Here is a 144179-nt window from a genome sequence, read left to right as displayed (position 1 = left end):
CTCCATGTATACTCCTCATACACTACATTATATATATATCCTCCATGTGTACTCCTCATACACTACATTATATATATCCCCCATGTATACTCCTCATACACTACATTATATATATATATCCCCATGTATACCCCTCATACACTACATTATATATATATCCTCCATGTATACTCCTCATACACTACATTATATATATATATCCCCATGTATACTCCTCATACACTACATTATATATATATCCTCCATGTATACTCCTCATACACTACATTATATATATCCCCCATGTATACTCCTCATACACTACATTATATATATCCTCCATGTATACTCCTCATACACTACATTATATATATATCCTCCATGTATACTCCTCATACACTACATTATATATATATATCCTCCATGTATACTCCTCATACACTACATTATATATATATCCTCCATGTATACTCCTCATACACTACATTATATATATATCCCCCATGTATACTCCTCATACACTACATTATATATATATCCTCCATGTATACTCCTCATACACTACATTATATATATATCCCCATGTATACTCCTCATACACTACATTATATATATCCTCCATGTATACTCCTCATACACTACATTATATATATATCCCTCATGTATACTCCTCATACACTACATTATATATATATCCCCCATGTATACTCCTCATACACTACATTATATATATATCCTCCATGTATACTCCTCATACACTACATTATATATATCCTCCATGTATACTCCTCATACACTACATTATATATATATCCTCCATGTATACTCCTCATACACTACATTATATATATATCCCCCATGTATACTCCTCATACACTACATTATATATATATATCCTCCATGTATACTCGTCATACACTACATTATATATATATCCTCCATGTATACTCCTCATACACTACATTATATATATATCCCCCATGTATACTCCTCATACACTACATTATATATATCCCCCATGTATACTCCTCATACACTACATTATATATATATCCCCCCATGTATACTCCTCATACACTACATTATATATATATCCCCCATGTATACTCCTCATACACTACATTATATATATCCCCATGTATACTCCTCATACACTACATTATATATATATCCTCCATGTATACTCCTCATACACTACATTATATATATATATCCTCCATGTATACTCCTCATACACTACATTATATATATATCCTCCATGTATACTCCTCATACACTACATTATATATATATCCTCCATGTATACTCCTCATACACTACATTATATATATATCCCCCATGTATCCTCCTCATACACTACATTATATATATATCCTCCATGTATACTCCTCATACACTACATTATATATATATCCTCCATGTATACTCCTCATACACTACATTATATATATATCCCCCCATGTATACTCCTCATACACTACATTATATATATATCCTCCATGTATACTCCTCATACACTACATTATATATATATCCCCCATGTATACTCCTCATACACTACATTATATATATATCCCCATGTATACTCCTCATACACTACATTATATATATATCCTCCATGTATACTCCTCATACACTACATTATATATATATCCCCATGTATACTCCTCATACACTACATTATATATATATATATCCCCCATGTATACTCCTCATACACTACATTATATATATATCCTCCATGTATACTCCTCATACACTACATTATATATATATCCCCCATGTATACTCCTCATACACTACATTATATATATATCCCCCATGTATCCTCCTCATACACTACATTATATATATATCCCCCATGTATCCTCCTCATACACTACATTATATATATATCCCCATGTATACTCCTCATACACTACATTATATATATATCCCCCATGTATACTCCTCATACACTACATTATATATATATCCCCCATGTATCCTCCTCATACACTACATTATATATATATCCCCCATGTATACTCCTCATACACTACATTATATATATATCCTCCATGTATACTCCTCATACACTACATTATATATATATCCTCCATGTATACTCCTCATACACTACATTATATATATATCCTCTATGTATACTCCTCATACACTACATTATATATATATCCTCCATGTATACTCCTCATACACTACATTATATACACTCACCGGCCACTTTATTAGGTACACCTGTCCAACTTCTTGTTAACACTTAATTTCTAATCAGCCAATCACATGGCGGCAACTCAGTGCATTTAGGCATGTAGACATGGTCAAGACAATCTCCTGCAGTTCAAACCGAGCATCAGTATGGGGAAGAAAGGTGATTTGAGTGCCTTTGAACGTGGCATGGTTGTTGGTGCCAGAAGGGCTGGTCTGAGTATTTCAGAAACTGCTGATCTACTGGGATTTTCACGCACAACCATCTCTAGGGTTTACAGAGAATGGTCCGAAAAAGAAAAAAAATCCAGTGAGCGGCAGTTCTGTGGGCGGAAATGCCTTGTTGATGCCAGAGGTCAGAGGAGAATGGGCAGACTGGTTCGAGCTGATAGAAAGGCAACAGTGACTCAAATCGCCACCCGTTACAACCAAGGTAGGCCTAAGAGCATCTCTGAACGCACAGTGCGTCGAACTTTGAGGCAGATGGGCTACAGCAGCAGAAGACCACACCGGGTACCACTCCTTTCAGCTAAGAACAGGAAACTGAGGCTACAATTTGTACAAGCTCATCGAAATTGGACAGTAGAAGATTGGAAAAACGTTGCTTGGTCTGATGAGTCTCGATTTCTGCTGCGACATTCGGATGGTAGGGTCAGAATTTGGCGTAAACAACATGAAAGCATGGATCCATCCTGCCTTGTATGGAGCATCTTTGGGATGTGCAGCCGACAAATCTGCGGCAACTGTGTGATGCCATCATGTCAATATGGACCAAAATCTCTGAGGAATGCTTCCAGCACCTTGTTGAATCTATGCCACGAAGAATTGAGGCAGTTCTGAAGGCAAAAGGGGGTCCAACCCGTTACTAGCATGGTGTACCTAATAAAGTGGCCGGTGAGTGTATATATATATATATATATATATATATATATATAGGGAGCAGTGATATATATACACATAGGAGGAGCAGTGATATATATATATAGGGGGAGCAGTGATATATATATAGGGGGAGCAGTGATATATATACATATAGGGGGAGCAGTGATATATATACATATAGGGGGAGCAGTGATATATATACATATAGGGGGAGCAGTGATATATATACATATAGGGGGAGCAGTGATATATATACATACAGGGGGAGCAGTGATATATATACATACAGGGGGAGCAGTGATATATATACATATATATAGGGGGAGCAGTGATATATATACATATAGGGGGAGCAGTGATATATATACATATAGGAGGAGCAGTGATATATATACATATAGGGGGAGCAGTGATATATATATAGGGGGAGCAGTGATATATATATATACATACAGGGGGAGCAGTGATATAGATATATATATACATACAGGGGGAGCAGTGATATAGATATATATATATAGGGGGAGCAGTGATATATATACATACAGGGGGAGCAGTGATATATATATATATATACACACATACAGGGGGAGCAGTGATATAGATATAGATATATATATATATATATATATATATATATATATATATATATATATATATATATACATATAGGGGGAGCAGTGATATATATACATATAGGGGGAGCAGTGATATATATATACATATAGGGGGAGCAGTGATATATATATATATATATATAGGGGGAGCAGTGATATATATACATATATATAGGGGGAGCAGTGATATATATATATACATATGGGGGAGCAGTGATATATATATATACATATAGGGGGAGCAGTGATATATATATATGGGGGGAGCAGTGATATATATACATATAGGGGGAGCAGTGATATATATACATATGGGGGGAGCAGTGATATATATATACATATAGGGGGAGCAGTGATATATATATATATATACATACATATGGGGGGAGCAGTGATATATATACATATAGGGGGAGCAGTGATATATATATATATGGGGGGAGCAGTGATATATATATACACATAGGGGGAGCAGTGATATATATACACATAGGGGGAGCAGTGATATATATACATACATATAGGGGGAGCAGTGATATATATACATATAGGGGGAGCAGTGATATATATACATATATATAGGGGGAGCAGTGATATATATATATATATATATATATATATATACACATACAGGGGGAGCAGTGATATAGATATATATGGGGGGAGCAGTGATATATATACATATAGGGGGAGCAGTGATATATATACATATGGGGGGAGCAGTGATATATATATACATATGGGGGGAGCAGTGATATATATACATATGGGGGGAGCAGTGATATATATATACATATGGGGGGAGCAGTGATATATATACATATAGGGGGAGCAGTGATATATATACATACATATAGGGGGAGCAGTGATATAGATATATATATTTGTATAGGGGGAGCAGTGATATATATACATATGGGGGGAGCAGTGATATATACATATAGGGGGAGCAGTGATATATATACACATAGGGGGAGCAGTGATATATATACATATATATAGGGGGAGCAGTGATATATATACATATATATAGGGGGAGCAGTGATATATATACACATAGGGGGAGCAGTGATATATACATATAGGGGGAGCAGTGATATATATATATATATATATATAGGGGGAGCAGTGATATATATACATACAGGGGGAGCAGTGATATATATACATATAGGGGGAGCAGTGATATATATACATACAGGGGGAGCAGTGATATATATATAGGGGGAGCAGTGATATATATATAGGGGGAGCAGTGATATATATACATATAGGAGGAGCAGTGATATATATACATATAGGGGGAGCAGTGATATATATACATATATATAGGGGGAGCAGTGATATATATACATACAGGGGGAGCAGTGATATATATATTTGTATAGGGGGAGCAGTGATATATATACATACAGGGGGAGCAGTGATATATATACATATAGGGGGGAGCAGTGATATATATATTTGTATAGGGGGAGCAGCGATATATATGTATAGGGGGAGCAGTGATATATATACATATATATAGGGGGAGCAGTGATATATACATATAGGGGGAGCAGTGATATATATATATATATATATATAGGGGGAGCAGTGATATATATATATATATATATAGGGGGAGCAGTGATATATATACATATAGGGGGAGCAGTGATATATATATATATATAGGGGGAGCAGTGATATATACATATAGGGGGAGCAGTGATATATATATATATATATAGGGGGAGCAGTGATATATACATATAGGGGGAGCAGTGATATATATATATATATATATAGGGGGAGCAGTGATATATATACATATAGGGGGAGCAGTGATATATATACATATAGGGGGGAGCAGTGATATATATATTTGTATAGGGGGAGCAGTGAGGCGGATACAGAGATCACGTGCTCTCCTCCGTCCGCCATGTGCTCCGCAGTGCGTGGTCCTCCTCTTACCATAGAGTGCAGATGCTGCCTCTCTCCTTTTCCGGCCGCTCTATCCTCTGACTTCCTGTGATGGCCGATTTCGGGATGTGATTGGCTGCGCTCCTAATCGCTCTATATAGTATCTGCTCTGTGATTGGCTCTTGCATGGGAGGCGGGGATTCGGGACGTGTGGTCTCATCGTTCTGGTCCCGCCGTTCAGTCTGTTTCGGAGCGGCGGCGCGGGAGGAGCGCGGAGATCATGGTGAGTGCGGGGTGAGAGCGGGCGGCAGGGGCGGGATGTAACTGTACCTGGGAGGTGGTGGGGGAGGAGGTCGTGTCCTCGGAGGGACGTGCGCCACGTGTTCAGCACCACGTGTCCGGTCACCGTGCAGCATGGCGGCCGCCGGCCTCATCTGAGCCCCTGAGCTCAGCGGTGCTGTATACAGGAGCCCCCCATCCTGAGCTCAGCGGTGCTGTATGCTGGAGCCCCCCATCCTGAGCCCCCGGCCCCTGAGCTCAGCGGTGCTGTATACTGGAGCCCCCCATCCTGAGCCCCCGGCCCCTGAGCTCAGCGGTGCTGTATACAGGAGCCCCCCATCCTGAGCCCCCGGCCCCTGAGCTCAGCGGTGCTGTATACTGGAGCCCCCATCCTGAGCCCCCGGCCCCTGAGCTCAGCGGTGCTGTATACTGGAGCCCCCATCCTGAGCCCCCGGCCCCTGAGCTCAGCGGTGCTGTATACTGGAGCCCCCATCCTGAGCCCCCGGCCCCTGAGCTCAGCGGTGCTGTATACAGGAGCCCCCCATCCTGAGCTCAGCGGTGCTGTATACAGGAGCCCCCCATCCTGAGACCCCGGCCCCTGAGCTCAGCGGTACTGTATACTGGAGCCCCCATCCTGAGCCCCCGGCCCCTGAGCTCAGCGGTGCTGTATACAGGAGCCCCCATCCTGAGCCTCCGGCCCCTGAGCTCAGCGGTGCTGTATACTGGAGCCCCCATCCTGAGCCTCCGGCCCCTGAGCTCAGCGGTGCTGTATACTGGGGCCCCCATCCTGAGCCCCCGGCCCCTGAGCTCAGTGGTGCTGTATACAGGAGCCCCCCATCCTGAGCCCTCGGCCCCTGAGCTCAGCGGTGCTGTATACAGGAGACCCCGGCCCCTGGGCTCAGCGGTGCTGTATACTGGAGCCCCCATACTGAGCCTCCAGCCCCTGAGCTCAGCGGTGCTGTATACTGGAGCCCCCATCCTGAGACCCGGCCCCTGAGCTCAGCGGTGCTGTATACTGGAGCCCCCCATCCTGAGACCCCGGCCCCTGAGCTCAGCGGTGCTGTATACAGAAGCCCCCCATCCTGAGCCCCCGGCCCCTGAGCTCAGCGGTGCTGTATACAGGAGCCCCCATCCTGAGCCCCCGGCCCCTGAGCTCAGCGGTGCTGTATACTGGAGCCCCCCATCCTGAGCCCCCGGCCCCTGAGCTCAGCGGTGCTGTATACTGGAGCGCCCCCTCCTGAGCCTCCGGCCCCTGAGCTCAGCGGTGCTGTATACTGGAGACCCCCATCCTGAGCCCCCGGCCCCTGAGCTCAGCGGTGCTGTATACAGGAGCCCCCATCCTGAGACCCCGGCCCCTGAGCTCAGCGGTGCTGTATACAGAAGCCCCCCATCCTGAGCCCCCGGCCCCTGAGCTCAGCGGTGCTGTATACAGGAGCCCCCATCCTGAGCCCCCGGCCCCTGAGCTCAGCGGTGCTGTATACTGGAGCCCCCATCCTGAGCCCCCGGCCCCTGAGCTCAGCAGTGCTGTATACTGGAGCCCCCCATCCTGAGCCCCCGGCCCCTGAGCTCAGCGGTGCTGTATACTGGAGCGCCCCCTCCTGAGCCTCCGGCCCCTGAGCTCAGCGGTGCTGTATACTGGAGCGCCCCCTCCTGAGCCTCCGGCCCCTGAGCTCAGCGGTGCTGTATACTGGAGACCCCCATCCTGAGCCCCCGGCCCCTGAGCTCAGCGGTGCTGTATACTGGAGCCCCCATCCTGAGCCCCCGGCCCCTGAGCTCAGCGGTGCTGTATACTGGAGCCCCCATCCTGAGCCCCCGGCCCCTGAGCTCAGCGGTGCTGTATACTGGAGCCCCCATCCTGAGCCCCCGGCCCCTGAGCTCAGCGGTGCTGTATACTGGAGCCCCCATCCTGAGCCCCCGGCCCCTGAGCTCAGCGGTGCTGTATACTGGGGCCCCCATCCTGAGCCCCCGGCCCCTGAGCTCAGCGGTACTGTATACTGGAGCCCCCATCCTGAGCCCCCGGCCCCTGAGCTCAGCGGTGCTGTATACTGGAGCCCCCCATCCTGAGCCCCCGGCCCCTGAGCTCAGCGGTGCTGTATACTGGAGCGCCCCCTCCTGAGCCTCCGGCCCCTGAGCTCAGCGGTGCTGTATACTGGAGCCCCCCATCCTGAGACCCCGGCCCCTGAGCTCAGCGGTGCTGTATACAGGAGCCCCCCATCCTGAGCCCCCGGCCCCTGAGCTCAGTGCTGCTGTTTGCTGACGCCTCTCTCCGCAGGTTCTGCTCCATGTGCTGTTCGAGCATGCCGCCGGCTACGCCCTGTTCGCGGTGCGGGAGGTGGAGGAGATCGGCATGCTGCTGCCGCAGGTGGAGGAGTCCGTCCTGAACGTCGGCAAGTTTAGCTCCATCGTGAAGCTGGTGGCGTTCTCGCCCTTCAGATCCGCCCAGAGCGCGCTGGAGAACATCAACGCCATCTCTGAAGGTAACGGCGCGGGAGGGCGACAGGACGGGCGATGATGTCACTAACAATCTGTCAATCCACTGAGGTCAGTGATGTCATCAGAAAGTTACTGAGCTCGTCCTGTATGGGGGAGGGGTGTCCACCAACCTGTCATGTGGCGGGGGGGCGGACTGTGGTGGGGGCTGCAGGGCCGGCACTGGCGGAGTCATCATCAGACTGCGTGGCGGGGGCTCTGGGCCTTTAGCGGTTCTCTTTGGTGTCACGTTTCTGTGGGTCCACCTTCACCCTCATGCTCACAGGTTTGTACCTTGTTCCCTCCAGGTGTCCTCCATGAAGATCTCAAACTCTTCCTGGAGACCAATGTACCTGGGAAGAAGAAGAAGGCACTGCTGGGTGTGGGGGATGCTAAGATCGGAGCCGCCATCCCGGAGGAGCTGAAGATCTCTTGCCAGACCGGCGGCGTGGTGGCCGAGATCATCCGAGGTGAGGCAGGAGGATGGCGAACTCCCACCTCATACAGATGGTAGCTTCCATTACTGCAGATTACTCATGACCGTCCCCCCGGTGATGCCTTGGAATGAACCCTTCCCGGGTGCTGCCTGCGATTCTTCTGCCTCCTCACCCCTCGTTCACCTCTGAGGCTCCTCTTCCCCTAGTGTGACCTGTTAGAACTGGTTGACTGCCTTAGGAGTTGATGTCTATTAGGACAACCTTCACCGCCGGTGCCATTCCAGCAGTGTTGCCTAGCGCGTTCTCGGGACTCACATGCAGTTGTGCGCCCAATCACCACGGTCTCGTCCGCGCCTTTGGACATATTAGTAACGAGATGGTGAGCAGAAGGTTCTTGATTACTTGCACGTCCAATGGAGACTGATGCCAGCGGTGACTGGGTGCAGGGCTCATGACATGAGGTGGTATGACCCATTCTTGCTCCTATCTGACCCCCGCTTCCTCTGGTAAGAGGTGGTATGATGGTTCATTTCCTGAGCCCCTTCTTTGCCTCCCTTCCCTGTGAGATGGTATGACCATTCTCTTGTTTGACCTCCTGAACACCCCTCATCCTTGTTATGAGCTGGTATGACCCATTTGAGCTCCGGAGCCCCCCTTGTTATGAGGTGGTATGACCCATGGCTTCTCCCTGCAGGGATCCGTCTCCACTTCCACTCCCTGGTGAAGGGTCTGACCGCGCAGTCGGCCTCCAAGGCCCAGCTTGGTTTGGGTCACAGTTACTCCAGAGCCAAGGTGAAGTTCAATGTCAACCGGGTGGACAACATGATCATCCAGTCCATCAGTCTCCTGGACCAGCTGGACAAGGACATCAACACCTTCTCCATGAGGGTCAGGTGAGGCCGGGGTGACGCTGGGGTTTACGGGCTGCACCTCCCGATGCTTACCACAGGCGGAGGCCCCTTCCACCGTCTGTATAGAAAGTGGAGGAAGATGAACGTCTCCGTCTGCACCACGGGCCGCACCGTGCGGGCACTGTACTGTTACCGGGGATACATCCTCTAGTCACATCCCAAGCAGCAGCTCTGCTGACTCCGCTTCCTCCGCAGGGAATGGTACGGCTATCACTTCCCCGAGCTGATAAAGCTTGTGTCCGACAACTACACGTACTGCCGCACCGCCAAGTTCATAGGGAACCGCAAGGAGCTGAGCGAGGAGAAGCTGGAGGCCATGGAGGAGATCGTCATGGACAGCGCCAAGGCCCAGGCCGTCCTGGAGGCCTCACGGTCCTCCATGGGTAGGTTCTGGTGGTGGGGCCTGGGTGACGGTGTGAGGACTCCGGCCGTGGTCACTAACAGGTTGTCTTCTCAGGTATGGACATCTCCCCCATCGACCTCATCAACATCGAGAGCTTCTCCAGCCGCGTCATCTCCCTGTCTGAATATCGCAAGAGCCTGCAGGAATATCTGCGCTCCAAGATGAACCAGGTGGCCCCCAGCCTGTCCGCCCTCATCGGAGAAGTGGTGAGTGTCTCTTTAAGGGAGAAGACCCCTGACCCCACGGAAGTGATGTCAGTGATCTGTCAATCCACTGAGACTGGTGCTGAAACCCCACACTGCTGATCCGTGTCTCTGCCCTTCCTCTGCTTACACCCCACCTCCTCTGTGGCGCTCTGCCCCATCCTCCCCTCACCCTCCCCTCTTCTCCTCTGTGGCGCTCTGCCCCACCCTCCCCTCACTTCTCCTCTTCCTCTGTAGCGCTCTGCCCCACCCTCCTCACACTCTTCTCCTCCGCAGGTCGGTGCCCGCTTGATTTCTCATGCAGGAAGTCTGACGAATCTGGCCAAGTACCCAGCGTCCACGGTGCAGATCCTGGGGGCAGAGAAGGCGCTCTTCAGGTACAGCTGCCGGGCGGTTGTGGTGATGGCAGTGACGGGCGTTGGCGTCTGACATGCGTTAGCGTGAGTGATGACCGCCACCCCGTTGTCTGAACAACCACCCCCATCATTTGTGACTCAGGTCAGCTATCAGGGCTGTGGGTGAATCTAGTAGATTGGAGGGGGGTGGGCTGAGCATGCTGGGACTTGTTGTTTTCGTACAATTACCAAATCTCAGTAATCGCCTCTTAGGGCTCTGAAGACGAGGGGCAACACCCCAAAATACGGCCTGATCTTCCACTCCACCTTCATCGGGCGAGCGGCGGCCAAGAACAAGGGGCGAATCTCCCGCTACCTGGCCAACAAGTGCACCATCGCCTCCCGGATAGACTGCTTCTCAGGTGAGACCCCCGATATCGCCGGATAGACTGCTTCTCAGGTGAGACCCCCGATATCGCCGGATAGACTGCTTGTCAGGTGAGACCCCTGGTATCGCCGGATAGACTGCCTCTTGGGGGAGACCCCCTATATTCCAGGACAGACTGCTTCTCGGGGGAGACACCCCCTCCTCCCCGGTATCCCAGGATATTCTGACCCCCCTCGGCTGCTTTTCGAGCTTCGCAGTGATGTTGAATATTTTTCGTCAACAGGACATCACTCCGGTGAATGCTGACATCCTTTCTCTGAGCGAAGCCTTGTTCTGCAGTCACATCCAAAGCTGCACCTCGTGTCATGGCCGGCCGAGCATAATTAGTGGCTCGGTGCAGCTCTGGGTGGGACTGGAGTAAACCCCTCGGCTGGATGAGCTCTGGTCTTTCTTTCCTCACGGTTGTCGTCTTCTTTCAGAAATCCCGACTCCTGTGTTCGGAGATAAGCTGCGGGAGCAGGTGGAGGAGCGGCTGGCCTTCTACGAGACGGGGGAAGCCCCCCGCAAGAATCTGGAGGTGATGAAGGAGGCGCAGCAGGAGGTCAGTACATCAGGATTGGGGGATGGGGACAGCGGGAGGGATGGGGACAGCGGGAGGCTGGTACATTGGGGGCGATGGGGACCTCAAGATGCTGCTAAATAGGGGCAGGTCTGGCGGTCGGAGGTGATGAGGCTTCTTCTCCTGACTACTGCTGGAGGCAATAACTGATTTAATGAGCCTGATCCGACCAGTGCTGATGTGGGCAGGGATGCTGCTGGCTGGCGGGGATGCTGCTGGCTGGCGGGGATGCTGCTGGCTGGCGGGGAGCCTCACCCATCTCCACCTCTTCCAGGCCTCTGAAGTCGTGTCTGAGATAAAGCGTAAGCTGGATAAGAAGGAACGGAAGAAGAAGAGACGTGAGAAGCGGCGACTCGAGGCTCTGGCTGCTGCCGAGGAGGAAAACGAGGAGGCTGCCGTCCAGGAGAATGAGGTAATCTGGGATCTGTATTCTGTGGGGGCGACTACAACTCCCACCGGGTGCTGCCGGGCTCACACTTCATTTCTTCCAGGGGGAAGAGCCCAGCAAGAAGAAAAAGAAGAAACGGAAGTCTGAGGGAGACGTCTCGGAGAACGGGATCGAGGAGGAGCAGACTCCAACCAAAAAGAAGAAAGTGTCGTCCTCCGAGGAGGCGCCGACCTCCGAGCACAAGAAAAAGAAGAAAGCCAAAGTACGGCCGGAGGAGGACAGCTGAGAGGCGGAGCTATGGACTGGAGGGGCGGGGCATTGCCGGTGCGCATTGCTCCGTGCATTAGAGTTCTATTTTTTACATTTCTGTACAGTGTCTTTGGTGGGGATGAGGGTCTGCCATCTGATCACACGATGAACCGCGTCACATTATTAAACTTTGTATATAATTTTCCGGAGCGGCAGTCTCCTGTGTCGTTCTCATTGGTTACAAACTAAGGCCAGGTTCACATTGCGTTAGGGCAATCCGTTAAGCGCATAGCGCTAGCGGATTCTGCTAATGCAATGTTTGTTTAGGGTCTGTATTCGGTGTCCCCGCTAGCGCACAAAAGAACAGCACATCGCCAGCACGTGCCAAAAATGGCATGCGCTAGTGATGCGCTACAGCCAAAAATCACATTGCTGTCAATGGGTGCGTGCTCTAACGGACCCGTTGCACGGCGTTAACGGCGACATTTTCGCCGTGCAACGCAGTCCGTTAGCGTTAACCCATTAACGCAATGTGAACCTAGCCTAAGTCAGCTGTGTGACTGCTCCATGAATGGCGCGGAGCTGGCAACAAAGTCCATGGCGCCTACATCTAGGTCAGAAGACCAAGTCCTCTCCACCACCCTCCAGTGTTCTGTCCGTACGGACACGCTCTCCCAAAGAGAACATGGAGACAGCCCTGCAGAGCTGCCTCACGGTCAGGTGCGACTACCCTGACAATGGGGATGTGCCAGTGAGGTTTATGCTGGATTACCCTCCAATGTGACTCGGACCAGGGGGCCTCCCTTCACCCCCATGGCTTTTTTTTTTTTTTTGTTTTCGTTTTTCGTTCCTCTTTCCCAGAGCCATAACTTTTTTTTATTTTTCCGTCAATATGGCCGTGTGAGGGCTTATTTTTTTTTTTTTTTTTTTTTTGAGGGATGAGCTGTACTTTTGAACATCATTGGTTTTACCATGTCCTGTACTAAAAAACGGGAAAAAATTTCAAGTGTGGTGAAATTGCAAAAAAGTACAGTCCCACACTTGTTTTTTTTTTTTTTGGGTTGAGCTTTTTTGCTAGGTTCACTAAATGCTAAAACTGACCTGCCATTATGATTCTCCAGGTCATTACGAGTTCATAGACACCTAACATGGCTAGGTTTGTTTTAATGTAAGTGGTGAAAAAAAATTCTAAACTTTGTTTAACCCCTTCATGACCCAGCCTATTTTGGCCTTAATGACCTTGCCGTTTTGCAATTCTGACTAGTGTCCCTTTATGAGGTAATAACTCAGGAACGCTTCAACGGATCCTAGCGATTCTGAGATTGTTTTCTCGTGACATATTGGGCTTCATGTTAGTGGTAAATTTAGGTCGATAATTTTTGCGTTTATTTGAAAAAATTGGAAATTTGGCAAAAATTTTGAAAATTTTTGAATTTTTATTCTGTTAAATCAGAGTTATGTGACACAAAATAGTTAATAAATAACATTTCCCACATGTCTACTTTACATCAGCACAATTTTGGAAACAAAATTTTTTTTTGCTAGGAAGTTATAAGGGTTAAAATTTGACCAGCGATTTCTCATTTTTACAACAAAATTTACAAAACCATTTTTTTTAGGGACGAACTCACATTTGAAGTCAGATTGAGGGGTTTATATGGCTGAAAATACCCAAAAGTGACACCATTCTAATAACTGCACCCCTCAAGGTGCTCAAAACCACATTCAAGAAGTTAATTAACCCTTCAGGTGTTTCACAGCAGTAGAAGCAACATGGAAGGAAAAAATGAACATTTAACTTTTTAGTCACAAAAATGATCTTTTAGCAACAATTTGTTTATTTTCCCAAGGGTAAAAGGAGAAACTGGACCACAAAAGTTGTTGTCCAATTTGTCCTGAGTACGCTGATACCTCATATGTGGGGGTAAACCACTGTTTGGGCGCACTGCAGGGCTCGGAAGGGAAGGAGCGCCATTTGACTATTTGAATGAAAAATTGGCTCCAATCTTTAGCGGACACCATGTCGCGTTTGGAGACCCCCCGTGTGCCTAAACATTGGAGCTCCCCCACAAGTGACCCCATTCTGGAAACTAGACCTCCCAAGGAACTTATCTAGATGCATAGTGAGCACTTTGAACCCCAAGGTGCTTCACAAATTGATCCGTAAAAATGAAAAAGTACTTTTTTTTTTCACAAAAAGTTTCATTTAGCCTCAATTTTTTTCATTTTCACATGGGCAACAGGATAAAATGGATCCTAAAATTTGTTGGGCAATTTCTCCTGAGTACACCAATACCTCACATGTGGGGGTAAACCACTGTTTGGGCGCACGGCAGAGCTCGGAAGGGAAGGAGCGCCATTTGACTTTTTGACATACATAGTGTACATCAGGTTGGTGTGTGTGTGTTGTAGTGTATGTCAGGTTGGTGTGTGTGACGTACGCCACACCACACACCAACCTGACGTACGCCACACCACACACCAACCTGACATACACTACACCACACACCAACCTGATGTAGTGTCAGGTTGGTGAGTGGCGTAGTGTACATCAGGTTGGTGTGTAGTGTACATGTGGTGTAGTGTACGTCAGGTTGGTATGTGGTGTAGTGTACGTCAGGTTGGTGCGTGTGTGTGGTGTATACTACACCACACACCAACCTGACATACACTACACCACACACACCAACCTGACGTAGGGTCAGGTTGGTGTGTGTGGTGTAGTGTACGTCAGGTTGGTGTGTGTGTATGGTGTTGTGTATATCAGCCTGGTGTGGGTGAGTTCTGTAGTGGAATATCAGGATGTGGCTAGTCCACGGACGTGTGATGATTTCTGAAGCATTCATCCAAACACAGTGCAGGTTTGTCGGGACACGTTTCACATTGGAAACGAGTTTCCCTTCTTATCCCCCTTTTATAGCACACCCGGCACCTTTTTTTTTGCTCTCCCCTCACAGGGAAAATGTTGCCCTGGTACCACACGGGAACCTTGAGTTCCAGGGGTGCTGGGGCCCGCTCCTTCCTCGTCTCCAAACATCAGGGCCTTTATCACCGCCTCCTGGAACTGAAGGAAGGTGTTGTTGGTCTGACCTGCACATCGTGATAGCACGTATGCGTTATACAGTACCATTTGTACGATGTGCACAGCCAGTTTTTTATACCACACCTTTGTTTTCCACATGGCACTATAGGGCTGGAGGACTTGATCAGAAAGATCAACTCCCCCCATGTGTTTGTTGTACCCCAGGGCACAGTCCGGTTTGTGGACCTGTGCTGGGGTACCTCGAACCGTGGTGCCGGGACCATGGATTGTGGTCAAGAAAAAGACGTCCCTTTTGTCTTTGAACTTGACCACAAGCATGTTGCCGCTACATTGGGCTCGGCTCTCACCCTTTGGGAGAGCCTGCTCAATTAGTGACAAAGGGAGACCCCTCTGGTTTCTGCGCACAGTACCGCAAGCGACGGTAGCTCTGGCAGAGAGGTATTGAAAGAGTGGGATGCTTGTATAAAAGTTATCAACGTACAGATGGTAACCTTTATCAAGCAGTGGGTGAACCAAATCCCACACTATTTTCCCACTCACCCCCAGAGCGGGTGGACATTCTGGGGGCTGGATACTGCTGTCCTTTCCTTGATAAACTCTAAAGCTGAGCGTGTACCCTGAGGTACACTCACAGATCTTGTAGAGCTTTATCCCGTACCTTGCCCGTTTGCTGGGCAGGTACTGACGGAACTGAAGCCGCCCTTTGAAGTGGACGAGGGATTCATCCACACAAATTTCCCTTTGGGGAATGTACACTTCAGCAAACTTGTTGCTGAAGTGTTCGATGATAGGCCGAATTTTGAACAGTCTATCAAAATTCGGGTCATCGCGGGGAAGGATGTCGGTGTTGTCCCTAAAATGTAGAAATTTATGAATCGCTTCAAAACGTTTGCGAATCATAACCATGCCATATATTGGAGTTTGATATAAAATATCAGTACTCCAGTATTGGCGAATTTCTGGTTTCTTCACAATCCCCATGTGAAGGACCAGTCCCCAATATTTCAACATTTCTACAGAGTCAACAGGACTCCAAGCAGAAAATGATGAAACTGGGTTTAGGGAAAAAAATTGCAGGGCGTACAAATTTGTTTGCTCCACCATGAGACTGACGATTGACTCCGATAAAAAGACTTTGAAAAAGTCTATTTCCCTGAGGTTGGCAGTCTCAAATTGGATTCCTGATTGGGGAATGAAATCAGGAATCCGTGGAGCAAAGTTTTCAGGGACGGGGGTCCAGGTGGGGGCACTAGTGCTAGGTTGGGCGTGACTAGCACTAGGTTGGGGGTTACTTACCCTTGGCTGTGTGTCTTCTCCGCTGGGCTCCGGCTCTCCTCCGCTGGGCTCCGGACGATTTCTCGTTCTGCGACTTCTTGGTGGTGGCGAGTCCGTGTCACTGGAGGAGGAAGAGTGAGAGGAATACAAAAAAGTGGGGTCCTCTCCCTCACTATCAGCTTCGGAGGCAATAAAAGAATATGCCTCCTCTGCCGAGTTCAGCCTTTGTGACTGGGATGAGCGGGACATTGTGTGTGTGGTGTGTGTAAAAAAAACCCACTAAGCTTTATTACAGTGTGTGTGTGTGTATGTGCGAGTGTTTAGTGAAACTTTTTTACTGCAGGAGGGGACTTTCAGGCGTGGGGGGCTGAGGAGATGCAGGATCCGGCAGCAGCAGCAAGGGGAGCGATCAGCGGGGCGCGAAAGAGATCACACGGGAGCGATCAGCAGGGCGCGGGAGCGATCACACGGGAGCGATCAGCGGGGCGCAGGAGCGATCACGCGGGAGCGATCAGCGGGGCGCAGGAGCGATCACGCGGGAGTGATCAGTGGGGCGCAGGAGCGATCAGTGGGGCGCGGGAGCGATCAGTGGGGCGCGGGAGCGATCAGCGGGGCGCGGGAGCGATCAGTGGGGCGCGGGAGCGATCAGCGGGGCGCGGGAGCGATCACGCGGGAGCGATCAGTGGGGCGCGGGAGCGATCAGCGGGGCGCAGGAGCGATCACACGGGAGCGATCAGCGGGGCACGGGGGAGCTGTCAGGCGAAGGGGCCTGAGGAAATGCAGGAGCCAGCAAGGGGGGGGTGATCAGAGTGATCACTGGGGTGGGTGATCTCCGGGGGGGGGGCGGCAGAAGGTGGCTGTCAGGAGCGGAGGGAAGGAGGGGGCAGGGGAGATGTAGGAGCCTGCAGCAGGGAAGGGTGATCACTGGGCAGGGGGGTGATTTCTGGGGCATGGGAGGGGGTGGAGGTCAGGGGGGGGGGAATCGGACGGGGGGGGGGGGGGGAGTACTGGAAGGCGGACCAGAAGGCGGCGATCAGCGGACCGGAAGACGGACAGGTGGCGATCAGCGGGGCACGGGGGAGCTGTCAGGCAAAGGGGCCTGAGGAAATGCAGGAGCGGGGGGGGGGTGATCAGGGGGGCAGGGGGTGATAAGAGTGATCACTGGGGTGGGTGATCACCGGGGGGGGAGGCGTTAGAGGGTGGCTGTAGGAGCAGCAGGGAAAGTTGATCCCTGGGCAGGGGGGTGATTTCTGGGGCGTGAGAAGGAGTGCAGGGGGGATCGGATGGCGGGGGGGGGAATCGGACGGTGGGGGGAGAGGGAGGCAGAAAGGGGGGAGTACCGGAAGGCGGCGGTCAGGAGTCAGCAGGGGCGGCGATGAATAGGCGGCAGCGTCGGTAAGGTGGCAGCAGCGGCGGCGATCAGGCAGCAGCGGCGGCGATCAGGCAGCGGCAGCGCCGGGTGCAGCACGCAGGGACCTCACTCTCCAGCTTCCACGGAAGGGATGAAGCTGGAGAGTGATGTCAGACATGTTTCACTCCGCCCCTCCACATCTGATTGGAGGGAAAGCGTCACATGGACGCTTTCTCCAATCAGAGCAGGAGGGGGGTGAAACAGAGGGCACAGGAGCGATCGTGGCCACGGGGGGGCAAAGCCACCCCCCCTGGGGTCAACTAGAGGTCCTCACGTACCTGCGGGTCCGGTGACATTTCATTGACCCCGGTCACCGGACCCGTAGGAACGCGATCAAACCATGACGCATACGCTGCGTCATAGGTCGGATTGGCACCGACTTTCATGACGCAGCGTATGCGTCAAAGGTCGGGAAGGGGTTAAAAAAAAGCCATCATCACAGATCCCTCTCTGTGGTGTCACTAATTTGTCACATATCCGCTCTCAGCACGTGACTTGGGCTTGTGCCTGCAAGTGTTAATCTATCTCCTCTCTCTCAGTCCAGCATTCAACCTCTGTCCTATGCTGTAATGGGAGCATAAGTCACACCCCGACCCAGGCCACACACCCGCTCATACACGCTGCCACCACTCACCGACCCAGTCCACACACCCGCTCATACACGTCTCACCGAATACGCAGGCTACGCACCCGCTCATACACGCTGCCATCACTCACCGACCCAGGCTACGCACCCGCTCATACACGTCTCACCGAATACGCAGGCTACGCACCCGCTCATACACGCTGCCATCACACCCAGGCTACGCACCCGCTCATACACGCTGCCATCACACCCAGGCTACGCACCCGCTCATACACGTCTCACCGACCCAGGCCACACACCCGCTCATACACGTCTCACCGAATACGCAGGCTACGCACCCGCTCATACACGCTGCCATCACTCACCGACCCAGGCTACGCACCCGCTCATACACGTCTCACCGACCCAGGCCACACACCCGCTCATACACGTCTCACCGAATACGCAGGCTACGCACCCGCTCATACACGCTGCCATCACTCACCGACCCAGGCTACGCACCCGCTCATACACGTCTCACCGACCCAGTCCACACACCCGCTCATACACGTCTCACCGACCCAGGCCACACACCCGCTCATACACGTCTCACCGAATACGCAGGCTACGCACCCGCTCATACACGCTGCCACCACTCACCGACCCAGTCCACACACCCGCTCATACACGTCTCACCGACCCAGGCCACACACCCGCTCATACACGTCTCACCGAATACGCAGGCTACGCACCCGCTCATACACGCTGCCACCACTCACCGACCCATTCCACACACCCGCTCATACACGTCTCACCGACCCAGGCCACACACCCGCTCATACACGTCTCACCGAATACGCAGGCTACGCACCCGCTCAAAAACGCTGCCACCACTCACCGACCCAGGCTACGCACCCGCTCATACACGTCTCACCGACCCAGGCCACACACCCGCTCATACACGTCTCACCGAATACGCAGGCTACGCACCCGCTCATACACGCTGCCACCACTCACCGACCCAGGCTACGCACCCGCTCATACACGTCTCACCGACCCAGGCCACACACCCGCTCATACACGTCTCACCGAATACGCAGGCTACGCACCCGCTCATACACGCTGCCACCACTCACCGACCCATTCCACACACCCGCTCATACACGTCTCACCGACCCAGGCTACACACCCGCTCATACACGTCTCACCGAATACGCAGGCTACGCACCCGCTCATACACGCTGCCACCACTCACCGACCCATTCCACACACCCGCTCATACACGTCTCACCGACCCAGGCCACACACCCGCTCATACACGTCTCACCGAATACGCAGGCTACGCACCCGCTCATACACGCTGCCACCACTCACCGACCCAGGCTACGCACCCGCTCATACACGTCTCACCGACCCAGGCCACACACCCGCTCATACACGTCTCACCGAATACGCAGGCTACGCACCCGCTCATACACGCTGCCACCACTCACCGACCCAGGCTACGCACCCGCTCATACACGTCTCACCGACCCAGGCCACACACCCGCTCATACACGTCTCACCGAATACGCAGGCTACGCACCCGCTCATACACGCTGCCACCACTCACCGACCCAGTCCACACACCCGCTCATACACGTCTCACCGACCCAGGCCACACACCCGCTCATACACGTCTCACCGAATACGCAGGCTACGCACCCGCTCATACACGCTGCCACCACTCACCGACCCATTCCACACACCCGCTCATACACGTCTCACCGACCCAGGCCACACACCCGCTCATACACGTCTCACCGAATACGCAGGCTACGCACCCGCTCATACACGCTGCCACCACTCACCGACCCATTCCACACACCCGCTCATACACGTCTCACCGACCCAGGCCACACACCCGCTCATACACGTCTCACCGAATACGCAGGCTACGCACCCGCTCATACACGCTGCCACCACTCACCGACCCAGTCCACACACCCGCTCATACACGTCTCACCGACCCAGGCCACACACCCGCTCATACACGTCTCACCGAATACGCAGGCTACGCACCCGCTCATACACGCTGCCACCACTCACCGACCCAGGCTACGCACCCGCTCATACACGTCTCACCGACCCAGGCCACACACCCGCTCATACACGTCTCACCGAATACGCAGGTTACGCACCCGCTCATACACGCTGCCACCACTCACCGACCCAGTCCACACACCCGCTCATACACGTCTCACCGACCCAGGCCACACACCCGCTCATACACGTCTCACCGAATACGCAGGCTACGCACCCGCTCATACACGCTGCCACCACTCACCGACCCAGTCCACACACCCGCTCATACACGTCTCACCGACCCAGGCCACACACCCGCTCATACACGTCTCACCGAATACGCAGGCTACGCACCCGCTCATACACGCTGCCACCACTCACCGACCCATTCCACACACCCGCTCATACACGTCTCACCGACCCAGGCCACACACCCGCTCATACACGTCTCACCGAATACGCAGGCTACGCACCCGCTCATACACGCTGCCACCACTCACCGACCCATTCCACACACCCGCTCATACACGTCTCACCGACCCAGGCCACACACCCGCTCATACACGTCTCACCGAATACGCAGGCTACGCACCCGCTCATACACGCTGCCACCACTCACCGACCCAGTCCACACACCCGCTCATACACGTCTCACCGACCCAGGCCACACACCCGCTCATACACGTCTCACCGAATACGCAGGCTACGCACCCGCTCATACACGCTGCCACCACTCACTGACCCATTCCACACACCCGCTCATACACGTCTCACCGACCCGGGCCACACACCCGCTCATACACGTCTCACCGAATACGCAGGCTACGCACCCGCTCATACACGCTGCCACCACTCACCGACCCAGTCCACACACCCGCTCATACACGTCTCACCGACCCAGGCCACACACCCGCTCATACACGTCTCACCGAATACGCAGGCTACGCACCCGCTCATACACGTCTCACCGAATACGCAGGCTACGCACCCGCTCATACACGCTGCCACCACTCACCGACCCATTCCACACACCCGCTCATACACGTCTCACCGAATACGCAGGCGATGTGTCCCACAAATATTACTAGATGGTGGCCCGATTTCTAACGCATCGGGTATTCTAGAATATGCACGTCCACATAGTATATTGCACAGCCACATAGTATATTACCCAACCCATGTAGTATATAGCAATGTGGGCATCATATCCCTGTTAAAAAAAAAAAAAAAAAATAGTAGCAAAGCGATTAACGACGCTGCTCGTGCGCTCCGGTCTCAAGACTGTATTGCGGTCTCGCAAGATGATGTAGCGGTCTCACAAGACCGCTATGTCATCATCTCGCTAGATCGCAGCATGGACCGGTTACCGGAGCGTTGTGAGCGGGAAAGGCCTGTTGTTGATCCGGGGGCCGATGGACGGTGAGTATATAACGATTTTTTTTTTTTAACATTAGATCGTTTTACTATTCATGCTGCATAGGCAGCATTAATAGTAAAAAGTTGGTCACACAGGGTTAATAGCAGCGGTAACGGAGTGCATTACACCGCGGCCCGTTACTGCTGGCATTAACCCTGTGTGAGGGCAGACTGGAGGGGTGTACGGAGCGGGCACTGACTGCGGGGTGGAAGGAGCGGCCATTTTTCTGCCGGACTGCCCGTCGCTGATTGGTCGTGGCAAAACAGCCACGACCAATCAGCGACTTGGATTACATGACAGACAGAGGCTGCGACCAATGAGTATCCAGGACAGACCGACGGAAGTGACCCTTAGACAATTATATAGTAGATACTGTCTACCACTCATAAGGATCACACAGTATAAGGCTATGGATTCTTTTAGATCATTCAAGGTTCAACTTGTTAAAGTTTTATGCTTTAATACAAAAAGGTTCAGTGCTTACAGTAAGAAAATGTATAAAAATATGATAAAGACATACAGGTATGCGAAACAGTATAAAACAAATAGGAGAAAACTTACAGAAATGTCTAACTTTCTCTGTACCCTAATAGGGGACAGGAAACAGGTTAAATACCCCTCTGTGAAGGAAATCCAGTTCCACGTCACCAATTCGTGGCACAGCTCTCTGGCACCCCCTTTGTCTCAGGACAGTAAGGGAACTGCACCTAGAGCAAATGACCGCCGGTGAGACTGCCCTGTTACCCACGCTGGCTATTCTAAGATTCGCAATTTTTTAATTGCCTTAAGGGCGCACTAGGTAATTACAAGAAATATACAGTTAAAATATATCAAGAGTTACAGTCAGAGTAAAATATAACAATCATAAGGCTGCCGTCACACGGTCAGTATTTGGTCAGTATTTTACATCAGTATTTGTAGCCAAAACCAGGAGTGGAATAATTAGAAGAAAAGTATAATAGAAACATCTGCACCACTTCTGTATTTATCACCCACTCCTGGTTTTGGCTTGCAAATACTGATGTAAAATACTGACCAAATACTGACCGTGTGACGGCAGCCTAAGGGTATGTGTCCACGTTCAGGATTGCATCAGGATTTGGTCAGGATTTTTCATCAGTATTTGTAGCCAAAACCAGGAGTGGGTGATAAATGCAAAAGTGGAGCATATGTTTCTGTTATACTTTTCCTCTAATTGTTCCACTCCTGGTTTTGGCTTACAAATTCTGATGTCAAATCCTGATGCAATCCTGAACGTGGACACATACCCTAAGACAAGGCTTAGAGGTATAAAGTTGGAGGTCAATTTACCAGGTTGAAGGTCGCTTGTGGAAGCTGGGGGGCTCAGCGTTCCGCAGGTCCAAGACTTAGTTGCTGGGCAGCCCCCAGGAAGCGTGTGCTTGCTCCCCTCTGGCTGGCATACCCTCTCCCTTAGTTCCTTAGTCATCTTCCTCTGTTCTGACCCACTCTCCAAGGGTCCCAGCTCTTAACCCTGCTGTGTCCCTCCCCCCTGTACCTGGGCGGGCTAAGAATCCACCCCTCAGCTTCCCTGCAAGATCTGTATCCAATATCTAATAAATGGGATAACTTCTCAGGATGATCGGATCAGCACATGGGCGGTACCAGCGCATGAGGTTTGTTCTACCGGTCGTACAGGGACCAAACCTGGACCCATTTGGTTGCTGTGGGAGGCTGATCTCCATATCTCAGGTTCCAGAACTCCCACAGACCCGGGAGTTGCACTGTCAGATGCACAATTTCTTTAGGGCGAGGGGGATATTTTTTATGAGCCTGTACCTCGGACGATGCATCCATAATTCATGATTCCATGTTGGAGACTTCGACTGGAAGGCCACAATAGACATGTATCCTGTGGCCACTTGACATGCATGCTTTAATTGAGCCCCCAGGCACCTCCTTGTCCCCTGCTGGTGTGGATTCCTCATTGAGCTTTGAAGTACCTTCTGCCTGCTACACTGAGCTTAATTCCATTACCATGCTAAAAGGAACTTTATTCATGAGAAAAGGGGGGGCCAGGAGTGCTCATCTCTGCAGACCTGTGACTAGGAGACAAAATGGAGTCACGCCGATCTCTGTTAGTATGCCCGTATCCAAGATGGCGGCTGCTCCCCCATCACACCCTCCCCTTCCTGCAACCACCAGTGTTTTTCCTGTCCCCTATGGGGCATGAAGAGGTTTCTGATAGTGCTGCCGTGGCCGGTGATCGGGAGCGCTATTACCTGCTTGTGCCGGGTAGTCGGGGGCTCCGCTCTCCTCCTGTGACTGCTCCCATTTCCGCGTGACTTGGGACCCCTATCCCGCCCTTCCTGCGCCCCCTCGTGGGGTAAAGCAGGACGGTGAAGTGTACCGGGGTCCTGTAGCTCCCCGGCTCTCTCCTCCGTCCTCGCTGCTGCAGGAGGCCGCGCGCGCACCGGAAGTGACGCGCCCGAACTTCTGGTTTTGTCCATATGCACTGGAGCGTGCGCCAGCCGGCGTCCTGATCCTGCGGCAGCCATGACGGGCGTTGCTGGCATCACCCCCTACGGACCCTAGGGAGGAGGAGGAGCACTAAACTTGCTGGTGACCTCGATACATATATATTCCTGGTCGGGGGAAAGCCTCCAGGTGAGGCCCATTTGTCCATGTCCCTTCTGTGACTGACCATATGGACGGCGACAAACCCCTGCACTCTGCTTCTGCAGAGCCCAGCGTTCACCCTCGTACTGTAAGTAGCGGATGAGGTCCCTTGCTGTCCAGTTAATTATAGAGTGACTTAGTCCACCTCTCTCTCGTTTTAGGGAGACAAGGTCCCTGCCCCTAGAAAGGATAAGATGCCCAGCCGCAAGTGTGGTGCATGTGCGTCCAAGCTTCCCTCCACTTATAAGAAAAAGCTCAGCCAACCATGCACGGATGAAGTGCTGCGTAATGAACAGCCCTTTCTTCTGGACAGCATCAGAACCCTCATCAGACAGGAGGTCCAGTCCTCTATGGTGGCCCTTTCCCAGGCTCCGACACCACAGCCCCCTCCTCCTAAGAAAAGGAAGTTGGCTCCTGTGGATTCTGACTCAGGCGAGATCCGTACCTCGGGTTCGGAGGACATTTGGGAGAATGAGGGTTCTACTTCCACCCCCAGACCAGATAATAAAAAATATCTTTTTTCTTCCGAAGATATGGAAGAGCTAATTTCCATGGTGAGGGGCACCATGGGAGTGGAGGAGGAGGTAGCGAGCCACTCCGTTCAGGATGATTTGTTTGGGGGGGTTAAAGCCCAGGACCCCAAAGGGGTTCCCTATACATGAAAACATTGAAAATCTTGTCCTTCATGAGTGGGGCCTACCTGAAAAAAAGTTTGAGTGTCCTGTCAGAATTAAAGAATCGTTTCCCTCTTGATGGGGACTGTTCTTTATGGGAAATACCTAAAGTAGATGTACAGGTGTCCAGGGTAACCAAAAAAACGGCTCTTCCCTTTGAGGATTCCTCTCAGCTCAAAGAGCCTATGGATCGGAAAATCGAGAGCTTGTTAAGGAAATCCTGGGACACATCCACTAATCTACTAAACACAAATGTGGCCCCAACATGTGTTGCCAGATCCCTATTTCTCTGGCTACGTACTTTAGAGAATCATCTTTCTCAGGGGACATCAAGGGAAGACATACAAAACTCTCTACCACTTCTTCAGAAGGCAACAGGGTTCCTTGCGGATGCTTCCGCTGAGTCTGTACGGATAGCCGCTAGGTCTGCAGTTCTCTCCAATTCAGCTAGGAGAGCTCTATGGCTTAAATCCTGGGGAGGGGACATTATCTCCAAGTCCAAACTGTGTGGTATTCCTTTTCAGGGACATTATATGTTTGGGCCAGCCCTTCATGAGATCTTAGACAAGGCTACAGATAAAAAGAAAGCTCTTCCGGAGCAGAGAAACTCTAGGAAACGCCTTTTTCGTCCCTCCCGTGAGCAAGCTCCCCAGAGAGATTACAAGGGTAAAGGTAAAACAGGTCGGTGGAGCTACCCCAAAGGGGGTAAAACCAGGAACATCCTTGTCCCCCAACCCCAGCAGACCCCTGAGAAGCAATAACTGCTCTCCGGTCGGGGACCGACTCTCGGATTTTCTCTCCCAATAGCAGGCCATCACCACAAATCAGTGGGTCCTGCGTACCATACAGGAAGGCCTGAGGTTAGAATTTGAGAGTCCTCCTCACCATTTAACAATGACCTCCCTACAGTCTCCACACCTTCGAGAATCCCTGATTTCAGATCTTCACGGTCTGCTTCAGGCAGGAGTAATCTCCCGGGTACCATATCAGGAATTGGGAGAGGGTCACCTATTTCTGGTAAAAAAAAAGCCCTCTGGGAAACACCGGATCATCATAAACCTGAAACCCCTTAATCAGGTGATCAAGTATCGAAAATTCAACATGGAATCAATCAGATCAGCAATCCCGCTTATTGGTCAGGACTGGGTAATGGCTACGGTAGATCTGAGGGACGCATATTATCATGTGTCGATACATCCCGACCACAGGAAGATCCTCAGATTTGCAGTGGCCCAAGACCATCGAGTCAGCCATTATCAATTCAATGTCCTCCCATTCGGAGTCTCGTCAGCTCCACGGGTCTTTACCAAGATCATGTCAGAAGCAGTGATCTTCATCCAACAACAGGGGATCTGTATTATCCCGTATCTGGACGATTTTCTTATTGTCGCTCTTAATTCCTCGTCTAAATCTGGATGTGACGAAGGTCCTGGATATTCTGAGATCCCTGGGGTGGATTCCGAACTTTGAGAAGTCGGATTTCCATCCATCTTCGAGGAAAAAATTCTTAGGAGTTCTTCTGGACTCAGGGGAAAGTATGTCCTTCTTACCCAGGGACCGTCAACTTGATCTCGTCCACAGGATTACCAGATTCAGGAATCAGAGGACCCCGACCTTAAGAGACTCGATGTCAATCCTGGGCTCATTGATGTCATGCATCCAAGCAGTCTCCTGGGCCCAGGCCCACACAAGAGTCCTTCAGTCCCACATCCTGATGCATACAAAAGGACACCAGAATGCATTAGCCAGGAGGATTCCTCTCCCCACTCACTTAAAATCCTCCCTTTCATGGTGGCTGAACTCCCAAAACCTTCAACAGGAAGTCAGCTGGGATCAACTTCCTCTGAAGGTGCTCACAACAGATGCAAGCCAGAGAGGCTGGGGCGCCATAGTAGAAGGGTCCACTTCCAGGGGTTGTGGCCCCCAAACATCAGGTCCAGCTCCTCAAATCTGAGGGAACTAAAAGCGGTGGAGGAGGCGCTAAAAGCCGCATCTATCCTCATCCAAGGTCACCATGTACGTGTAATGTCCGACAACACGACTTCAGTGGCCTACCTCAGACACCAGGGAGGCACGAAGTACACCAGCCTGAAATTAACCGCTGCAAGGATTTTTCCTGGGCAGAAAAACACCTCCTATCTGTTAAATATTAATTATTAATTGAATTATTCATATTCTCAATCCTGTACTGAGCACATTGCTTCTTGCTGACATTACAAAGCTATTTCTGTGTATGTAGCTCAGAGTATAAGTCAACACCATATAAAGGGGAACACGTGGTCTGTAGGACACATATATAAACACAGCTCTTAGGCCGGCGTCACACTCGGCGTAAGACAATACGCCACGTATTATACGTCCGTACTACGGCCGTAATACGGAGAAATGTTCCCAAAATATTGATCCGTAGTCAGGGTGTTTCAGCGTATTTTGCGCATGGCATCCTCCGTATGTAATCCGTATGGCATCCGTACTGCGAGATTTTCGCGCAGGCTTGCAAAACCGACATCTAATGGATTTATGTGCCCAAATGTTCGGGAAAACATATATACAGTATATATATATATATATGTCATTGAGACACATATATATATATAGTCTGTATTTATATTTACTTCAGCGCGATATCTGTGAAAAGCCGGTAATTCAATTGCCGGCTTTTCATTTCTCCTGCACAAACCCGACAGGATATGAGACATGATTACATACAGTAAACCATCTCATATCCCCTTTTTTTTTGCATATTCCACACTACTAATGTTAGTAGTGTGTATGTGCAAAATTTCAGCGCTGTAGCTGCTAAAATAAAGGGTTAAATGGCGGAAAAAATTGGCGTGGGCTCCCGCGCAATTTTCTCCACCAGAATGGTAAAGCCAGTGACTGAGGGCAGATATTAATAGCCAGGAGAGGGTCCATGGTTATTGGCCCCCCTGGCTAAAAACATCTGCCCCCAGCCACCCCAGAAAAGGCACATCTGGAAGATGCGCCTATTCTGGCACTTGGCCACTCTCTTCCCACTCCCTGTAGCGGTGGGATATGGGGTAATGAAGGGTTAATGCCACCTTGCTATTGGAAGGTGACATTAAGCCAGATTAATAATGGAGAGGCGTCAATTATGACACCTATCCATTATTAATCCAATTGTCTGAAAGGGTTAAAAAACACACACATGATTTAAAAGTATTTTAATGAGATAAACACAGCGGTTGTTTTAATATTTTATTGCTCTCTCAATCCATTTGCAGGCCCTCGCTTGGCAAAATAATAAACGCACAAGATACATACCTTCTGATGTCCTATCACGTCCCACGAGGTAATCCATCTGAAGGGGTTAAAATAATTTACAAGCAGGAGCCCTGCTAATGCAGCGGTGTGCTCGTGCTTGTAATTCCCCGGCGAATGAATGAAATGTAGGTCATTGACCTACATTTCCTTCAGTCGCGGTGATGCGCCCCCTGGTGGATGTCCTCATCTGACCTGGAGCGTGGGAAAAAGTTTCCAGGCTGCAGTTCATGAGAACATCCAGCAGGGGCGCATCACCGCGACTCAATGTAAGTACAGATCCAGCTTTCCTTTCAGCACCCGGGGATTACAGGCACGAGCGAGTGGTTTATCGCAGCTCGTGCCTGTAATATTAGTTAACCCCTTCAGATGGATTACCTCGTGGGACGTGATCGGACATCAGAAGGTATGTATATTGTTGGTTTATTATTTTGCCAAGCGAGGGCCTGGAAATGGATTGAGAGAGCAATAAATTATTACAACAACCGCTGTGTTTATTTCATTAAAATACTTTGTAATCATGTGTGTGTGTGTTTTTTAACCCTTTCCAACAATTGGATTAATAATGGATAGGTGACATAATTGACGCCTCTCCATTATTAATCTGGCTTAATGTCACCTTCCAATAGCAAGGTGGCATTAACCCTTCATTACCCCATATCCCACCGCTACAGGGAGTGGGAAGAGAGTGGCCAAGTGCCAGAATAGGCGCATCTTCCAGATGTGCCTTTTCTGGGGTGGCTGGGGGCAGATGTTTTTAGCCACGGGGAGGCCAATAACCATGGACCCTCTCCTGGCTATTAATATCTGCCCTCAGTCACTGGCTTTACCATTCTGGCGGAGAAAATTGCGCGGGAGCCCACGCCAATTTTTTCCGCCATTTAACCCTTTATTTCAGCAGCTACAGTGCCCACATTTTGCACATACACACTACTATCATTAGTAGTGTGAAATATGCAAAAAAAAAGGGGATATGAGATGGTTTACTGTATGTAATCATGTCTCATATCCTGTCGGGTTAGTGCAGGAGAAATGAAAAGCCGGCAATTGAATTACCGACTTTTCACTAACACCGCTGCGTATTTCTCGCAAGTCACACTGCTGGTCCGTGTGGAATCCGTATTTTTCTCGCCCCCATAGACTTTCATTGGCGAATTTTTTGCGCAATACGCTGACAAACGCAGCATGCTGCGATTTTGTACGGCCGTAGAAAGCCGTATAATACTGAACCGTAATATACGGCTGATAGGAGCAGCCCCATTGAGAATAATTGTGCCGTATGTTATGCGAGTTTTACGGACGTAGTTTCTGCGCTCTTACGTCCGTAAAACTCGCCAGTGTGACGCCGGCCTTAGGAGGGTGGGGGCTTTTGTCACGTGGGGGCTGTCACCTCATGCCTTCACCATCATTCTCCATGGACATCAGACAAGTCACATAAGGAAGCAACAGCTGGTAGCTGGTAGCCATGATGACCTTTAGATATCACACAGACGGCTATTACCATTCAGAACTTTGGGAAAGATGAGTAACAAGCGCTGATATCTACACATGGACAATCTGTTTGTAACTATTTCATCTATTTTTATGTTTCACTGCAATGTGGTTTTTCTGTGGACAATTCAATAAACCACTACCTTTTTTATGAGAATATCATGCCATTTTTCTTTAAGAGTAATGCACCTGGTGAATAGTCTTGATTAAATAAATGTGCGAAAATAAGCATATTTAACACAATCCATCACGGCAGTGCACATAAAGGGATCAGACAATGCCCAGGCGGACTTCCTCAGCAGGAGAGATTTCCATCCTGGAGAATGGTCTCTAAACCAAGAGGTATTCCTATCCCTGGTCCGGAGGTGGGGAAGTCCCAACATGGATATGTTTGCCAACAGTCAGAACACGAAGTCAAGCACTTTCTTCTCCCTCAACCCCTCAAGCGAAGCGCAAGGACTGGATGCCTTCTTCCATCCTTGGAAGTTCGCTCTGGCATATGCCTTCCCGCCAACTCCTATGTTACTAAGAACACTACAAAAGATCCGGGTAGACCGAGTCACAACGATTCTGGTAGCACCGATGTGGCCAGGAAGAAGCTGGTACGGCGCATTGACAGCCATGGCTCTAGAAGGCTCGATACTTTTGCCCCAGATAGTCGACCTTCTTCAGCAGGGACCCCTGCTGCACCAAGACTTACATAGGTTGAAACTGGCGGCCTGGTTACTGAGGCCAGAGATTCTGAGAGTCAGAGGTCTCTCAAATGGCGTAATTCGGACCCTACAAAAAAGTAGGAAACCAATAACCAACGCCATCTATGGCAAGGTTTGGAAAAAAAATTCATCCTGGTGTTTCCCAAACAAACCCGATCCGCTCCATCCCAATATTGCACAAATCTTAGAATTACTCCAGAAGGGACTGGATCTAGGACTCTCACCTAGTACCCTAAAGGTTCAGGTGTTGGCACTTAGTTCCTTCTTTAATCAGGATTTAGCAAGCCACCGTTGGATTACACGTTTCATGACATCTGCAACTAGGATTCGCCCTAGCCTCCATGTCCAGACCCCTCCTTGGGATTTGAACCTTGTCCTAAACAGTCTGACCGGGGACCCCTTTGAACCTTTAGCAACCATCAGCTTAAAAAACCTGACCCTTAGGGTACCGTCTCACATAACGATTTACCAACGATCACGACCAGCTATACGACCTGGCCGTGATCGTTGGTAAGTAATTGTGTGGTCGCTGGGGAGCTGTCACACAGACAGCTCTCCAGCGACCAACGATGCCGAAGTCCCCTGGTAACCAGGGTAAACATCGGGTTACTAAGCGCAGGGCCGCGCTTAGTAACCCGGTGGTTACCAGCGTAAACGTAAAAAAAAAACAAACAGCACATACTTACATTCCGGTGTCTGTCCCCCGGCGCTGTGCTTCTCTGCACTCTCAGCCCCAGCCGGAAAGCACAGCGGTGACGTCACCGCTGTGTTCGCTTTCCGGCCGGCAGGAGCTCACAGTGCAGGGAAGCAGAACGCCGGGGGACAGACACCGGAATGTAAGTATGTGCTGTTTGTTTTTTTTTTACGTTTACGCTGGTAACCACGGTAAACATCGGGTTACTAAGCGCGGCCCTGCGCTTAGTTACCCGATGTTTACCCTGGTTACAAGCGAACGCATCGCTGGATCGCTGTCACACACAACGATCCAGCGATGACAGCGGGAGATCCAGCGACGAAAGAAAGTTCCAAACGATCTGCTACGACGTACGATTCTCAGCAGGGTCCCTGATCGCTGCTGCGTGTCAGACACTGCGATATCGTAACGATATCGCTAGAACGTCACGAATCGTACCGTCGTAGCGATCAAAGTGCCACTGTGTGACAGTACCCTTGAGACTGTCTTCCTGGTAGCAATCACAACCGCTAGGTGTATAGGAGAGCTGCAGGCCTTGTCAGTACAGGAGCCATACTTAACCATAACCATGGAGAGCATAATCCTTAAGCTAGACCCTTCCTTTATGACTAAGGTGGTCTCGGATTTCCACAGAAGTCAGGATATCGTTCTACCCTCATTCTGTCCAAATCCCTCTAATCTGAAGGTAGAAGCCTTTCACACCCTGGATGTCCGCAGGGTGGTCCTTTTCTACCTCCAATAGACGGAAAGTTGGAGGGTAGACCAAAACCTATTCGTCCAGTTCACAGGACGGAACAAAGGCAAAAAAGCAGCTAAAAGTATGATCGCTAACTGGATCAAACAGGCCATTTGCCTTGCATATTCATCCCAGAAGCTAGCTCCCCCGGCGTCGCTGAAAGCCCACTCCACCCGTTCAGTTTCAACTTCCTGGGCAGAGAGAGAGAATGCATCGTCTGAGCAGATACGCAGAGCCGCCACCTGGTCGTCAGTCCATACATTCACCAGGCACTACAGACTAAATTTCAATAGGGACCTATCGTTTGGCAGACGCGTTCTGCAGACAGTTGTCCCTCCCTAAGAAATTAGCTGTTGGCTTTGCTCCTATACTGCTGTCATGGAAGGTGACTAGAGAAAATAGAATTAGACTTACCGGTAATTCGGTTTCTAGGAACCTTCCACGACAGCACTAATTTCCTTCCCTATGATATTCTTATTGGATGATTCCTGCACTTAAGTGGTAACTATACATGCTACTGTGTCCAGAAAAAAACACAGGTGATTGCAGGAAGGTTAGGGGTATTTAACCTCTTTGTTTCCTGTCCCCTATTAGGGAGGGGAGACATCCTCCGATACTGCTGTCGTGGAAGGTTCCTAAAAACCGAATTACCGGTAAGCCTAATTCTATTTTTTGATTTGACCACGGCCGCTCCCCCAATGAACATATTATTTGCCCTGAGATTCCCTGTGTAAAATTTCTCACAGATAGAAGGTATCAGGCTGTAATTGACATCTCTTTTCAAAGAGCTAGGAGGTGTCAAATGTTTCCCTTTTTTCTTGGTTCCCAGCACGACCTCCTGGCGAGAGTGGACAGTAGTCTGCCTTTTCAAGATATGTATGCTGTGACCATTGTGAGGCCTGCAGATTCAGGACAGATGTTCAACTACTGCTAGTTACACATATAACCCTAGACATATGTCACTACACACATATAGATATATACATACTTCATCTCACCTCCCTCCTTATGAATGTGCATGGGGGTTGACATACAGATCAGCTCCTGAGCACGTATCTGGTTCCACCTCACCTTGGCGAGATAGGCCATCAGCATTGCCATGATCAACTCCCTTCTTATACTGAATTGTGAAATCATATTGCTGTAATATCAGACTCCATCTAAGCAATTTGCTGTTGTCCCCAACTACTCTGTTGAGCCGACTCAATGGGTTATGATCTGTGATCATGGTGAAGTTGCGCCCATAGAGGTATGGTTGCAGCTTCTGCAGAGCCCACACAGTTGCCAAACATTCCTTTTCAATGGTGGTATAAGCCACCTCTCTGGTCAGGGGTATCTGCCAGTATCCCCTACTTAGGTCTGTTGAGGGAGGATTTAAATTGATCTTTCACGGTTAACCCAGTGATTTCCAAATTAATATACAAGGTGTTGCCGGCAACTGAAAATGACCAGACGGAGACGTGTGTCTCTGTATGGGGGATCGAGCAGATCTCTAGCCCCCGTTTATTCTGCATGACTTTATCACAGTCATAGAAATTACACTTCAACCAATCAGCATAAGAACACGCTCACGGTTCTTAGCCTATAAGAATGCAGGACTTCAACCAATCAGCATAAGAACACGCTCACGGCTCTTAGCCTATAAGAATGCAGGAACAATCTGTGCGTCAAAGTTTTGTAGAACAATACACCCTCAGTCTCATATTCTACCGAGGTTGCAACAATCAAGGTCTCATCAAAATCTCATAACAGCTGTAACCTTTAGCCCAGAGGTCCCCAACCTTTTTTGCACCAGGGACCGGCTTTAAGCAAGGCCAGTTTTCCATGGCCCGGTGGGGGTGGGGCAGGGGCGGGGCTTTGGTCATATGGGGGTGGGGTTATGGAGGGATGGAGCTTAGTGCATACTTATCATATAATTATGACATTTATAATGAGAATGTGATTCAACTTACCATAGGTTCAGAATGAGTGGGAGCACCATGCTTGTTTCCCTGGTGCTCTGCACCATTATTGCCCCATAGCTGTGCCATATAGTGCTCTGCACCATTATTGCCCCATAGCTGTGCCATACAGTGCTCTGCACCATTATTGCCCCATAGCTGTGCCATACAGTGCTCTGCACCATTATTGCCCCATAGCTGTGCCATATAGTGCTCTGCACCGTTCATTATTGCCCCATAGCTGTGCCATACAGTGCTCTGCACCATTATTGCCCCATAGCTGTGCCATATAGTGCTCTGCACCATTATTGCCCCATAGCTGTGCCATATAGTGCTCTGCACCATTATTGCCCCATAGCTGTGCCATATAGTGCTCTGCACCATTATTGCCCCATAGCTGTGCCATACAGTGCTCTGCACTGTTTATTATTGCCCCATAGCTGTGCCATACAGTGCTCTGCACCGTTTATTATTGCCCCATAGCTGTGCCATACAGTGCTCTGCACTGTTCATAATTGCCCCATAGCTGTGCCATATAGTGCTCTGCACCATTATTGCCCCATAGCTGTGCCATACAGTGCTCTGCACCATTATTGCCCCATAGCTGTGCCATATAGTGCTCTGCACCATTATTGCCCCATAGCTGTGCCATATAGTGCTCTGCACCATTATTGCCCCATAGCTGTGCCATATAGTGCTCTGCACCATTATTGCCCCATAGCTGTGCCATACAGTGCTCTGCACCATTATTGCCCCATAGCTGTGCCATACAGTGCTCTGCACCATTATTGCCCCATAGCTGTGCCATATAGTGCTCTGCACCATTATTGCCCCATAGCTGTGCCATATAGTGCTCTGCACCATTATTGCCCCATAGCTGTGCCATATAGTGCTCTGCACCATTATTGCCCCATAGCTGTGCCATATAGTGCTCTGCACCATTATTGCCCCATAGCTGTGCCATATAGTGCTCTGCACCATTATTGCCCCATAGCTGTGCCATACAGTGCTCTGCACCATTATTGCCCCATAGCTGTGCCATACAGTGCTCTGCACCATTATTGCCCCATAGCTGTGCCATATAGTGCTCTGCACCGTTCATTATTGCCCCATAGCTGTGCCATACAGTGCTCTGCACCATTATTGCCCCATAGCTGTGCCATATAGTGCTCTGCACCGTTCATTATTGCCCCATAGCTGTACCATATAGTGCTCTGCACCGTTCATTATTGCCCCATAGCTGTGCTGCTGCTGCTGCAATAAAAATAATAAAACACATACTCACCTGTCTTGCTTGCAGCTCCTCGGCGCCATCTTTCCGGCGTCTCTCTGCACTGACTGATCAGGCAGAGGGCGGCGCGCACACTATATGCGTCATCGCGCCCTCTGCCTGCACAGTCAGTGAGGAGAGAGAGACGCCGGAAAGATGGAGACAGCGCCCGGCGTGTGGGAACGAGGAGAGGTGAATATGACATACTTACCTGCTCCCGGCGTCCCGCTCCTTCCCCCTGCCTGTCTTCGGTGCCGCCGCAGCCTCTTTCTCTATCAGCGGTCACCGGCACCGCTTCATTAGAGAAATGAATAGGCGGCTCCGCCCCTATGGGAGGTGGAGCAGCCTATTCATTTCTCTAATGAGCGGTCCCACGTGACCGCTGAACAGGGGCGCCGCGGACCGGCTGAAAAACCCCAACGGCCCGGTCCCGGTCCGCGGACCGGCGGTTGGGGACCTCTGCTTTAGCCTACTAACAAAATTTATATCAAAATGGAGAACCTTTCTTAATTTCTTCCTTCACATTCCCCCCTAGATAAATTTTGTTAATTAACACTAGGACTACTGGACTCGTGACCCCGCCTAGAACTACTGAGAGGAGTCATTTTGACTCCTTGCTTGTTTTCGTTTATTTTTAGAGTTTTATTTGTGGTTATTTATTAATAATTATATTTTTTGTAATGTATTATTATTGTGAGATCCAACAGTAATGCTTTTGATTGTTTTTTTTCTGCTTTTCTTATTTTTCTACAGAAAATAACAATAATTATAATAGACGTTTTTCAAACATTTTTTTTTATTCAAGTGCACACATATAAACAACAACTGAAGAACAAAAAGCAGAGAAAATGTACGTGGAGGAGCATAAAAATGAAAATATGGCGCAGAATTCACCTTCTAAACATTTGGTGTTTCGCATTTTAGGCATTGCCTTTGATTTATGGCAGTACATTGCCCACACAAAGACTTACCACAAGTCTTACAATTGCCGACAGATCTATTTTTCTTGCACTTTTCTTTGATCTGGCAAAATTTTGTTTGAACCATCACTTCTGAACATGTAGAAACTTGGGACGTGGAACCCTTTTCCCTATCTGTGACATAAGGACCACTCAACTCTCTCACAAGCGTTTGCAAAAATGCCTTGCGTGACATTTTTTGGTGGGTAATCTCCTTGAATATTATACATGCATTTATACCCGCAAAGTCTAAGGCATTTTCAAATGCATGAACAGGCCATCTCCTTGTGGATGTTCGTGTGGTATATTTTCGTGCCATCTGATCCACTACATCTACTCCATATTTTGTTTCATTGTAAAACTTTACCGTTTCTGGAGTTTTTTTAGCGGAATCAGACGCAACAACAACATCTGGATGGACGGAACTCAAAATGACAACATTTTTGTTGGGCTTTCCTTGATATACTGTAAGTGTAAAATTGTCTTCATTTCTAAACACTTTAGTGTTGTACAATTCCTCTTTCATGGATTTTATTTCTTTAGGCACTTCTCGCCTTATCTTATTCAGTGTTCCCACGATGGTTGTTCCTTTGCTTTTTAGCTGTTTAGCTAATTTTACTGAAGTAAAATAATTATCGGTTGTAACATTGCGACCTTTATTCAAAAACGGGTCCAATAACTTCATTACCACATGGTCAGCTAAACGGTCCTCAGCACGGCGTGTGTCATCTTTGCCTAGATAAGGGAAGCCATTTGCCAGATATTTGCTCTCCTTATCAACAGCTAGCCAATATTTGTGGCCATATTTATCTGGTTTGGAAGGCATGTACTGCGTGAATGGACACCTAGTTTTGCTTGGGAAAAGTTGCTCATACACCGTTATGTATGGGCCAGGTTTGTAACACGCAATACAATTTGCAATAAACCTGTCCCACACAGTAGAAAATAGAGCAAACTTGTCCGTTTGCAGTCTCTCCGATCGAGTAGATTTCTCATCAAATCTGAGAAACCTCATAATTTCAACAAAGCGGTCCCTAGACATTGTCGCTTTGCAAAACGGTATTCCCCTGTCATTACACCAAATACTGCTAATCGAGTGACGGTTCGTGCCAGATATTCCACGAGCATAGAATATCGCAATGAATGCATCTAGCTCCTCATCAGATAGAGTAAACTGTAAATTATTGTTCCTGCATGCTTCTGCAAGCGTACAGTTCTTTATATGTGTCAATATATATGAATCAAAAAATAAACGCCATGCGCTCAAAGGACTATCGATAATGATATTTCTTCTGGCGTATCCTGTAGGGCCAGGTGCTTCTCGAAGAATATTTTGGCTATCACGCCTACCAGGCAAGTGTTGTCCAATTTCAACAGGTTTCCATTGAATACCATCCGCTGAAACTAGTATTCCTTCAGATTCGCCTTCTCTGGTGTTTGTTGTTGCATTACCTTCGCCGCTATCATTACCTGTTGTTCTTTCATTTCTGGGACGTTTTGCTGATTTTTTCTGTCCACGACCAGGAGGATGGTCACGAGGCAACATAACTGCATGAGCCCGATCCCCAGTTGATGTGCTTGGAATATCTGGAAAAAAGTTGATGAATATTTAGAATTTTTGTTTTGTAAGGGTCCGTGCACACTGGCTGGATTAGCGGCGGAATATCCGACCGGATATTCTCACCACAATCCGGCCCGTACCTGCCCGCTCAGGTACAGAGCGGAGTTTCATACCTGAAGCTCCGCTCCGAACCCCGGGCTGGAGCCGCTGTCTGGGACGGAGCCGTGCTCGCGCGTAAGCAAGCGCTTCTCTGTCCCTGACAGCGGCTCCAGCCCGGGGTTCGGAGCGGAGCTTCAGGCATGAGCGGGCAGGTACGGCTTGTATTGCGGCAAGAATATCCAGATGGCTATTCAGCCAGAATTCTGCTAGTGTGCACATGCCCTAACTCAGTGTGTGGAAGAACAAATAAATACACATAACTACTTACCTTCTGGATTTGTTCCTTCTGAGTCTTCAGATTCACTTGATATGTTCTGAGGAATGAAATCTTCATCACTGTCAGAATCAAATACATGTTCCAGCAATTCGGATTCCGATTCATCCTCCGGTATGGATTGCAAAGTAGCCAGAATATCCTGAGGCTTTATCAAACGTCTTCTCTCCATATTCCTCACAAATTCCATAATTCTATATAGTTCCCTGCTGAAAAATAGAAATGAAATGAAAACTAAAAGAAATAATAACTGTTCTGCCACCTTCAAAAGTAGGTGGGCTGAATCAGTTGACAGACAGCTAAACTATTTCATAACAATTCATACCTGTATGAGTCTTCAGAGCTCGTATGTCTGCGTCTGTTCTCTTTGTCTCTTCAGCTGAACTGAAAGTAAAGTTACTATCCAGAATACTGTCTCCTGCTAGGACCTTAGAAAAACAGCACCCTTCATTAGCATAAGATAAGAGCCTAGAGTAAACAAGCTATTTTGTTCAGCATTACACAGTAATACAAGCAGGTAAAACACAAGGAAAATGTGAAAAGTTGACATGTAAATTGAACTACATCTATATGAACATCAGGGTAAATAAGACAGAGTGAAAAAATTATGCACAAAACTTTATAGCAACATTTAGTGACAAAAGGACCTCAAAATATAGTAGGGAGTCAAAATGACTCCCTTCAGTAGTTCTTGGTAAATTTTGAAAAAAACGCGCACATTTTTTACCAAAATTATTTATTCTCACAAAATCTTTTTTCACATCATATTTGAGGAAAAGTCACCGAGTTTCAAGCCTGAATTCTGAAAAATGTAGTCACAGAAGAGAAATAAAAAACGAAAGGAGTCAAAATGACTCCATCAGTAGTTCTAGTGTGTCAAGCATCAGAGGTACTATCCCAAGCTCTAAGCTCGAGGGGTACTGGTCTTCACATGGCTGGTGCCATGTTACCAGCCATGGCTGTTGCGGCGTACCGTCCCCCCTGTATACTAGAATTTACGAATAACAATTATTGATAACAGTAGTGGGGATCTTTTGAAGATGGCCATGCGCTTGGCTTCAACATCTTCGTCAGATAACTTTGTGAAATCAGTGTAGAGAAGAGCAGGGGTGGCAACGCTTTTGGTTTCATCATTAGTTGTCTTAGTGCAGAGTTTCCTAATACATACAGAAATACACCAAAAAACAAGTTTTAGTATTACATACATAACAATGATAAAGGTGAATACTGGCAGCCATTTTTAAATACAGTTATATCTGCAAACATAGGAAAAACTTATTGTTTCACAGTATAAGATATAGCAGTACAAAAAGTTATAAAGATATATATTTTCACCTTGACAATTCCCCCTAAATACTAAGTTTTTTTTTTTTTTTTTTCCCCTAAAGAAAGATCCTTCGAGACTGTCCATGTGATGGGAAAAGGGGAGGTGGATTTCTTCATCCAGACACCTCAGAAACTCTCCCCTAGCGAGAGGCCTCCAGGCAGCTGAACCCTTCACTAACCTCACATGGAGTTCTCCCACTGTCCCTAAACTAAATCTCTTAGCATCATCTGAGAATGGGGGGTTTTGTCTACTCTCTTGAGGGGGACATACTTAGGGATCTCCCCTGGATCAGTACCATCGTACTCTGGTGGGTCTACTTCTTGATTGAGGAAGGTGCCAGTCGGGATTGCTTTCACTAACTACCTAGGCCTGCCCAGGTGCACTTATACATCTATCATATTGTCATTATTTGTCTGAAAAATGAGAAAAAATTGGTTCTCAGGGTCAGCCAATTGTTTTTGCATAGCTAGCTAGTCAGAGGGCCTCCAGGGATAATACTCCTGTATCTGTCTTACCCTACCTGATGTGGTTGGTTCTCTGGTGGTGGGGGCGACATGACATGCTGGTCTACAGCTCCTTCCCAAAAGGATTACTGTCAGCCTACTCCCAAAAGTTAATGTCTCCAGTATCCACCAACCACAATCCTGTGTCAGCTTCTTATATCACTACATGTGATCTGGTCTGGACAGGATTCTGTGTAATTCTCTTAGGTCGGGTTGCAGCACGGGTCATACAAGTGTTAGGGCCCAAATCCTCAACTATACCCTGAAAGGCATCACAGCTATAATTGACAAATCTTTGTTCACTGTAATATATATATTTGATCCATTCAACATTTTTATTAATCTGCACTTGTGGGATTATAGAAGCAAAGCCGGCATAAATCTGGTTCTGGGCTTTAAACTGGTCAGGCACCCCCCTTGGCACTCCAATGGCATCAATATATACTAGTGGATCTTCTTCATAACTCATGTGGAGCTGATCGAGACTTCTCCTCTTTCTGGTAGGTTCATCAGGTATCTTTGGATCCCAAAAATAAAATCTTGAACTGCATGGCTAGTTTAACAAGGGTGCATTGGCCTATCTAGGCATTAGGCAACCTAGGACGGAGCTTACCATCTCCACATAACCAATAAATGTCGTACATATATTCTGTATGTTTGATTAGCAAATCAGTATCTAGAGAACTGTTCCCTTTGCAGAAACCTGTCTCGAAGATCCCTACTGGTGTACCCGTGGTGTCGTGGGAATTATAGCAGGTGTAATTGTCAGCTAATACGGTTACTTCTCCTGGGACCTTTAGTTTGGGTTTCTCATGAATTAGTGGGACGTAGTCTGGGCAATCAGTGGACTTCAAACCTTTCAACAAATTCATGACACAGGCGGTGGTGTTGTCATCAGGAAAAAGCAATGCATGTGTGTAGAGATGTGTATTCGCAGCAGCACAAGCAATACATCCTACAGAGATATTCTGGACTCTTACATTGTATCTCACCCATTCCAACCACAGATTTTTCCTTGGGGCTGTTTGTGTTTCTATGGAGAAAACCTCTTGCTAACTGAGACCTGGAATGGGGATTACTTCATTGACTACATTTCGCAAACGCTCACCTGGGCCTGTTTTAGGTGTACTGGTAACAGGGGCCTTGGTTGGTCTAGAGCTAATATCCTGGAGCTGTATATGGCCTAAATACGCATGGGGTCCACTACTAAATACATAATTAAAATGCCTTTCCAGTATAAATGTCTGCAGGTCAGCAGATTGGGGGCTTTCAAGATTTAGGAGGAGGGGGTGACAACTTTTACCCCATTTACAGCCCCTAAGTGGTTGTAGAAGGGCTGTTAGATACATTCTCTCATGAAGACTCCTACCCGTCCCATCCTTGGGAATAACAGTTATTGTTGTCATTTCTGGTAACACACATATAAAACTGGATGATCCCCTCTACCACCCGTTCAGTCTCGGGGCACTTGACTACATCACAGAAATCAAATCGTCAGATATTTGCCGGGGCTGTCAGGTTTACCCAGAGAATAGTGGGACTAGAATTCTTATATTTACAATAGGGGCCGAAGAGGTAGGGGCAAGGATGGCCCCCAGTTCCAGGATCAAAAACAACAGTCTCTTTTACAGTGTGAGGCGTGGATCCAGGTGCTCTTTCCTTCGAGTTTTACTGCAGTGGGGGTAACCAGGATCACCGTGTGAGGTCCTTCAAATCTCGGCTGGAGACAATCTCTGCGCACAAACTTTTTCACATACACCAGGTCTCCTGGCACAAAGGGATGGTGTCCAGGAACCTTGTCTGGGTCTGGAAGAGAACTCTGACATGATCTCTCCAGTAAAATGGGAACCCTGATCGCTTTCAATGACTTCAGGAACTCCATACCTGCATATGATCTCAGCCATCAGTTTCTTCACCGTTGTCTTAGCCGTAGCTTTGGCAACTGGGTAGGCTTCTGGCCAACCTGAAAATAAATCAATGCAGACCAACACATACTCATATGTCCCTACCCTGGGTAACTGAATATAATCAATCTGCAGTCTCTGGAATTGGTAAAGGGGCCGGGGAGTGTGTTTGGATGGGGTTTTCACTGTCCTACCCTGATTATGTGTGGCACATATCATGCAGCTCTGTACCTGCCTTTCTGCGCAGGTGGAAAACCCAGGGGCAATCCATTGTTTCTGTAGGGTGTCACACATGGCCGTCTTCGAGTGGTGCACATTCCCGTGCAGAACCTGTGCCATCATTGGGTACAGTACCTGTGGTAGGCAGACCTTTTCACCCCTCCCCCATAGTCCAGTGACGGTATCAGAGCAAGCCCCTATCTTTTGCCACCTATTTTTCTCCTCCTTACTTGCCTGTTCTTGTAACCAGGCTAAGATGTCTTTCAACACAAATGGAGATGGTGGGGTGTCTAGGTGATGTACTTGAGAGGCTACAGGAGTGCTTGCTGCTTTCTTCGCAGCCTGGTCTGCCAGTGCGTTACCCTTTGTCCGTCCATCAGTGCCTTTGGTATGTGCCTTTACCTTTATGATGCCGGCTTGGATGGGAAGCTGTAGTGCATTCATAAGTTGCTGGACTGCCTCATCATGTTTAATGGGGTGGCCATTTGCTGTCAGGAAAGCCCTGGCTCTCCAGATAGGCCCATAACCGTGTGCAATGCCAAATGCATACCTGGAATCAGTGTAGATATTTACAGTCTTACCTTCTGCTAGTTTGCACGCTTCTATGAGCGCCTTGAGCTCTGCTTCTTGTGCAGACATATGAGCTGGCATTGACTCTGCCTTGATTACCTCATGTTCTGAGACCACAGCATATCTGGTACAGAAGCGTCCTTGGTCATCTTGGTGACGGGATCCATCTACAAAAAGCTCAAAATCAGCATTAGAATAGGCACACTAGAGACCAGCCGTTTCCTGAGACATCAATTCTAGACAATCATGTGGTTTAGAAACCTAATCTTGTTCCTCTGGATCCATTCTAGAAAGAAAAAGAGTGTCCTTTTTCATGTCACCTACTCCTCCCCCCTTTGGATCCATAGGAACTAGGGGAAGAGTAGCGGGGTTCAGGACAGTGCACCTTTTTAAAATCACATTAGTAGGCATGAGAATAGCACACTGAAGTCGCAGCTGTCCAGCCATGGACATGTGGCTAGGTTGTAACTGGAAAGGGGAACTTGAGGGTAGCATCTGTCAGCAGGGGTGTGACAATTTCTCTGAAAGTGACCGGGCCAGCCATAGTGCCAACACTGCAAGTGAGAACTGGTGCGGCGGGGCTGGGGAGCGATACCTCCAGACATAGGGTTAAAAGAAATATTTGAGTAGGGGACTGAATTCGTATAAGGTGGGAGGGCTGGAGTTAGAGTTTGCTGCTGGGCAGGCCAGCTGCATTCTTGTACCTGGGGTGGGGGCTAGAATTGGAGCAGAGAGTGCTGCAGCTACAGTTTTAACCCTTGATTACTCTGTTGATACAGAACATGCTAAATTCTTTTGAAAACTTCTGATATTACTGACTCGGGGGCGGGAGGAGGTGGCATACAAAATTACGTTCTGGACAGCCTCAGTAAATAACTGTTTGGACCTGGGAATGTTGGCAGGATTATACCGTGGCCCCACTGCATATATTACATATTGACACGGAAACTGTCCTGTTTCTACCTGGCCATAAGTTTGTATATATGAATTAGATTCTTCCTGTATCATGGGTCCACCTTTCTGTGAAATCACTGCAGCCAGTCCTCCAGCATGGCAGAACTGGTGCTGGCGGTGGCTGATAAGTGCCGTCAGCGTTTAGCAAGGGAAAGGTGGGGGCTCACCCATTTTTGGCAACCCAGTATATATTGGTGCTTTGGGATTGAGGGTTACAAGTTTCCTTCTAAAACTAAACACTAGATTTCACTTTCAATTTACAATATTTCACAGATCTACCAGCGAGTAATCTACACTGAGAAAATACAGAGAAACCTTGAAATGCAGCCACATACTGCCCCCTCCTTACCAAAAACAGGAGATAAGAAGAATCACAGCATTCCTCTACACAGAGAAAGCCATAACGCAGCTGTATAACTCCCCCCGCCCATCGGATATTCCAAAGACAAACACAGACACGAAATACAGCAGTTCTTAGACTTAATTAATTTCTACAAAATCTTCATCACACATTTCACATGCCAGATTGAGAATATTTTCCCTGCATTCCTGACAGATTTATTTTCCCTTCTTTGGGCTAACAATATCAAATTTTCATCACACAATTCAAAGTCTTCTTCTTCCACGGACTGATTGTCCTTTAAAATTAAATATCCTTCTTAGTCGTGCATAGATACTAGAACGGCCGCATAGTCTATTCCACTAGGGTTTTTACCTGTCCCCCGCTGGGACACCCAAAATCGCGGTACTCAGTGAAAGGAGGAGGGCGTCGTCTCAAACTAGCCCTCCGGACACCTCTGGATATACACATACTGTATACCTATATATTCCTGAGTTATGCATCCTACCCATCTTCGATCACCTCACCGCGCAAATCGCGGTACTCAGTGAAAGGAGGAGGGCGTCTCAGACTTTCCCTCCGGACACCTCTGGAAATACATATACTGTATACCTATATATACCCGAGTTATGCATCCTACCCATCTTCGATCACCTCACCGCGCCTGATTCTAACAGTGATCAGGAATTCAGGATATTTTGACTGTAAAGAGAATTACATCACTGGTCAATCCGGGGTGTCCGTCCCTTATGAGGTACGGTTCGAGCACTGGGCTTCCAACGGAACTACACCTCTATATGATTTCACCCAAGAATCATCCCACCTCCGGGGACAAACCTCAGATCCTCTTTGCAGCAACAAACACAGGAAAAACCACACCAAACGGTCAGTCTGGACAGTATAACTGCCAACTTACCGTGGTTGTTGTGGGGGATGATCAGTCCCAATTTTCCAGTGCCTGCGTCCGGTCCGAGGATCCTTTGTCTTGTTGTCCTCCGGGGGGCAGAAGCGTTCCTGTTTGGAGCCCACGTAATGGGCGCCAACTGTTGAGGGAGGATTTAAATTGATCCTTCACGGTTAACCCAGTGATTTCCAAATTAATATATAAGGCGTTGCCGGCAACTGAAAATAACCAGACGGAGACGTGTGTCTCTGTTTGGGGGGATCAAGCTGATCTCTCTGGCCCCCGTTTATTCTGTATGACTTTACCATAGTCATAGAAATTAGTATAACTAAATATAAGTGGTGCACCCCTGCATAAATCAGGAGGAAGTAGGGTGCAAAAACCTGGCCAGTGAATAAATAATGGAAACAAAAAAGGCAGACTAGGCCAATAATGGTATGCACACCCACAAATATTATATCAATCAATTTTATTAAACCTCAGAACAAGACATATACGAATAAAACCAATTAAAAAGGTCTAAATACATGACCACATACCCTCACCCATAGATGTATGGCATGAATAAGCCTGACGTATGAAAAAATGTAGATACATAAATACAAAATATATGAACATATATATACAATGCCTCCTGTACACAGAATATTCCCTCAAATGACAACAGAGTATGTATAATAACATATGCTCAATGAGGGCAAATAAATCAATCCCAACACACCAAATGACCGATGGTCATACCAATACTGCCTCCCCAGTGGTAATATCAAAAATGAATAATGATGGAAACCATTCATGTATCAAAAATGGTGATACCATGTGCACAAAAGTTCAAGAAAGACAAATGGGGACTATTATCCCTGAGGTATTGGAGATAGGCACCCAGTCGGACAAAAGAAAAGATGTTAATAAATAAAGAATACTGATAATGATGGTGATAAAGATCATGTCCCAGCGGTATACCTATCCGGTCAGTCGTCAGTGGTCAGCAGAAGTCTGTCATAGAGAGCAATGCCCGGGAAGGACAGGAGACAAAATGTAAGGGTGAGGTGGCGAGCCCCACGCGTATCGCTGCGAGCGCAGCTTCGTCAGGGGAAGTGGGGACACACATCCACCCTGAGGTGTTATATACATGAATATAAATGAGTAAATACAGACCGGTGTGCAGTCAGGGAGCGCCGCGCCAGAGGGGATCACCGCAGGAAGCGTACCGGAAGTGGCTATAGCCGGAAAGTGCTGCCGTTGTCATGGTGCAGTTGCACATGCTAGACGGCAGCACTGAGCAAGGGAAACCGCGCATGCGCTGGAAAAGTGCATAGAATACACAGGAGGAAGTGTTCACAGCCGGAGAAGGACTAACATACCTATACAAAAGGAGCACAAAACCTGTATGAGTGCTGGACAGAGGAAGACCGCGCATGCACTGGCACAGTACATAAAATGTACAGGCAGATATATTAGCAGCCAAAGAAAGACTTGCATGCCTGATATAAAATAAGCACAAGATATATGTGCATACAGGTGGGACCCTGCATGTAGAAAATGAAATAAAATGAAATAAAAGCAAAGTCTAATAGCGCCACTTGCTAATATAGTAATATATAGATGATAAAAGGACTATATACCAAAGGTTGAAAGGCATCCACTGGTATATAGTGTTATAAATAACCATAATTACCAAAAGAAAGCAAGAGATGTAGTGCCAATAATGGAGAGATGTTAGAAATAGTAATAAAATATCATACAAAGTATAACAATACCCTGAACTTCAAAAGAAAAATTATACTGATATGGATAATATTCATCTCCAGGGGCACAGGATAATAATATATCCTTTAGACTTGCGTTGATCCAGGTAGATAGAAACCCATATGCCACTACGCTGATAATTGGCAGCCCAAAGTACATGTAATGATCTTGAGTGGCACGAGGTCTCAAAGAAGTATATGCATGCATCTCCAAAGAATCTTCCACGTCTCCAAAGTGCCATCAGGAGAAATCCAGGGTTCCAAATGGACATAATATCTTCTCTTCATAATCACACCCTCATGATGTTCCACAGATGGCTCTCAGAAAATATATTGTCCTGAATGTTATGAGCTCCAGTGTCCAATAAGGCCCCCGAAACTGTGTCTTCCATTAGGGGTAAAGAGATATCTTGAAAAGACTGGAACTCTAAAGAATTAAAACAGAAATCAGGTATGTAAAAGGACTATATATATACACAGGGTGCAGGTTTCGAAAACGGGGGAGATAAAGGGGAGGCAGCAAAATGAACAATACACCTGCCCAACCCCTTTTTTTTTTTTTTTTTTTTTTTTTTTTTTTTTTACCCCAGGAACCCAGTAAATAGAAGATCTTCATTCAGTCCTAATGGTGTTGTTGACCGAAGATTAAAGATCCATCTGGATTCTATCCGAAGGAGCTGATTGTGTGAGCTGCCGCCCCGGCCCCTGTATGGTATCTTTTGCAACCCCACAATCCTGATATTGGAGGTAGATCCCCCATGAGTGGACAAAAAGTGTGCTGCCACCGGAGTAAGGGGCTTACCCTTGCGTTGATCAGCAGCTGCCAAATGAATAGTAGACATGTGTTTCTGAATCCTCTTTCTGAGTTCCTGGGAGGTTTGGCCAACATACGGTTTACCACATGGGCAGATGATAACGTAAATGACGTCCCTCGTCTTGCAATTAATATAGTGCTTCAGACGGTGAGTGGATGAATCTAATGGATTAGAAAAAACATTTCTTGTAGGTATCATAAAGGGACATACGCTGCAGTCCCCGCAGGGAAATGACCCCTTGAGATGGAGCCCCCTATTAAGCCTAATGGTGGGTCTCGAAAAGTGACTGTTGGTTAACAGATCTCTCAAATTGGGTGCCCGTCTGGTCGCGAGTAGCGGTCTCTCACTCGTTACCTCTGCCGTCAGGGAATCGGTCCTGAGAATGGACCAATGCCGGGTAATGATAGTCTTTACCTGATCCCAGCTGCTGTTATAATCCGTCACAAATCGGGTAGCTTTATCTTGATTGCGGGGTCTTGAGGTAAGTAATGAAGTTTGGTCCTCACGTCGTGCTCTCTGAAAAGCAGATGAAATAACGCGTTTCGGATAACCCCTTTGTTTAAATCGACCGGTGAGCTCACGTGCTTGTGATAAAAAATCAGTATCATGCGTACAATTCCGCCTCACCCGCAAGAATTGACCAATGGGGACACCCACCTTAGTATGTGTCGGATGAAAACTACTGTATTCAAGTAGCGCATTGGTAGCTGTCGGCTTGCGAAACAGATCTGTTGTCAGGCGGTTATCTTCTGCAGTAACCTTTAAGTCCAGGTAAGTGACCGAGGTTGCTGATAGAACATGTGTGAGGAAGATGTTGTAGGAATTGGTATTAAGATCCTGCAGGAACTGTGCGCATTCCAATTCAGTACCAAGCCATAGAAAGAACACGTCATCGATATATCGATGCCAGTGACGCACTTTCTCCTGAAAGGTCACAGAGGGGTAGACTACAGTCTCTTCCCACCAGCCCAAAAAGATGTTGGCGTAGGCTGGCGCGCATTTGGCCCCCATGGCCACGCCGGACACCTGGAGGTAAAAACTCCTATCAAAAAGAAAGAAGTTATGGTGTAAAACAAATTTAAGCAATTCCAAAAGAAACATGTGATGTCCTGAATCCTCATGTTGTCTCAAATTGAGAAAAAATGACAATGCATTCATGCCGTCTACATGGCTAATATTGGAATACAATGATTCCACGTCGCACGTGACTAGATGGAATTCAGATGGTAAGCTAATCTCCCGAATGATCTCGATAAAATGAGCCGAATCTCTCACGTACGAAGGTAACGTAGTCGCCATGGGCTGCAAAAAGAAGTCAATATAATGACAGGCTCTTTCACACAGGCTCCCAATGCTTGAGACTATTGGTCGGCCCGGGGGCCGTTTGTCATCCTTATGAATTTTTGGCAACATATAAAATGTTGCAATGATGGGATCCTCCACCCACATGTAACGTTTCTCATTCTGGGTAATGATGCCCAATTGATTAGCCCTACACAATAGAGTCTGCAATTTGGACATAAAAACTTTTGTGGGGTCCGATGGTAATTTGTTGTAAAAACGCACATTGGACAGTTGTCTCATGGCCTCCTCCTGGTACATGTGGGTGGGCCAAAGGACGACGTTGCCCCCCTTGTCTGCTTCCTTAATAATGAAATTCCCATTATTTCTTAGATCATGAATAGCACGATTTTCAACAGCAGACAGGTTAGGAGATGTACCAACCTTGGGGACCATAGCCATGATGTCCCTCTTCACTAGTTCATAGAAGATCTTAACTGCGGGGACCAGTGTGAAAGACGGTGCTCTAGAGGATTTGTTCCTGTATGGAAACCTGCTACTGGAAGTAGCTGGTTGATTTTCTTCCAGTAGGTCCAGTAGGTCCTGAAAGACCTGACGCTCATCTTGGGGGATGCTCCGTAAGATATCAGGTTTCTTGTACATAACTTGAAAAGTGATGTTCCTGCAGAATAAATAAAGATCTTTAACAAGTGTAAACTTGTCTACCTTATGCGTGGGAATGAACGTCAGGCCTCGCTGGAGAACCGACAATTCCACCTGTGACAGAGAATGATTAGACAAATTAATAACTTGTAAAGTTTGATTTGATACCTCTGAGTCAGGTGCTGGGACATCACAGGTATCCATATCCTCTATTTATTTATTTTTTGGTATATATATTTGGGTCTAATTGTTTTTTGGTGTGCAGTTATGGATTGGGATGCCAGAGAGGCCGCATGGTTGGCGCAACCCTCCAGTATGTTTCAAACAACAGAGGTATCCGCTCCTGTTTCAGATTTTTCAGCACTTTGTTCAGATCTTACCAAGGCTCATAGATCCGGTATCAAATTATGGTGGAATATGAGAAGCCTTGAAGAATACTGCAAGGCAGGTTTTGTGCCAAGGGGTCTTCGCATCTCTATCTTCCCAGCTTGGGAGCCCTCTACATCCTTTCAACAGACTTGGGAGCAGGGCCTCACACGTTGCTCCAATATACTTATTACTCTACTTATTGAACATGATAGGGAGCTATTTTCATCTGTTAAAATACAGATCAAGGAATTGGAGGGTAAACTGAGCAGGTTTGAAGAGACACAGGTGGCGGCCTTCAAAATTAAATTAAAGGAGACATTGGACAAATATGAGGCAGACATTATTGCGGGCAAGCGTAAGAAATTTTTGAGAGACAAAACTGATCATGAGCAACAAAATGTCTATAGATGGAAACACAGGGGTAATGCCAGAACTGGCACTTCCTACAACTATAGGAAAACCATCCTCCCTGTAAGCACGGAACCTTCACTGAGAGGGGCCAGTTCCAGTGATTTTTTATCTTCAACGGGGAGCGAGCCCGACCACGGACCAGACGTGGGAGACGAAAGAAGAATGCCAGCAAAAAAGCGTCAACCACACTACCGGGGAAGGACGTCACCATATCGACATCAGTATTCCACCAGGCGCAAATAGAGGATATGGATACCTGTGATGTCCCAGCACCTGACTCAGAGGTATCAAATCAAACTTTACAAGTTATTAATTTGTCTAATCATTCTCTGTCACAGGTGGAATTGTCGGTTCTCCAGCGAGGCCTGACGTTCATTCCCACGCATAAGGTAGACAAGTTTACACTTGTTAAAGATCTTTATTTATTCTGCAGGAACATCACTTTTCAAGTTATGTACAAGAAACCTGATATCTTACGGAGCATCCCCCAAGATGAGCGTCAGGTCTTTCAGGACCTACTGGACCTACTGGAAGAAAATCAACCAGCTACTTCCAGTAGCAGGTTTCCATACAGGAACAAATCCTCTAGAGCACCGTCTTTCACACTGGTCCCCGCAGTTAAGATCTTCTATGAACTAGTGAAGAGGGACATCATGGCTATGGTCCCCAAGGTTGGTACATCTCCTAACCTGTCTGCTGTTGAAAATCGTGCTATTCATGATCTAAGAAATAATGGGAATTTCATTATTAAGGAAGCAGACAAGGGGGGCAACGTCGTCCTTTGGCCCACCCACATGTACCAGGAGGAGGCCATGAGACAACTGTCCAATGTGCGTTTTTACAACAAATTACCATCGGACCCCACAAAAGTTTTTATGTCCAAATTGCAGACTCTATTGTGTAGGGCTAATCAATTGGGCATCATTACCCAGAATGAGAAACGTTACATGTGGGTGGAGGATCCCATCATTGCAACATTTTATATGTTGCCAAAAATTCATAAGGATGACAAACGGCCCCCGGGCCGACCAATAGTCTCAAGCATTGGGAGCCTGTGTGAAAGAGCCTGTCATTATATTGACTTCTTTTTGCAGCCCATGGCGACTACGTTACCTTCGTACGTGAGAGATTCGGCTCATTTTATCGAGATCATTCGGGAGATTAGCTTACCATCTGAATTCCATCTAGTCACGTGCGACGTGGAATCATTGTATTCCAATATTAGCCATGTAGACGGCATGAATGCATTGTCATTTTTTCTCAATTTGAGACAACATGAGGATTCAGGACATCACATGTTTCTTTTGGAATTGCTTAAATTTGTTTTACACCATAACTTCTTTCTTTTTGATAGGAGTTTTTACCTCCAGGTGTCCGGCGTGGCCATGGGGGCCAAATGCGCGCCAGCCTACGCCAACATCTTTTTGGGCTGGTGGGAAGAGACTGTAGTCTACCCCTCTGTGACCTTTCAGGAGAAAGTGCGTCACTGGCATCGATATATCGATGACGTGTTCTTTCTATGGCTTGGTACTGAATTGGAATGCGCACAGTTCCTGCAGGATCTTAATACCAATTCCTACAACATCTTCCTCACACATGTTCTATCAGCAACCTCGGTCACTTACCTGGACTTAAAGGTTACTGCAGAAGATAACCGCCTGACAACAGATCTGTTTCGCAAGCCGACAGCTACCAATGCGCTACTTGAATACAGTAGTTTTCATCCGACACATACTAAGGTGGGTGTCCCCATTGGTCAATTCTTGCGGGTGAGGCGGAATTGTACGCATGATACTGATTTTTTATCACAAGCACGTGAGCTCACCGGTCGATTTAAACAAAGGGGTTATCCGAAACGCGTTATTTCATCTGCTTTTCAGAGAGCACGACGTGAGGACCAAACTTCATTACTTACCTCAAGACCCCGCAATCAAGATAAAGCTACCCGATTTGTGACGGATTATAACAGCAGCTGGGATCAGGTAAAGACTATCATTACCCGGCATTGGTCCATTCTCAGGACCGATTCCCTGACGGCAGAGGTAACGAGTGAGAGACCGCTACTCGCGACCAGACGGGCACCCAATTTGAGAGATCTGTTAACCAACAGTCACTTTTCGAGACCCACCATTAGGCTTAATAGGGGGCTCCATCTCAAGGGGTCATTTCCCTGCGGGGACTGCAGCGTATGTCCCTTTATGATACCTACAAGAAATGTTTTTTCTAATCCATTAGATTCATCCACTCACCGTCTGAAGCACTATATTAATTGCAAGACGAGGGACGTCATTTACGTTATCATCTGCCCATGTGGTAAACCGTATGTTGGCCAAACCTCCCAGGAACTCAGAAAGAGGATTCAGAAACACATGTCTACTATTCATTTGGCAGCTGCTGATCAACGCAAGGGTAAGCCCCTTACTCCGGTGGCAGCACACTTTTTGTCCACTCATGGGGGATCTACCTCCAATATCAGGATTGTGGGGTTGCAAAAGATACCATACAGGGGCCGGGGCGGCAGCTCACACAATCAGCTCCTTCGGATAGAATCCAGATGGATCTTTAATCTTCGGTCAACAACACCATTAGGACTGAATGAAGATCTTCTATTTACTGGGTTCCTGGGGTAAAAAAAAAAAAAAAAAAAAAAAAAAAAAAAAAAGGGGTTGGGCAGGTGTATTGTTCATTTTGCTGCCTCCCCTTTATCTCCCCCGTTTTCGAAACCTGCACCCTGTGTATATATATAGTCCTTTTACATACCTGATTTCTGTTTTAATTCTTTAGAGTTCCAGTCTTTTCAAGATATCTCTTTACCCCTAATGGAAGACACAGTTTCGGGGGCCTTATTGGACACTGGAGCTCATAACATTCAGGACAATATATTTTCTGAGAGCCATCTGTGGAACATCATGAGGGTGTGATTATGAAGAGAAGATATTATGTCCATTTGGAACCCTGGATTTCTCCTGATGGCACTTTGGAGACGTGGAAGATTCTTTGGAGATGCATGCATATACTTCTTTGAGACCTCGTGCCACTCAAGATCATTACATGTACTTTGGGCTGCCAATTATCAGCGTAGTGGCATATGGGTTTCTATCTACCTGGATCAACGCAAGTCTAAAGGATATATTATTATCCTGTGCCCCTGGAGATGAATATTATCCATATCAGTATAATTTTTCTTTTGAAGTTCAGGGTATTGTTATACTTTGTATGATATTTTATTACTATTTCTAACATCTCTCCATTATTGGCACTACATCTCTTGCTTTCTTTTGGTAATTATGGTTATTTATAACACTATATACCAGTGGATGCCTTTCAACCTTTGGTATATAGTCCTTTTATCATCTATATATTACTATATTAGCAAGTGGCGCTATTAGACTTTGCTTTTATTTCATTTTATTTCATTTTCTACATGCAGGGTCCCACCTGTATGCACATATATCTTGTGCTTATTTTATATCAGGCATGCAAGTCTTTCTTTGGCTGCTAATATATCTGCCTGTACATTTTATGTACTGTGCCAGTGCATGCGCGGTCTTCCTCTGTCCAGCACTCATACAGGTTTTGTGCTCCTTTTGTATAGGTATGTTAGTCCTTCTCCGGCTGTGAACACTTCCTCCTGTGTATTCTATGCACTTTTCCAGCGCATGCGCGGTTTCCCTTGCTCAGTGCTGCCGTCTAGCATGTGCAACTGCACCATGACAACGGCAGCACTTTCCGGCTATAGCCACTTCCGGTACGCTTCCTGCGGTGATCCCCTCTGGCGCGGCGCTCCCTGACTGCACACCGGTCTGTATTTACTCATTTATATTCATGTATATAACACCTCAGGGTGGATGTGTGTCCCCACTTCCCCTGACGAAGCTGCGCTCGCAGCGATACGCGTGGGGCTCGCCACCTCACCCTTACATTTTGTCTCCTGTCCTTCCCGGGCATTGCTCTCTATGACAGACTTCTGCTGACCACTGACGACTGACCGGATAGGTATACCGCTGGGACATGATCTTTATCACCATCATTATCAGTATTCTTTATTTATTAACATCTTTTCTTTTGTCCGACTGGGTGCCTATCTCCAATACCTCAGGGATAATAGTCCCCATTTGTCTTTCTTGAACTTTTGTGCACATGGTATCACCATTTTTGATACATGAATGGTTTCCATCATTATTCATTTTTGATATTACCACTGGGGAGGCAGTATTGGTATGACCATCGGTCATTTGGTGTGTTGGGATTGATTTATTTGCCCTCATTGAGCATATGTTATTATACATACTCTGTTGTCATTTGAGGGAATATTCTGTGTACAGGAGGCATTGTATATATATGTTCATATATTTTGTATTTATGTATCTACATTTTTTCATACGTCAGGCTTATTCATGCCATACATCTATGGGTGAGGGTATGTGGTCATGTATTTAGACCTTTTTAATTGGTTTTATTCGTATATGTCTTGTTCTGAGGTTTAATAAAATTGATTGATATAATATTTGTGGGTGTGCATACCATTATTGGCCTAGTCTGCCTTTTTTGTTTCCATTAGTCATAGAAATTACACTTCAACCAATCAGCATAAGAACACGCTCACGGCTCTTAGCCTATAAGAATGCAGGAACAATCTGTGCGTCAAAGTTTTGTAGAACAATACACCCTCAGTCTCATATTCTACCGAGGTTGCAACAATCAAGGTCTCATCAAAATCTCATAACAGCTGTAACCTTTAGCCTACTAACAAAATTTATATCAAAACAACAAAATGGAGTCGAAAAGCACAAAATGGAGAACCTTTCTTAATTTCTTCCTTCACAGGTCCATGATGGTAAGGTACGATGCTTTAGCTAGCTGCTCTAACAGCTCATCTATCCTCGGCATGGGGTAGACCTCACATGTAGTCATTACATTTAATTTCCTGTAGTCTACACAGAACCGGGTAGCATGGTCCTTTTTTGGGACAAGAACCACAGGCGAGGCCCAGGCACTCTGGGATTTTTGTATCACCTTGAGGTTTAGCATCTCCTCTACCTGTTCCCTCATGTGTCTTCACCTCTGCTGACACCCAGTATGCAGACTGCCATACTGGGGGATTAGTACCAGTGTCCACATGGTGAGCTGCTAAGTGTGTCCTCCCAGGCTCCTCTGTGAAGACTTCGGTGAACTCGCTGAGCGCCCCCATCAGCTCAGACCTCTGACTGTGGGATAGCTCAGGGCTAAACTCTGCTGACTCCAGGGACTCCATGTACTGAGTCCCGGCCCCCACATCCAGTAACAGATCAGCCTCTCGCTCTTCAGGCAGGCTGCAGACAGGTAAGACACAGGCCTCCCTGGCATGATGAGCCTTCAGAATATTCACATGAAACACTTTCTGACGCTTGGCATGCTCATCTAGTGTTACCACATAATTAACAAAAAGAAAGCATTTAGAGAATTAAAGGAAGTAGGTAGTGAGGAGGCATTAAATAAATACAGAAAATTAAATAAATTCTGTAAAAAGCAAATCAAGGCAGCAAAGATTGAGACAGAGAGACTCATTGCCAGAGAGAGTAAAAATAATCCCAAAATATTCTTTAACTATATAAATAGTAAGAAACTAAAAAATGATAGTGTTGGCCCCTTAAAAATAGTCTGGGTGAAATGGTGGATGAGGATGAGGAAAAAGCCAATATGCTAAATGACTTTTTTTCATCAGTATTTACAAAAGAAAATCCCATGGCGACAAAATGACTAGTGATAAAAATTCCCCATTAAGTGTCACCTGCTTAACCCAGCAGGAAGTACAGCGGCGTCTAAAAATCACTAAAATTGATAAATCTCCGGGCCCGGATGGGATACACCCCCGAGTACTGCAGGAACTAAGTACAGTCATTGATAGACCATTATTTTTAATCTTTAAAGACTCCATAATAACAGGGTCTGTACCACAGGACTGGCGTATAGCAAATGTGGTGCCAATATTCAAAAAAGGGGACAAAAACTGAACTAGGAAATTATAGGCCAGTAAGCTTAACCTCTACTGTGGGTAAAATCCTGGAGGGCATTCTAAGGGATACTATACTGGAGTATCTAAAGAGGAATAACCTCATGACCCAGTATCAGCACAGGTTTACTAGGGACCGTTCATGTCAGACTAATTTGATCAGCTTCTATGAAGAGGTAAGTTCCGGTCTGGACCAAGGGAACCCAGTGGACGTAGTGTATATGGACTTTTCCAAAGCTTTTGATACGGTGCCACACAAAAGGTTGTTACATAAAATGAGAGTAATGGGGATAGGGGAAAATATGTGTAAGTGGGTTGAGAGCTGGCTCAGGGATAGGAAACAAAGGGTGGTTATTAATGGAGCACACTCGGACTGGGTCACGGTTAGCAGTGGGGTACCACAGGGGTCAGTATTGGGCCCTCTTCTTTTTAATATATTTATTAATGACCTTGTAGGGGGCATTCAGAGTAGAATTTCAATATTTGCAGATGACACTAAACTCTGCAGGGTAATCAATACAGGGGAGGACAATTTTATATTACAGGATGATTTATGTAAACTAGAAGCTTGGGCTGATAAATGGCAAATGAGCTTTAATGGGGATAAATGTAAGGTCATGCACTTGGGTAGAAGTAATAAGATGTATAACTATGTGCTTAATTCTAAAACTCTGGGCAAAACCGTCAATGAAAAAGACCTGGGTGTATGGGTGGATGACAAACTCATATTCAGTGGCCAGTGTCAGGCAGCTGCTACAAAGGCAAATAAAATAATGGGATGTATTAAAAGAGGCATAGATGCTCATGAGGAGAACATAATTTTACCTCTATACAAGTCACAAGTTCGACCACACTTAGAATACTGTGCACAGTTCTGGTCTCCGGTGTATAAGAAAGACATAGCTGAACTGGAGCGGGTGCAGAGAAGAGCGACCAAGGTTATTAGAGGACTGGGGGGTCTGCGGTACCAAGATAGGTTATTACACTTGGGGCTATTTAGTTTGGAAAAACGAAGGCTAAGGGGTGATCTTATTTTAATGTATAAATATATGAGGGGACAGTACAAAGACCTTTCTGATGATCTTTTTAATCATAGACCTGAGACAGGGACAAGGGGGCATCCTCTACGTCTGGAGGAAAGAAGGTTTAAGCATAATAACAGACGCGGATTCTTTACTGTAAGAGCAGTGAGACTATGGAACTCTCTGCCGTATGATGTTGTAATGAGTGATTCATTACTTACATTTAAGAGGGGACTGGATACCTTCCTGGAAAAGTATAATGTTACAGGGTATATACACTAGATTCCTTGATAAGGCGTTGATCCAGGGAACTAGTCTGATTGCCGTATGTGGAGTCGGGAAGGAATTTTTTTCCCCATGGTGGAGTTACTCTTTGCCACAAGGGTTTTTTTTGCCTTCCTCTGGATCAACATGTTAGGGCATGTTAGGTTAGGCTATGGGTTGAACTAGATGGACTTACAGTCTTCCTTCAACATTAATAACTATGTAACTATGTAACTATGTAACATCGTTTAGCTGCTTATGTACAGTGTATGGTCCCTCCCATGCAGCCTGCAATTTATTCTGTAACATAGGGACCAACACCCAAACCTTCTGCCCCTCCTCGTAGGCCTTCAGTCTGGCATTACGGTCGTACCAGACCTTCTGGTTGATTTGGGCCTGGGTCACGTTCTCATGGGCCAGGTTGCTCACTTTTTGCATTCTCTCTCTGAGCCGCAGTACATATTTGACCACTGAGACTCCAGTAGTTCTGGGGTTGTCCTCCCAACAGTCCATAATCAAATCAAGTGGCCCCCTGACCCTCCACCCATAAACCAGTTCAAAGGGGGAGAATCCAGCAGACACCTGGGGTACCTCTCTGTAGGCAAACAACAGATGGGGGAGGTACCGCTCCCAGTCTCTCCCTTCAGTCTCCACCAGCATTTTGAGCATTTGCTTTAATGTTCCGCAGAGTCCGTTGGTTTGGGGATGACAGGCGCTGGCCACAACATGCTGTACTTGTATTCTTTAACAGAGGCTTTCCATCAGATCAGACATGAACTGGGTTCCCTGATCGGTCAACATTTCCCAACATTTGTCTGCTCGGATGGAGGACAGTGCCACAGCTTCTGGGTATCGTGTAGCATAGTCCACCACTGTGAGGATGTACTTTTTGCCAGAGCTGCTAGGGATTACAAGTGGCCCAATGATATCCACAGCCACCCGCTGGAAAGGCTCATCGATCACAGGCAGTGGTATCAATGGAGCTTTCTGTATATTCCCGGACTTTCCAACTCAGACAAACTACACACGATCGTCAGTAATTGGCAATATCTGTCCCCATCTTGGGCCAATAGAAGTTATGTGTCAGGCAAGCTTTAGTCTTTTGTATTCCAAGGTGTCCAGCCAGAGGAATTTCATGGGCAATCCTCAATAATTGTTCCCTAAATGGATAAGGGACGATCAGCTGCCGTTCATAGTCCCAAGATTCTGTAGTATCCGTGGGGATAGTCTCTGTATAGAGTCTGCCCTGGTCCCAGTATACTCTCTCTTTGTCAGAAGCAGCAGGGGTCAGTCTGCAAGACATCTGAGCCCCTCCAGACTGACATCTGTCTGCAGGGCCTCCTAGAAGCTCTGACTGTCAGCCTGCAGGCCCTGGCCTAGTGTGACTGCCAGGCCCTGGTCTGAACCTGAGTTTTCAGTGTCTGTTATCAGGGACCTTGGTGGGTCTGTCATGTATGGAGGCTCCGGAACCACATTATGGGCCTCCTGTCCTGGCAGTTCTGTCTGAGACTCGTCCTCTAATCTCTGGGCCTGAGTCTGAGCTGCAGCCTGACTCCGGGTCACAGCTGCCACATACGTACAGTCCTGTGCAGTGGTACATTCTCCCTCCTCACACGGGATCTCAGGTGGGTCACTTTCTTCCACCTTCTCTGCATCATTTACTTGCAAGGGAGGAACATAGTGGGACACCATCCTCCCCAGGTCCGTGCCTAGCAACACATTGGTGGGAATAGCCTCTGATTCTCCCACTTCTCTCAGTCCTTTCCCTGCTCCCCAGTCCAGGTACACACGGGCCATGGGCACGGCAGGGTTGACCCCTCCAATCCCGGTTATAGACATAGTCTTTCCTGGTATGATATCGGCAAGGGTTATCATGGCTGGACGCACTAGGGTCACCTCTGCCCCAGTGTCTCTGAGACCAATGGTGACTTTATTGCCAACAGTGACAGGTTGACAGTTCTCATTCGCCCTCGCATCAGAGCCAGCTACAAAGAGGACAGATGGTGGGGGCACAGATGACTTTATGGTGGTAGTTGGGCGTTTCTCCCTATCAGGGCAGACAGCGCTAACATGTCCCACTTTGTTGCAGGAGAAGCACCGGCATGCATCGCCTAGAGAATGTCTATTCCCTGGGCCCCCCATAGGAGGTGGGCTTGGACAGCACTGGTGATCGGCCGGCAGAGGGAGAAGGGTCCCCGTTTGGCTTACCTCCCCTCCAGCTGAATCCCGATGGCTTCCGCACCTCAGGCATCCTGTTAGCCACATAGCAGTCCACAATCCTTGCAGCCTGATCCGCAGTTTGTGGCTCCCGATCACACACAAATTGTCGTACATCAGTGGGGCACATGTGAAGAAATTGATCCTTGACCATAAGATCCGTTAAGTCCTCAAAACTCTTAACAAAAAGTCCCCTAATCCATTGGTGGAACGTGGTCCTCAAGGTGCTCACAACATCCGCATAGCTGTCAGTTGATCCACGTTGTAGGTTCCGGAACTTTTTACGATACACTTCTGGTGTCAGCAGGGCCGGACTGGGACTAAAATTCAGCCCTGGCATTTGAAATTACACAGGCCCACTTGTCACATGGTGACTGTATAATATCTTTGTACACTTGTAGGCAGGGCCGGTTTTAGGCAAAGTGGGGCCCTAGGCAAAGTTTAAAATGGGTCCCCAAATGCTAACATATTGCACATCACACAGAAGCCTTTCTGTTGTATTTACGTGCGCTGAGTTCAGGCCGCTATACGAGTTTGATCGACAATACTGAAGTTGTTCAACGCTTGTTTCCCGGCCTCTTTCCACCAGCTGAGGAATAATGATGAGACAGAACGATCACTAATAGATCACTAACAGATCACCATACAGTATCATGTTTTCAGCAGCACATCTACAGTTTACACTGGCAATGTGCTGCTGACAACAAGGCTTTTTGTTCCAGCAAAAACAATCCAAATATGCAGCATTTTACTTGTTTAGTAAAATACACCCCATAGTCATCCATATATTATAATGTGCTCCATAGTCCTCCATATAGTATAATACACTCCCTATAGTCCTCCATATATTAAAATACACTGCTCAGTCCTCCACATAGTATAATACACTCCTCATAGTCCTCCATATAGCATAATACAATCCTCATAGTCCTCCATATAGCATAATACAATCCTCATAGTGCTCCATATAGTATAATGCACCGCCACAGTCATCCATGTAGTACAATTCACTTCCCATAGTATAATGCACCCCATAGTTCTTCATATAGTATAACGTATTCCCCATAGTCCTCGATACAGTATAATGCAGCCCACATATTGTATAATGCAGCCACCCCAGAGTATAATGCAGCCACCCCAGAGTATAATGCAGCCACCCCACAGAGTATAATGCAGCCACCCCACAGAGTATGTAACCCCCATAGAATATAATACAGCCCACCTCCCCATAATATATAATGTAGCCCCCCATAGAATATAATGCAGCCCCCCATAGTATATAACGCAGCCTCCCCCATAGAATATAATATACCCCCACAATAGTATATAACACAGCCACATAGTACATAACATGGCCTCCCCCATAGAATATAATATACTCCCCATAGTATATAGCAAAGCCCGCATATTATATAGCACAAACCGCATAGTATACAGCACAGCCTGCATACTATAGCACAGCTCGCGTAGTAGATAACACAGCCCACACAGCAGTATTCAGCACAGACCACACAGTAGTATACAGCACAGACCACACAGTAGTATACAGCACAGCCCACGTAGAAGTATACAGCACAGTCCACACAGTAGTATACAGCACAGCCCACAGAGTAATATATACAGCACAGCCCACAAAGTAATATATACAGCACAGCCCACAAAGTAATATATACAGCACAGCCCACAGAGAACTATATACAGCACAGCCCACAGAGAACTATATACAGCACAGCCCACAGAGAACTATATAAAGCACAGCCCAGAGTACTATATACAGCACAGCCCAGAGTACTATATAAAGCACAGCCCAGAGAGTACTATATACAGCACAGCCCAGAGAGTACTATATACAGCACAGCCCAGAGAGTACTATATACAGCACAGCCCACAGAGTACTATATACAGCACAGCCCACAGAGTACTATACACAGCACAGCCCACAGAGTACTATATACAGCACAGCCCACAGAGTACTATATACAGCACAGCCCACAGAGTACTATATACAGCACAGCCCACAGAGAACTATATACAGCACAGCCCACAGAGAACTATATACAGCACACAGTAGTATACAGTACAGAGCACAGCCCACAGAGAACTATATACAGCCCACAGTAGTATACAGCACAGAGCACAGCCCACAGAGAACTATATACAGCCCACAGTAGTATACAGCACAGAGCACAGCCCACAGAGAACTATATACAGCACAGAGCACAGCCCACAGAGAACTATATACAGCCCACAGTAGCATACAGCACAGAACACAGCCCACAGATAACTATATACAGCCCACAGTAGTATACAGCACAGAGCACAGCCCACAGAGTACTATATACAGCCCACAGTAGTATACAGCACAGAGCACAGCCCACAGAGTACTATATACAGCCCACAGTAGTATACAGCACAGAGCACAGCCCAGAGAACTATATATAGCCCACAGTAGTATACAGCACAGAGCACAGCCCACAGAGTACTATATATAGCACAGAGCACACAGTAGTATACAGCACAGAGCACAGCCCACAGAGAGCTATATACAGCCCACAGTAGTATACAGCACAGAGCACAGCCCACAGAGAGCTATATACAGCCCACAGCAGTATACAGCACAGAGCACAGCCCACAGAGTACTATATACAGCCCACAGTAGTATACAGCACAGAGCACAGCCCACAGAGTACTATATACAGCCCACAGTAGTATACAGCACAGAGCACAGCCCACAGAGTACTATATACAGCCCACAGAGTACTATATACAGCACAGCCCACAGAGAACTATATACAGCACACAGTAGTATACAGCACAGAGCACAGCCCACAGAGAACTATATACAGCCCACAGTAGTATACAGCACAGAGCACAGCCCACAGAGAACTATATACAGCCCACAGTAGTATACAGCACAGAGCACAGCCCACAGAGAACTATATACAGCACAGAGCACAGCCCACAGAGAACTATATACAGCCCACAGTAGCATACAGCACAGAGCACAGCCCACAGATAACTATATACAGCCCACAGTAGTATACAGCACAGAGCACAGCCCACAGAGTACTATATACAGCCCACAGTAGTATACAGCACAGAGCACAGCCCACAGAGTACTATATACAGCCCACAGTAGTATACAGCACAGAGCACAGCCCAGAGAACTATATATAGCCCACAGTAGTATACAGCACAGAGCACAGCCCACAGAGTACTATATATAGCACAGAGCACACAGTAGTATACAGCACAGAGCACAGCCCACAGAGAGCTATATACAGCCCACAGAGAGCTATATACAGCCCACAGTAGTATACAGCACAGAGCACAGCCCACAGAGTACTATATACAGCCCACAGTAGTATACAGCACAGAGCACAGCCCACAGAGAACTATATATAGCACATAGTAGTATACAGCACAGAGCACAGCCCACAGAGTACTATATATAGCACAGAGCACACAGTAGTATACAGCACAGAGCACAGCCCACAGAGAGCTATATACAGCCCACAGTAGTATACAGCACAGAGCACAGCCCACAGAGAGCTATATACAGCCCACAGCAGTATACAGCACAGAGCACAGCCCACAGAGTACTATATACAGCCCACAGTAGTATACAGCACAGAGCACAGCCCACAGAGTACTATATACAGCCCACAGTAGTATACAGCACAGAGCACAGCCCACAGAGTACTATATACAGCCCACAGTAGTATACAGCACAGAGCACAGCCCACAGAGAACTATATACAGCCCACAGTAGTATACAGCACAGAGCACAGCCACAGAGAACTATATACAGCCCACAGCAGTATACAGCACAGAGCACAGCCCACAGAGAACTATATACAGCCCACAGTAGTATACAGCACAGAGCACAGCCCAGAGAACTATATATAGCCCACAGTAGTATACAGCACAGAGCACAGCCCACAGAGTACTATATATAGCACAGAGCACACAGTAGTATACAGCACAGAGCACAGCCCACAGAGAGCTATATACAGCCCACAGTAGTATACAGCACAGAGCACAGCCCACAGAGTACTATATATAGCACACAGCCCACGGTAGTATACAGCACAGAGCACAGCCCACAGAGTACTATATATAGCCCACAGTAGTATACAGCACAGAGCACAGCCCACAGAGTACTATATATAGCACAGAGCACACAGTAGTATACAGCACAGAGCACAGCCCACAGAGAGCTATATACAGCCCACAGTAGTATACAGCACAGACACAGCCCAGAGAGCTATATACAGCCCACAGCAGTATACAGCACAGAGCACAGCCCACAGAGTACTATATACAGCCCACAGTAGTATACAGCACAGAGCACAGCCCACAGAGAACTATATACAGCCCACAGCAGTATACAGCACAGAGCACAGCCCACAGAGAACTATATACAGCCCACAGTAGTATACAGCACAGAGCACAGCCCACAGAGAACTATATACAGCCCACAGTAGTATACAGCACAGAGCACAGCCCACAGAGAACTATATACAGCCCACAGTAGTATACAGCACAGAGCACAGCCCACAGAGTACTATATACAGCCCACAGTAGTATACAGCACAGAGCACAGCCACAGAGAACTATATATAGCACAGAGCACACAGTAGTATACAGCACAGAGCACAGCCCACAGAGAGCTATATACAGCCCACAGTAGTATACAGCACAGACACAGCCCAGAGAGCTATATACAGCCCACAGCAGTATACAGCACAGAGCACAGCCCACAGAGTACTATATACAGCCCACAGTAGTATACAGCACAGAGCACAGCCCACAGAGAACTATATACAGCCCACAGTAGTATACAGCAGAGAGCACAGCCCACAGAGAACTATATACAGCCCACAGCAGTATACAGCACAGAGCACAGCCCACAGAGAACTATATACAGCCCACAGTAGTATACAGCACAGAGCACAGCCCACAGAGAACTATATACAGCACAGCAGTATACAGCACAGAGCACAGCCCACAGAGAACTATATACAGCACAGTAGTATACAGCACAGAGCACAGCCCACAGAGAACTATATACAGCCCACAGCAGTATACAGCACAGAGCACAGCCCACAGAGAACTATATACAGCCCACAGTAGTATACAGCACAGAGCACAGCCCACAGAGAACTATATACAGCCCACAGCAGTATACAGCACAGAGCACAGCCCACAGAGAACTATATACAGCCCACAGTAGTATACAGCACAGAGCACAGCCCACAGAGAACTATATACAGCCCACAGCAGTATACAGCACAGAGCACAGCCCACAGAGTACTATATACAGCCCACAGTAGTATACAGCACAGAGCACAGCCACAGAGAACTATATATAGCACAGAGCACACAGTAGTATACAGCACAGAGCACAGCCCACAGAGAACTATATACAGCCCACAGTAGTATACAGCACAGAGCACAGCCCACAGAGAACTATATACAGCCCACAGCAGTATACAGCACAGAGCACAGCCCACAGAGAACTATATACAGCCCACAGCAGTATACAGCTCAGAGCACAGCCCACAGAGAACTATATACAGCCCACAGCAGTATACAGCACAGAGCACAGCCCACAGAGAACTATATACAGCCCACAGCAGTATACAGCACAGAGCACAGCCCACAGAGAACTATATACAGCCCACAGCAGTATACAGCACAGAGCACAGCCCACAGAGAACTATATACAGCCCACAGTAGTATACAGCACAGAGCACAGCCCACAGAGAACTATATACAGCCCACAGCAGTATACAGCACAGCCCACAGAGAACTATATACAGCCCACAGTAGTATACAGCACAGAGCACAGCCCACAGAGAACTATATACAGCCCACAGTAGTATACAGCACAGAGCACAGCCCACAGAGCTATATACAGCCCACAGTAGTATACAGCACAGAGCACAGCCCAGAGAACTATATACAGCCCACAGTAGTATACAGCACAGAGCACAGCCCACAGAGAACTATATACAGCCCACAGTAGTATACAGCACAGAGCACAGCCCACAGAGAGCTATATACAGCCCACAGCAGTATACAGCACAGAGCACAGCCCACAGAGAACTATATACAGCCCACAGCAGTATACAGCACAGAGCACAGCCCACAGAGAACTATATACAGCCCACATCTCTTCTCTTCCTCCCCTCCCCTCCTCCGAGAATGGCCCCACAGTCCAGAAAAAAAAAAAAACTCTCCTCACCTCTCCTCGTGCCCAGCGTTGCTTCCTGGTTCCTGCTCCTGTCTCAGCAGCTGCAGTCTGCCCGGGACACAGCAGGTGCGCGATGATATGACATCATCGCGCACCCGCAGTGTCAGAGGCAGAGCGGGGAATGATGGGAGAGGAGCGTCTGTAGACGCTCTCTCCTCCATCATTGCATTCAACTGTACCGGCGTCTATACGCCGGTATAGTTGAATGCGACGGCGGGGGCGGCGGATTGAGCGGCCCACCACTGGCACCGGCCCTTCTGGCATTTGCCAGAAGTGCCCTATGGCCAGTCCGGCCCTGGGTGTCAGGTTGTATTTCCTGATCAGGGCCTCTTTTATTGCCTCATAGCTCCCATCTAGCTCTGGTGGGAGGCCAGCAAAAACTTCCAGGGCTTTGCCTCTCAACCCTGGGGTTAGATACTGGGCCCACTGCTCACGGGGTAGATGGTACTGCCTGCAGGTTTTTTCAAATCCCCGAAGGAAAGTATCTAAATCCGTATCCTTCTCCATCACAGGGAAGTTTTCAAGACGTGGTCTCCTTGGATTTTTGGAAGTGCAGTGAACAGCAAGGTGGATTGCTGCTGAGGGGAAAAAGAAAATAAAATCTCTTTAAATCTTCAGCTTAGCGAGTGTGAACGAGCTGAGTGTAACCTGAGTGTAAGTGTGAACGGCGGTAAGTGTGACTTGTGATTCAGTGACTTTGGATTCAGGGAGTTTCCAAGGGAGGAATTGCTGAATTGCTGTCTGTTTTTTATTAATACTTTGTATTTATTTTTATTTAACGTTTCTGTGTGGTGCAATCCTCATTAGGAAATGTGCTCCACTATTGTTAATGCCATCCAGTGTACATCTTGCCACATGTCTGCAGTCCTTGATCAGCCGGTCGAGGGTGCATACTGCTGTGCAAGATGTGAGTGAAGCGGCCCCCAAATGCAGGGCAGCGGGGTACTCGGTACCGGATCCCTCGGTTCTGGGGATGTCACGGTGGCCCGACCCGGTCTGTGGCCCTGCTAAGGGGCGCCCAATTAAAGATGTAGGTGACGGTGTAGGTCGCAGCAAATAACGAGGACACAGGGTTGCAGTCTCTTTACCTCTTTACTGAAGGCTTCGGCATCCGCAATCCAGAGCACTGCTAACAGGGCTGGCTGAGACCGGCCGGTCCGAAGGCACATCCAGAGTTCCCTTTGCAGGTGGAAATCTGTGCCTACCTACTAGCGCCTGTGTGTTGTAGTACTTCCCTGCTGAGCACCACGGGATAGTCCTCACAACTATCGTGTATGTTTCTGTTCTTTCTCTCCGTCCCCCAGATGATATGGATAGGACGCACCCGTATGATGGGGTAGGCCTGGAGCTATTTTATAGGGACCCTAGAGACGCCCCTCTCCCACAATTACCTCCGTTGTCTTCCTTAGGTGAAAAAGGTGAGACAGCCAACCTAGAGCTAACTGCCCGGCCGTAGTTCAAAGTAATGCGTAGAGCCTATTACTTCCTCGGTGTTCCGGCCGCCGGCTACGCGCCTCAGAAGGATGTTGCCGATCTCGGGGCACGACTCCTCCTGGTTCTATCTCCTTTGTGCTGTGATCTCGTTTCTCACTTCTCCACAATATACTTTGCTTCGTGTCCTTTCTTAGGATGCTGCCGCTATAAGGCACAGGCACGGCTCCGTAACGATCTGTGCTAGGCCGCTGTCAGGATCCCACCCCTGACAGGTCCTCTCTCCAGCTCTCCCAGACTGCGTTCTCTCTAACTTCCTATCCAACCCCCAGTTTTACCAGAGTGTGAGGCATGGCCTAATACATAGAACCTTTTGCTCCCCCTGGTGGCCGGAGTGTGAAGTGTAGTGTGTGACTGTGATACCTGGCAAGGTGAACTCTTTTAGTGCAATCAGATGTACCATCACTCCCCCTTAGCGGCAGAGCGATGTTACTGCAACGACCAGGACTCTGGGGCGCTGCATGAGCACGTTGAGCATTTGGAAGCCCAGATTCTGGATCTAAATGTGCAGCTGGCAACACTGAGATCCATAGACAATATGGAGAGGAGTCTTCTGCTCACAGAGCAGACGCTCAATGGGATAGATGAGGAGGGGGATGGTAGGATGGAGCTGCAGGACAGTGTGGCAGTTAGCTGGGTGACAGATAGAAGGCGGGGTAGAGGGAAGAGTGCCAGGGAGGCTAGTCCTGATCTGGCTCACCCCAATAAGTTTGCTAAGTTGGCAGATGAGGGGGGTGCCAGTACAGGGGTAGCACTGCTGCAGCCAGGCATGTCCTCTGAAAGCCGGAGGAGTGACTGCTCCAGTAAGGAGGGAAATAGGAGAGCAGGGCAGGCCAGACAGGTGCTGGTAGTGGGGGTCTCAATTATTAGGGGAACAGATAGGGCAATCTGTCACAAAGACAGGGATCGTCGCACGGTGTGCTGCCTACTTGGCGCTCGAGTCCGACACATCGCTGATCGGGTGGACAGATTACTGGGAGGGGCTGGTGAGGACCCTGCGGTCATGGTGCACATTGGCACAAATGACAAAGTTAGAGGTAGGTGGAAGGTCCTTAAAGATGATTTCAGGGAATTAGGCTGCAAGCTGAAAGCAAGGACCTCCAACGTGGTATTTTCCGAAATACTGCCTGTACCACGTGCCACGCCAGAGAGACAACGGGAGATTAGGGAGGTTAATAAGTGGCTCAAGAATTGGTGTAGGAAGGAGGGGTTTGGGTTCCTGCAGAACTGGGCCGACTTCTCAGTGGGCTACAGGCTCTACGCTAGGGACGGGCTGCACCTCAATGGGGAAGGTGCAGCTGTGCTGGGGGAGAAAATGGTTAGAAGGTTGGAGGAGTGTTTAAACTAGGGATTGGGGGGGAGGGTATTCATTTTATAGGAGGGGAAGATAGTGCAGATAGAGACCTGGGCACAAATAAGGAAGTTGGGGGTGGCGGTGGCATGGGGGGTGGGGTTAGAACAGTTAGTAATTTAAGAAAGAATAGAGGTACAGAGAGTAACATCAAGTGCATGTATACTAATGCCAGAAGCCTCGCCAACAAAATGGACGAATTAGAACTAATGTTGTTGGAACATAATTATGACATGGTGGGGATATCTGAGACGTGGCTGGATGAGAGCCATGACTGGGCGGTTAACTTGCAGGGCTATAGCCTGTTCAGAAATGACCGTACAGATAAGCGAGGGGGTGGGGTGTGTCTGTATGTAAAATCGACCTTAAAACCCATCCTGCGTGATAATATAGGTGAATTTAATGAAAATGTAGAGTCCCTGTGGGTGGAGATAAGGGGAGGGGGAAAAAATAATAAATTACTGATAGGGGTTTGTTATAAATCTCCAAAACTAATGGAAGCAATGGAGAATATCCTTGTAAAGCAAATAGATGAAGCTGCGACTCAAGGAGAAGTCATTATTATGGGGGACTTCAACTACCCTGAAATAGATTGGGGAACAGAAACCTGCAGTTCCATCAAAGGTGATCGGTTTTTGACAACTATGAGAGACAATTACCTTTCACAACTGGTTCAGGACCCAACAAGGAGGGGGGCACTGCTAGACCGAATATTAACCAACAGGCCAGACCGCATATCAAATATAAGGGTTGGGGGTCACTTGGGGAATAGTGATCACAAAATAATAAGTTTTCATGTCTCCTTTAACCCCTTAACGACCGCCGATACGCCTTTTAACGGCGGCCGCTAAGGGTACTTAAACCACAGCGCCGTTAATTAACGGCGCTGTGGAAAAAGTGAATAGCGCCCCCCAGAGTCGGATTTTCTCTGGGGTCTCGGTTGCCGAGGGTAGCCGAGACCCCAGAGAACATGATTCGGGGGGTTTTTACCGACCCCCGAGTTGCGATCGCCGGTAATTAACCGTTTACCGGCGGTCGCAAAAAAAAAACAAAAAACGCGATTTGCCGTTTAATTTCTCTGTCCTCCGATGTGATCGCACATCGGAGGACAGAGAAATGTGGTCCCCGATGGCCCCCAATAGCCCCCCGATACTTACCTACCTCCCCCGGTGCTCCTCGTGTCTCCCCATGGGCGCCGCCATCTTTTTTCCGGGAAAAAATGGCGGGCGCACGCGCAGTACGCCCGCCGCCCGGCACCCGGAAGATCTTTGGGGTCTCGGCTGCCGGGGGTAGCCGAGACCCCAAAGAACATCATCGGGGTCAGTTTGCACCGACCCCTGCTTTGCGATCGCCGGTAATTAACAGTTTACCGGCGACCGCAAAAAAAAAAAAAAAAAAAAAAAAAAAAAAAAGCGATCAGTTATTTCTCTGTCCTCTGATGTGATCGCACATCAGAGGACAGAGAAAGGGGGATTCGGGGACCCTAACATACTCACCCGGTGTCCCTGGGTCCTCTTCTGTCTTCTCCTGCCAGCCGGCTTTTTCATCATGGCGGGCGCATGCGCAGTGCGCCCGCCATCTGCTGGCCGGCAGGAGAAGACGAGTTGGGGCTAAAATTAGGGTTAGGGTTGGGGCTAAATTTAGGGTTAGGGTTAGGGCTAGGGCTAGGGTTAGAGTTAGGGTTAGAGTTAGGGTTAGGGTTAGGGTTAGAGTTAGGGTTAGGGCTAAATTTAGGGTTAGGGTTAGGGCTAGGGTTAGGGTTAGGCTACTTTCACACTAGCGTTTTTTGGCTTCCGTCGCAATGCGTCATTGGAGAAAAAACGCATCCTGCAAAAGTGCTTGCAGGATGCGTTTTTTTTCCATTGGCTTGCATTAGCGACGCATTGCGACGGATTGCCACATGTCGCATCCGTCGTGCGATGGATGCGTCGTGCTTTGGCGGACCGTCGACACAAAAAAAAATACATGTAACTTTTTTGTGCGACGTGTCCGCCATTTCCGACCGCGCATGCGTGGCCGGAACTCCGCCCCCGCCTCCCCGCACCTCACAATGGGGCAGCGGATGCGTTGAAAAAACAGCATCCGCTGCACCCGTTGTGCGGCGCTTATAACGCTAGCGTCGGTACGTCGGCATGACACACTGCGATGGGCCGAGTACGACGCTAGTGTGAAAGTAGCCTTAGGCGTCTTTCACACTTGCGTCGGTACGGGGCGGTCGCAATGCGTCGGCCCGACGTACCGACGCACGTTGTGAAAATTGTGCACAACGTGGGCAGCGGATGCAGTTTTTCAATGCATCCGCTGCCCAGTCTATGTCCTGGGGAGGAGGGGGCAGAGTTACGGCCACGCATGCGCGGAAATGGCGGACGCGACGTACAAAAAAAAGGTTACATTGAACTTTTTTTGTGACGACGGGGGCTAAAGTTATGGTTAGGGTTGGGGCTAAAGTTAGGGTTAGAGTTGGGATTAGGGTTAGGGTTTGGATTAGGGTTGGGATTAGTGTTACGTTTGGGATTAGGGTTGGGATTAGGGTTAGGGTTGGGATTAGGGTTAGGGGTGTGTTGGATTTAGGGTTTTGATTAGGGTTATGGTTAGGGTTGAGATTAGGGCTGTTTTGGGGTTAGGGTTGTGATTATCGTTAGGGTTGTGATTAGGATTATGGATCGGGTTGAGATTAGGGTTAGGGGTGTGTTGGAGTTAGGGTTGGAGTTATAATTTGGGGGTTTCCACTGTTTAGGTACATCAGGGGGTCTCCAAACACGACAGCCAATTTTGCGCTAAAAAAGTCAAATGGTACTCCCTCCCTTCTGAGCTTTGCCGTGCGCCCAAACAGTGGTTTACCCCCACATATGGGGCATCAGCGTACTCAGGATAAATTGGACAACAACTTTTGGGGTCCAATTTCTCCTGTTACCCTTGTGAAAATAAAAACTTGGGGGCTAAAAATCTTTTTTGTTGGAAAAAAAAATATTTTTTTATTTTCACTACTCTGCATTATAAACTTCTGTGAAGCACTTGAGCTTTCAAAGTTCTCACCACATATCTAGATAAGTTCCTTAGGGGGTCTAGTTTCCAAAATTTGGTCACTTGTGGGGGCTTCTACTGTTTAGGTACATCAGGGGCTCTGCAAACTCAACATAACACCCACAGACAATTCTATCAAAGTCTGAATTCCAAAATGGCGCTCCTTCTCTTCTGAGCTCTGCCGTGTGCCAAAACAGTGGTTTACCCCCACATATGGGGTACTAGAATACTCAGGACAAATTGGAGAACAAATATTGGCATCCGATTTCTCTTGTTACCTTTGTGAAAATAAAAATTTGGAGGCTAAAAAAATCTTTTTTTGTGGGAAAAAAAATCTTTTTTATTTTCACTACTCTGCATTATAAACTTCTGTGAAGCACTTGGGCATTCAAAGTTCTCACCGCATATCTAGATAAGTTCCTTGGGGGGTCTATTTTCCAAAATGGGGTCACTTGTTGGGGGTTTCTACTGTTTAGGTACATTAGGGGTCTGCAAACGCAACATAACGCCCGCAGACAATTCTATCAAAGTCTGCATTCCAAAATGGCGCTCCTTCCCTTCCGAGCTCTGCCGTGCGCCCAAACAGTGGTTTACCCCCACATATGGGGTACCAGCATACTCAGGACAAATTGGACAACAACTTTTGGGGTCCAATTTCTCTTGTTACCCTTGTGAAAATAAAAATTTGGGGGCTAAAAAAATCTTTTTTGTGGGAAAAAAAATATTTTTTATTTTCACTACTCTGCATTATAAACTTCTGTGAAGCACTTGGGCATTCAAAGTTCTCACCACATATCTAGATAAGTTCCTTGGGGGGTCTATTTTCCAAAATGGGGTCACTTGTTGGGGGTTTCTACTGTTTAGGTACATTAGGGGTCTGCAAACGCAACATAACGCCCGCAGACAATTCTATCAAAGTCTGCATTCCAAAATGGCGCTCCTTCCCTTCCGAGCTCTGCCGTGCGCCCAAACAGTGGTTTACCCCCACATATGGGGTACCAGCATACTCAGGACAAATTGGACAACAACTTTTGGGGTCCAATTTCTCTTGTTACCCTTGTGAAAATAAAAACTTGGGGGCTAAAAAATCTTTATTGTTAAAAAATATATATTTTTTATTTTCACGACTCTGCATTATAAACTTCTGTGATGCACTTGGGCATTCAAAGTTCTCACTACACATCTAGATAAGTTCCATGGGGGGTCTAGTTTCCAAAATGGGGTCACTTTTGGGGGGTTTCTACTGTTTAGGCACATCAGGGGCTCTCCAAACGCGACATGGCGTCCGATCTCAATTCCAGTCAATTTTGCATTGAAAAGTCAAATGGCGCTCCTTTGCTTCCGAGCTCAGCCATGCGCCCAAACAGTGGTTTACCCCCACATATGGGGTGTCGGCGTACTCAAGACAAATTGTACAACAACTTCTGGGGTCCATTTTCTCCTGTTACCCTTGGTAAAATAAAAATTTGGAGGCAAAAAGATCATTTTTGTAGAAAAAATGTGATTTTTTTATTTTCACGGCTCTACGTTATAAACTTCTGTGAAGCACCTGGGGGTTTAAAGTGCTCACCACACATCTAGATAAGTTCCTTAAGGGGTCTAGTTTCCAAAATGGTGTCATATGTGGGGGGTCTCTACTGTTTAGGCACATCAGCGGCTCTCCAAACGTGACATGGCGTCCGATCTCAATTCCAGCCAATTCTACATTGAAAAAGTAAAACGACACTCCTTCTCTTCCAAGCTCTGCGGTGCGCCCAAACAGTGGTTTACCCCCATATATGGGGTATCGACGTACTCAGGAGAAATTACACAACAACTTTTGTGGTCTAACTTCTCCTGTTACCCTTGTGAAAATAAAAATTTGGGAGCAAAAAGATCATTTTTGTAGAAAAAATGAGATTTTTTATTTTCACGGCTCTACGTTATAAACTTCTGTGAAGCACTTGGGGGTTCAAAGTGCTCACCACACATCTAGATAAGTTCCTTAAGGGGTCTAGTTTCCAAAATGGTATCACTTGTGGGGGGTTTCCACTGTTTAGGCACATCAGGGACTCTCCAAACGCGACATGGCATCCGATCTCAATTCCAGCCAATTCTGCATTGAAAAAGTCAAACGGTGCTCCTTCACTTCCAAGCTCTGCGGTGCGCCCAAACAGTGGTTTACCTCCACATATGGGGTATCGACGTACTCAGGAGAAATTGCACAACAACTTTTGTGGTCTAATTTCTCCTGTTACCCTTGTGAAAATAAGAATTTGTGGGCGAAAAAATCATTTTTGTGAAAACAAATGCGATTTTTTATTTTCACGGCTCTACGTTATAAACTTCTGTGAAGCACTTGGGGGTTCAAAGTGCTCACCACACATCTAGATAAGTTCCTTGGGGGGTCTAGTTTCCAAAATGGTGTCACTTGTGGGGGTTTTCCACTGTTTAGGCACATCAGGGGCTCTCCAAACGCGACATGGCGTCCGATCTCAATTCCAGCCAATTCTGCATTGAAAAAGTCAAACGGTGCTCCTTCACTTCCAAGCTCTGCGGTGCGCCCAAACAGTGGTTTACCTCCACATATGGGGTATCGGCGTACTCAGGAAAAATTGCACAACAAAATTTGTGGTTAAATTTCTGTTTTTACACTTGTGAAAATTAAAAAAAATGGTTCTGAAGTAAAATGTTTGCAAAAAAAAGTTAAATGTTCATTTTTTTCTTCCACATTGTTTTAGTTCCTGTGAAGTACGTAAAGGGTTAATAAACTTCTTGAATGTGGTTTTGAGCAGCTTGAGGGGTGCAGTTTTTAGAATGGTGTCACACTTGGTTATTTTCTATCATATAGACCCCTCAAAATGACTTCAAATGTGATGTGGTCCCTAAAAAAAACATGGTGTTGTAAAAATGAGAAATTGCTGGTCAACTTTTAACCCTTATAACTCCCTAACAAAAAAAAAAATTGTTTCCAAAATTGTGCTGATGTAAAGTAGACATGTGAGAAATGTTATTTATTAACTATTTTTTGTGACATATCTCTCTGATTTAAGGGCATAAAAATACAAATTTTGAAAATTGCTAAATTTTAAAAATTTTCGCCATATTTCCATTTTTTTCATAAATAATTGCAAGTAATATCGAAGAAATGTTACCACTATCTTGAAGTACAACATGTCACGAAAAAACAATCTCAGAATCAGCGGGATCCAATAAAGCGTTCCAGAGTTATAACCTCTTAAAGTGACACTGGTCAGAATTGTAAAAATTGGCTCGGTCATTAAGTACCAAATTGGCTCTGTCACTAAGGGGTTAATAAGATGTGTAGTAGAGGGGTGACAAGGACACTAAACTTCAGGAGGGCAAATTTCCAACGGATGAGAGAGGATCTTGGTGCAATTAACTGGGACGATATCCTGAGACACAAAAATACACAAAGAAAATGGGAGACATTTATTAGCATCCTGGATAGGACCTGTGCACAGTATATACCGTATGGGAATAAACATACTAGAAATAGGAGGAAACCAATATGGCTAAATAGAGCTGTAAGGGGCGCAATAAGGGACAAAAAGAAAGCATTTAGAGAATTAAAGGAAGTAGGTAGTGAGGAGGCATTAAATCAATACAGAAAATTACATAAATTCTGTAAAAAGCAAATCAAGGCAGCAAAGATTGAGACAGAGAGACTCATTGCCAGAGAGAGCAAAAATAATCCCAAAATATTCTACATAAATAGTAAGAAACTAAAAAATGACAGTGTTGGCCCCTTAAAAATAGTCTGGGTGAAATGGTGGATGAGGATGAGGAAAAAGCCAATCTGCTAAATGACTTTATTCCTTAGTATTTACACAAGAAAATCCCATGGCGACAATATGATCAGTGATAACAAAAATTCCCCATTAAGTGTCACCTGCTTAACCCAGCAGGAAGTACGGCAGCGTCTAAAAATCACTAAAATTGACAAATCTCCGGGCCCGGATGGGATCCACCCCCGAGTACTGCAGGAACTAAGTACAGTCATTGATAGACCATTATTTTTAATCTTTAAAGAGTCCATAATAACAGGGTCTGTACCACAGGACTGGCGTATAGCAAATGTGGGGCCAATATTCAAAAAGGGGACAAAAACTGAACTCGGTAATTATAGGCCAGTAAGCTTAACCTCTACTGTGGGTAAAATCCTGGAGGGCATTCTAAGGGATGCTATACTGGAGTATCTGAAGAGGAATAACCTCATGACCCAGTATCAACCAATGGAAAAATGGTGCAAAACATCCAAGTATAAAAAGATATAAACTTTATTAAATAGATTTACATATAAGACAAGGAAAACTGACAATAGTGGGTAAAATGGCCCAGTATACTTTCTATATAGCTGCATCCCGGATATGTGGATATTTTCATTCTTTTCTATCTATATATATGCCCGTTTCTAGGTATTATTACCATCTTATCCTGATCATGTCCGTGACATCCGCGACGCCTTGTCATACTGTACGTTATGTAGTTCTGGCATGTTGCCCTCTGTAAAGATGGCCGTACGCTCATTTCCGGTATCGCGCACGCTTGTCCCGCCCCACTTCCGGTACGCCGTCTCACGCTGGTGTGCATGGGCCCGTGCCTCCCAGAGTTGTGCGGCGGTTACCGCTAGTGCAGCACTAATATTATTGGCTTACCGGCCCTGCGGCTACTATTTAAACAAGCTTCTGTATGTCATGGCACACCCCCTGAAGAAGGATCGCCGAAACGCGCGTTGGGGTGAGCTGGAGCCGTTTCCTCTCCTCAGTTACATCTTGGGTATGTCCCTTTTGTTACTAACTATGTATCTACACGCTGTATTTGTTTACTTTAGCTAATATCAATTTATCCATATGCTGTAGTAGATCCTATTATTATATGGGAGAATCCCTGTCTTTGCATATTATGCATTGCTATATATGAGGAGCGGTCTTGTGTCTCCATGCGGTTTACGGTGGCTATTGGCCATTTTACCCACTATTGTCAGTTTTCCTTGTCTTATATGTAAATCTATTTAATAAAGTTTATATCTTTTTATACTTGGATGTTTTGCACCATTTTTCCATTGGTTGTTTTCTGCTGTTCCAGCATGGTGTTGTCCTACTATATCCATAGCTAGCAGGCTGTTATTTATATTTTACTGACCTGTTCTTTCCACCATGGTCTTATGGTTTCAATTTTTCTGCTTGCTCTGTATTCCTTGTGTTTACATGACCCAGTATCAGCACGGGTTTACCAGGGACCGTTCATGTCAGACTAATCTGATCAGCTTCTATGAAGAGGTAAGTTCCGGACTGGACCAAGGGAACCCAGTGGACGTAGTATATATGGACTTTTCAAAAGCTTTTGATACGGTGCCACACAAAAGGTTGATACATAAAATGAGAATAATGGGGATAGGGGAAAATATGTGCAAGTGGGTTGAGAGCTGGCTCAGGGATAGGAAACAAAGGGTGGTTATTAATGGAGCACACTCGGACTGGGTCGCGGTTAGCAGTGGGGTACCACAGGGGTCAGTATTGGGCCCTCTTCTTTTTAGCATATTTATTAATGACCTTGTAGGGGGCATTCAGAGTAGAATTTCAATATTTGCAGATGACACTAAACTCTGCAGGGTAATCAATACAGGGGAGGACAATTTTATATTACAGGATGATTTATGTAAACTAGAAGCTTGGGCTGATAAATGGCAAATGAGCTTTAATGGGGATAAATGTAAGGTCATGCACTTGGGTAGAAGTAATAAGATGTATAACTATGTGCTTAATTCTAAAACTCTGGGCAAAACCGTCAATGAAAAAGACCTGGGTGTATGGGTGGATGACAAACTCATATTCAGTGGCCAGTGTCAGGCAGCTGCTAGAAAGGCAAATAAAATAATGGGATGCATTAAAAGAGGCATAGATGCTCATGAGGAGAACATAATTTTACCTCTATACAAGTCACTAGTGCGACCACACTTAGAATACTGTGCACAGTTCTGGTCTCCGGTGTATAAGAAAGACATAGCTGAACTGGAGCGGGTGCAGAGAAGAGCGACCAAGGTTATTAGAGGACTGGGGGGTCTGCAATACCAAGATAGGTTATTACACTTGGGGCTATTTAGTTTGGAAAAACGAAGGCTAAGGGGTGATCTTATTTTAATGTATAAATACATGAGGGGACAGTACAAAGACCTTTCTGATGATCTTTTTAATCATAGACCGGTGACAGGGACAAGGGGGCATCCTCTACGTCTGGAGGAAAGAAGGTTTAAGCATAATAACAGACGCGGATTCTTTACTGTAAGAGCAGTGAGACTATGGAACTCTCTGCCGTATGATGTTGTAATGAGTGATTCATTACTAAAATGTAAGAGGGGACTGGATACCTTTCTGGAAAAGTATAATGTTACAGGGTATATACACTAGATTCCTTGATAGAGCGTTGATCCAGGGAACTAGTCTGATTGCCGTATGTGGAGTCGGGAAGGAATTTTTTTCCCCAACGTGGAGCTTACTCTTTGCCACATGTTTTTTTTTTTGCCTTCCTCTGGATCAACATGTTAGGTTAGGCTATGGGTTGGACTAGATGGACTTAAAGTCTTCCTTCAACCTTAAGGCCATGTTCACACTTTGCGGCGTCCTCTGCGGGTTCTCCCGCAGCGGAATTGATAAATCTGCAGGGCAAAACCGCTGCGGTTATCCCTGCAGATTTATCGTGGTTTGTTCCGCGGTTTCCGCTGCGGGTTTTACTCCTATACTATTGATGCTGCATATGCAGCAATATGCAGCATCAATAGAAATGTTAAAAATAATAAAAATTGGTTATACTCACCCTCTGATGTCCGGATCTCCTCGGCGCTGCACGCGGCGCTCCGGTTCCAAAGATGCTGTGCCGAGAAGGACCTTCGTGACGTCGCGGTCATGTGACCGCGACGTCACCACAGGTCCTGCTCGCATAGCAACTGAGACCGGCCGGCCGCGTGCAGCGCTGAGAGGTAGTATAGCATCATTTTTTATTTTAATTCTTTTTTTTTTACACTATTTAGGCTTCCCAGGGCCTGGAGGAGAGTCTCCTCTCCTCCACCCCGGGTAGCAAACGCACATTATCCGCTTACTTCCCGCAACGTGGGCACAGCCCCATGCGGGAAGTAAGCGGTTCAATGCATTCCTATGGGTGCAGAATCGCTGCGATTCTGCACAAAGAAGTGACATGCTGCGGGTTGTAAACCGCTGCGTTTCTGTGCGGTTTTTCCCGCAGCATGTGCACTGCGGTTTGCGGTTTCCATAGGGTTTACATGTTAATGTAAACGCTATGGAAACTGCTGCGGACCCGCAGCATCAAAATCGCCGCGGATCCGTGGTAAAAACCGCAAAGTGTGAACGTGGCCTAATAACTATGTTACTATGTCCTGGAAGGGGGTCAGCTGCGGGACTTTACCCCTTTCTATTTGAGCCATCTGAAGCTTGAAAGCTCTCCTCCTGGCGTTCTGCAGCCTCTCTCCTCCCAGCGTTCTGCAGCAGCAGCCTGTCGGTACTGTAGAATAAGCTGCAGGCGCAGATTGGGATCACTTGTTCCCAGCCGTTGTAAGTCCATTTGCATTGCTGGCACCTCCTGAAGGTATCTCTGGTGCAAGAGCTGGCATTGCTCGGTCTCGCTGAGGTGGGCTCTCTCCTTGCCCAGATGTTCCAGCACTTTGCTCTATGTCCTGCTCGACCAAGGCGCGTATCAGCAGCTCCCTGGATCTGATGGCCATCTGTATTCCTCTCTGCTCACAGAGGACAGTCACAGCCTCTTTGCTCTGCTTCTTGTACTGGGCTGCCATATCGATGAACAGTCTTTGCCAAATAAAAGAAAAATGGGGAAGGGAAACTGCAATTATGTCTAAGTAAGCACTGAGTTGAACCTTGTAGAACTCGTGCACTCCTCGCAAGGATACCAATTATTTTGCACTAATAGAAATAATTCTATCCCACCGCTCTGCCACCAATTTGTCACGTACCTGCTTCTCAGCACGTGACTGGAGGTTGTGCCTGCAAGGGTTAATCTATCTCCTCTCCCTCAGTCCAGCATTCAGCCTCTGTCCTATGCTGTAGTGGGAGCATAAATCACCCCCCCTCCGAAACAGGCCACACACCCCGTTCATACATGCTGCGACACTCACCGAATACACGGGCGATGAGTCCAGGAAATAGTACTGCTACTGAATGCCAATCAGCAGGGTCACACACTCTAAGGCTATGGATTCTTTTAAGCATACAAGGTTCAATCTTATTAAATTTTTAAACTTTAATAGAAAAGGTACAGTGCTTACATTAAAAGATATAAAAATATGGAAATAAAAAGGGACCTACAAATATGCAAGTTATAAAAATAAAGGGAGAAAACTTACAGAAATATCTAAACTTTGCAGTCCCGCATTCTGCTTGAGGGGGTGATGAATATGGTCTGGCTCACAGCAGCTTGGCTGCCCGTCACTGTAAACAGCTTTCTATGTGTAAAGGCCTAATTTATAGAGTCAACCCGGGGGTCAGATTTCTAGACCAGCCTCTCAGGTTAATACTCTAATCCTTGGTTTGTGACTGGATCCTGGCTAATTACCAATGAATACATTATTTTTCTTTGAACCTATTTGTGTGACCTTTCTCATAGTAAATAGTGTCATGTTGTGATTGGTGTGTCTGTTCAAAAGAGTCAGAAGGTGTGAAATGTTTCCACTTGTGTGTGTTCAGGACATCCCCCCTGGGGTGAGACTAGGAAGACTGTCTTTTTCTCAGGATAACATAGGTCATGACCTTTGTGAAGAGATGCAGCCTAGAACAGATGCTAAGTTACTGCTGGTCATACATCCAGACATATACATATTTCCCTATAGGGTGTAATAGGCCGTGGATGACACCAATGTCATGGGTCTGGGTGCCAGTTTGTCTATGACCACTCAGGCTACAGGTAACTTTAGCATCCCCAATGTGGTCCTTACCAGGGCAACCAAACTCCGTGAGTCCAATAGACCAGTCACTGACCAGTTCATTGACACTGGACATGCCTGTGGCCCCTCGCAAAATATGAACAGTGCCGACCTACGTTGCAGTCCATTTACTCGGTGGTTGTGGGGAAACACACGACTATGTGCCCTGAGGAGTGACAACTCCAACAAATCACTTTATTAGATGGGGCCTTTGGCAACTCAGACGTCTCCTGGGCTTTTGGACACTTCCAGATGTGGCTTTAGTTGCCTTCTTTTGGGTGTCAGCCCCATTTTGGGAATCACAGTATGGAGATGATAAAGAAGTAGTCTACTACTTGGACAACTTATCATACCCTTCGCTTGTTCCCCATAAAATATACACTCATCTCCTGTGCCATTCCAGCGGTATTGGCACTCTGTATCTCTAGACTCCCATACTGTTGTTGTGACACCGATGCCAAATCAGCACTGGCGTCACTGTCTACTGTCGAATTGAGGAAGAGGAAGTCAAAGATCAGCTGCAGCCAGGACTTCCTCTTCATGTTCGATTTGTCCGAAGTATAGGCTTTATTTTATTGGCGCCAAATATTTTGATCAAGAAGGGGTTGTCCTAGTAGTAGACAACTCCTTTAAGACCCCTTGTTTCCCCCCTTTCCAACAGGTCAATAACATTCCAGAGACCTTACTGAAAACCCAGGACTGCAATGGCCTTGCAAGGGAGTGTATGAACTGGTCGATGATGACCCTCTCCACCATGTGCACTGGGGATGACTCAGGTTGCAACCACTTCCAAACAAGGTGTAGGACTAACATTTGAGGATGGGGAGGTTTGTCACCGTAATAGGCCCAGTTGTGAACCCCTTGCTCCCTGACTGAGTCACTCCTAAGTGCACCAAGATCTGTTTTCAACTTGGCATACTCTTGCGTCCTGCAAGGCCAGGTCATAATAGGCCTTCCACCTTGTTCTCCCATTAGATATGGTGCGAGAACCTCCACCCACTGCCCTGGAGGCAGTTTCTCCCATTCCGTGACTCTTTCAAACAGTCACCATGCCTGCTTTTCCAGGCTTTCATCACCGAGACTACCAACCTTGGTGATACTTATCTCCCCTCGAGAACTTGTCTGACGGCCATCTTAGGCTTCTTTCACATTTCTGTCTTCCTCCACACGTCGAAATACGTCGGTTTGTGAAAAAACAGGATCCTGCAAATTTGTATGCAGGATCCTGTTTTTTCCCATTGACTTGCATTAGGGAAGTATGGGCACACGTTATGTCCAACGTACACTGGATCCTGTGCATTTTGCCGGACCGTCGTCTGCTAAAAACGTTCAAGGGAACGTTTTTCGGTACGTTGCATCCTGTGTTTCCTACTGCGCATGCCCGGCAGGAAATCTCTCTCTCCTCCCCGGGATTTTAGACTTTAGCATTTCGGACAGCAGACCGTTGAAACACTGCATCTGCTGCCACTATTTCCCAAATGTCCACCGGTACGTTGCGCCGATGCATTGTGACGGTTGACTACCAACGAAAATGTGAAAGAAGCCTAACAGGATCTAAAACAAGGTATATTGTTCCTCGATAATCTGGAGATGCTCATCATAGGGTTTCAGGTGCCTGGGAAATTGCTCAAATTGTCTGTATTTTCTTCTGATCTTACCGATCAGTTACTTTATCTAGCCTTTCCTGGTGCTACTTATTTGGTATTGCTCCTGTGTGCTGTCCTGAAGGACGGACTGGAAAAGGGAAATTTGACCTACTAGAAATTTGATTTTCAGGTAGTCCCTCAAAACAGCACCCTTATTTCCCCTTCCTTATGTTTGATCTTGCAGATGAGTTTTTAGTGGCTTGAATAGACCAGTATTCCCCAACTCTAGTCCTCCAAGCCCATTTCCTTAGTATTGCCGAGGTGATAATTCATCACCTGCACAGGCAGTAATTCCATCACCTGTGCAATACAAAGGAAATCCTGAAAACATGACCTGTTGGTGGGCCTTGTGTTGGGGACTACTTTCATTCATCCTTCTGTAATGATTTGAAATTAAGGAGAGCGCATATAGGGCGATAAAAGTGATAATTTGGATGACAATACACGGTAGGTGCACTCACCTTTAGAGGTTGTCACGAATCCTGCCCCGCTGCCACCAATGTCAGGATTCACACCGTGACCGTCACCTCTACGTCACGGATCGGGGTGACTTTAAGCCAACAGACGGCTATCACATGTGCAGGGGGCTTATCCTAGTTATCCCTCCACTGCTAGCAATGTGATAAATAAAAAAACACACACACAAGGCTATTGACCTCTTGATTTACAGCAGGGGCTTATTTTAGGTATCCCACTGCTCCACAATATACCACGAACTTCAGGGATTTATGTATACCCCGCTTTACAGTTCCGCTTAAACTTGCAGCTCTCTGGTGCCCCCCTTACCCTCAGGTCAGATTAGGTACTACACCTAGGGTAATTAGTTGCCAGAAAGGCTGCTTGCTATGTACTGGCTATTGGGCACGCTGCATCGAGGTGATTTAACTACTCCCGCTCAGGCAGGAACAATAATTATCAATGTCGCCGTCGCTACGACACCCAAAGGCACAGTGCACGGTATTGCTGCCACCAGCTTCGATTAAACAGGTCCGAAGCTAACCCAAAACAGTAGCGTAATTCCCTTCAGATGACTTAGGGTACGTTTTAGAGCATGAAGAACGAATCTAGTATTAAATATTATACTTCATTAAAGTTTAGGCAGTGCTTATAGAAAAATATTACAAGGATGTTACGAAAGAGACAATTGCAAATATGTACAAGGTAATTATAAAACAAACAGGGATTAAATGAGAAATAACACTTACATGTGTTCAGATCATTTGAGGCAACCAGGCTAGTGGGCAGAGTTCCCAAATGTCCCAATTCATCAGGGTTCTGGAGTAAGATCAGGCTCACACAGACTCCAGCAGACAGACCACAGGCTGGGGTGCCTTGCGGACTAATAGCTCAGCATGATGACATCACAAAAAGGGTTAGTTTTCCCAGACCCTCCTATCTCTTCAGTTTAACTAAATTCAACCTAAATTTGTCTAATGCCTATAACTCCGCTACAGAACATGTCATAGTCATAACAAACCCAGCATTCATCTCGTATTAACGTTGGCATTCTAATGAGATCAAATATGTCCTACTTGTGATGCATAATTACAGAGAAATCCCTACTTTTTACCTGATGGAGTTAGAAGCACATGTTTAGAGTGGCAGACAGAACCGCCGATGAACGTTAACAATATGTACTTTTCCTTTTTCTAGCCTACATCGTTGGCCCAATATCTTGAAAACTTTGTCGTGCCGACGCATTTCGTGGCAATCTGCCACTTCCTCAGGGCCAAAGATTTCGTGTGTGGTCAGCGCGGATATATTGAGAAACCCGGTCTGCGCCTTTCTTGTTTATCACATTCTGTAGTGATTTGAAAGACCTGTGATCCTGTCCCTGCAAAGATCAAAGAAGACAACCTCCAGTGTGCTATCCTGAAGGACGGCCTGGAAATATAATTATTGGTAGGTCTAATTCCCCTTTAAATGTGATAACCATTCAGCCTTGGGATAGGTGAAGACTTATGAAACCCAATCTAACAACACAGTGATGGAAGCTCTCCTGTCACGCATTATGTGAATTTACATTTTTCAGGTCACTGCAGGCTCCACACAAAACAACTTTATTTATAGAGAGAATATACATCAGACAATGCTGCATCAAACTTTGCATATAGGAGATTCTTTCACGTATGCCAATTTTAGTTTCCAGTGCCCATAGCAGTACTTTCATTGGATTCATGGGATGTGTGCCCATACTAGTACAATATATTCTGCACAGCCCGTGCCCATAGCGGTGCCTTTGGTACAATACATTTAAGATGCTATTTGCTCACAGTAGTGCACTCAATGTGGTATAGTCATGGGGTGTGTGCCCATACTGCTACAATATATTCTGCACAGCCCAGGCCCATAGCGGTGCCTTTGGTACAATAAGTTTAAGATGTTATTTGCTCACAGAAGTGCTCTCAATGCGGTATATTCATGCGGTGTGTGCCCATACTGCTACAATATATTCTGCACAGCCCAGGCCCATAGCGGTGCCTTTGGTACAATAAGTTTAAGATGTTATTTGCTCACAGAAGTGCTCTCAATGCGGTATATTCATGCGGTGTGTGCCCATACTGCTACAATATATTCTGCACAGCTCAGGCCCATAGCGGTGCCTTTGGTACAATACATTTAAGATGCTATTTGCTCACAGTAGTGCACTCAATGTGGTATATTCATGGGGTGTGTGCCCATACTGGTACAATATATTCTGGGACGTAGAGCAACGCGTTTCAATCGCAAAAGCGGTCGAAAACGCGTCGCTCTATGTCCCAGTGTGCATTATAGTGAGGTCTAGGAGCATGTCATGTTTTAAATTGTTTGAATAAATTTGAAGAATTTTTTATCCAAAGGAGCTGGAACACAATTTTTTTTCTCTTTTCTTATATGCATATACGTCTCGTCAGGATGGAGTTCCGTGCACCTTGAAGTATCGGTGAGCTGGCTTTTCCTTTCTTACTTATGACAATATATTTTGCACAGCCTTTGTCTAAAGTGATACCACCAGTAAATTATATTTTGGATGCCCTTTTCTTAGGCTATGGTCATGTTTGTTTTTTTTTAATGCAAATTTTCAGCTGCGTTTTTACAGTACCAGCAAAGCGTATAAGATTTTAGAAGTCTCATGCACACAGCTTGGATTTTTTGGCCTCAGCATTTTGTGCAAAGCCTTGTTTTTCGCAGAATGCAGCATATCACTTCTTTCAACGTTTTTCACCCATTGAAAAGAATGGGTGGTGCAAAAAATTCTGAAAAAAACGCAAGTATCAGTTTTTGCTGCGTTTTTTGTGCCAAAACCTGATGAAGTAAAATCAAATTTTTTTTTGCATTTATCTTAATCAGGATTCACAAGAGACAAATGTACCCTGACAAAAACGCTGCAAAAAAAACACCAAAAACTTATCAAAACCTGCAGGAAAAAAAGCATAAAAAACACAACGTGTGAACATAGCCTTAAAGTTGTACCTTCAATACAGTATATACCTGTATGGTGCCCATAGCGGTACCTTCAGGCTATTACATTACACTAATCCTTCAGCTATATCTTATGTGCATGAGCACTGTAGAAGCCAGAAGCGGCAGAGCAGTGATTGGTGATAGGAGCAAACTGCACAATGGTGACACAGAGCTGGTTGTATACTGGAGGCGAGCACACGTCATACATAACAAACAGCAGTAGGAACCATCATCGGCCGCTCTAGGAGTTGAGGTTGGCAATCACGGCCTGTGTGTAGTCCAGGGACGTAGCGTATCCTCCCATATCTGTTGTGCGCACCTGCAAGCAATAAAAAGATCTTTACAGGTGGGCGAGCAACATGGCAAGATGGCAGCATGCAGTGCCTCACACTGACCCCTGGACGTCAGTAACCTTTCATTTAAGCAGTAGGACGACAACGTTACGATCCTGCCTGAGCCAAGATGGGCAGCTGTCACACAGTATTTACCACCTTCGGGGGGTTATGGTACACACCGAGGTACGCTCCTTGGATGGTGAAGTGCATGTCAGTAATATGTGAACGGGTCTTTGTATCGGTGACTACAGGCTTTCAGGACTTCACCTGTCTTCATTACGATAGGTCTTATCTAGGAGGAGTGGAGACATCACAGTGATGGTTGTGGTGAGGAGACTGGTGACATCAATGTCAGGGGAGCGGCAGTGCTCCCAGCACTCGGCTGTTTCATTGAAGCTTGGTGGTCTTTCCAGCCTTGTGCTTACCCCTTAGCATTATTCACCTGTGGAGCCTCCTGGTTTATGTGCGGACATCATACCTGGGCAGTGCAGCCCTTTGGCTGTTCTGGCGCGAGTTGGGGCAGAGGATCGGATAGAGTGGAGACCCGCACCATGCGGCCACCCCACCAGGCCTCTCATGTTCATATCTGGATCCGCATAGTGCAGATACTGGTTGTGGTGAAATATGTGTGTGTATATATGTGCAGTGACCTATGTATAGGTATTGTGTCACTAGTAACATCTGTCCTGCATGTCTCACCCAGGTATTAGGCCATGTGCACACGTAGGAAGGGTCTCTGCGGGTTCTCCCGCAGCGGATTTGATAAATCTGCAGGGCAAAACCGCTGCGGTTATCCCTGCAGATTTATCGCGGTTAGTTTTGAGGTTTCCACTGCGGGTTTACTCCTATACTATTGATATCAATAGTAATGTTAAAAATAATAAAAAATGGTTATACTCACCCTCTGACGTCCCGATCTCCTCGGCGCTGCCGGTCCGGTTCCAAAGATGCTGTGCGAGAAGGACCTTCGTGACGTCAGTCATGTGACCGCGGCGTCATCACGGTCATGTGACCGCGACGTCACCGCAGGTCCTGCTCGCACAGCAACCCTGAGACCGGACGGCCGCGTGCAGCGCTGAGAGGTGAGTATATCATTATTTTTTATTTTTATTCTTTATTTTTTACACTAATATGGTTCCCAGGGCCTGGAGGAGAGTCTCCTCTCCTCCACCCCGGGTACCATCTGCACATTATCCGCTTACTTTCCGCATCGTGGGCACAGCCCCATGCGGGAAGTTAGCGGATCAATGCATTCCTATGGGTGCAGAATCGCAGCGATTCTGCACAAAGAAGTGACATGCTGCGGGTTGTAAACCGCTGCGTTTCTGCACGGTTTTTCCCGCAGCATGTGCACTGCGGATTGCGGTTTCCATAGGGTTTACATGTTAATGTAGACGCAATGGAAACTGCTGCGGACCCGCAGCTGCAGAAATGCTGCGGGTCCGCGGTAAAACCCGCAAAGTGTGAACATGCTGGCCTTAATATGTATTTTCCTGAGACAAGCAGACTTCTGTCTCCAAATCTCACCAGGGGGTCTAGCTAGGACCAGAAAGAAAGGGTAACACTTGACACCTCCTAGCTCTTGGAAGAGAGATGTCAATTACGGCCTGATAGTATCTCTGTGAGAACGTTTACACAAAGGATCTCAAGAGAAAATAATATATTCATTGGTAGCGCAGCCGTGGTCCAATCAAAAACAAGCAATTATGATATTAACCTTAGGGGCTGGTCTAGAAACCTGACCTCCAGACCAAAGCTATAAATTAGACCTGTATACCTAGAATCGTGTTCACATGTGAGGGCAGAGAGAAGCTGATGTGTTCCACCAACTCCACATTCACCCTGTTACAGAACCCCCCAGCACTAAGAATATGTTATGCAGTATATGTACGTATAATAGGTTCCATGTGAAATGCATCAGTCCACAGGCTGCGCCCCTGGGCAGAGGGGACAAGATATTCTCCTTCTGACCTCCCCCACCTTTGTAATTCCCACAGTAAATATCGGCAGGCTCCGGCCACCTGCGGCTATTGTAATGTATGTCTGGCCTGCTGTTTTTCTATTGGCCTGCTGTTATGGACCTGGTGGTTAGGTGCACCCGGAATGACCTGATAGTTATACACGGAATCGGGACTAGCTCTGGGGAAGTGGGAACTCTGCTGACCGCAAAACCCTACTCCTATCACACACACTAGAAATAGCCGTGGAACGTACCTAACTCTGCCTAGACGCCTCTTCACAGCCTAAGAGCTAACTACCCCTAAAGATAGGAAACAAAGCCTCACCTTGCCTCAGAGAAATTTCCCAAAGGTAAAGGCAGCCCCCCACAAGTATTGACTGTGAGTTAAGAGGAATATACAAACACAGAAATGAAATAGGTTTCAGCAAAGGAGGCCAGTCTAACTAAACAGATTGAGGATAGGAAAGAGATCTTTGCGGTCAACACAAAAAACTACAAATAACCACACAGAGTGTGCAAAAAGACCCCCGCACTGACTCACGGTGCGGTGGTGCCACTCTGCACCCCCAGAGCTTCCAACTAGCAAGAAAATATCATGGTTGCAAGCTGGACTAGAATTTAGCAAGAAAAACAAAGAGCAAAAAATAAACAAGCAGGAACTTAGCTTCTGCTGAAATAGACAGGTCCTCAGAAAGGTCCCAGAGAGATCTGAACCAATGCTAAGACATCGACAGCTGGCATACACTAACGATCTGAGTGGAGTTAAATAGAGAAGCCAGTAGCAACAAATGAGGAGCAGGTGAGGAAGGCACCTCAATGGCTAGTAGCTCCACTCACAGCCACCAGAGGGAGTCCACAGACATAACTCGCCGAAGTACCATTCATGACCACAGGAGGGAGTTCGAGAACAGAACTCACAACAGCCTGCCCTCTGTACCTGTGTTATATATTCTGTGTGCTGTGACTAAAGTGTTGTTAGACTGCAAATACATGGAGAAGCAGTGAGATTTTATATGCACCCGTGTAACCAAAGAATTCCAGCCAGCGTCCTTCATTCAGAATCCAGCCAAGAACATATAAACTTTATTAATGATAAACATACAATGTCATAAAATACTAGTTGCTATAAAAGCACAAACAAGACAGGAGAATTATCAAATGGAGAGCCCATAGGTATACCAGCGGTGAAAAAAAGAGTCCAAAGGCCCCAGGGTAAGTATAAATGTATCGTATATCAGATTTAACATCTGATGCCCTTGAAAAATTGAATGGGGACCTAGAAACAGAGTTCTCAAAATGGGAGCAACAAATAGGTGCAGTTAAATCCAAAAAACTGCAAAGGGACAACTCTGACTACCAAGAGAATAAGGTATATCGATGGAGGAATAAAAACCCCCAAAAACTACGAACTTTACCTCAGTCCCGATCTGGCTCTATATCATCTCTGACCTCAGTGGATGACTCTAGTGTGACATCTGACCAGTCTAGAACCACAGGCAGAGATACGGTCAGAAAGATTCAGCCAGAGAGGGCAGCTAAAGGACGTCAAATGAACAAACGAAAATATATACCTCCCATGATATATGATCGAAAAAATAAGAATTCTACCCTGGAGGTAATTAACTTATCATCCCACTCCCTTACCGAGACACAGTTAAGGCCCCGTCTCACATAGCGAGATCGCTAGCGAGATCGCTGCTGAGTCACAAGGTTTGTGACGCAACAGCGACCTCCATAGCGATCTCGCTATGTGTGACACGTACCAGCGATCAGGCCCCTGCTGCGAGATCGCTGGTCGTGTCGGAATGGCCTGGACCTTTTTTTGGTCGTTGAGGCCCCGCTGACATTGCTGAATCGGTGTGTGTGACACCGATCCAGCGATGTCTTCACTGGTAACCAGGGTAAACATCGGGTTACTAAGCGCAGGGCCGCGCTTAGTAACCCGATGTTTACCCTGGTTACCAAAAAAAACAAACAGTACATACTCGCCTTTCGGTGTCCAGGTCCCTTGCCGTCTGCTTCCTGCTCTCACTGACTGCCGGCCGTACAGTGAGAAGTGAGAGCGCAGCAGTGACGTCACCGCTGCGCTCTGCTCTCAGTGTACGGCCGGATCTCAGTCAGAGCAGGAAGCAGACGGCAAGGGACCTGGACACCGAAAGGCGAGTATGTAGTGTTTGTTTTTTTTGGTAACCAGGGTAAACATCGGGTTACTAAGCGCGGCCCTGCGCTTAGTAACCCGATGTTTACCCTGGTTACCCGGGTGCTGCAGGGGGACTTCGGCATCGTTGAAGACAGTTTCAACGATGCCGAAGTCGTTCCCCTGATCGTTGGTCGCTGGAGAGAGCGGTCTGTGTGACAGCTCCCCAGCGACCACACAGCGACTTACCAACGATCACGGCCAGGTCATATCGCTGGTCGTGATCGTTGGTAAATCGCTTAGTGAGACGGGGCCTTTAGAAGTACTAAGACTGGGTTTAAATTTTGTGCCATGTAGTAACTTTAATTTCTTCACAGCTTTAAAAGATACACATCTTTTTTGTCGGAAATTGATATTGAAGAAGCTACATGGTCAAAAAGATATACAACAAGGTGCACCCATTGATATTGAACGTGAAGCCCAGGAAGCATTGGAGGATCTGTTGAGGGAACAAGAACCTGAATCTTTAGGTAATTACCCTCTGTCAGTTGTGTCCAGATCGCAATCATTCCCTCCCTTGTCCCTATGCCCACAGGTTGAGATCTTTTGTAGACTCGTAACTGAGGATTTAAAGAAGATACCTAAATATTTGCAAAATGATAACCTCACGATCCCACAAAGAAAGGCGTTGAGGGAACTACAGTCACTAGATGGAGTGGTAATTAAACCATCGGACAAGGGAGGGAATGTGGTGATCTGGCCCACTGACAAATATGAAAAAGAGGCATTTCGCCAGTTAAAAAACAGATCCACATATCAGGTCCTCCCACACAATCCTGTACACTCTTTCTCGGGGGATTTAGAATTGATTCTGTCCAACGCAAGAGATTCTGGTATTGTCCCAGGAAAGATCCTTGATGGCCTTCTGCCCAAATATCCAAAGGTGGCTACCTTTTACCTTTTACCAAAGGTGCATAAGGATGCCACCAATCCCCCTGGCCGTCCTATTGTCTCTGGCATAGGGGGGCTTTGTGAAAATGTATGTAAATTTATTGACCACTACTTAAAACCATTGGTGGAGACATTGCCCTCCTATGTCAGAGACACTACTGATGTACTCACTCGGATCGACGGACTCTTCCTCGATACGGATATGCTCTTAGTCACTATCGACATAGAGTCATTATATACCTCAATAAGACATAGCGATGGCCTCAGAGCGGCACGCTTCTTTCTTGAGACGGCCAACTGGGATGGACATTTTTCAGATTTCATTTTGGATTTATTAGAGTTTATTTTGACACATAATTTTTTTGTGTTTAAAGATAGGTTTTTTTTGCAAACTCAGGGGACTGCTATGGGCGCGGCATGTGCCCCGTCCTATGCAAACCTCTTTTTGGGGTTCTGGGAGAGGACTATCTTCCAGGGGGACGGGGCACATGCCGCGGACCCAGTGATAGGCTGGTTTTGTTATATCGACGATGTGCTTATGATCTGGAAGGGAGACGAAACCAGCCTATCCAAATTTATGCAGGACCTTAATGAGAACTCTTTTAATTTGAAATTTACTTATGTTTGGAACAAATTTAATATTAATTTTCTTGATATCACTTTATGTGTTGCCGAGGATGGATCCATTGAGACAGACCTCTATCGTAAAGAGACATCGGTCAACTCTCTACTCCATGCATCCTCGGCACACAACTATTCGGTTATTAAGGCCATCCCAGTTGGCCAATTCTTGAGGAACAGGCGTGTCTGCTCTACTGAGGCCCGTTTTGAGGGTCAGTCCGCGATCCTTGCTGATAGATTTAGGGCCAGGGGATATAGCCACCGTTCTATTAGGGCAGGTTATGGCAGGGCCAAACATACTCGGAGGGAGGATCTCTTGATACAACCCACTAGAACCAGTCGGACGAGTGGTTCAGAGATTAGGTTTATCTCCACCTCCAATTGCCGCTGGGATCGGATCCGTGAGATTTTAAACAGACATTGGTCAATTCTGAGGACAGACAATATTCTAGCAACTCATTTACCCCCCTTTCCGCGTATGGTACAACGTAGGGACAAAAATCTGAAAGACAATCTTGTTGCAAGTCACTATGTGGCAAAAAAACATAAAACCTTTCTTGACAACTCTGTCCCCAGGGTTGGTTGCTTCCCTTGCGGCTCATGCGTCGCGTGTCCCAATATACTGAGAAGTAAGAGTTTTAAGTCATCTGATGGGAGCAGGGAGTATAAAATTCGAGAATACATCTCGTGTAGTAGTACACATGTGGTCTATTACTGTTATGACCCCAATGGCGAGGGTCTCAGAGGAACAAGTAAGTCTGCGAAGTACAAAAATCCAGCTCATAGGGCAGTGGTAACTGGGTTGACCATATATCTACTCCTAACGCCAACACTAGAAGTAGCCGGGGAACATGTCTACGTTGGTCGCTAGATGTCTCGCCCAGCCGGAGGACTAACTACCCCTAGAAGAGGAAAACAAAGACCTCTCTTGCCTCCAGAGAATAGACCCCAAAAGTTGGATACAAGCCCCCCACAAATAATAACGGTGAGGTAAGAGGAAATGACAAACACAGAAATGAACTAGGTTTAGCAAAGAGAGGCCCACTTACTAATAGCAGAATGTAGCAAGATAACTTATATGGTCAACAAAAACCCTATCAAAAATCCACACTGGAAATTCAAGAACCCCCAAACCGTCTAACGGCCCGGGGGGAGAACTCCAGCCTCCCTAGAGCTTCCAGCAAGGTTAGGATGCAGATTATGTACAAGCTGGACAAAAATGCAAACAAAAACAAATAGCAAAAAGCAAGAAAACAGACTTAGCTTAATCTCGCAGGAACCAGGATCAGTAGACAAGAGCACAACAGATTAGCTCTGATTACAACGTTGCCAGGCATTGAACTGAAGGTCCAGGGAGCTTATATAGCAACACCCCTGACCTAACGACCCAGGTGAGCATACAAGGGATGACTGACATACCCAGAGTCAAATCACTAGTAACCACTAGAGGGAGCCAAAAAGCAAATTCACAACAATTACGCCACCTGTCCCTGCTCCCTCATTTATATTGGCTTGACTTCCAGGGAATTGAAGGTGCGGACGCGCGAGCATGTTCGTGATATCATTGCCGCAAGGGAGGCAACCGATGTTTCGATATTAAAGACCATTCCCCGACATTTTCGGGCTTGTCACGGGTCCGATCCCAGCAGTTTGAAGGTGAAGGGGATTGATGTGATTCATGGGGGTATCAGGGGTGGCAATCTTAACCAACTCCTGGCACAATGCGAGTGTAGGTGGATTGTCACCCTTGATACTGTGGCCCCAAAAGGGCTAAACTGTCAAGGTGAAAATGTATTTTCTTATATACCTTTTATACTTTTATAAATCTTTATACACTTTTTGTACTGTTATACTTTTATACTGTGAAACAATAAGTTTTTCCTATCTGCTAGCTAATGCAAATGTAATTGTATCTAAAGATGGCTGCCAGTGTTCATTGTTTATTTCAGTTTAGAATGTGAAGAGTTAAGTTTATTTCTCTTGAAAAAGATAACTCAGGAATGTGAAGAAAAGGAGGATCCACCAGAAGATGTCAGAACAAATCAGAAAGACTGGATGCTAGTTTAAACCCCGCCTAATGCACGCCTTCCCCTAACACTCAATATAGTGTTTTGTATTTTGGAATAAAGCCAGTTGGTGCCATCGCTGCAGACATGTGTGAATGCACGGGGCATTAACTAAGTTTGAACCAGCTACCTGTCTGATTTATTCTTATCCGGTACCAGATGCCCTGCACACATATTAATTTGGAATGACTGGTGAATGAGGATTAATTGTCGTTATTACGGCCCCGACAATTTTGGCGCGACCAACGTGGGGCGTGGCCAGCGATCCGAGGCCCCCTGGACCCATGCCTGGATGTCTGTGGATGATACCCGTAGTGGCTGACCTCGAGGACTGATCACCCTCTGCACGCGGTAAGTGGCGATCATATACATTGTATGTGTCACACTTGCTAGTGTCTCAGCCGTTATTGGTTTGTCTGTAGTCTCCTTGGGTCCGGGAGGTGAATGATCGAGTGGTGAGATCAAACGTGATCCTGTGCCACGTTCTGAACCAACTGAGAGACGTCGCATCCTGTGCGACCTCTGTACACCACACCTCCCTCACCGGTCATTGTACTCCGTTCAACCATCCTACCCGTGACTATTGTCCAGTAGTGAAGTGGAGTGAAAAATTGAGCCAGTTGTAGGTTGTGGGGCAGCTTAGAGGAAGGGATAGGAGATGCAGCCTCTGTGATATTGTACCAGCTAGGTAATTAAGACGTCCCGAGCAGGGACCACCTGTATTTCTGTGGAGGGCTCTCACTAGGAGACCGCTTCCCGACTGTTGGAATATCGTGGCAGGATAGTCTGTTAATCACTGTTGTTCTGGTTTAGGGACAGGAAATATTGAGCGCGAGGCTCTTTTCCTAATACGTTGAGCGAGATTCCGTATTGAGGAACGCAGTGTTGATATCGCTGCCAGCGATCCTGAGCTATAGCAGGGCGTAGTATTCTGTGAGCCAAGCTGCGTATCTTAAAGTAGAAGTCCGTGCCCCACAAGTTAGATGAGGATGCCGTGGAAGTCAAGACAATGGTCACGGGAGGGCAAGAGACAGTCAAGAAATTTATCTGCGAGTTGCGCGAAGCTTAAAGAACAAAGGATGAAATTAGGTTGATGGAGGGGAGGATGAGATAATGTAGAGCCCGTGTTTGGTTATAAAATGCCTGTGAACTGTGATTTTACAGATTGTAAAATGGCCGCCGTGCCACTGATGATGAAAATGTAGTCTCAGCCAGCGCCCTGTAATGGCGGCGGAAAGAGATCTCCAGAAGTGTAGGTGTGTCCTGTTTGTGTTGTGCAGAATCCAACCTGGGTGGAGACCTGCCTTGTGTGTGTGTACGGACCGTCCTTGGGGCTCCGCCCAGACCACGGAGGATTATAGGAAAGTTTTGTTGAAATTAAGTCTGAAAACTGCTGCCGTTTGTGACTGTAGAAGATACGGAGCTTTGTGTCAGTGTTGTGTAGTACGGGGGAGGGGCAGCAGCAGACCGCTGCGAGATTTCTTTGTCAGTTCTCCTCTCTTTTCTCCGGAGAGAGGGGGGCAAGGTGCTGGGTTTCGTTTCTCCCTCTTGCGCTGTGGAATGCAGTGAAGGTTCTTATCTCCCTGTGTACTAGATGGGAGGGGCTGAGTGAATCCCTGCGCGACTTGCTTGCAATTTTTCCCCTCGGTGCTGTGGGCTACGGGGGAGGGGGGGGGTGCGGGCAATGTATTGCATTCCAAAGTTTTCTCTGTCCTTGGTTTAGTAAAGACAAGGGGTTAAATCACTAGCCCCCACCTTTGCAGCTGCGAGGTCATAGTGTTCCTTATCTCTATGTAACAGACTCCAACTCCAGTTCTCCCACCTTATATGAATTCAGTCCCCTGCTCAAATATTTTTTTTTTTTTTTTTTAACTCTATGTCTGCAGACTGCCTTGCAGACAGAGCTTATCTATGCAGGATATGTTACAGGTGTGCTGACTCAGCTTCATGGAGACAAATAGAGATCTGTTGCTTATTACAGCGGCTACCTGGATAAAGTGGCGAGAGAAAGCCCCTCCTGTGTTCGAGCTGTGTTGTCTGTCCAGCTGTTGCTACACAAATCTTCAGAGATTGTTTTGGATCGCCCACTGATGGTCCACACCCCACCCGGCCAACCCCCTGTGTACCGGCTGGTACAAGATCTACAGGCAGTTAATGCAGTTACTGTTCCAGAAACTCCGGTGGTGCCTAAGCCACATACTCTTTTGTCCCAGATATCTCAGGATGCTGCTTGGTTCATGGTTATCGATCTTGTCAATGTCTTCTTTAGCACTCCATTACACCCAGATTGCCAGTTCTGTTTGCATTCATTTATCAGGGATGACAATTGACGTGGACAGTTATGCCAAAGGGGGGGCCAGTCATAGCCCAAGAGTGTCAGGCCTACCTTGCCACTTATGGCCCCTTGCAACCAGGAGAGGCTATGGCCACCCCACACGATGTATATAGTATCCTTAACCAAGTACAACCTGGCCACATGTCCATGGCTAGACAGCTGCGATTTCAGTGTGCTATTCTCATGCCTACTAATGAGACTTTGAAAAGGTGCACTGTTCTGAACCCCGCTACTTTTCTCCTAGTTCCCCTGGATCCAAAGGGGGGAGGAGTAGGTGACATGAAAAAGGACACTTTTTCTTTCTAGAATGGATCCAGAGGAACAAGATTAGGTTTCCAAACCACATGATTGTCTAGAATTGATGTCTTAGGAAACGGCTGGTCTCTAGTGTGCCTATTCTAATGCTGATTTTGAGCTTTTTGTAGATGGATCCCGTCACCAAGATGACCAAGGACGCTACTGTACCAGATATGCTGTGGTCTCAGAACATGAGGTAATCAAGGCAGAGTTAATGCCAGCTCATATGTCTGCACAAGAAGCAGAAGGTAAGACTGTAAATATCTACACTGATTCCAGGTATGCTTTTGGCATTGCACACGGTTATGGGCCTATCTGGAGAGCCAGGGCTTTCCTGACAGCAAATGGCCACCCCTTTAAACATGCTGAGGCAGTCCAGCAACTTATGAATGCACTACAGTTTCCCACCCAATCAGGCATCATAAAGGTAAAGGCACATAGCAAAGGCACTGATGGACAGACAAAGGGTAACGCACTGGCAGACCAGGCTGCCAAGAAAGCAGCAAGCACGCCTGTGGCCTCTCAAGTACATCACCTAGACACCCCACCATCTCCATTTGTGTTGAAAGACATCTTAGCCCGGTTACAAGAACAGGCAAGTAAGGAGGAGAAAAATAGGTGGCAAAAGATAGGGGCTTGCTCTGATACCGTTACCGGACTATGGGGGAGGGGTGAAAAGGTCTGCCTACCACAGGTACTGTACCCAATGATGGCACAGGTTCTGCACGGGAATGTGCACCACTCGAAGACGGCCATGTGTGACACCCTACAGAAACAATGGATTGCCCCCGGGTTTTCCACCTGCGCAGAAAGGCAGGTACAGAGCTGCATGATATGTGCCACACATAATCAGAGTAGGACAGTGAAAACCCCATCCAAGCACACTCCCCGGCCCTTTAACCAATTCCAGAGACTGCAGATTGATTATATTCAGTTACCCAGGGTAGGGACGTATGAGTATGTGTTGGTCTGCATTGATTTATTTTCAGGTTGGCCAGAAGCCTACCCAGTTGCCAAAGCTACGGCTAAGACAACGGCGAAGAAACTGATGGCTGAGATCATAAGCAGGTATGGAGTTCCTGAAGTCATTGAAAGCGATCGGAGTTCCCATCTTACTGGAGAGATCATGTCAGAGGTAATGGCAGCACTGGGGGTAAGTCAAGCATTGCATAGTCCATACCATCCACAGAGTAGTGGAAAAGTGGAAAGACTAAATGGAACTCTTAAGCTTAAAATCCAGAAGGCAATGACAGAGACTGGTAAACCATGGACAGAATGCCTTCCTCTAGCTTTGTTTTCAGTAAGATATACCCCAAACAGGAAGACAGGACTGTCACCGTATGAGATTCTGTTTGGCAGGAGCCCCAATCTTGAATGTTTCTTTCCATAACAGTTGCAGCTCAAGTACCAGGACTTGACTAGCTATGTGCAGGCCTTACATGGACACCTTGCCAAAGTGCATTTAACTGTCTTCAGTTCTCTTCCAGACCCAGACAAGGTTCCTGGACACCATCCCTTTGTGCCAGGAGACCTGGTGTATGTGAAAAAGTTTGTGTGCAGAGATTGTCTCCAGCCGAGATTTGAAGGACCCCACATGGTGATTCTGGTCACCCCCACTGCAGTAAAACTTGAAGGAAAGAGCACCTGGATTCACGCCTCACACTGTAAAAGAGACCAAACCAGTGTTCAGTCACAGAAGTGACTGAAGGGTAATGTTGCTGTTGATTTTGATCCTGGAACTGAGGGCCATCCTCGCCCCTACCTCCTCGGCCCCTATTGTAAATAAGAATTCTGGTCCCATTATTCTCTGGGTAAACCGGACAGCCCCGGTGAAAAATCTGGCGATTTGATTTCTGTGATGTAGTCAAGTGCCTTGAGACTGGACGGGTGGTAGAGGGGATCATCCAGTTTTATATGTGTGTTACCAGAAATGACAACAATAACTGTTATTATTGGTCAGATGCTGCCTGGAATACGGGAGATGATTGGGGATATAAATCTAGTGAAGCCATGTTCTCTAAGGATAGGATGGGTAGGAGTCTTCGTGAGAGAATGTATCTAACAGCCTTTCCGCAACCACTTAGGGGCTGTAAATGGGGTAAAAGTTGTCACCCCCTCCTCCTAAATCTTGAAAGCCCCCAATCTGCTGATCTGCAGATGTTTGTACTGGGAAGATATTATAATTATGTATTTAGTAGTGGATACCATGGGAATTTAGGCCCAGGTGAGCGTTTGCAAAATGTAGTCAATGAAGTGATCCCCATTCCAGGTCTCAGTTGGCAAGAGGTTTTCTCCATAGAAACACAAACAGCCCCAAGGAAAAATCTATGGTTAGAATGGGTGAGATACAATGTAAGAGTCCAGAATATCTCTGTAGGATGTATTGCTTGTGCTGCTGCGAATACACACCTATACACACATGCATTGCTTTTTCCTGATGACACCACTGCCTGTGTCATGAATCTGTTGAAAGGTCTGAAGTCCACTGATTGCCCAGATTATGTCCCACTATTTCATAAGGAACCTAAACTAAAGGTCCCAGGAGAAGTAACCGTATTAGCTGACAATTACACCTGCTATAATTTCCACGACACCACAGGTACACCAGTAGGGATCTTCGAGACAGGTTTCTGCAAAGAGAACAGTTCTCTAGATACTGATTTGCTAATTAAACATACACAATATATGTACACCAAAGATACCTGATGAACCTACCAGAAAGAGGAGAAGTTTTGATCAGCTCCACATGAGTTATGAAGAAGATCCACTAGTATATATTGATGCTATTGGAGTGCCAAGGGGGGTGCCTGACCAGTTTAAAGCCCAGAACCAGATTTATGCCGGCATTGCTTCTATAATCCCACAGGTGCAGATTAATAAAAATGTTGAATGGATCAAATATATACATATATTACAGTGAACAAAGATTTGTCAATTATAGCTGTGATGCCTTCCAGGGTATAGTTGAGGATTTGGGCCCTAACACTTGTATGACCCGTGCTGCAACCCGACCTAAGAGAATTACACTGAATCCTGTCCAGACAAGATCACATGCAGTGATATAAGAAGCTGACACAGGATTGTGGTTGGTGGATGGTGGGGACATTAACTTTTAGGAGTAGGCTGACAGTAATCCTTTTGGGAAAGAGCTGTAGACCAGCATGTCATGTCACCCCCACCACCAGAGAACCAACCACATCAGGTAGGGTAAGACAGATACAGGAGTATTATCCCTGGAGGCCCACTGACTAGCTAGCTACGCAAAAACATTTGGCTGACCCTGAGAACCAACCTTTCTCATTCTACAGACAAATAATGACCATATGTTGGACGTATAAGTGCACCTAGGCAGGCCTAGGTAGTTAGTGAGCACAAAAACAGGTGACGTGCTAGGACGCAAATTAAGATTTTCTACAGATGTGACAAAGGAGAAAGTGTAGAGCTATACTTTGGACGGTTATAGCTGAAATGGGAAGACATGGAAAACAGTCCCATAAACCCACTTGATGTTAGAGTATTGGTAAATACATTCATTGACGGTATGACCAAAGACTTACGAGACGTATTATAAACAGCCAGATCTGAATGGAGAAATGTAGATCCGAAAGACCTGAAGGTTTCTAAAGAAGTTGAACAAATTAGGACAATAAGACGACGTGTCATGTATGCTGGAGCAGACACATCTTTCTTCTCCAGTTGGTTAGGTGGGATCAAGGGATTCCTTCAATAAGTTTGTTTAGTACTAATTGCCCTCCTTATAGTTGAATCGATAATTTTCTGTTGTGTTATTCTTTGTACAAAAAGGTCATTGTCAAAGCAACTCCGACTGGCACCTTCCTCAATCAAGAAGTAGACCCACCAGAGTACGATGGTACTGATCCAGGGGAGATCCCTAAGTATATTCCTCTCAAGAGAGTAGACAAAACCCCCCATTCTCAGATGATGCCAAGAGATTTAGTTTAGGGACAGTGGGAGAACTCCATGTGAGGTTAGTGAAGGGTTCAGCTGCCTGGAGGCCTCTCGCTAGGGGAGAGTTTCTGAGGTGTCTGGATGAAGAAATCCACCTCCCCTTTTCCCATCACATGGACAGTCTCGAAGGATCCTTCTTTAAGGGAAAAACTTAGTGTTTAGGGGGGATTGTCAAGGTGAAAATGTATTTTCTTATATACCTTTTATACTTTTATAAATCTTTATACACTTTTTGTACTGTTATACTTTTATACTGTGAAACAATAAGTTTTTCCTATCTGCTAGCTAATGCAAATGTAATTGTATCTAAAGATGGCTGCCAGTGTTCATTGTTTATTTCAGTTTAGAATGTGAAGAGTTAAGTTTATTTCTCTTGAAAAAGATAACTCAGGAATGTGAAGAAAAGGAGGATCCACCAGAAGATGTCAGAACAAATCAGAAAGACTGGATGCTAGTTTAAACCCCGCCTAATGCACGCCTTCCCCTAACACTCAATATAGTGTTTTGTATTTTGGAATAAAGCCAGTTGGTGCCATCGCTGCAGACATGTGTGAATGCACGGGGCATTAACTAAGTTTGAACCAGCTACCTGTCTGATTTATTCTTATCCGGTACCAGATGCCCTGCACACATATTAATTTGGAATGACTGGTGAATGAGGATTAATTGTCGTTATTACGGCCCCGACAAAACGAAAGAGTAAGCTTTGCCCCCTTCTTATAATTGTTCGAAATAGGGATTAGTATCCTTGTTCCACCATTCCTTCCTCTGCTATGGAGATGTCATGGTGACGGGTTGTTGTCTTTTGACACCACCCGCGTTACTATTATTATGCTATGAATTTGGTCGTACATTCCTCTGCCTCATATAGAGTCCTTCTCCATATCTGATTTTAATTGATTTTAATCATTGTTCTTGTTCCTTTATTCTTTGCAGTTTTAGTACGTATTGGCACATCCGTGGCACATTTTCTCTGAGACCACAACAAATCTTCTGGCTACTTCGATTCACATATGTTTTGCATTTTATAGCCAACAATCAAGGGATGAATTGGATCACTTCACATCACTTATAATACGCACTGTCAATAATGATGTATTGTTATTGATGTTTTCTATACATATGTATGTTAATGTATGGTTGTATTGTTGTTGTTATTTATATATATATATGTAGCTATATTAATACACTTTAATAATGGTCTGTATTTGTGTATACTCTTTCATGTGGTGACACAATCTTTTTGTGTTATAGTTTTATAGAATGTGCACCTTTGCACTAATTGTATTCACTACATAGGGATACATGTAATGATGTGTCCCCCTTAGTATGTCAGCCTATGTGGTCTCCAACAAAATGGCCGGTGGCTGTGCGCGCGCGCACTCCGGACTGAGTGCTCCTGACTCCCCGACGGCTATCAGCTATAGCCGCGCCTACATAACACTTGACGTCACTGGCGGTGTTCCGCCCTATGTAGGCGTGGCTGTGAAGGCCGGAGGAGAGGCCGGTGTCTGGTCTCAGATGCGCGTGCGCCAATACGCCACCTGGACTTCCGGTATTTAAACACCTTATGGGCAGTCAATGTTTAACCCTCTTTGATAAAGCAAACCGCGAAACGCGCGTCAGGGGGCTGCCAGCGGAGCGGAGAGAGTCCTCTGGCCTCATAAATGGGTAAGCTTACTAACTGACAACTTGACTGTGGTTTATGTGGGGGCATGTTACTATACAACTGTGTGCTTCATTATTGGTCTTTTGATATGGGGGTATGTTTCCCCACATGGTCCCAGAATCTGATATACGATACATTTATACTTACCCTGGGGCCTTTGGACTCTTTTTTCACCGCTGGTATACCTATGGGCTCTCCATTTGATAATTCTCCTGTCTTATTTGTGCTTTTATAGCAACTAGTATTTTATGACATTGTATGTTTATCATTAATAAAGTTTATATGTTTTTGAACATGTGCTCTGGGATTTTGTTACTCCGGTTTCTTGTGGTATATCTATGTTGGAGTTTCCCTGCCAGCCACTGCGGTGTGGCTAATGATAGTGGGGGAGGAAAATTTGGGTGCTCCCAGCCCCCAATTCATGACAAGCCTGGTGATTTTTGTATAGATTCTAGAATCCAGCCAAGGCAGAGTGGACCTCCTAAAACACGGGGTGATACCTAAAGAGGTACTACAGCACTGGAGGCAGACAGCGGGATGTGAGACCCCTTCTACAGGAGGAAAGGAATGAATGGAAAACAACCGCCAGAAGTTAAAGAGGACTACATTAAAAGATCTGGTAGAAGCCCGAGGGATAATATAGCAACAAAACAAAAGCGGATTTGATAGCAACCATCATGGAACACGACAGTGCAGCGCCCCCCAATGTGAACGTGGAGACTGAATTCCAGAGGGAGGTAAAGAACAGACTGGCGTTCTATGGCCCAAACCCTGCAGTAGAGATCATACGAGAGGTGATGGCTGATGTGCGTACTGATCTGAAGGAAAAGATGGCAGAGCGGACCAGGATAGAGCTAGCCAAGATGGAGATGGCAGAGCGGACCAAACTGCAGCTGGCCAAGATGGAGATGGCAGAGCGGAGAGAGGAGAGTCAGCGAGCAGGGGGAGCTCTGGCCTCCGCCCAGGTACCTTCAACTGTAAGCCACAAAAAGATCCAGTATAATGCCTTCCGACAGTTGGGGGAGGCTGAGGAAGACATTGATGGCTTTCTGCAGGACTTTGAGCGGCAGTGTGCCCTTCATCAAGTGAAGCCGGAGGAACGGGTTCAGATTCTGGCCAGCAAGCTGACCGGCCGGGCAGCGGATGCCTATCGCACGGTACCTGATGAGGACTGTATGGACTATGAGCGGATCAAAGAAGTGATCTTGGCCCGGTATGCGCTGACACCAGAGGCATACCGCCAAAAGTTCCACGGACTTATAAAATGAGTAACCGATACCCACGCTGAATGGGCCTGTAAATTACGGCGGTCACTGCTACAGTGGGTTCACCATATACTTTGCAGTCCTGTGTGAACATGCCACATACAGACTATTTTTTTGCATGGGTGCTCCAAGCAGCCAATTCCTGATTGTAGGTTGGCTGCATCGGTATTATTTGCACCTGTGTTGTTTGCTATCTTTACTTGGGCCTGGTGCACCCTGGGTAGTGCAATTGTTGGAGGCCTTGAACAGGTAAGCATGCCTGTGTTCTGGTGTTTTTTTTTTTTTGTTTTTTTTTTTTTACAGTGGGTACAAGGGAGCCAAGCAACCACTAAGGAGGACGTCCTCCAGCTCGTCTTGTTAGAACGATTCTGTAATGGACTAACCCCCGAGACACAGGAATGGCTTCGGGACAGGCAGCCAACGACTCTTGAGGAAGCCGCTCGTCTGGCCGATGAACATCATGATGCCAGGAGGCCTCAGTTGTCCGGATCAAAGATGGTCACTAGGGGTCCACCCATGGACCTGGAGGGCCTCAAACCACGGAAGATTGTAGGGGGACCAGCTAGAAACCTGGCCTACCACAGTTCCCCTGGGGTGCGATGCCACACCTGCCGTCAGCTGGGCCACCTGCAAAGACAATGTCCCAACCGGACTCAGCATACCCAGTGGCCAAAGGCGGGAACAGCTACCTTCAGCCGGGCCACTGTACACTGCTACCAAGGCGAAGTTGACCCGACATTGGGGGCTACGACTAACCAAGGTGTGGAAGAGATGGAGGAAGTGCTGCATGAAGTGGACCCCGTGCAGGCAGCCCGGGCAGATAATCGACAACAGCATCGACAGGTCGGGTGGGTTAATGGGAAACGTAAGCAGGGACTAAGAGATTCCGGGGCAACTTTGACCCTTGTGAAGCCTCATCTCGTCCGGGACCAAGAGAAGATGGACCGGACAGTGGCAGTCCGTGTAGCATGGGGAGCCATACATCAACTGCCCACTGCCCGGATTCACCTGAACTGGGGAGTCGGGGATGGCCTTGTTGAGGTCGGCTTGATGGAGGATTTGCCCGCAGATGTCTTGCTGGGAAATGACTTGGGGCCTTTGTTGTCTGCCTTCTCGGTTGCCCCTCTGGCTGAGACATATCCTGTGATCACCCAGAGACAAGCACGAGCTGCGGAGGCGGAATCACACTCAGAGGAGGCCCAGGTAAGACATCCCAGCCCTACACGTATTCCTATAGCCAGGCACATTTCTTGGGCCACACCAGATGAATTTAAGAGGGAGTTACTTGAGGATCCTTCATTGGAGGGATATCGTGGGAAGGCACAGGAGGGCAGAGGGGTACTGGAAGGGGAACAGTTTATATGGAAGCAGGGACTCCTCTACCAGATCACAGAGCAGCACCACACAGGGACGAGCCCCACTATAAAATGACAGCTGGTAGTTCCCAAGAAGTATAGGCAGGAGTTACTGCGAATCTCTCATGACATACCCTTGGCCGGGCACTTCAGTGTCAGTCGCACCAGGCATCGTCTGACACAAAACTTCTTTTGGCCGGGGATAACCTATGATGTTTGTCAGTACTGCCAGACCTGTGACAGTTGCCAGCGCATTGGCAAGATAGGAGATCGATGCAAGGCCAAATTACGCCCCCTCCCCATTGTGGAGGAACCATTTAGCCGAGTAGCGGTCGATCTGATAGGGCCGTTAGCCAAACCCAGTCCGTCAGGGAAAAGGTATATATTGACAGTTGTAGATTATGCCACACGGTATCCAGAGGCGGTTGCGTTACCTAACATACTGGCAGAGACGGTGGCGGCTGCCCTGCTCCAGGTTTTCTCACGGGTTGGATTTCCCCGGGAGATTATCTCGGACCAGGGTACCCAGTTTACAGCAGAGGTGACCAACCAACTGTGGAAGCTGTGCGGCGTAAAGTCCATTAGAAGCGCCCCGTACCATCCGCAAACCAATGGGTTGTGTGAACGCTTTAACGGGACGTTAACACAACTCATTGGGGCTTTTACCAGGACCTAAGGGGACTGGGAGAAATTTTTGCCTCACCTCCTGTTTGCCTATCGGGAGGTGCCCCAAGAATCTACGGGGTTCTCCCCGTTCAAACTGGTATACGGGAGACGGGTAAGGGGACCCCTAGACTTAGCGCTAGAACACTGGGAAGGGGAGGGCATCATAGAAGGGGTACCTATTGTATCCTATGTGCTGGAATTCCGGGACCGCCTACAGGAGCTGACCCAGGCTGTACGTGGGAACCTGCAGGTGGCCCAGCGCATATGGTACGATAGGAGGGCCAGAGAACGCACCTTGGAAATAGGACAGAAGGTCCTGGTGTTAGAGCCCACTAGGCAGAACAAGTTCCAAGCTGCATGGCAGGGGCCCTACCAGGTAGTGGGGAAAATAGCTGACACCACCTATAATGTCGCTAATTGTGACGACCCCAGGGTTATCCGCATGTTCCACGTGAACATGCTGAAGCCCTAGCGGGAGCGCCCTGAAGAGGTAGTGGCCATCTGTGCACCTGAAGCAGAGGATGTAGCCGGACTCCCCTTGCCTGATGTCTTAGGGGAGAGGACTCAGTCTAAAACATGGGACCAGGTACACTTGGGTGAAGACCTAGGTCCCCGGGAGAGACAGCAGGCGGAGGCATTGTTGATGCAGTGACAGAGGATGTTTTCAGGGAGACCAGGGTACACTCGCCTGGCACAACACAAGGTTGAGACCCAGGATCAGACCCCCCTGCGACAACCCCCCTTCCGCGTCCCTGAGTCTGTACAAGAAGGGATGCGACAAGAGATACGAGAGATGTTGCGTTTAGGGGTCATTGAAGAGTCAGATAGTCCCTGGGCATCCCCCGTAGTGTTAGTGCCCAAGAAGGATGGGACTACACGGTGTTTTGTAGACTATCCTAAGCTCAATGAGAAAACAGTGACGGCTGCGTATCCCATGCTGCGTGTGGATGAGCTGTTAGACCGGCTGGCAGGGGTAAAGTATTTGACCACCATTGGGTCTCCGGAGACAACGCCAGATTACTGCGGTGGAGTTTAGCCCTACAACCTCTGGACTTCACCATCCACTACAGACCCGGCAAACAAAACGGTAACGCCGATGGACTAAGTCGACAAACGAAACTTGTACCAACCCCATAAACTTCGGTCATCCCCAAACCGATCCATTAAGGATCAGACTGTGTATGCCGATCGTGTCGCTGAAAAGGGGAGCCGTGTTACAGAACCCCCCAGCACCAAGAATATGTTATACCGTATATGTATGTATAATAGGTTCCATGTGAAATGCATCAGTCCACAGGTTGCACCCCTGAGCAGAGGGGACAAGATATTCTCCTTCTGACCTCCCCCACCTTTGTAATTCCCACAGTAAATATCGGCAGGCTCCGGCCACCTGCGGCTATTGTAATGTATGTCTGGCCTGCTGTTTTTCTATTGGCCTGCCCTCTGTATCTTTGTGATATATTCTGTGTGCTGTGAATAAAGTGTTGTTAGACTGGAAATACGTGGAGAAGCAGTGAGATTTTATATGCACTCATGTAACCAAAGAATTCCAGCCAGCGTCCTTCATTCAGAATCCAGCCCCGGCAGAGTGGACCTCCTGAAACACGGGGTGATACCTAAAGAGGTACTACAGCACAGTAGACCCAGTTACACCCCCCTCCCACCCAGGGAGCAGACTACCAAGTTAGATGATTTCTGTTACTTATCTCCTATTTATGTTATATTGTGTTGCATAAGTTGTATGTCTTTTTATTATATTTTGATACCTTTTTCTTACTGTAAGCACTGAACCTTTTTGTATTAAAGGGAACCTGTCACCCCCAAAATCGAAGGTGTGCCAAGCCCACCGGCATCAGGGGCTTATCTACAGCATTCTGTAATGCTGTAGATAAGCCCCGCTGTAACCTGAAAGATGGGCGTCACGGTCCGGTGCCTCCCATCTTCATAGGATGACGTCCTCTTCTTGTCTTCACGCTGCGACTCCGGCGCACTTTGTCTGCCCTGTTGAGGGCAGAGCACAGTATTGCAGTGCGCAGGGCCTCTCTGACCTTTCCCGCCACACTGCAGTACAGTTGCCCTCAACAGCAAAGTACGCCTGCGCCGGAGCCGCAGTGTGAAAATAAGAAGAGGACGTCATCGTAAGAAGATGGGAGGCTCCGGACCGGACTGTGACGCCCATCGGACCGGACCGCAACGGGACCACCCCTGGGTGAGTATAATCTAACCTCTTTTTCTCATTTTTCAGGATACATTGGGGGGGGTTATCTACAGCATTACAGAATACTGTAGATAAGCCCCTGATGCCGGTGGGCTTAGCTCACCTTCGATTTTGGGGGTGACAGGTTCCCTTTAATGTATAAACTTTAACAAGTTGAACCTTGAATGTTCTAACGAATCCATAGCCTAAGGTGTGTGAGCCTTATGAGTGGTAGACAATATTATTATTAATATTTCCGGGACTCATCGCCCATGTATTCGGTGAGTGGTGGCAGTGTGTATGAGCGTGTATGGGCCTGGGTCGGTGTGTGATTTATGCTCCCATTATAGCATAGGACAGAGGTTGAATGCTGGACTGAGAGTGGGGAGATAGATTAACCCTTGCAGGCACAACCCCAAGTCACGTGCTGAGAGCGGATACGTGACAAATTAGTGACACCATGGAGTGGGGATCCGTGACACTGGTGAATTAAATGATAGAATAGGGAACGGTCAGCTCGCTCTTCCATGATTGAGGTTGCGCGTCTGAGAGAACAAGAGGCTTGATGAGGTCACTACATCGCGACAATGTGAGTCAAGGCACAGAGCAAACCCGACCAGCGGGGAATGGGGTAAGGAGCTTTGGTGTTTTTAATTAACAGCACTTTGTGGAAACATATTACATAAGGGGGGCTGTGTGGGGACATCATACTATGTAAGGGGGGCTGTGTGGGGACAACATACTATGTAAAGGGGGCTGTGTGGGGAGATCATACTATGTAAGGGGGGACATACTATGTAAGGGGGCTGTGTGGGGACAACATACTATGTAAAGGGAGCTGTGTGGGGACATCATACTATGTAAGGGGGGCTGTGTGGGGACAACATACTATGTAAGGGGGCTGTGTGGTGACAATACTATGTAAGGGGGGCTGTGTGGGGACCTCATACTATGTAAGGGGAGCTGTGTGGGGACATCATACTATGTAAGGGGGCTGTGTGGGGACAACATATTGTGTAAGGGGGCTGTGTGAGGATATACTATGTAACGGGGACTGTGTGGGGACATCATACTATGTAAGGGGGTTGTGTGGGGATATACTATGTAAGGGGGCTGTGTGGGGACTTTATACTGTGTAAGGGGGGATGTAAGGGGACTGTGTGTGAACATCATACTGTGTAAGGGAGGCTGTGTGGGGACATCATACTATGTAAGGGGGGCTGTGTGTGAACATCATACTGTGTAAGGGGGGCTGTGTGGGGACATCATACTGTGTAAGGGGGGCTGTCATGTTCCCAATGGCAGGGAAATAACAAAAGAACACGGGCAAAAAACAGGACGAGCTCTAGGGTGATGGAACCTGAGCTGACCGCGATCCTGAACCTCAACACTCAACTAACAGCAGCCGGGGAACGTTCCTGGGGGGACTCTAGACGTCTCGCGCCAGCCGGAGATCTAGCTACCCCTATCAGAAGAATCACAGACCTCTCTTGCCTCCAGAGAAATATTCCCATAGAAATAGCAGCCCCCCACATGTAATGACGGTGAAATGAGAGGAAGGCACAAACGTAGTTATGAAAATAGATTCAGCAAAATGAGGCCCGCTAAAGCTAGATAGCAGAGGATACAAAATGTGAACTGCGCGGTCAGCTTAAAACCCTTCAAAAAACCATCCTGAAATTACTTGAACTCATGTGCCAACTCATGGTACATGAGTGGTAATTTCAGCCCACTAGAGCAACCAGCAACAGAGAATTACATATCTGCAAGCTGGACTAAAAAACATGAAAGCAAACATGAAACAGGGGAATCAGACTTAGCTTGTCCTGAAGGCTTTAGGAGCAGGTAGCAAAGGTAACAGAGACACACTGATACATTGATAGCCGGCAAGGGAATGACAGGAAAGCCAGGTTAAATAGGAAACACCCAGCCTCTGATGGACAGGTGGAAACCAGAGGCCGCAACCCACCAAAGTCACCCAGTACCAGTTGTAACCACCAGAGGGAGCCCAAAAACAGAATCCACAACAGTACCCCCCCCTTGAGGAGGGGTCACCGAACCCTCACGAGAACCCCCAGGGCGATCAGGATGAGCTCTATGGAAGGCGCGGACCAAATCAGTCGCATGAACATCAGAGGCGACCACCCAGGAATTATCCTCCTGACCATAACCCTTCCACTTAACCAAATACTGGAGTTTACGTCTGGAAACACGAGAATCCAAGATCTTCTCAACAACATACTCCAATTCTCCCTCCACCAGCACCGGAGCAGGAGGCTCAACCGAAGGAACAACGGGCACCTCATACCTCCGCAATAACGACCGATGGAACACATTATGAATAGCAAACGATGCTGGGAGATCCAAACGAAAAGATACAGGGTTAAGAATCTCCAAGATCTTATAAGGACCGATGAACCGAGGCTTGAACTTAGGAGAAGAGACCTTCATAGGGACAAAACGAGAAGACAACCACACCAAGTCCCCAACACGAAGTCTGGGACCCACGCGGCGACGGCGATTAGCAAACTGCTGAGCCTTCTCCTGAGACAACTTCAAATTGTCCACCACCTGATTCCAAATCTGATGTAGCCTGTCCACCACCACGTCCACTCCAGGACAATCTGAAGGCTCCACCTGACCAGAGGAAAAACGAGGATGAAACCCCGAATTACAAAAGAAAGGAGAAACCAAAGTAGCAGAACTAGCCCGATTATTAAGGGCAAATTCGGCCAGTGGCAAAAAGGCAACCCAGTCATCTTGATCAGCAGAAACAAAACACCTTAAATAAGTTTCCAAGGTCTGATTAGTTCGCTCTGTCTGGCCATTCGTCTGAGGATGGAATGCAGACGAGAAAGACAAATTAATGCCCATCTTAGCACAAAACGTCCGCCAAAATCTAGACACAAACTGGGATCCTCTGTCAGAAACGATATTCTCCGGAATCCCATGCAAACAAACCACGTTCTGAAAAAATAAAGGAACCAACTCAGAGGAGGAAGGCAACTTAGGCAAGGGTACCAAATGAACCATCTTAGAAAAGCGGTCACACACCACCCAGATAACGGACATTTTCTGTGAGACAGGGAGATCTGAAATAAAATCCATGGAAATGTGCGTCCAAGGCCTCTTCGGGATAGGCAAGGATAACAACAGCCCACTGGCCCGAGAACAGCAAGGCTTAGCCCGAGCACACACTTCACAAGACTGCACAAAGGTGCGCACATCCCTTGACAAGGAAGGCCACCAAAAAGACCTGGCCACCAAGTCTCTAGTACCAAATATTCCAGGATGACCAGCCAACACAGAAGAATGGACCTCAGAGATGACTCTACTGGTCCAATCATCCGGAACAAACAGTCTTTCTGGTGGACAACGATCAGGTTTATCCGCCTGAAACTCCTGCAATGCACGTCGCAAGTCTGGGGAGACGGCGGACAATATTACCCCATCCCTAAGGATGCCAGTAGGCCCAGAGTCTCCAGGAGAGTCAGGCACAAAACTCCTGGAAAGAGCATCCGCCTTCACATTCTTCGAACCTGGCAGGTATGAAACCACAAAATTGAAACGAGAAAAGAATAACGACCAATGAGCCTGTCTAGGATTCAGACGCCTGGCAGACTCAAGGTAAATCAGATTCTTGTGATCAGTCAAGACCACCACACGATGTCTAGCACCCTCAAGCCAATGACGCCACTCCTCAAATGCCCACTTCATGGCCAAAAGCTCCCGATTACCCACATCATAATTGCGCTCGGCGGGCGAGAATTTTCTAGAAAAGAACGCACATGGCTTCATCACCGAGCCATCGGAACTTCTGTGACAAAACCGCCCCCGCTCCAATCTCGGAAGCATCAACCTCAACCTGAAAAGGAAGTGAAACATCTGGTTGACATAACACAGGAGCAGAAGAAAACCGGCGCTTAAGTTCCTGAAAGGCCTCCACAGCCGTAGGAGACCAATTAGCAACATCAGCACCCTTTTTAGTCAAATCAGTCAAAGGTTTAACAACACTGGAAAAATTAGTAATGAACCGACGATAAAAATTAGCAAAACCCAAAAACTTCTGAAGACTCTTAACAGATGTAGGTTGTGTCCAGTCACAAATCGCCTGAACCTTGACGGGATCCATCTCAATAGTAGAAGGAGAAAAAATGTACCCCAAAAAAGAAATCTTCTGGACTCCGAAGAGACACTTTGAGCCCTTCACAAACAGAGAATTGTCCCGCAGGACTTGAAACACCCTCCTGACCTGTAGAACATGAGACTCCCAGTCATCAGAAAACACCAAAATATCATCCAAATACACAATCATAAACTTATCCAGATATTCACGGAAAATATTGTGCATAAAGGACTGAAAAACTGAAGGAGCATTAGAAAGTCCAAAAGGCATTACCAAATACTCAAAATGGCCCTCAGGCGTATTAAATGCGGTTTTCCACTCATCACCCTGCTTTATCCGCACAAGATTATACGCACCGCGAAGATCTATCTTAGTGAACCACCTAGCCCCCTTAATGCGAGCAAACAAGTCAGTCAATAATGGCAATGGATACTGGTATTTGACTGTAATCTTATTCAGAAGGCGATAATCTATACAAGGCCTCAGGGAACCATCTTTTTTAGCCACGAAAAAAAAACCTGCTCCCAGAGGGGACGAAGATGGACGAATATGTCCCTTTTCCAAGGACTCCTTAATATAATTCCGCATAGCAGTATGCTCTGGCACTGACAGATTAAATAAACGACCCTTAGGGAACTTACTGCCAGGAATTAATTCTATAGCACAGTCACAATCCCTATGAGGAGGGAGCGAATTGAGCTTAGGCTCCTCAAAAACATCCCGATAGTCAGACAAAAACGCAGGGACCTCAGAAGGAGTAGATGAAGCGATTGAAATCAGAGGTGCATTATCATGAACCCCCTGACATCCCCAGCTTAACACAGACATTGTTTTCCAATCCAGGACTGGATTATGAGTTTGTAACCATGGCAGACCAAGCACTAGTACATCATGTAAATTATACAGTACAAGGAAGCGAATCACCTCCTGATGAACGGGAGTCATGCGCATGGTCACTTGTGTCCAGTACTGCGGTTTATTCATAGCCAATGGTGTAGAGTCAATTCCCTTCAAAGGAATAGGAACTTCCAGAGGCTCCAGACTAAAACCGCAGCGTTTGGCAAATGACCAATCCATAAGACTCAGGGCAGCGCCCGAATCCACATAGGCATCGACGGAAATGGATGACAGTGAACAAATCAGAGTTACAGACAAAATGAACTTAGACTGCAGAGTACTAATGGCAAAAGATTTATCAACCCTTTTTGTGCGTTTAGAGCATGCTGATATAACATGAGCTGAATCACCACAACAAAAACACAATCCATTTGAGGAGCGAGATTTCAAAGAAAGAAACAATTTGCAATTGTTCCTGAAATTCAGGAAGGTAGATCTATCTCCAGAAAAAAACTCTGGGATAGGAATTCTAGGTTCAGACATAGGAGTGTGAACAACAAAATCCTGTATGTTTTGAACTTTTGCAGCAAGATTATTCAGGCTGGAAGCCAAACTCTGGACATCCATGTTAAACAGCTAAGGTCAGAGCCATTCAAGGGTTAAGAGGAGGTAAGAAGCAGCTAGACAGCAATTAAGGGCTAGGCAGCAAAACTCTGAGGGGAAAAAAAAAAAATTTCCCTTCAACACTTCTTTTTCTCCTGCTTCAGCCCAAACAATTAACACTTTGTGGGCCGGCTATACTGTCATGTTCCCAATGGCAGGGAAATAACAAAAGAACACGGGCAAAAACAGGACGAGCTCTAGGGTGATGGAACCTGAGCTGACCGCGATCCTGAACCTCAACACTCAACTAACAGCAGCCGGGGAACGTTCCTGGGGGGACTCTAGACGTCTCGCGCCAGCCGGAGATCTAGCTACCCCTATCAGAAGAACAATAGACCTATCTTGCCTCCAGAGAAATATTCCCACAGAAATAGCAGCCCCCCACATATAATGACGGTGAAATGAGAGGAAGGCACAAACGTAGTTATGAAAACAGATTCAGCAAAATGAGGCCCGCTAAAGCTAGATAGCAGAGGATACAAAAGGTGAACTGCGCGGTCAGCTTAAAACCCTTCAAAATACCATCCTGAAATTACTTAACTCATGTGCCAACTCATGGCACATGAGTGGTCATTTCAGCCCACTAGAGCAACCAGCAGCAGAGAATTACATATCTGCAAGCTGGACTAAAAAACATGAAAGCAAACATGAAACAGGGGAATCAGACTTAGCTTGTCCTGAAGGCTTTAGGAGCAGGTAGCAAAGGTAACAGAGACACACTGATACATTGATAGCCGGCAAGGGAATGACAGGAAAGCCAGGTTAAATAGGAAACACCCAGCCTCTGATGGACAGGTGGAAACCAGAGGCCGCAACCCACCAAAGTCACCCAGTACCAGTTGTAACCACCAGAGGGAGCCCAAAAACAGAATCCACAACAGGGGGCTATGTGTGAACATCATACTGTGTAAAGGGGGCTGTGTGGGGACATCATACTGTGTAAGGGGGGCGGTGTGGGGACATCATATTGTGTAAGGGGGGTTGTGTGTGAACATCATACTGTGTAAGGGGGGCTGTGTGTGAACATCATACTGTGTAAGGGGGGCTGTGTGGAGACATCATACTGTGTAAGGGGGGCTATGTGTGAACATCATACTGTGTAAAGGGGGCTGTGTGGGGACATCACACTATGTAAGGGGGCTGTGTGTGAACATCATACTGTATAAGGGGGGCTGTGTGGGGACATCATACTGTGTAAGGGGGGCTGTGTGTGAACAACATACTGTGTATGGCGGCTGTGTGGGGACATCATACTGTGTATGGCGGCTGTGTGGGGACATCATACTGTGTACAGCGGCTGTGGAGGGACATCACACTGTAAGGGGGGCTGTGTGGGGACATCATACTGTGTAAGGGGGGCTATGTGTGAACATCATACTGTGTAAAGGGGGCTGTGTGGGGACATCACACTATGTAAGGGGGCTGTGTGTGAACATCATACTGTATAAGGGGGGCTGTGTGGGGACATCATACTGTGTAAGGGGGGCTGTGTGGGGACAACATACTGTGTATGGCGGCTGTGTGGGGACATCATACTGTGTATGGCGGCTGTGTGGGGACATCATACTGTGTACAGCGGCTGTGGAGGGACATCACACTGTAAGGGGGGCCGTGTGGGGACATCATACTGTGTAAGGGGCGCTGTGTGGGGACATCATACTGTACATCATACTGTGTAAGGGGGGTTGTGTGTGAACATCATACTGTGTAAGGGGGGCTGTGTGGAGACATCATACTGTGTAAGGGGGGCTGTGTGAGGATATACTATGTAACGGGGACTGTGTGGGGACATCATACTATGTAAGGGGGTTGTGTGGGGATATACTATGTAAGTGGGCTGTATGGGGACTTTATACTGTGTAAGGGGGGATGTAAGGGGACTGTGTGTGAACATCATACTGTGTAAGGGGGGCTGTGTGGGGACATCATACTATGTAAGGGGGGCTGTGTGTGAACATCATACTGTGTAAGGGGGGCTGTGTGTGAACATCATACTGTGTAAGGGGGGCTGTGTGGGGACATCATACTGTGTAAGGGGGGCTATGTGTGAACATCATACTGTGTAAGGGGGGCTGTGTGGGGACATCATACTGTGTAAGGGGGGCTGTGTGGGGACATCATACTGTGTAAGGGGGGTTGTGTGTGAACATCATACTGTGTAAGGGGGGCTGTGTGTGAACATCATACTGTGTAAGGGGGGCTGTGTGGAGACATCATACTGTGTAAGGGGGGCTATGTGTGAACATCATACTGTGTAAAGGGGGCTGTGTGGGGACATCACACTATGTAAGGGGGCTGTGTGTGAACATCATACTGTATAAGGGGGCTGTGTGGGGACATCATACTGTGTAAGGGGGGCTGTGTGGGGACAACATACTGTGTATGGCGGCTGTGTGGGGACATCACACTGTGTACGGCGGCTGTGTGGGGACATCACACTGTGTAAGGGGGGCTGTGTGGGGACATCACACTGTGTAAGGGGGGCTGTGTGGGGACATCATACTGTGTATGGCGGCTGTGTGGGGACATCATACTGTTAAAGGGGTAAGAGCACAGGATACAATCAGCCCCAGTTGATCTGTATTAACAATAGAGTGAGTCAACATAATTCTGCTCAATACTAATTGAAAAAAATGTAATAAAAAAAAATGAGCAGAATTAAGTTCTGCCTCCACAATGGTCACAGTCTCTCATGTAGTCCCTTGGGAAAATGAATTGTCCACAACCTATGAGAGGTGAGGAGCCCACACCACAGCTGCCATCATGCCACGTCTTGGTTCTGCATTATCCCTCATTCCTGAAGTGGTTGATGAGCACAGATTATACCCCATCAGCTCATAGAATGATGGTGGCAGAAGCGCCACCCCCGGGGCAGTAAAATACCACAGCTTATTAGAGGTGAGCAGATCTCAGAAATTCACCAACACTCGCACCTGCTGAGAACGAAGCAACTGCAATCATTACAGCCTGCATTATGCTCCAGAGATGAACTCACTATTTATCACTAGAGTTCAGAGAATAAGTTCGGAATTGGTCGCCAAATTGGAATTTGCCATATTGGTACCCTATTCATGAGGACGGCCCATCATTCAGGATGGTAGTGAACACTGCGCTCTTCATGAGGACGGCCCATCATTCAGGATGGTAGTGGACACTGCGCTCTTCATGAGGACGGCCCATCATTCAGGATGGTAGTGAACACTGCGCTCTTCATGAGGACGGCCCATCATTCAGGATGGTAGTGAACACTGCGCTCTTCATGAGGACGGCCCATCATTCAGGATGGTAGTGAACACTGCGCTCTTCATGAGGACGGCCCATCATTCAGGATGGTAGTGGACACTGCGCTCTTCATGAGGACGGCCCATCATTCAGGATGGTAGTGAACACTGCGCTCTTCATGAGGACGGCCCATCATTCAGGATGGTAGTGGACACTGCGTTCTTCATGAGGACGGCCCATCATTCAGGATGGTAGTGGACACTGCGCTCTTCATGAGGACGGCCCATCATTCAGGATGGTAGTGGACACTGCGCTCTTCATGAGGACGGCCCATCATTCAGGATGGTAGTGGACCCTGCGCTCTTCATGAGGACGGCCCATCATTCAGGATGGTAGTGGACCCTGCGCTCTTCATGAGGACGGCCCATCATTCAGGATGGTAGTGGACCCTGCGCTCTTCATGAGGACGGCCCATCATGCAGGATGGTAGTGGACACTGCGCTCTTCATGAGGACGGCCCATCATTCAGGATGGTAGTGGACACTGCGCTCTTAATGAGGACGGCCCATCATTCAGGATGGTAGTGGACCCTGCACTCTTCATGAGGACGGCCCATCATGCAGGATGGTAGTGGACACTGCGCTCTTCATGAGGACGGCCCATCATTCAGGATGGTAGTGGACACTGCGCTCTTCATGAGGACGGCCCATCATTCAGGATGGTAGTGGACACTACGTTCTTCATGAGGACGGCCCATCATACAGGATGGTAGTGGACCCTGCGCTCTTCATGAGGATGGCCCATCATGCAGGATGGTAGTGGACACTGCGCTCTTCATGAGGACGGCCCATCATTCAGGATGGTAGTGGACACTGCGCTCTTAATGAGGACGGCCCATCATTCAGGATGGTAGTGGACCCTGCGCTCTTCATGAGGACGGCCCATCATTCAGGATGGTAGTGGACACTGCGCTCTTCATGAGGACGGCCCATCATTCAGGATGGTAGTGGACACTGCGCTCTTCATGAGGACGGCCCATCATGCAGGATGGTAGTGGACACTGCGTTCTTCACGAGGACAGCCCATCATTCAGGATGGTAGTGGACCCTGCGCTCTTCATGAGGACGGCCCATCATTCAGGATGGTAGTGGACACTGCGCTCTTAATGAGGACGGCCCATCATGCAGGATGGTAGTGGACCCTGCACTCTTCATGAGGACGGCCCATCATTCAGGATGGTAGTGGACCCTGCGCTCTTCATGAGGACGGCCCATCATTCAGGATGGTAGTGGACCCTGCGCTCTTCATGAGGACGGCCCATCATTCAGGATGGTAGTGGACACTGCGTTCTTCATGAGGACGGACCATCATACAGGATGGTAGTGGACACTGCGTTCTTCATGAGGACGGCCCATCATACAGGATGGTAGTGGACACTGCGCTCTTCATAAGGACGGCCCATCATTCAGGATGGTAGTGGACACTGCGTTCTTCATGAGGACGGCCCATCATTCAGGATGGTAGTGAACACTGCGCTCTTTATGAGGACGGCCCATCATTCAGGATGGTAGTGGACACTGCGTTCTTCATGAGGACGGCTAATCATTCAGGATGGTAGTGGACACTGCGTTCTTCATGAGGACGGCCCATCATTCAGGATGGTAGTGGACCCTGCGTTCTTCATGAGGACGGCCCATCATACAGGATGGTAGTGGACACTACGTTCTTCATGAGGACGGCCCATCATACAGGATGGTAGTGGACACTGCGTTCTTCATGAGGACGGCTAATCATTCAGGATGGTAGTGGACACTGCGTTCTTCATGAGGACGGCCCATCATTCAGGATGGTAGTGGACACTGCGTTCTTCATGAGGACGGCCCATCATACAGGATGGTAGTGGACACTACGTTCTTCATGAGGACGGCCCATCATACAGGATGGTAGTGGACACTGCGTTCTTCATGAGGATGGCCCATCATTCAGGATGGTAGTGGACACTGCACTCTTCATGAGGACGGCCCATCATTCAGGATGGTAGTGGACCCTGCACTCTTCATGAGGACGGCCCATCATTCAGGATGGTAGTGGACACCGCGTTCTTCATGAGGACGGCCCATCATTCAGGATGGTAGTGGACACCGCGCTCTTCATGAGGACGGCCCATCATTCAGGATGGTAGAGGACACTGCGCTCTTCATGAGGACGGCCCATCATTCAGGATGGTAGTGGACACTGCGTTCTTCATGAGGACGGCCCATCATTCAGGATGGTAGTGGACACTGCGCTCTTCATGAGGACGGCCCATCATTCAGGATGGTAGTGGACACTGCGTTCTTCATGAGGACGGCCCATCATTCAGGATGGTAGTGAACACTGCGCTCTTCATGAGGACGGCCCATCATTCAGGATGGTAGTGGACACTGCGCTCTTCATGAGGACGGCCCATCATTCAGGATGGTAGTGGACACTGCGTTCTTCACGAGGACGGCCCATCATTCAGGATGGTAGTGGACCCTGCGCTCTTCATGAGGACGGCCCATCATTCAGGATGGTAGTGGACACTGCGTTCTTCATGAGGACGGCCCATCATTCAGGATGGTAGTGGACCCTGCGCTCTTCATGAGGACGGCCCATCATTCAGGATGGTAGTGGACACTGCGCTCTTCTTGAGGATGGCCCATCATTCAGGATGGTAGTGGACACTGCGCTCTTCATGAGGACGGCCCATCATACAGGATGGTAGTGGACACTGCGTTCTTCATGAGGACGGCCCATCATTCAGGATGGTAGTGGACACTGCGTTGTTCATGAGGACGGCCCATCATACAGGATGGTAGTGGACACTGCGTTCTTCATGAGGACGGCCCATCATTCAGGATGGTAGTGGACACTGCACTCTTCTTGAGGACGGCCCATCATTCAGGATGGTAGTGGACACCGCTCTTTATGTGGACGGCCCATCATTCAGGATGTTAGTGGACACTGTTCTTCATGAGGACGGCCCATCATTCAGGATGGTAGTGGACCCTGCACTCTTCATGAGGACGGCCCATCATTCAGGATGGTAGTGGACACTGCGTTCTTCATGAGGACGGCCCATCATTCAGGATGGTAGTGGACACTGCGCTCTTCTTGAGGATGGCCCATCATTCAGGATGGTAGTGGACACTGCGTTCTTCATGAGGATGGCCCATCATTCAGGATGGTAGTGGACACTGCGTTCTTCATGAGGATGGCCCATCATTCAGGATGGTAGCGGACACTGCGCTCTTCTTGAGGATGGCCCATCATTCAGGATGGTAGTGGACACTGCGCTCTTCATGAGGACGGCCCATCATTCAGGATGGTAGTGGACCCTGCGCTCTTCATGAGGACGGCCCATCATTCAGGATGGTAGTGGACACTGCGTTCTTCATGAGGACGGCCCATCATTCAGGATGGTAGTGGACACTGCGCTCTTCTTGAGGATGGCCCATCATTCAGGATGGTAGTGGACACTGCGCTCTTCATGAGGACGGCCCATCATTCAGGATGGTAGTGGACACTACGTTCTTCATGAGGACGGCCCATCATTCAGGATGGTAGTGGACACTACGTTCTTCTTGGCCATGGCTGTTGCCCTTTTCATTGTGGTATCTTTCGCTTGATGGGGGTGTGCACCAATACGGCAAATTATTAGCATTAACTTTGTGATTGGGTGCGAGCTTATACCAGACGCAGAAGGGTCTGTACAATGTGGTGTATAGCAAGGGACACAGTGGTTATAGTAGAGGCAGAAGAATATGTATAGTGCAGCGTATACCGTGGGACACGGAGGTTATATCAGGGCTGGCACAGTCTGTACAGGGAGGAGTACACCGAGAGACGCAGGAGCTTTACTGCAGTTTGCAGACATTTTGCACAATAATGAACACGTGTAACTGAGCTCACCGGAAGTTTAATACCGTCCTAAAGCGCAAGGTAATAAATATAAGTATGTACATTTTATTCCCCGCAGACATGACAGGAGGAGGGTGCGGAAGAGCCAGGCGTATATTATTACACACGGTCTGCGTCTAGTACATGTTGCGAGCATGCAAGTTGTCTATAACGGCCTTGATGAAGTCGGTGGTGGTGGAGTAGCCTCCCATGTCGCGTGTTCGGACCTACAAGATGAGGTGGCAGCAAACAACATAAAGGAAAATAATAAAAATAGCAATGAAAAAAACGTATGAAAGATGGAAAATGAAGCAGAAAGCAAGCGGGAATTAACGGACTGTACCGAGCAGTTTTATATCAAATCACATAAGAAAAAAAAATTTACGAAAAAAACAATCATAAAAAAATTATATAACTTTACTGACAAACAGCAAAAAACGAAAAAAACATGCAAGGCATTAAAAGAGTGGGAAACCAAAAAAGCAGTTTTATGTGCAGTCCTCCCCGCTGCCTGTACAGTAATGCGTCGTCTTCCCCCAGGTGCCTGTACAGTTGAATGTCATCCTCCCCCTGTACAGTGGTACGTCATCTTCCCCCCCGCCTCCTGTACAGTGGTACGTCGTCTTCCCCCCGCCTCCTGTACAGTCGTACGTCGTCTTCCCCCCGGCACCTGTACAGTCGTACGTCGTCTTCCCCCCGGCTCCTGTACAGTCGTACGTCGTCTTCCCCCCGCCTCCTGTACAGTGGTACGTCGTCTTCCCCCCGGCTCCTGTACAGTGGTACGTCGTCTTCCCCCCGGCTCCTGTACAGTCGTACGTCGTCTTCCCCCCGGCTCCTGTACAGTGGTACGTCGTCTTCCCCCCGGCTCCTGTACAGTGGTACGTCGTCTTCCCCCCGCCTCCTGTACAGTGGTACGTCGTCTTCCCCCCGGCTCCTGTACAGTGGTACGTCGTCTTCCCCCCGCCTCCTGTACAGTCATACGTCGTCTTCCCCCCGGCTCCTGTACAGTGGTACGTCGTCTTCCCCCCGGCTCCTGTACAGTCGTACGTCGTCTTCCCCCCGCCTCCTGTACAGTCGTACGTCGTCTTCCCCCCGCCTCCTGTACAGTCGTACGTCGTCTTCCCCCCGGCTCCTGTACAGTCGTACGTCGTCTTCCCCCCGCCTCCTGTACAGTGGTACGTCGTCTTCCCCCCGGCTCCTGTACAGTGGTACGTCGTCTTCCCCCCGCCTCCTGTACAGTCGTACGTCGTCTTCCCCCCGCCTCCTGTACAGTGGTACGTCGTCTTCCCCCCGCCTCCTGTACAGTGGTACGTCGTCTTCCCCCCGGCTCCTGTACAGTGGTACGTCGTCTTCCCCCCAGCTCCTGTACAGTGGTACGTCGTCTTCCCCCCGCCTCCTGTACAGTGGTACGTCGTCTTCCCCCCGGCTCCTGTACAGTGGTACGTCGTCTTCCCCCCGGCTCCTGTACAGTGGTACGTCGTCTTCCTCCCGGCTCCTGTACAGTCGTACGTCGTCTTCCCCCCGCCTCCTGTACAGTCGTACGTCGTCTTCCCCCCGGCTCCTGTACAGTCGTACGTCGTCTTCCCCCCGGCTCCTGTACAGTCGTACGTCGTCTTCCCCCCGCCTCCTGTACAGTCGTACGTCGTCTTCCCCCCGGCTCCTGTACAGTCGTACGTCGTCTTCCCCCCGGCTCCTGTACAGTCGTACGTCGTCTTCCCCCCGCCTCCTGTACAGTGGTACGTCGTCTTCCCCCCGCCTCCTGTACAGTCGTACATCATCTTCCCCCGCCTCCTGTACAGTCGTACGCCGTCTTCCCCCGCCTCCTGTAGTGTCGTACGCCGTCTTCCCCCCGCCTCCTGTACAGTGGTACGTCGTCTTCCCCCCGGGCTCCTGTACAGTGGTACGTCGTCTTCCCGCCGCCTCCTGTACAGTCGTACGCCGTCTTCCCCCGCCTCCTGTAGTGTCGTACGCCGTCTTCCCCCCGCCTCCTGTACAGTCATAGGTCATCTTCCCCCCGGCTCCTGTACAGTCGTACGCCGTCTTCCCCCCGCCTCCTGTAGTGTCGTACGTCGTCTTCCCCCCGCCTCCTGTACAGTCATAGGTCATCTTCCCCCCGCCTCCTGTAGTGTCGTACGCCGTCTTCCCCCCGGCTCCTGTACAGTCGTACGTCGTCTTCCCCCCGGCTCCTGTACAGTCGTACGCCGTCTTCCCCGCCTCCTGTACAGTCGTACGCCGTCTTCCCCCCGCCTCCTGTACAGTCGTACGTCGTCTTCCCCCCGGCTCCTGTACAGTGGTACGTCGTCTTCCCCCCGGCTCCTGTACAGTGGTACGTCATCTTCCCCCCGGCTCCTGTACAGTGGTACGTCGTCTTCCCCCCGCCTCCTGTACAGTCGTACGTCGTCTTCCCCCCGGCTCCTGTACAGTCGTACGCCGTCTTCCCCGCCTCCTGTACAGTCGTACGCCGTCTTCCCCCCGCCTCCTGTACAGTCGTACGTCGTCTTCCCCCCGGCTCCTGTACAGTGGTACGTCGTCTTCCCCCCGGCTCCTGTACAGTGGTACGTCATCTTCCCCCCGGCTCCTGTACAGTGGTACGTCGTCTTCCCCCCGCCTCCTGTACAGTCGTACGTCGTCTTCCCCCGCCTCCTGTACAGTGGTACGTCGTCTTTCCCCGCCTCTTGTACAGTCGTACATAGTCTTCCCCCCGCCTCCTGTAGTCGTACGTCGTCTTCCCCCCGCCTCCTGTAGTCGTACGTTGTCTTCCCCCCGCCTCCTGTACAGTCATATGTCGTCTTTCCCCCGCCTCCTGTACAGTGGTACGTCGTCTTTCCCCGCCTCTTGTACAGTCGTACATAGTCTTCTCCCCGCCTCCTGTACAGTCGTACGTTGTCTTCCCCCCGCCTCCTGTAGTGTCGTACGTTGTCTTCCCCCGCCTCCTGTACAGTCATATGTCATCTTTCCCCCGCCTCTCTTCCCCCGGCTCCTGTATAGTCGTACGTTGTCTTCCCCCCGCCTCCTGTACAGTCGTCTTCCCCCTGGCAGAGGTGCAGGTGAGAGGAGGCAGGAGCAGAGATGAGAGGAAAGGAGAGGCCGGAGTGTGGTTAACAGTAAAGATGGTCAGCTGACAACATTGTTGAGCAGAACCAGCAAAGCATTGTGGGTAACAAGGCCCTGGTGAAGTGCGGTGCCCCGTGCAGACTGTTAGTAGCTTGTATTATACATAAGTGCAGCTCCGCCTGTAGATCAGGACAACTGACCTCCGTGTAAGGCTGAGACACTGACTAGACCCCCTCTTAGGCTGCAGGACCTGACAACACCCGCATGCTCACTGTAAGCACAGGAGTCTCTGACCCAGCACATTAACAGATAGAATATTTCCAGACAAGAGCAGTGCATTATGGGGCTGAGCTGTAGGGAGGAATCAGTGCAATGCATTATGGGGCTGAGCTGTAGGGAGGAGTCAGTGCAGTGCATTATGGGGCTGAGCTGTAGGGTGGATTCAGTACAGTGCATTATGGGGCTGAGCTGTAGGGAGGAGTCAGTGCAGTGCATTATAGGGTTGAGCTGTAGGGAGGAGTCAGTGCAGTGCATTATGGGGCTGAGCTGTAGGGAGGAGTCAGTGCAGTGCATTATAGGGTTGAGCTGTAGGGAGGAGTCAGTGCAGTGCATTATGGGGGCTGGGCTGCAGGGTGGAGTCAGTGCAGTGCATTATGGGGCTGAGCTGTAGGGAGGAGTCAGTGCAGTGCATTATGGGGCTGAGCTGTAGGGAGGAGTCAGTGCAGTGCATTATGGGGCTGAGCTGTAGGGAGGAGTCAGTGCAGTGCATTATGGGGCTGAGCTGTAGGGAGGAGTCAGTGCAGTGCATTATGGGGCTGAGCTGTAGGGTGGAGTCAGTGCAGTGCATTATGGGGGCTGGGCTGTAGTCAGTACTCTGCGTTATATGGAGTCAGGTGGTGTTACGCCGTACGCGCCGCCTCGCTCCTCACCTTTCCCTGCTTTATCACCCTCTTCACGGCGTCGGAGATCAGATTGGAGTGATGCTCGAGGCTGGAACAGAAGAGACGTGACACTGAGGAGCTGTCCGGCCTGTGAACGTTGATAACCCCTGGGACAGAGGTCACTTACTTGAGGTGGCGCAGCATGTTGGTGGCGGTCAGCAGCATGGCAGTCGGGTTGGCAATGTTTCTGCCTACAGCCTGTGCAAAAGGGTGACGGGCGCCCTGCAAGAAACAGTGGACGAGGGGTCAATAAAGGCGAGGTCACAGAGCGTCAGGATGCGGCGAGACCTCAGACTTACTGTCTCAAACACGGCGTGCTCCGCACTGTAACTCTCCCCCGGGACCACGCCGGCTCCACCGACCAGCCCCGCCGCCAGGTTGTCAATGATGTTACCATACAGGTTTGGCATCACGAGCACATCGAACTGGTAAGGGTTCTGCACCAGCTGTGGGAAGGAGAGGCAGGAGAGTGACTACACAGCCAGACAGCCGTCCGCCAAAGTAAGCCCGGCCACTCGCCACCGCTCCAGCCGCCCGCCAAAGTAAGCCCGGCCACTCGCCGCAGCTCCAGCCGCCCGCCAAGTAACGGAGGCCGAGCCCACCACACACAGTGCCCGAGCCCCTAAGAGCCCGCCACTCTGAGCCACTCCCGCCCATTCCCCCTCTCACTCCACTGGGCAATACACGGGCTTCTCTCAGCACTCCAACAACAGGGTGGGATGTGAGGAGGGACGGTGGGATGTGAGGAGGGACGGTGGGATGTGAGGAGGGACGGTGGGATGTGAGGAGGGACGGTGGGATGTGAGGAGGGACGGTGGGATGTGAGGAGGGACGGTGGGATGTGAGGAGGGACGGTGGGATGTGAGGAGGGACGGTGGGATGTGAGGAGGGACGGTGGGAGGTGTGGAGGGACGGTGGGAGGTGTGGAGGGACGGTGGGAGGTGTGGAGGGACGGTGGGAGGTGTGGAGGGACGGTGGGAGGTGTGGAGGGACGGTGGGATGTGTGGAGGGACGGTGGGATGTGTGGAGGGACGGTGGGATGTGTGGAGGGACGGTGGGATGTGTGGAGGGACGGTGGGATGTGTGGAGGGACGGTGGTCCCCTAGTGACGCTCTCACCTGCATGCAGCAGTTGTCAATGATCATTGTCTCAAACTGGATCCTGGGATATAATTCCGCCACCTCCTTACAGCACTGAAGGAATAGGCCGTCCCCCAACTTCCTGCAGAATGACAGATAGGCAAGAGTTAAAACATGCGCACATCTACAGCTCTCGCATGTTCTCTATAGACGGCACATGCGCACATCTACGGCTCTCGCCCGTTCTCTATAGACGGCACATGCGCACATCTACGGCTCTCGCATGTTCTCTATAGACGGCACATGTGCACATCTACGGCTCTCGCATGTTCTCTATAGACGGCACATGTGCACATCTACGGCTCTCGCATGTTCTCTATAGACGGCACATGTGCACATCTACGGCTCTCGCATGTTCTCTATAGTTGGCACAACCTGGCACTAGTGTACGACCCATGAACCTGGGGATTGCCTGACTCATTACTGGTCACCCGCTGTGTTTCCCTGAAGGATTTTGTGATTTCTTCGGAGGATCACTCTCATTTCTCGCTGCCCTCGGAGAACAGAGTGTGGCTCCCCAGATTTGTTCACCGGTGTTACTGACACTGAGGGGCTGTGTGAACGTTCAGTGAAATATTCTCCAAGTCACACTGCTCCGCCGTGCCTTCACGCTCCACCACCATTACTAAGGCTGTGCTTGCATGACAGAACAGATCTCTGGCTCATCTCCCAACCCTCCAGGCACCACTTACATTATATTGGCTTTGTGCACGGCGGTGACCTTGGAACGACCTTTCTTAGTGGCATAATCAAAGGCGAACTTGGCGATCCTGTTGGAGTTCTCGCGAGTGATGATCTTCAGACACTCGATGACGCCGCTGACGCTCTGCAGGGAATGATGGGGGTCAGTGATCTGCGCTGGGTCACCGCTCTGCACCCACTGCCCTCTCGTCACCCACCTCATGCTCCAGGGAGCTGTACTCGCCCTCCGTCTGCTCCCGGATGATCACCAGGTCCAGGTTGTTGTGTCGCGTCTTGTACCCGGGCAGACTGCTCACATGAACCACATTGGCAAACAGATCCAGCTTCCTCCTGAGATGGGAGTCAAAGTAAGTGCGCCCCCTAGAGGATGACCCCCGCACCCCGACCTGGAGCAGAGGCCACAGCATCCCATCCAGCCACTCGCTGTATGTCCCACTCTTCCCAGGCAGTACAGAGGCGCCACCTAGTGGCAGAGCGGTGCCTACGACACTGGACCGTCACTGCACGCAGCTCCCATCCCCGGCCGGACATACCTGAGCCTCATCTCGTAGGAGGCCAGCTCTCCTTTATACTCCATGGGGGTGTGGATCTTCCCTGTAGAGGGGAAATAACGTACATCAAAGAGGCCCCAGGGGTCAATAAGGAGGAAGACAGACTGCCCCGGGAGGAGCAAGCACAGAGTCACTCATCCCCACACCCCGGCAGTCACCTTCCACCCCCTGGTCCTGCAAACTACACTTGTAGGTGATCCTAACTGCAGACAGTCTCATTACCCTTAATGGCGACCTTGTTCGCCCGCATGGAGGTCAGAACCTCGTCCAGCTTCTCTGGAGACGCCATGTTCTGCACCTCGCTCAGGTGATACTCATCAAATTCCACCGGGACGTCCGCCGCCTGCGGAACAAAGACAGGAGTGAGGCTGGGAGCAAAGCCAGAGGGGGCCGTCGAGGGAGAAGAGACTGGAGGGGCGAATGAGAGGCAGCAGTGATGGCTGGGGAAAGACAGTGGGCGGTAGAGCGCAGAACTGGGCAACCAGATAAAGAGCGCAGCGTGACCTTGGAAAGAGAGCGAGAGATCACGCAGAGCTGGGGCGCCATGGAAAGAGAGCAAGCGAGAGATCGCGCAGAGCTGGGGCGCCATGGAGAGATCGCGCAGAGCTGGGGCGCCATGGAGAGAGCGAGCGAGAGATCGCGCAGAGCTGGGGTGCCATGGAAAGAGAGCGTGTAGAAAAGCCGCGGAGACACCATCACGTGTTTCTCAACGCAAGCAATGAATAGCCAGGCCTTTCACCGGGAAGAAACAACCACGGGAAGGGCAACATCCAATAAAGGAAAACCACCTATACCAAAACATGGTATCCATCCACAGACAGCTGTTTCGGGGTATTTGCCCCTCATCAGTGTGGAGTAGGAAACTGGCTATTAGGAGCAGTGCCTAGTGAAAGGACTATAAACATAAGGATGAATGACCTCGGGGAGATAAAAACATCCAACACTGGATCACTGCGTTGAGAAACACGTGATGGTGTCTCCGCGGTGTTTTGATCTCCCCGAGGTCATTCATCCTTATGTTTATGGAAAGAGAGCGAGCGAGAGATTGAGCAGAGCTGGGGCGTCATGGAAAGAGAGCGAGAGAGATCGAGCAGAGCTGGGGGCGCCATGGAAAGAGAGTGAGAGATCGTGCAGAGCTGGGGCGCCATGGAAAGAGAGTGAGAGATCGTGCAGAGCTGGGGCGCCATGGAAAGAGAGTGAGAGATCGTGCAGAGCTGGGGCGCCATGGAAAGAGAGTGAGAGATCGTGCAGAGCTGGGGCGCCATGGAAAGAGAGCGAGCGAGAGATCGAGCAGAGCTGGGGCGTCATGGAAAGAGAGCGAGAGATCGAGCAGAGCTGGGGTGCCATGGAAAGAGAGTGAGAGATCGTGCAGAGCTGGGGCGCCATGGAAAGAGAGTGAGAGATCGTGCAGAGCTGGGGCGCCATGAAAAGAGAGCGAGAGAGATCGAGCAGAGCTGGGGCGCCATGAAAAGAGAGCGAGAGAGATCGAGCAGAGCTGGGGCGTCATGGAAAGAGAGCGAGAGATCGTGCAGAGCTGGGGCGCCATGGAAAGAGAGCGAGAGATCGTGCAGAGCTGGGGCGCCATGGAAAGAGAGCGAGCGATCGCGCAGAGCTGGGGGCGCCATGGAAAGAGAGCGAGAGATCGCGCAGAGCTGGGGCGCCATGGAAAGAGAGCGAGAGATCGCGCAGAGCTGGGGCGCCATGGAAAGAGAGCGAGAGATCGCGCAGAGCTGGGGCGCCATGGAAAGAGAGCGAGAGATCGCGCAGAGCTGGGGCGCCATGGAAAGAGAGCGAGAGATCGCGCAGAGCTGGGGCGCCATGGAAAGAGAGCGAGAGATCGCGCAGAGCTGGGGCGCCATGGAAAGAGAGCGAGAGATCGCGCAGAGCTGGGGCGCCATGGAAAGAGCGAGAGATCGCGCAGAGCTGGGGCGCCATGGAAAGAGAGCGAGAGATCGCGCAGAGCTGGGGCGCCATGGAAAGAGTGAGCGAGAGAGAGATCGCGCAGAGCTGGGGCGCCATGGAAAGAGAGCGAGAGATCGCGCAGAGCTGGGGCGCCATGGAAAGAGAGCGAGCGATCGCGCAGAGCTGGGGCGCCATGGAAAGAGAGCGAGAGATCGCGCAGAGCTGGGGCGCCATGGAAAGAGAGCGAGAGATCGCGCAGAGCTGGGGCGCCATGGAAAGAGAGCGAGAGATCGCGCAGAGCTGGGGCGCCATGGAAAGAGTGAGCGAGAGAGAGATCGCGCAGAGCTGGGGCGCCATGGAAAGAGAGCGAGAGATCGCGCAGAGCTGGGGCGCCATGGAAAGAGAGCGAGAGATCGCGCAGAGCTGGGGCGCCATGGAAAGAGAGCGAGATCGCGCAGAGCTGGGGCGCCATGGAAAGAGAGTGAGATCGCGCAGAGCTGGGGCGCCATGGAAAGAGAGTGAGAGAGAGATCGCGCAGAGCTGGGGCGCCATGGAAAGAGAGCGAGAGATCGCGCAGAGCTGGGGCGCCATGGAAAGAGAGCGAGAGATCGCGCAGAGCTGGGGCGCCATGGAAAGAGAGCGAGAGATCGCGCAGAGCTGGGGCGCCATGGAAAGAGAGCGAGAGATCGCGCAGAGCTGGGGCGCCATGGAAAGAGTGCGAGAGATCGCGCAGAGCTGGGGCGCCATGGAAAGAGAGCGAGAGATCGCGCAGAGCTGGGGCGCCATGGAAAGAGAGCGAGAGATCGCGCAGAGCTGGGGCGCCATGGAAAGAGTGCGAGAGATCGCGCAGAGCTGGGGCGCCATGGAAAGAGAGCGAGAGATCGCGCAGAGCTGGGGCGCCATGGAAAGAGAGCGAGAGATCGCGCAGAGCTGGGGCGCCATGGAAAGAGAGTGAGAGAGAGATCGCGCAGAGCTGGGGGCGCCATGGAAAGAGAGTGAGAGAGAGATCGCGCAGAGCTGGAGTGCCATGGAAAGAGAGCGAGAGAGAGAGAGATCGCGCAGAGCTGGGGCGCCATGGAAAGAGTGCGAGAGATCGCGCAGAGCTGGGGCGCCATGGAAAGAGAGCGAGAGATCGCGCAGAGCTGGGGCGCCATGGAAAGAGAGCGAGAGATCGCGCAGAGCTGGGGCGCCATGGAAAGAGAGCGAGAGATCGCGCAGAGCTGGGGCGCCATGGAAAGAGAGCGAGAGATCGCGCAGAGCTGGGGCGCCATGGAAAGAGAGTGAGAGAGATCGCGCAGAGCTGGGGGCGCCATGGAAAGAGAGTGAGAGAGAGATCGCGCAGAGCTGGGGCGCCATGGAAAGAGAGCGAGAGATCGCGCAGAGCTGGGGCGCCATGGAAAGAGAGCGAGAGATCGCGCAGAGCTGGGGCGCCATGGAAAGAGAGCGAGAGATCGCGCAGAGCTGGGGCGCCATGGAAAGAGAGCGAGAGATCGCGCAGAGCTGGGGCGCCATGGAAAGAGAGCGAGAGATCGCGCAGAGCTGGGGCGCCATGGAAAGAGAGCGAGAGATCGCGCAGAGCTGGGGCGCCATGGAAAGAGAGCGAGAGATCGCGCAGAGCTGGGGCGCCATGGAAAGAGAGCGAGAGATCGCGCAGAGCTGGGGCGCCATGGAAAGAGAGCGAGAGATCGCGCAGAGCTGGGGCGCCATGGAAAGAGAGCGAGATATCGCGCAGAGCTGGGGCGCCATGGAAAGAGTGAGCGAGAGAGAGATCGCGCAGAGCTGGGGCGCCATGGAAAGAGAGCGAGAGATCGTGCAGAGCTGGGGCGCCATGGAAAGAGAGCGAGCGATCGCGCAGAGCTGGGGCGCCAAGGAAAGAGAGCGAGAGATCGCGCAGAGCTGGGGCGCCATGGAAAGAGAGCGAGAGATCGCGCAGAGCTGGGGCGCCATGGAAAGAGTGAGCGAGAGAGAGATCGCGCAGAGCTGGGGCGCCATGGAAAGAGTGAGCGAGAGAGAGATCGCGCAGAGCTGGGGCGCCATGGAAAGAGAGCGAGAGATCGCGCAGAGCTGGGGCGCCATGGAAAGAGAGTGAGAGAGATCGCGCAGAGCTGGAGTGCCATGGAAAGAGAGCGAGAGAGAGAGATCGAGCAGAGCTGGGGCGCCATGGAAAGAGATGGCGCAGAGTTACAGACAGGCGTGGGCTCACCTTGAACACTTCCTTCACCGAGTGCATGAGCTCTGGTCCCACTCCATCTCCTGGGATCATGGTGACATGGAACGCCCCCTCCGACTTCACTGCCTCCCCCTGTAGAAAATAGTCATGTGACTCCAGGCCCCGCCCTCCTCCACAGAACAGTCACGTGACCCCCAGGCCCCGCCCTCCTCCGCGGAACAGTCACGTGGCCCCCAGGCCCCGCCCTCATCCACAGAACAGTCACGTGACCCCGGCCCGCCCTCCTCCACAGAGCTGTGACTCCAGGCCCCGCCTCCCGCCTCCCTCTCTCTTACCTGACCGTGCACCGCCTGCAGCACGGGGGACGCGGAGGACAAGGATCTGACGAGCGGAGCTCTGCACCGGGGGAAGCATCTCTGTAACGACAAGACTCCGTTGTTTCCCCGCGCACACAGCGTCCGCCCTCCCGCAGCCTCCTCCATACCTGTCCTGCCTGTACCACCAGCCTGAGCGCCGCGCCCGCCATGGTGACAGCTGCCGTGCGGCCCGTGCTCCGGAAGTGTATGCCGCCACCACTTCCGGTCATGCGACCCAGTGCGTCCCCACGTCACGCTGCTCCCTTGCGTCTGTACGTCACCACGCCCCCCCGTGCGTCCCACGTCACGCCGCTCTCCTCAGGAGGTGGTGATGGGCAGTCCGGCTTTCACTCTGTCATTGTTCCCGGTCTTCCCCTGTACAGCGAGGCCCCATGATGCACCTGTATAAGTCTCTAGTGACCCAGTACAGACTGGTGTTTAGCGCTGCTGTTTCCTCAGATGGTTGGCTCCTGTGAACAGAGCCCGCGCTACTTGGTTGTAGTCCTAAATAAGGCCGGGCTCACACTGCGTTAGCTGCAGCCGCTCAGCACATACGGTAACGGGCTGCTGTAACTCAAGTGCCAACGTTTACATCGCTCTGGTAGCTCTATCTGCGCTAGCAGTGACGGACCCGGAAGCGCTGCAGCCCACGTCTCAGGTCCGTCACTCAATGACGCTGCAGCCGCGTCTCAGGTCCGTCACTCAATGACGCTGCAGCCCGTGTCTCAGGGTCCGTCACTCAATGACGCTGCAGCCCACGTCTCAGGTCCGTCACTCAATGACGCTGCAGCCCGTGTCTCAGGGTCCATCACTCAATGACGCTGCAGCCGCGTCTCAGGGTCCGTCACTCAATGACGCTGCAGCCCACGTCTCAGGTCCGTCACTCAATGACGCTGCAGCCGCGTCTCAGGTCCGTCACTCAATGACGCTGCAGCCGCGTCTCAGGTCCGTCACTCACTGACGCTGCAGCCGCGTCTCAGGTCCGTCACTCACTGACGCTGCAGCCGCGTCTCAGGTCCGTCACTCACTGACGCTGCAGCCCGCGTCTCAGGTCCGTCACTCAATGACGCTGCAGCCGCGTCTCAGGGTCCGTCACTCACTGACGCTGCAGCCCGCGTCTCAGGTCCATCACTCAATGACGCTGCAGCCGCGTCTCAGGTCCGTCACTCAATGACGCTGCAGCCCGCGTCTCAGGGTCCGTCACTCACTGACGCTGCAGCCCGCGTCTCAGGGTCCGTCACTCAATGACGCTGCAGCCCGCGTCTCAGGGTCCGTCACTCAATGACGCTGCAGCCCGCGTCTCAGGGTCCGTCACTCAATGACGCTGCAGCCCGCGTCTCAGGGTCCATCACTCAATGACGCTGCAGCCCGCGTCTCAGGTCCGTCACTCAATGACGCTGCAGCCGCGTCTCAGGTCCGTCACTCACTGACGCTGCAGCCGCGTCTCAGGGTCCGTCACTCACTGACGCTGCAGCCCGCGTCTCAGGGTCCGTCACTCACTGACGCTGCAGCCCGCGTCCCAGGGTCCGTCACTCAATGACGCTGCAGTCCGCGTCCCAGGGTCCGTCACTCACTGACGCTGCAGCCCGCGTCTCAGGGTCCGTCACTCAATGACGCTGCAGCCCGCGTCTCAGGGTCCGTCACTCACTGACGCTGCAGCCCGCGTCCCAGGGTCCGTCACTCAATGACGCTGCAGTCCGCGTCCCAGGGTCCGTCACTCACTGACGCTGCAGCCCGCGTCTCAGGGTCCGTCACTCAATGACGCTGCAGCCCGCGTCTCAGGGTCCGTCACTCACTGACGCTGCAGCCCGCGTCCCAGGGTCCGTCACTCAATGACGCTGCAGTCCGCGTCCCAGGGTCCGTCACTCACTGACGCTGCAGCCCGCGTCTCAGGGTCCGTCACTCAATGACGCTGCAGCCCGCGTCTCAGGGTCCGTCACTCAATGACGCTGCAGCCCGCGTCTCAGGGTCCGTCACTCAATGACGCTGCAGCCCGCGTCTCAGGGTCCGTCACTCAATGACGTTGCAGCCCGCGTCTCAGGGTCCGTCACTCAATGACGCTGCAGCCCGCGTCTCAGGGTCCGTCACTCAATGACGCTGCAGCCCGCGTCTCAGGGTCCATCACTCAATGACGCTGCAGCCCGCGTCTCAGGTCCGTCACTCAATGACGCTGCAGCCCGCGTCTCAGGGTCCATCACTCAATGACGCTGCAGCCCGCGTCTCAGGTCCATCACTCAATGACGCTGCAGCCCGCGTCTCAGGTCCGTCACTCAATGACGCTGCAGCCCGCGTCTCAGGTCCGTCACTCAATGACGCTGCAGCCCGCGTCTCAGGTCCGTCACTCAATGAGGCTGCAGCCCGCGTCTCAGGTCCGTCACTCAATGACGCTGCAGCCCGCGTCTCAGGTCCGTCACTCAATGACGCTGCAGCCCGCGTCTCAGGGTCCGTCACTCACTGACGCTGCAGCCCGCGTCTCAGGTCCGTCACTCAATGACGCTGCAGCCCGCGTCTCAGGTCCGTCACTCAATGACGCTGCAGCCCGCGTCTCAGGGTCCGTCACTCACTGACGCTGCAGCCCGCGTCTCAGGGTCCGTCACTCACTGACGCTGCAGCCCGCGTCTCAGGGTCCGTCACTCAATGACGCTGCAGCCCGCGTCTCAGGGTCCGTCACTCACTGACGCTGCAGCCCGCGTCTCAAGTCCGTCACTCAATGACGCTGCAGCCCGCGTCTCAGGTCCGTCACTCAATGACGCTGCAGCCCGCGTCTCAGGGTCCGTCACTCACTGACGCTGCAGCCCGCGTCTCAAGTCCGTCACTCAATGACGCTGCAGCCCGCGTCTCAGGGTCCGTCACTCAATGACGCTGCAGCCCGCGTCTCAGGTCCGTCACTCAATGACGCTGCAGCCCGCGTCTCAGGTCCGTCACTCACTGACGCTGCAGCCCGCGTCTCAAGTCCGTCACTCAATGACGCTGCAGCCCGCGTCTCAAGTCCGTCACTCAATGACGCTGCAGCCCACGTCTCAGGGTCCGTCACTCACTGACGCTGCAGCCCGCGTCTCAAGTCCGTCACTCAATGACGCTGCAGCCCGCGTCTCAGGGTCCGTCACTCACTGACGCTGCAGCCCGCGTCTCAGGTCCGTCACTCAATGACGCTGCAGCCCGCGTCTCAGGTCCATCACTCAATGACGCTGCAGCCCGCGTCTCAGGTCCGTCACTCAATGACGCTGCAGCCCGCGTCTCAGGTCCGTCACTCAATGACGCTGCAGCCCGCGTCTCAGGTCCGTCACTCAATGACGCTGCAGCCCGCGTCTCAGGTCCGTCACTCAATGACGCTGCAGCCCGCGTCTCAGGTCCGTCACTCAGTGATGCTGCAGCCCGCGTCTCAGGGTCCGTCACTCAATGATGCTGCAGCCCGCTTCTCAGGTCCGTCACTCACTGACGCTGCAGCCCGCGTCTCAGGTCCGTCACTCACTGACGCTGCAGCCCGCGTCTCAGGTCCGTCACTCAATGACGCTGCAGCCCGCGTCTCAGGGTCCGTCACTCACTGACGCTGCAGCCCGCGTCTCAGGTCCGTCACTCAATGACGCTGCAGCCCGCGTCTCAGGTCCGTCACTCAATGACGCTGCAGCCCGCGTCTCAGGTCCGTCACTCACTGACGCTGCAGCCCGCGTCTCAAGTCCGTCACTCAATGACGCTGCAGCCCGCGTCTCAGGTCCGTCACTCAATGACGCTGCAGCCCGCGTCTCAGGTCCGTCACTCAATGACGCTGCAGCCCGCGTCTCAGGTCCGTCACTCAATGACGCTGCAGCCCGCGTCTCAGGTCCGTCACTCACTGACGCTGCAGCCCGCGTCTCAGGGTCCGTCACTCACTGACGCTGCAGCCCGCGTCTCAGGGTCCGTCACTCACTGACGCTGCAGCCCGCGTCTCAGGTCCGTCACTCAATGACGCTGCAGCCCGCGTCTCAGGTCCGTCACTCAATGACGCTGCAGCCCGCGTCTCAGGGTCCGTCACTCACTGACGCTGCAGCCCGCGTCTCAGGGTCCGTCACTCACTGACGCTGCAGCCCGCGTCTCAGGGTCCGTCACTCAATGACGCTGCAGCCCGCGTCTCAGGGTCCGTCACTCACTGACGCTGCAGCCCGCGTCTCAAGTCCGTCACTCAATGACGCTGCAGCCCGCGTCTCAGGTCCGTCACTCAATGACGCTGCAGCCCGCGTCTCAGGGTCCGTCACTCACTGACGCTGCAGCCCGCGTCTCAAGTCCGTCACTCAATGACGCTGCAGCCCGCGTCTCAGGGTCCGTCACTCAATGACGCTGCAGCCCGCGTCTCAGGTCCGTCACTCAATGACGCTGCAGCCCGCGTCTCAGGTCCGTCACTCACTGACGCTGCAGCCCGCGTCTCAAGTCCGTCACTCAATGACGCTGCAGCCCGCGTCTCAGGTCCGTCACTCAATGACGCTGCAGCCCGCGTCTCAGGTCCGTCACTCAATGACGCTGCAGCCCGCGTCTCAGGTCCGTCACTCACTGACGCTGCAGCCCGCGTCTCAAGTCCGTCACTCAATGACGCTGCAGCCCGCGTCTCAGGGTCCGTCACTCACTGACGCTGCAGCCCGCGTCTCAGGTCCGTCACTCAATGACGCTGCAGCCCGCGTCTCAGGTCCATCACTCAATGACGCTGCAGCCCGCGTCTCAGGTCCGTCACTCAATGACGCTGCAGCCCGCGTCTCAGGTCCGTCACTCAATGACGCTGCAGCCCGCGTCTCAGGTCCGTCACTCAATGACGCTGCAGCCCGCGTCTCAGGTCCGTCACTCAATGACGCTGCAGCCCGCGTCTCAGGTCCGTCACTCAGTGATGCTGCAGCCCGCGTCTCAGGGTCCGTCACTCAATGATGCTGCAGCCCGCTTCTCAGGTCCGTCACTCACTGACGCTGCAGCCCGCGTCTCAGGTCCGTCACTCACTGACGCTGCAGCCCGCGTCTCAGGTCCGTCACTCAATGACGCTGCAGCCCGCGTCTCAGGGTCCGTCACTCACTGACGCTGCAGCCCGCGTCTCAGGTCCGTCACTCAATGACGCTGCAGCCCGCGTCTCAGGTCCGTCACTCAATGACGCTGCAGCCCGCGTCTCAGGTCCGTCACTCACTGACGCTGCAGCCCGCGTCTCAAGTCCGTCACTCAATGACGCTGCAGCCCGCGTCTCAGGTCCGTCACTCAATGACGCTGCAGCCCGCGTCTCAGGTCCGTCACTCAATGACGCTGCAGCCCGCGTCTCAGGTCCGTCACTCAATGACGCTGCAGCCCGCGTCTCAGGTCCGTCACTCACTGACGCTGCAGCCCGCGTCTCAGGGTCCGTCACTCACTGACGCTGCAGCCCGCGTCTCAGGGTCCGTCACTCACTGACGCTGCAGCCCGCGTCTCAGGTCCGTCACTCAATGACGCTGCAGCCCGCGTCTCAGGTCCGTCACTCAATGACGCTGCAGCCCGCGTCTCAGGGTCCGTCACTCACTGACGCTGCAGCCCGCGTCTCAGGGTCCGTCACTCACTGACGCTGCAGCCCGCGTCTCAAGTCCGTCACTCAATGACGCTGCAGCCCGCGTCTCAGGTCCGTCACTCAATGACGCTGCAGCCCGCGTCTCAGGTCCGTCACTCACTGACGCTGCAGCCCGCGTCTCAAGTCCGTCACTCAATGACGCTGCAGCCCGCGTCTCAGGTCCGTCACTCAATGACGCTGCAGCCCGCGTCTCAGGTCCGTCACTCAATGACGCTGCAGCCCGCGTCTCAAGTCCGTCACTCAATGACGCTGCAGCCCGCGTCTCAGGTCCGTCACTCAATGACGCTGCAGCCCGCGTCTCAGGGTCCGTCACTCACTGACGCTGCAGCCCGCGTCTCAGGGTCCGTCACTCACTGACGCTGCAGCCCGCGTCTCAGGTCCGTCACTCAATGACGCTGCAGCCCGCGTCTCAGGGTCCGTCACTCACTGACGCTGCAGCCCGCGTCTCAGGGTCCGTCACTCACTGACGCTGCAGCCCGCGTCTCAGGTCCGTCACTCAATGACGCTGCAGCCCGCGTCTCAGGTCCCTCACTCAATGACGCTGCAGCCCGCGTCTCAGGTCCGTCACTCAATGACGCTGCAGCCCGCGTCTCAGGTCCGTCACTCAATGACGCTGCAGCCCGCGTCTCAGGACCGTCACTCAATGACGCTGCAGCCCGCGTCTCAGGTCCGTCACTCAATGACGCTGCAGCCCGCGTCTCAGGTCCGTCACTCAGTGATGCTGCAGCCCGCGTCTCAGGGTCCGTCACTCAATGATGCTGCAGCCCGCTTCTCAGGTCCGTCACTCACTGACGCTGCAGCCCGCGTCTCAGGTCCGTCACTCAATGACGCTGCAGCCCGCGTCTCAGGTCCGTCACTCAATGACGCTGCAGCCCGCGTCTCAGGGTCCGTCACTCACTGACGCTGCAGCCCGCGTCTCAGGTCCGTCACTCGATGACTCTGCAGCCCACGTCTCAGGGTCCGTCCCTCAATGACGCTGCAGCCCGCGTCTCAGGTCCGTCACTCAATGACGCTGCAGCCCACGTCTCAGGTCCGTCACTCAATGACGCTGCAGCCCGCGTCTCAGGTCCGTCACTCAATGACGCTGCAGCCCACGTCTCAGGTCCGTCACTCACTGACGCTGCAGCCCGCGTCTCGGGGTCCGTCCCTCAATGACGCTGCAGCCCACGTCTCAGGTCCGTCACTCACTGACGCTGCAGCCCGCGTCTCGGGGTCCGTCACTCAATGACGCTGCAGCCCGCGTCTCAGGTCCGTCACTCAATGACGCTGCAGCCCACGTCTCAGGTCCGTCACTCAATGACGCTGCAGCCCACGTCTCAGGTCCGTCACTCAATGACGCTGCAGCCCACGTCTCAGGTCCGTCACTCAATGACGCTGCAGCCCGCGTCTCAGGGTCCGTCACTCAATGACGCTGCAGCCCACGTCTCAGGGTCCGTCACTCAATGACGCTGCAGCCCGCGTCTCAGGGTCCGTCACTCAATGACGCTGCAGCCCGCGTCTCAGGGTCCGTCACTCAATGACGCTGCAGCCCACGTCTCAGGGTCCGTCACTCAATGACGCTGCAGCCCACGTCTCAGGTCCGTCACTCAATGACGCTGCAGCCCGCGTCTCAGGGTCCGTCACTCAATGATGCTGCAGCCCGCGTCTCAGGTCCGTCACTCAATGACGCTGCAGCCCGCGTCTCAGGTCCATCACTCAATGACGCTGCAGCCCGCGTCTCAGGGTCCGTCACTCAATGATGCTGCAGCCCGCGTCTCAGGTCCGTCACTCAATGACGCTGCAGCCCGCGTCTCAGGTCCATCACTCAATGACGCTGCAGCCCGCGTCTCAGGTCCGTCACTCAATGACGCTGCAGCCCGCGTCTCAGGGTCCGTCACTCAATGACGCTGCAGCCCACGTCTCAGGTCCGTCACTCAATGACGCTGCAGCCCACGTCTCAGGTCCGTCACTCAATGACGCTGCAGCCCACGTCTCAGGTCCGTCACTCAATGACGCTGCAGCCCACGTCTCAGGTCCGTCACTCAATGACGCTGCAGCCCACGTCTCAGGTCCGTCACTCAATGACGCTGCAGCCCGCGTCTCAGGGTCCGTCACTCAATGACGCTGCAGCCCGCGTCTCAGGGTCCGTCACTCAATGACGCTGCAGCCCGCGTCTCAGGGTCCGTCACTCAATGACGCTGCAGCCCACGTCTCAGGTCCGTCACTCAATGATGCTGCAGCCCGCGTCTCAGCGTCCGTCACTCAATGATGCTGCAGCCCACGTCTCAGGGTCCGTCACTCAATGATGCTGCAGCCCGCGTCTCAGGTCCGTCACTCAATGACGCTGCAGCCCGCGTCTCAGGTCCATCACTCAATGACGCTGCAGCCCGCGTCTCAGGGTCCGTCACTCAATGATGCTGCAGCCCGCGTCTCAGGTCCGTCACTCAATGACGCTGCAGCCCGCGTCTCAGGTCCATCACTCAATGACGCTGCAGCCCGCGTCTCAGGTCCGTCACTCACTGACGCTGCAGCCCGCGTCTCAGGTCCGTCACTCAATGATGCTGCAGCCCACGTCTCAGGGTCCGTCACTCAATGATGCTGCAGCCCACGTCTCAGGGTCCGTCACTCAATGATGCTGCAGCCCACGTCTCAGGGTCCGTCACTCAATGATGCTGCAGCCCACGTCTCAGGTCCGTCACTCAATGATGCTGCAGCCCACGTCTCAGGGTCCGTCACTCAATGATGCTGCAGCCCACGTCTCAGGTCCGTCACTCAATGACGCTGCAGCCCACGTCTCAGGTCCGTCACTCAATGATGCTGCAGCCCACGTCTCAGGGTCCGTCACTCAATGATGCTGCAGCCCACGTCTCAGGTCCGTCACTCAATGACACTGCAGCCCGCGTCTCAGGTCCATCACTCAATGACGCTGCAGCCCACGTCTCAGGTCCGTCACTCAATGATGCTGCAGCCCGCGTCTCAGGGTCCGTCACTCAATGACGCTGCAGCCCACGTCTCAGGTCCGTCACTCAATGATGCTGCAGCTCACGTCTCAGGGTCCGTCACTCAATGATGCTGCAGCCCACGTCTCAGGTCCGTCACTCAATGACGCTGCAGCCCGCGTCTCAGGTCCGTCACTCAATGACGCTGCAGCCCACGTCTCAGGTCCGTCACTCAATGACGCTGCAGCCCGCGTCTCAGGGTCCGTCACTCAATGATGCTGCAGCCCACGTCTCAGGGTCCGTCACTCAATGATGCTGCAGCCCACGTCTCAGGGTCCGTCACTCAATGATGCTGCAGCCCACGTCTCAGGTCCGTCACTCAATGATGCTGCAGCCCGCGTCTCAGGGTCCGTCACTCAATGACGCTGCAGCCCGCATCTCAGGGTCCGTCACTCAATGACGCTGCAGCCCGCGTCTCAGGTCCGTCACTCAATGACGCTGCAGCCCGCGTCTCAGGTCCGTCACTCAATGACGCTGCAGCCCGCGTCTCAGGTCCGTCACTCAATGACGCTGCAGCCCGCGTCTCAGGGTCCGTCACTCAATGACGCTGCAGCCCGCGTCTCAGGGTCCGTCACTCAATGACGCTGCAGCCCGCGTCTCAGGTCCGTCACTCAATGACGCTGCAGCCCGCGTCTCAGGTCCGTCACTCAATGACGCTGCAGCCCGCGTCTCAGGTCCGTCACTCACTGACGCTGCAGCCCGCGTCTCAGGTCTGTCACTCAATGATGCTGCAGCCCACGTCTCAGGTCCGTCACTCAATGACGCTGCAGCCCGCGTCTCAGGTCTGTCACTCAATGACGCTGCAGCCCGCGTCTCAGGTCCGTCACTCAATGACGCGGCAGCCCGCGTCTCAGGTCCGTCACTCAATGACGCTGCAGCCCGCGTCTCAGGTCCATCACTCAATGATGCTGCAGCCCACGTCTCAGGTCCGTCACTCAATGATGCTGCAGCCCACGTCTCAGGTCTGTCACTCAATGACGCTGCAGCCCGCGTCTCAGGGTCCGTCACTCAATGATGCTGCAGCCCACGTCTCAGGTCTGTCACTCAATGACGCTGCAGCCCGCGTCTCAGGGTCCGTCACTCAATGACGCTGCAGCCCACGTCTCAGGGTCCGTCACTCAATGACGCTGCAGCCCGCGTCTCAGGTCCGTCACTCAATGATGCTGCAGCCCACGTCTCAGGGTCCGTCACTCAATGACGCTGCAGCCCGCGTCTCAGGTCCGTCACTCACTGACGCTGCAGCCCGCGTCTCAGGGTCCGTCACTCAATGACGCTGCAGCCCGCGTCTCAGGGTCCGTCACTCAATGATGCTGCAGCCCACGTCTCAGGTCCGTCACTCAATGACGCTGCAGCCCGCGTCTCAGGTCCGTCACTCAATGACGCTGCAGCCCGCGTCTCAGGGTCCGTCACTCAATGATGCTGCAGCCCACGTCTCAGGGTCCGTCACTCAATGATGCTGCAGCCCACGTCTCAGGTCCGTCACTCAATGATGCTGCAGCCCGCGTCTCAGGGTCCGTCACTCAATGACGCTGCAGCCCACGTCTCAGGTCCGTCACTCAATGACGCTGCAGCCCACGTCTCAGGTCCGTCACTCAATGACGCTGCAGCCCGCGTCTCAGGGTCCGTCACTCAATGATGCTGCAGCCCACGTCTCGGGGTCCGTCACTCAATGATGCTGCAGCCCACGTCTCAGGTCCGTCACTCAATGACGCTGCAGCCCACGTCTCAGGTCCGTCACTCAATGACGCTGCAGCCCGCGTCTCAGGGTCCGTCACTCAATGATGCTGCAGCCCACGTCTCAGGGTCCGTCACTCAATGATGCTGCAGCCCACGTCTCAGGGTCCGTCACTCAATGATGCTGCAGCCCACGTCTCAGGTCCGTCACTCAATGATGCTGCAGCCCGCGTCTCAGGGTCCGTCACTCAATGACGCTGCAGCCCACGTCTCAGGTCCGTCACTCAATGACGCTGCAGCCCACGTCTCAGGTCCGTCACTCAATGACGCTGCAGCCCGCGTCTCAGGGTCCGTCACTCAATGATGCTGCAGCCCACGTCTCAGGGTCCGTCACTCAATGATGCTGCAGCGCACGTCTCAGGGTCCGTCACTCAATGATGCTGCAGCCCACGTCTCAGGTCCGTCACTCAATGATGCTGCAGCCCGCGTCTCAGGGTCCGTCACTCAATGACGCTGCAGCCCGCGTCTCAGGGTCCGTCACTCAATGACGCTGCAGCCCGCGTCTCAGGTCCGTCACTCAATGACGCTGCAGCCCGCGTCTCAGGTCCGTCACTCACTGACGCTGCAGCCCGCGTCTCAGGTCTGTCACTCAATGATGCTGCAGCCCACGTCTCAGGTCCGTCACTCAATGACGCTGCAGCCCGCGTCTCAGGTCTGTCACTCAATGACGCTGCAGCCCGCGTCTCAGGTCCGTCACTCAATGACGCTGCAGCCCGCGTCTCAGGTCCGTCACTCAATGACGCTGCAGCCCGCGTCTCAGGTCCATCACTCAATGATGCTGCAGCCCACGTCTCAGGTCCGTCACTCAATGATGCTGCAGCCCACGTCTCAGGTCTGTCACTCAATGACGCTGCAGCCCGCGTCTCAGGGTCCGTCACTCAATGATGCTGCAGCCCACGTCTCAGGTCTGTCACTCAATGACGCTGCAGCCCGCGTCTCAGGGTCCGTCACTCAATGACGCTGCAGCCCACATCTCAGGGTCCGTCACTCAATGACGCTGCAGCCCGCGTCTCAGGTCCGTCACTCAATGATGCTGCAGCCCACGTCTCAGGGTCCGTCACTCAATGACGCTGCAGCCCGCGTCTCAGGTCCGTCACTCACTGACGCTGCAGCCCGCGTCTCAGGGTCCGTCACTCAATGATGCTGCAGCCCACGTCTCAGGACCGTCACTCAATGACGCTGCAGCCCGCGTCTCAGGGTCCGTCACTCAATGACGCTGCAGCCCGCGTCTCAGGTCCGTCCCTCACTGACGCTGCAGCCCGCGTCTCAGGGTCCGTCACTCAATGACGCTGCAGCCCACGTCTCAGGGTCCGTCACTCAATGATGCTGCAGCCCACGTCTCAGGTCCGTCACTCAATGACGCTGCAGCCCGCGTCTCAGGGTCCGTCACTCAATGACGCTGCAGCCCGCGTCTCAGGTCCGTCACTCAATGACGCTGCAGCCCGCGTCTCAGGGTCCGTCACTCAATGACGCTGCAGTCCGCGTCTCTGGTCCGTCACTCACTGACGCTGCAGCCCGCGTCTCAGGTCCGTCACTCAATGACGCTGCAGCCCGCGTCTCAGGTCCGTCACTCAATGACGCTGCAGCCCGCGTCTCAGGGTCCGTCACTCAATGACGCTGCAGCCCACGTCTCAGGTCCGTCACTCAATGACGCTGCAGCCCACGTCTCAGGGTCCGTCACTCAATGACGCTGCAGCCCGCGTCTCAGGGTCCGTCACTCAATGACGCTGCAGCCCGCGTCTCAGGTCCATCACTCAATGACGCTGCAGCCCGCATCTCAGGGTCCGTCACTCAATGATGCTGCAGCCCACGTCTCAGGTCCGTCACTCAATGACGCTGCAGCCCGCGTCTCAGGTCCATCACTCAATGATGCTGCAGCCCACGTCTCAGGTCCGTCACTCAATGACGCTGCAGCCCGCGTCTCAGGTCCGTCACTCAATGACGCTGCAGCCCGCGTCTCAGGGTCTGTCACTCAATGACGCTGCAGCCCGCGTCTCAGGTCCATCACTCACTGACGCTGCAGCCCACGTCTCAGGGTCCGTCACTCAATGACGCTGCAGCCCGCGTCTCAGGTCCGTCACTCACTGACGCTGCAGCCCGCGTCTCAGGTCCGTCACTCAATGACGCTGCAGCCCGCGTCTCAGGTCCGTCACTCACTGACGCTGCAGCCCGCGTCTCAGGTCCGTCACTCAATGACGCTGCAGCCCGCGTCTCAGGTCCGTCACTCAATGACGCTGCAGCCCGCGTCTCAGGTCCGTCACTCAATGACGCTGCAGCCCGCGTCTCAGGTCTGTCACTCAATGACGCTGCAGCCCGCGTCTCAGGGTCCGTCACTCAATGACGCTGCAGCCCGCGTCTCAGGTCTGTCACTCAATGACGCTGCAGCCCGCGTCAGGTCCGTCACTCA

The 144179-nt window shown here is 49.7% G+C and overlaps 3 protein-coding genes and 3 non-coding genes across 8 annotated transcripts in view; 4 read left to right on the top strand and 2 right to left on the bottom strand.

The window, feature by feature from the left end:
* LOC143793457 (uncharacterized) overlaps positions 1–5721 on the bottom strand; it is an 83114-nt gene extending 77393 nt beyond the window's left edge. For both annotated transcript variants that reach the window (XM_077280445.1, XM_077280446.1), the window contains exon 1: positions 5643–5721. The gene's annotated coding sequence lies outside the window, so the exon portion shown is untranslated. The remainder of the gene's footprint in view (positions 1–5642) is intronic.
* On the top strand, positions 5639–12481 carry NOP56 (NOP56 ribonucleoprotein). Its single transcript, XM_077280447.1, has 11 exons — positions 5639–5874; positions 8143–8347; positions 8648–8809; positions 9471–9669; positions 9883–10070; positions 10145–10296; positions 10570–10670; positions 10902–11050; positions 11496–11617; positions 11910–12047; positions 12127–12481. Exons 1-11 carry the CDS (start codon positions 5872–5874, stop codon positions 12307–12309), a joined length of 1602 nt encoding a protein of 533 aa, XP_077136562.1. The 5' UTR covers positions 5639–5871; the 3' UTR covers positions 12310–12481.
* LOC143797484 (small nucleolar RNA SNORA51) lies at positions 9704–9833 on the top strand. Its single transcript, XR_013220505.1, has one exon. It is a non-coding gene; the product is annotated as a small nucleolar RNA SNORA51 (small nucleolar RNA).
* LOC143797470 (small nucleolar RNA SNORD56) lies at positions 11268–11340 on the top strand. The gene has a single exon (XR_013220493.1). It is a non-coding gene; the product is annotated as a small nucleolar RNA SNORD56 (small nucleolar RNA).
* LOC143797468 (small nucleolar RNA SNORD57) lies at positions 11736–11802 on the top strand. The gene has a single exon (XR_013220492.1). It is a non-coding gene; the product is annotated as a small nucleolar RNA SNORD57 (small nucleolar RNA).
* Positions 12482–84705: 72224 nt separating the features above from the next.
* Positions 84706–132151, bottom strand: IDH3B (isocitrate dehydrogenase (NAD(+)) 3 non-catalytic subunit beta). 2 transcript variants are annotated; one of them, XM_077280440.1, is made up of 12 exons: positions 131641–132151; positions 131492–131572; positions 131190–131288; positions 127307–127427; positions 127067–127127; positions 126731–126863; positions 126524–126657; positions 125811–125913; positions 124992–125138; positions 124820–124914; positions 124681–124741; positions 84706–86424 (listed from the first exon to the last, which is right to left on the bottom strand). In XM_077280440.1, the coding sequence occupies exons 1-12, from the start codon at positions 131740–131742 to the stop codon at positions 86347–86349; spliced, it is 1215 nt and encodes a 404-aa protein (XP_077136555.1). In that variant the 5' UTR covers positions 131743–132151; the 3' UTR covers positions 84706–86346. The 2 variants fall into 2 exon arrangements, with proteins under 2 accessions (XP_077136555.1, XP_077136554.1); XM_077280439.1 differs by lacking the exon at positions 84706–86424 and adding an exon at positions 120701–120924 and having other exon boundaries at positions 131641–131837.
* Positions 132152–144179: the final 12028 nt, after the last annotated feature.

The sequence above is a fragment of the Ranitomeya variabilis genome, chromosome 1, assembly GCF_051348905.1.
Source record: "Ranitomeya variabilis isolate aRanVar5 chromosome 1, aRanVar5.hap1, whole genome shotgun sequence".
In the NCBI taxonomy this organism is placed as follows: domain Eukaryota; kingdom Metazoa; phylum Chordata; class Amphibia; order Anura; family Dendrobatidae; genus Ranitomeya; species Ranitomeya variabilis.
This window is presented reverse-complemented; position numbering and strand designations above follow the sequence as displayed.

Excerpts from the sequence above, each read along its gene's own strand:
- NOP56 (XM_077280447.1), top strand. Across the intron at positions 8,348-8,647 it reads CATCAACGCCATCTCTGAAG|GTGTCCTCCATGAAGATCTC; the intron begins GTAACGGCGCGG and ends TGTTCCCTCCAG. Across the intron at positions 10,297-10,569 it reads CCGCCCTCATCGGAGAAGTG|GTCGGTGCCCGCTTGATTTC; the intron begins GTGAGTGTCTCT and ends TCTCCTCCGCAG.
- IDH3B (XM_077280439.1), bottom strand. The coding sequence starts at position 131,742 with ATGACCGGAAGTGGTGGCGGCATACACTTCCGGAGCACGGGCCGCACG. Across the intron at positions 127,128-127,306 it reads GAACAAGGTCGCCATTAAGG|GGAAGATCCACACCCCCATG; the intron begins GTAATGAGACTG and ends TCCCCTCTACAG. Across the intron at positions 126,658-126,730 it reads ACAGCTCCCTGGAGCATGAG|AGCGTCAGCGGCGTCATCGA; the intron begins GTGGGTGACGAG and ends CATTCCCTGCAG.